Source organism: Corylus avellana, chromosome 3, assembly GCF_965113065.1.
Source record: "Corylus avellana chromosome 3, dhCorAvel1.hap1.2, whole genome shotgun sequence".
NCBI lineage: Eukaryota > Viridiplantae > Streptophyta > Magnoliopsida > Fagales > Betulaceae > Corylus > Corylus avellana.
This window is the reverse complement of record NC_142492.1, coordinates 1,254,429-1,394,611: the sequence shown is the minus strand read 5'-3', so window position 1 is coordinate 1,394,611 and position 140,183 is coordinate 1,254,429. Positions and strand designations below refer to the sequence as shown.

The following is a 140,183-nucleotide window of genomic DNA, read 5'->3' as shown; positions in this document are numbered from 1 at the left end:
TCGTTTCCTGCGATTTCTGAGCAACCAAACGGAGCGTATATCAGAGCTACGTGTCGTTGAGGTTCTCAAATTTGTAGCATTTTGCCGCGTCGTGTCAAAGTAATGGTGGAGAATTTTTTTTTTTTTGGTAGGACTTGAAGGATGTGATTTGGGTATTTCAAATTGAGCCAGAAAGCGAGAAATTCGAAAATTCCGATTACTATTTTTGTCTGTTTCAATCCCATAAACAACAAATTGGGCATTTTTTTTTTGTTCCATAAAGTTTATATATTTGGGTGCTCGAGTTGGGACCGTTTGATTCCGATGCTTGCTCATATAGTAATGTATTTGATATGAGTTGGCTCCTTTATGTTATGCTATATAGCATTTTGCTTTCTGGGATTAGATAGTAGATTGTTCTAATCGAATTTTGCTTTGTGGGAATATGGGCTTTCGCTTCCAAAGTCTGATATTTCTTTTTTTTTCTATAATGCCAGTGTTGTTTTTTCACATAATGAATCTTTTTCCCTTTTTATTTCTCCTAGTTTTTAACGGTGTTTTTTTGGGTGTACGATGCGAAAGCTTTTCCATTTGTGTGCTGTAGAATATGGAATAAATGAGTCAGCCTAGAGTAGTGAGGATTACTATTTGGTTGACGTGCCAAAATGGCGGGCAATAGCAGCAGCAAAGGCTGAGAAAATGTGGGTCAAGGTGTTGAGCAAAAATATGTGATTGCTTTGTGAATGATCGTGTGTATTTGGGGATAATTCAATGAAAGATTCGTATAGCCATTGGTTTGTTGAGCCGAGCATATAAATATAATATTTATATAGCTCTCATTATCAAACGAGTATTGTATGGATGATAAATGAATGAATTTTGAACTCATCAGTGAAAGGAAAAGTGTACGGACTTTGCTTTTGTTAACCTTTAGTGGGTTTATGTTAAATTCTCTTTTATCTTTTGTTATTTGTTTAAATTGATTTGTCATGGTATAAGTTTCTAGGATTTGGTCGCTTATATCATTGATTATATGAGCTTGAACTTCTTCTACAGGGTTCAATAAGGATTATATCTGAAAAATTTGTTTGATATTCCCTGATAGGAAACGGATATGGAATAGTCCTGTAAAACTGTTGCTGAATTTGTTGGTCAATTGATTGCACGGGTAGTGCAAAACTTGCCTGTCTTTCCCTTTTTCTGTTTCTTTTTCTAAGAGTGTGATATTGTTCTTCTTCTATCCATACTTCTATACCAGAGGCTGTTCAAAAAGGCTTCTGAAGCAGTACTTCTAAATTTTCTTTTCTTTATCTTGCAGGCAGAGCCCTCTCCAACTACAGGTTCCTTTATGAAACCTCAAGTGATGCATGGCCTTGTTGGTTCTGCTCCATATCCAGTAACTACGGTTTGCTCCAACAGCAACACCTTCAGCGAAAGAAATTCCAACTGCTTCGAATTTAAACCACATGCTACATCAAATATGGTATTGTTCAACGAGTATTAAATTGATGAAAATGTAAATGATACATCATTGGTATATAAATATGATCAGGTGGTCCCAAGGATCCAGATTTTATGTGTAAATTATAGTTTGCCTAAGTTTCTAGCATATTTTAAGCTGTCTAATGGCCCCTCAGATTAGGCAATTCAATAGAAGTCTTATCCTACTAAACCTTATAGATATTAATATTTGACAGTTGAATTCCTTATATCTCTTAGCTAGTATCTTGCTTGTTTCCTCTATCTAGTGCAAGTGTTAGATTATAACTAATGTGTGACTGTCATGTACTAATTTCTAGTTCCACTGCCGGTGCTTCAATTAATTTCATGCATATGTACTCTTCTAGTATGACCATAATGATGCAACATATGTGATAGATGAGCCTCCTTTATGACCTGAAATCTCTCTCTTGGTTTTTTTTTTTTTTTTTTGATAAGTAAATGTAATATATATCAAAAGCGCAAAGGGGCGCAACCCACTTATACGGGAGGCTGCGCCTCCTTTATGACCTGAAATCTCTCTCTTGTAACCATTGAACTCCACTGTATGGCTGCCAGTTCACCTTACTAATTTTTTGTTTATAAAAGCAAATATGCTATACTAACCGTGAGGTACTGCTTACCTAATATTATTCATTTATTTCAAGGTTCCAGCAGATCTGAACCACTGGAGAAGTGAACAATCTATGCAAGCCCAAGGTCAGCGCCAGCCTCAGGCATTTGTGTCATCACCATCGGTGAAAAATGAGGTGGCAGTTTCCTCAAATGAGTTGAGTCTTTCAGCACCGGTTAACATGGTAACTTCAGGGGCTAGTGCACCTACTGAAGTTGATTCAGATGAACTAAACAATAGAGGAACTTCTAATGCCGGGTTTCAAACTTCACAATCTGATAATAAAGGAAGTGGACTTTCTGTTGTTGCTGACAGGCCGTCTGATGATGGATATAACTGGCGAAAATATGGACAGAAACTTGTTAAAGGAAGTGAATTTCCCCGTAGCTATTACAAATGTACACATCCCAACTGTGAAGTAAAAAAGCTGTTTGAGCGCTCTCATGATGGACAGATATCTGAGATTATCTACAAGGGGTCACATGATCATCCTAAGCCCCAACCTAGCCGCCGATATGGTGCTGGTACTATTATGACCGTCCAAGAAGAACGATCTGATAAGGCTTCATCTTTAACTGGCCGAGATGGTAAGGAAGAAACTTCACAGTTATTTCTATTGAGAGCACTTTTATGGACCATCTAATGTGTTTTTTCTTTATGGTCTTATTGCAGAGAAGTCAAGCATATATGGACAGATGTCCCATACAGTAGAGCAAAATGGTACTCCTGACCTATCTCCTGTCACAGCAAATGACGATAATCTAGATGCTGCAGGTTCAATGCCAAATAGAATCCATGATGAGGTTGACGATGATGATTTATTCTCAAAGAGGAGGTATTATAGTTCAGAACATAAGCTTTAGGTTTTTGAGAAGTTGTGCTTATGTGCTAACCAATGATTTGTCGAATTATATTACGCAGGAAAATGGAGATTGGTGGGTTTGATATCACTCCAGTGGTTAAGCCTATCCGGGAACCGCGTGTTGTTGTTCAAACCCTTAGTGAGGTAGATATACTAGATGATGGGTACCGCTGGCGCAAATATGGGCAGAAAGTGGTCAGAGGCAATCCTAATCCACGGTATATTTTACAAGTTGATGATCAGGCATACAGCTATGGATTATGTCCCTTACTGATCTGACCTGTTTGTATGTCTAACTTCTATTGTTTGTTAGAATAATTTTGTGAATATTTGTAAATTTTTTGTGCTGTTGTCTCCTCAGCAGTTTAAGTGTGATCGTTAAATGTTAAAGTGACGGTTTGAACTGATAGCACTGCTTTTGCATACAATTAAAGCTGATTATTTGCTGTAGTATCTGTTGATTCACAGAATCACAATCATCATAGTCAATGGACCACTACTGATTCAATCTCATAAAGATAGATTTTTCTATTTATTCTGTTATATTTTCAAAGGAACATGTTTTGTTTGTTTTCGTTTTTGATGGCAGCATAAGTCAATGCTCCAGTCACTGTTCACTTAACCCCCACCACACACACACACACACACCACCACCAAAAAAAAAAACAGTGCTTCAGTCAGCTGGTCCATTATGTGGAGATCTTTGATGCTCTTCTTTTAAAGTCTTCCTATTTTGAGTTCTTTGTCTGGGTCTGCATTATATGAGTTTTTTGGGTGTTTGCACTTTTGAGGACCCTGTTAATGACAGTGAGCTCTTGTGGAGGACGAGGTGTTTTCTAGAACAATGTTCCTACAGCATTTGATTGCTGTGTGGTGCATAGCTAATGTGGTACCATTGGTTAGATCTGTATAGCTTACACATATTTTCCAATTAGAAGTTAACATGTTGAACAATTTCTTTTGACTGGCTAGTAGATGATATGGACAATATTATTTTAAGATGCTCAAGAATTTTATTCACTTTGGTAACTAAGCACGTGATATTTATTGCTTATTTGGGTTGGTTTCTTGATTATTATGGCTGCCACTTCTGTTTCTCCTAGAACTTATATTCTTTTAAATACGAGTTCATTCCTTTTGGTCCTGTCTTGGAAAAAATTATATATGGAAAATGGATTGATTTTACGTATTGGATTACTGAACTTAGTATTTTGGAGTGGATGTGTGCCATGCTTCTGTCTGGTGATCATGTTGCAGATTGTCTGGGCATCAACTAATGTGGTAGAGATGCTGTATTATTTAGTCACAGAAAAAGAAAAATCAAGTGGAAAAACTTTGTTCACTTTCAGTGTATATCACCTATAATTTTGTTTTTACTGGTAACTTATACACATATTCAGTGTGTCCTGAACCCATGAGGTTACCTCAATCCCATTATTTTAGGAGGAAGAAGTTTCATTTGAGTTAAACATAAATATCCATGATTAACTCTTAAATTAGACACGCTAGTTCTTCTGAGTTAATCAGTAATTGGACAGATAACAGATGTGCAAATCACAAGGATAGATCACGAGTTTCTGCCATCCAAGTTGAATTGATAGGCAGGAAGGAGCAGTGTCAGGAATTTTAGGGAAAGGACTATGAGTAGGGCTCTAACCTTCCATCCAGATGCTAGAATACTCTGTTTTCATCTGATACAATGATATCAGACTGCTTATTTACTGGAGTAAAACTTAGTCCTTAAATAACAAACCAACAATCATAATCTCTCCAGCAAGTGTAAAACCGACCAGCATAGCTGTTGAAGCCTGATTTTGCGTCAGGATTCCCCTTAAGAGTCCCTAGTCTCAACCAGGATGACATGTTATAGTATTTTCACCCAGAATCCTCCTCTGCACCTGTGAGCACTTGAACTTCTTGGAATTCCAAGTAGTAATTTCAATGTAATTAGACTTCAGCTCCATGGTCCCCAGAGGTATGAAGAAATTGGGCTAGCTGATTGAGAGGCATATAGGCTTGTAGGTAGTATTATTAAAGAGCTTCCTCGAGAACTATAAATAGTAAGAAATAGATGTAGCAGATTGTAGGTGTTTCCAGCCCCCTTTCTGTGTTCATCTACTTGTTCGTATATGGAACTTAGAATGTAATCATCCTTATTCTAACATTATATGGTTCAGTCAATACTTCAGCTCAAGCATTGTTGATTATGGTTTCTTTATGGTGGAAAAGACTGCTTATTGAATATTGCACGTTATATGTGACTATCATCTTGATTAACAGTTCCTGCTAACTCTAGAATCACAAACTCAATTTTTGCAATTAAGAATTCTAAGCACCTCTTTTCTTTTCCAGGTCATTATAATGTAAAGATTTAACTATAGGATATATTTGTCTAAGGGTGGTAGGATTATTCTTATCAAAAGCACTCTATTCAATTTACCTATGTACTTCATGTCCTCTTTCCTCTCCCTACAAGTGTTGCAAACCGTATTGAGAAGCTTCAATGTGATTTCGTATGGGGTGAGCTAGGTGAAGAATTTCAAATATCACTTGGTTAGTTGGTCCATTGTTTGTTCGTCGATCCTTGAGGGAGGGTTGGGGGTTAGGGACTTGCTAAGGTTTAATCATGCCTTCTTAAGTACGTCTCTTTGGCACTACCATGGGCTTGAAAGAGAGGCTTAGTGGAGAGTGGTTGTGGACTTTAAATATGGAAGTTCATAGGGAGGGTGGTATCTCTTGTATACTCCATGTGTATTTGGGGGAACCTTACGCTTTAATGATGTCTCACGATTACTTGAAAAAAAAAAAAAGTCTTATGTGTGCATGTGAATAATTTAATGATGTTTGTACATTGTTGTCCTGCATATAGATGGGAAGTACAATATGACTGCAACATCTACTTTCCCTTTGTGTGTTTGCTAATCTTCTGGCTCGGATCAATTTTTTTATTGCATTATCTTTTCTAGTGTAATTTTTGTGTGTCGCTTATCATGCTCGCATGTTATGCAGGAGTTACTACAAGTGTACAAATGCTGGATGCCCTGTTAGAAAACATGTGGAGAGGGCATCTCATGATCCCAAAGCAGTTATAACCACATATGAGGGAAAACACAATCATGATGTACCTACTGCAAAGACAAGCAGCCATGACACAGCAGGACCCTCAGCTGGGAGTGGACCTTCAAGGATTAGGTCAGAAGAGAGCGATACGGTTAGCCTTGATCTTGGGGTTGGGATCAGCTCAGCTGTTGAAAATAGGTCCAATGAGCATAGGCAGACGCATCATTCTGAAATTATGGGAAGCCAAACTCACAATAGCAGTTCACATTATAAGGTAGTTCAAGCAAACCCAGTTTCAACATATTTTGGTGTTCTAAATAGTGGGATGACTCAGTATGGATCTAGAGAGCATCCAAATGGATCATACCCATTTCCACAGAACATGGGAAAAATTCTAACGGGTCCATGAGATTGTTTACAATGAAAAAAGCCAACAAAAATAAGATGTGTGATTTTATTCTTATCATTTCACTTTCTTTTTCCTTCTTTTTGGCGGTTAAGGACAAAAAGGCAAGAGTCTCTAGATGAAATTAGGATTCCTTTACATTTTACTTTATATCTGAGAGCTGTTCTTGATATTGACTGGCCCCTGCAAAATGCCTTTGAAGTCCAATTACTGTTTGTATAATGTTGACTTCTTGGAGAATACTTTGTACAAATATAAAATTATGACTGCTATTATTTTCTGACAGAAAGACAGTATTGTAACTTAAGTGCTTGAATTTGTAAGAAATATAATTTCGTTTAGCCTTTTTCTGATGGACTTGTAATTGGTGATGTAGCTTTAGAGTCTATAGAGAATTGCATCTTCCATCATATGGAGAAAATGAAGTTCTTTTCAAATTTGATAGGCATGGTATTATAATATCAATTTTATCACTTCATAAATATGATATGATATTGGTAATAAATATTGAGTTGGTAAAAGTCGTAAATGTTGATGTGATCTCAACTATTTAATATAGGTGGAATTTAAGAAAATTTATAGTACATAAATTTCTTTCAAACCGGTAAGGAGGAAATATTCTTTAACTCATGTAAAATAATGTCAAGTGTCTATAAACAGTTAAAAACACATTAAATTTAGTCTAAATTAGTAAATACTTGACACTATTTTATATGGGATGGAGGATATTTCTTCCATACCGGTTTGGAAGAAATTTCTGTCCAAATTTATATGATAAAATACCCTAAGAAAAAAAATTCTATTTTAGACCGACTTTAATAATATACTAGGCTATCGATACCGTTATTTATGAGATATGTTATAGTGCAATAAAAATACTATTTTTGGCTCATAAAAGTCTTAGGTGGCATGAGATAAGCTATAGTGCAATAAAAATATCATTTTTGGCCAATAAAAGTCCTAGGTGGCAGAAGGCCATGGGCTCATCAGTGGGTAGCCGGGGTCATAGCAACTACGAATGGGGGCCTATGACCTCTTGCTATCTAGAACTTTTATGGGTAAAAAATTATCTTTTTATTGCATTATAGCATTTCTCTATAAGCAAAATCAGGCAAATATCAATTGTGCATTAATGCTTCTTTTTGTTGGGGTACAAGGACAAACAAATCATAATTCGTGAGGTCCACTGCAATGCTTATTTTATTTATTATTTATTTTTTTGTTACAATCTAGACCATTCATTTTAAATGAATGGTTGAGAAAAATTGTATTGCATCTGGTAGTGCTGCACCGGATCTCAATCCATTGGCGTTTTGGGAAGACTGACTTTGAGAATATGCTGGACTGGGATCCTCTCCGGTCCATTCGGAAACCGGTTCTCTTTAGCGTAGGGGCAGAATTATCCAAAAAATATATATTTTGGACAATTTTGCTCCTAATTTAACAAGAACCGGCTCCCCTCCGATCAATTTGGACTGGAGAGATCCACATGCGAATAATGCTAGACTAAGGTTACCGTTATAGAAGCAGAATCAGGATAATATCAATTGTGCATTAATGCTTCTGTTTGTTGGGGGACAAGGACAAACAAACCATAATTGGCGATTTGGTAAGACAGCATCCACAGCATATGTGTGGTGCATGTGAAGCAACAACTGGGTAAGCAAATCTGTACCCATTTCAAAACATTGCAGATGACAAAAACCATCCAAATTTCCAATCCAATCCAGTGAAAATAAACTCTTGAATTTATATATATATATATATATATATATATATTGATTTTTACTATCACGTCATTTTAATTGTTTGGTAATTATGTAATAATCTACTAAATAATATTACTCATCTCTCTAGAACAAACAAGAATGCAGTCCCATGAATCATATGGTTGTAAAATTCTGAGTTCTTTGATGTTTGGATTCTCTGTTTCTTTTCGTTCCCTTCAACTTGTAGCAAAATCGTTAGTACTTGTCGCTTTGTGGTGTTTTTTGGGTGGTTCACGTACTTACAATTTGGCCATTAAATGCACTGTTGGTTGAGTCCAAAAATCCTTAATTCACCCTTGTCTTCGCCTGCTTTAAGACCATGCACCCACGTAGTGGACCAAATATCCACTGGACCTAGAGCTTTCCAGATCCACCCTTGGCCTTCAAAGTTCCAAATGAAGTAAATCAATGAAAGAAAAAAACATCCCTTCTGCAGGCAGTGGTTCCTAGAAAGTGGGAGAGGAAGAAAGAGATGCATGATATGTGGGTCTTCCTGAAGAAGAACGTTCAATGTGCAAGTAAGGTGACTGATGTGGTTAGCTGGCCCGGAAGGAGCTACAGTGCTAAAAAGGGTAACCTGGATTGTGAGCTTGTTGTTCATAGCTCTGCAACTCCACTCCGGGAGATGATTTTCAGGCAGAGCTACACACGAACATTGCTTTGTGGTATGTGTTTGCTTTCCCGTTATGCTTTTTCAGGATTTTTGAATATTTCTTAATGGATGGTTTAGGGTGGAAATCTGGGAGGAAAACAGACTGAGAATGACAAAAAAAATTGGATGAAAAACCACCGCCGGCCGCCCCCCATAGCCTATTTATAGGCTTTCCTTCATGAAGAGTTGCAACCTGTGAAGGGTTGTTTCTTTTATGAAGGGATGCATCTCCTCAGCCTGATAACTTCCACCATCCATGGAGGGGGGACCACCAATGTCATGGTGTGACCACGCCTTTACACTATATCAGCTTTAAGGCTTTCAATCTTTACAGTCTGTCCCATGATAGTATAAAAAACTAGTTAAGATTACAGTGCAATATAATACTTAAGACCCAAAAAGAAAATTCTGAAGCAACTCTCAACTTCCTGCTACTAAAGGGGGATGCAGCAGGTATTCAAATTAGGAGTCCAATTTATGAATATCAGAAACCAGAGGTTCACCTAGTAATGGCACATTGTGAGAAAACATTACAGAAATAAGATAAAAAACTTGAGTAGTTGTTCACATCTGCACTATTACTCCAAAAGAATTAGTCAATTTGAAACTTTTTAGAATTCATTAATAAACCCCAATTTTACCTAGTATTTAGTCAATGTGAGACTTAGCACTCATTATACTAACAATTAAAATTGATTGCATCAACTTCGATCAATCGAAGATAAAGTTCGATTGATCTAACATTAGGATTTCAAATATCGCATCAATTTGATTGATCGTACGATCGAAACTCTTAGGTTTTTTTATGGGAACATGATGCACACTTCAATCAATCCAACCTTTTTGGAACTTGTATGAGATAGTACTAATTACTAAACATGAAAGCAAAACCTACAAATGTACAATCCAGATCCCATGTTTTGACACTGAATTTGCCAATACACAAAAACCTAACATATGTTTTTTCTTTTGCTAAATTCCTAAAGCATTATTTTGACAAAATATTGCAATTCAGTGAAGCTTGCTGTAGAAAATTTAGTTCAAATGTGGTTAAGCACGTGCATTTTAAAAACACCCTGAAAATATCATTTTTAAATCACCATTTTTAATAAAAAATACTCCCAAACGAGACACTTTTTACCATTTTGTTTAAAAGCGTACTTTTAGCCTGCGGAATCGCAGAGCAAAATGGACTCTTAGTATTGAGATCATTGGCATGCCTCTAGTGAAAAAAATTACTAGAGATTTCTTGTGCAAAAAATAAACAGTAGAGGTTGCAAGATTGGATGAGAAGTTCAGTTATTTTTTCATTGAAGGCAATCTCCACTGTTTATTTTTGCACAGGAGGAACTCCAATGATTCGTTCAACCGGAAATAGCTCACAGAAGAACAGACTATGCTAACTAAAACAACCTCCTGGAATCGATCAGCAATCAATAACATCTCAAACATGTACAAAATTCAGTAACATAATTTATTCTTCCTTGTGTTTCCCTTTGCCGCTTGCTATCTATGATTTTACAGTTTTGTTATACCTTCCCTTGCCATTTTCAAACAGGGCTCAACACTGGAGACCCATCAAGAAACATTGTTGAGATGATCTTTCAAAGAGCGTCAATGAACCCCTCAAAGCCATTAAGAAAGATCAAAACTGTCCTGAAGGTGAAGAACTCTGCAGAAAATGTTGAAACGTTTGAAAAATATAGAGAAAAGGTGAAGAAGAAAGCCTACGAGCAATACAAAAGACATCCAAGAAGCACAGTAGATGGGAACGAGCTGCTTCGATTCTATGGCACTACAATAGTCTGTTGTAGAGGAAAGTCCAATAGAGTCTCTGAACTCTGTAAAAATCCCACTTGTGGAGTCTGCAGAATAATTCAATCTAACTTTGACACATATTACACCAGAAGAAACGGGGTTCAATTGAGCACAAGCAGTGAGGACTTGATTGAGAACATGATTGTCACTACAGGGGAGGAGAAAGTAAAAAGGGCTGCCATTGTTTGCAGGACAATTGCTGGGAGCACAGTTAATATGGTGGATGGGGGATATCAAGATTTTGATTCAGTTGGGAGTTCACAGTTTTCCAACTTAGAACGCTTGGTAGTGCTAAGTCCTAATGCTGTACTTCCCTGTTTCGTTATAGTATTTGATTGATCTGGATCTTTATGTATATCTTTTCACATCAAGTAATGATAACCAAGCTCATATTTTGATCACATAAAAAGAGAGATTTATATAGCATGGAATTGAATAAAATGCCATTAATGTAACACTTTGCTGTAAAATTATTCAAGTGGCAATGCATCTGATAAACACAACTGATACCATTAGTACCCTTCAACCTTAGAACCCAGACACCTCTTATAGCATTCAATGATTGATGTTCAAAATGAAATTTAGGTTTGTAATCTGAGCTAAAGAACAAGACATGGGATAAAAACTCATTTATTGCTAGATGATACAAAAAGAAAGATGTAGTGATATTAAACTTCAAGTTATTATTTATTACTACAATAAGTTTCTACCTCGGGTTGTTACCAAAAGACCTGGAAACAGGCATCAGTCAGTGTAAGGTTTCACCTCCATGCACAGGAGGCAACCAAAACTCGGTTTAACCAGCCCAAATAGAGTGCTCCATCTCTCTCTTCAAGTGTATACTTCTCACAGTACTTCTCCAGCAGGGTCTTGATCGTAGCATTCACTAGGGAGCTTAATGGATAAGGCGTAAACCCAGCCATCATAAACCGGGATTTCCATTTTCCAAGAAGCTCATGGCGTTCCACTCTTTCAACCCCCTCACAAGCTATTATGTTAACAATATCTCGAGCCAGGCAGTGCTGCTCAACGTTGATCCGCTCTCTGTGCTCCCTTGGCAGAGTCACATCAATAGATTCAAAAATAGCCATATAATAGTCTAGTGTTTCAAGGAAACGATTGAAGAATGGAGCAGTGTTGGTATTGGATTCTTGCTCAACAAGAGTGACCACCTTCGGAGACAAGCTCTTAACCAACCTCAACAGCCTGTCACGATGATTCTGACTGCCCACGCTTTCATCCGGCACGTGGTGCAATGTGAAGGCAAAATTCACTGCAATGGCTTCGCCAGGTCGTACTCCAAGATCTTCAAGTTGAACATCAGTGCCAGAAATTTCAGCAGGGTTGAACTCGAAGGGTACCTTAAATGACTCGGCAAGCCTTGATAACCTCTTCCCAACAATATCAAGTCCCCCTCCCCGGGCATAAGCTGATGTGGAATCATCTATGCCAGTGATACGAATCCGTGGAGGCCCTCCAGGCCTTGCAGCAAGACCCTGGATTAGGGTCACCCACTGGCTGCCCTGTGCAATCTGAAAATCAATTATATGGACTTGACTTTCATCTTTCATGGCTTCAGCAATAGCCCCATTTGCAGACATATACCCAAACTTGAAGTATGGGCAGACTTCATAGAGTAAGTGCATGTATGAGAGAAGCTCAGCGCTGGCAGGCTCTTTGCATCTAAGGGCTTTATAGATAGAACTTCCTGAAGAGGCCAACCTTGCAACAAGCCCTTCCAGCATGTAAGCTCCTAAACGTTGGACTGGCTCACCAGAAACTGACACCATCTGACGTAACTCCGACATCAACCATTCAGCTGTGAACATATCATTATCTGCTATTGCTTTCGCACAAGCACAAAGCACATCTTTCAAGTCCCCTCTGGAGATCATTTCCATCAATTGTTTCCACTTCTCTGCTTCTGATGGAATTTGGTTTTTGTTAGGTCCAACAAGGTTTGTGATAGAGTATACGTCAAGAATATCTAAATCAGTTCCCAACATAGCAGTTTCTAGTTCCCTTATCTTGTGCCTCAGGTCATCAACATCATCTGTTAAGCAAGATCCACTGACCGGTGAGCTGCATGTATTGTCAGGGGATTGATGTGGGTCTATTGGGAATGACTGAGAATCTGGTTGTGAAACTGGGCTTCCGTTAGGTGAGACACTGACAGTAGATGGGGAATTGTGAACAAAGTAACCACTTGTCCCCGAGGATGACTCGAGGGTACAATACTGCTCAAAAGTCAGGGCCGAAGGGTGGGTTCCATGGCTGCTATCGTCAGAGAAAGAGTTGGGGTCAAAATTCTGGATGGGGGGCAAGCAATAGGACAATGACTCTTGCACTGGCTGGTCAGAGAACCTGTGCATCCCATGTGAAATTCTTTGTTTCTGAGATGGTTGCATTGAAAAATAGCCAATTCTTTTATTGGGTAGTTGGTGGCCCAAAGCAATTGCTGGAAACTTTTCTGCCACAAATGTTCTCAAACTTAACTGGCAGCTCTCTTTCTCTCTTCTTGAATTGCAAAGCTTGCTTACTTCAAATTATGCAGCTTTATCATCGTTTCCAAATTTCAGCATATACGAAATATCAAACAAAATTATTCTGCAGACAAGGGTAGCAACATACTTAGAGATAATATGATTGAAGGAAGAAATACTTTGTAGATCATGGTGACATGAAGTATGTAAATGCTGTAGAAATGTGATCCTATTAGCAACAAATGAAGTTATGAAGGTTCTAAACATTGACATGAATGCCTGCAGCTAGGTTAGATTGGATAAGTTTCTAGAGAGCTCAAATACTTAGCTCCAAATCACAGACCTTAAGATTGAACAACAGAATCTTCCCATAATAACGATCTTTGAGTAGATTAATTCCATAACTACCGGTATAACTGTCTTTTCACATGCAGTGACTAGCTATAACATAACCAAAAAGAAAGGACACTTTATCTTATAGACAACTTTACAACATTTTAGTTTATGCCATCTGAGTGCTAAACGGTTCCTTTCAAGATCAAGGAGATTTTCAACAGTGTACAGGGCACATGATCAAGTAATCCATTCTATTATATCCTCGGTGTGAAAATAATCAAAACCTTTACCAAAAAGAAAGTTAGCTGACAAAAGTAGGTTCAACTTTGTAAGAAAGTATCTGACAGATGATGGCAACCATCAATGATGCCAGAGCACAACCCTAGATGATGTTGCAATCCCTGCATGTATGCCACTTGTAATTCATGCAAAGGACACTTCTGTCATAAAGTGAACCTAGTTTCAAACAAAAAGGCTAATCGATATTAATTAAAAACTCTGCCTAGCTTCCCTTGTGACTCCAGAAGAAATTTATGAAAACATAAGACCTGGGGTACAGGCATCAAATAGTGCTTCCACAACAATCAAGCAATTTCTAGATCTAAATCCTAGCTTTATAGCATGTACTGCGGAAAAACACACACACACACAGAGTCTTCCAACACCATCTATAGCATCTCAAATCATATAAATCTGGTATTAGATCCACAAGGTCGTAGAAAAATCACAGAGAGGAAAATTCCAAGCATCTAAACCTTGAATAACCTCAAAATCCATCATTTAAAACATACCACGAACAAGAACACATTCAAACTGGTTAAAGTTGGGAAACATAAACAGAGAGAGAGAGAGAAAGAAGACACGCATTCATTCCACTTCTAAATCTAAAGCTATAACAAAGCTCTATCCGAAGAGAATATATATATATATATATATATATATAGAAGAAGAAGAAGAAGAAGAGCAGAGCTTCTGGATTTCAAACCAAATGGGGGTACCCTCTTTCATATGCCAAAGCAAAAAGATTCCATCTTTCACAAATTTGCATCCAACCCATTTTCACAAACAACATATTACCTCAAAAAATATAAACTTTTGAGCTGAAATTTAGCTCAAAGACACAGACAGCACCACAACTTCATCACCAAAACAAATTTATTTCATTCTAAACATACCAACACCTGCATCATCCACACATCCAAAATGACACATGAAGCATAGAAAAAACATGTCTACCTAAAAGAGAAGAAGAATTATACTAATTAAAGACCAAAAGTCAGACTGAAAATCCCAAAACAAGGAAATTAAAGAACATGTTAACTTCAACAACTACTTGATGGGTTTTTGGCATACCTTCGATGTTACGATGCTCAGGCTTCGTGTTCTTTCTTTTAGCTTCAAAGTCCAAACAAGAATCCTAGTGTGTGTAGAAAGGCCCCCTACTGCTCTACCCTAAGAAACTTTCTGCCATTTATGGTAAAGCTTGATTAAGGAATAACCTCATAATCTTCAGGATTTACATGGCTGCCATTGACATTGAGCTACAAGACATTCTTATGGCGTCATCCACCTCGTCAACTTTTTCACTTTTTCTGTCGTTGGCAAACTACAGTAATACTAATACGATCCCCATCTTGTATGATTGATCTTTTTGAATTTGGATAGGAAGAAGTATTCAAGTAAAAAGCCCCAACGTGGGACGTTGGTCCACACGGTTTTATGTCTACCGAACATTCTACGATACTTTTTTTTTTTTTTTTTTTTTTTTTATATATCCTTTAACTTTTTCCATTTCGTTACCTTTTTGTATTTCTACTCTCTTTGACTATGATCCACCATGTTTGAGACGATTTATAAATTTGATATGAATTTAATATAAAATTAACGAACTAAAATTGAATAGTATAATCCGTTTAATTAAATAAATAGAATTATGATTAATTTATGTAGTCTTAAAATTATGATTGATCATGACTCAAACTTAATACGCTGCATTTAAGAATAATAATTTTTTTGTACAACTTGCAAATCTGACACGAATCCATTAACTGGTTAGAATTGAAAAACTTGACCCGTTTAATTAAATGGGTTTGATGAGAATTAACTTATATAAATTTGTTATACTTATGCATCGACATAACCCAAATTCAATATGCAAACACGAATTGACACCCATATCTCTCTACTATCGAAAAAAAAACTATATTTACTCTCCTCTAACTATTATCTTTTTAGCAATATATTTTGTCATGTTTCAATTTCTACACTATTTTCTCGGTATGCTATTTGAGTTGTAATACCCCTTTTTAAGGATAAAATACTTTCTATAAGATAAAAAATAAAAATCAAGAAAAAGCAACAAAAAGCTGGAATTTAATTAACATTTTAATAAAAAGTATCATACAATTGAGATTAAGCAGTAAAAATCATCTTTAGATCAACAAAAACTTGAAAAAAAAAAAAATCAAAAATTAATTTTTACTGTTACATCATTTCTATTATATAAAAGTCATATAGTATCGATTACAAAATAGTATTTGTCTTTTAATAAGGAGCAGTAAAGGCAACAGTTGTAGTGCCTCAAAATATCTCAGTCCACTCCAATCCATCCAGTAATTGACAATGATACCTCGTAAATATGATTTTGTAAAGATGTGTGCAAGTAGGCTACCAAAAAACTTGTCTACATTATCATTATTGAAGCAAGACCCACCTCATCTTCATACTCCTTTTGGGAAGCTCCAATTCAAACACTTGGCACTGAAATCATCTCAACTTATTCAAGTTTGAATATATTTCAAATTTGTCCTTTCACTCAGATTAAAAGCTTATCACAAGTTATCTTTGAAGTTTAAGTTTATAAAAACAAATTAATTTTTAATATTCTTTTTTTACGTGTAAGTTCGAACTCTCGTTTAGCAAGCAAAGCTCAGCATATAAAATATTTAACTAAAATATGAATAAATCGTGTCAAAGTATGAATATGTGTAATTATTGGATTTCTCTATTAGCTTAAGTTTTTTGTTTGATGCTTTAATATATTATCGGAGCTTAATTTGTTTGTTCATGGACGCTATGTATCAAACCTATTTGTCTTTGTTTCAGTTTTGGTTGGATCATCAAATTCATTTGTCTTTGTTTTGACTTCTGTTAAGTTTGAACTTAAAGGTTTATTAGTAATACATGCATGTTTGTTTGATATGGGTGTTAAAATATAAATTAAATAATGGGAAAACTTTACTTTAAATCTCTAAATTATCACGTGATTTGACATATTCTCGAACTTTGAAATTTTTTAATTTGGACTCTTGAACTTTCAATTGCAATCAATTTCAACCTCTCCGTTGATTTTTTCCGTTAAAATTTCGAAAAAGACAAAATTACCCTTAAATTTTCTTTTTATTAAAAAAAAAGGAAAAAAAATAATTAAATAATTAAATTTTGAGTTTTTGATTTGGATGCAGTGGACTTTGTATAGTAAATTTAATGAAAAATTTGTCTAAATCAAACAGAATATAAAGTTCAAATAGACATGTTAAAAAAAAAAAAAAAAAAGTTCAAATAGACAGACCTGTTGAGCAAAAGGGACTACCATATATAAAGAAAACCAAAAGGTATCATGGTGTGTGACTTTCATGCATTCCCATGGTTGGCCTTGGGATTCCCACAAAAAGAAAGAAGAAAAAATAATCTCATTTTTCTTCTTCCTCTTCTTCTTCTTCTTTTGTCTTCATCCCACCAACTCCAAGCAAAAGTCGTCCCACAAATGGTCGTGTAGTATGTATGATAAACATACGTGTCTTTCAACTTTGCAGAAACATTTGAAGCCTTTTGCAAAAGACAATTGTCTGAGGGTGGAAAATGGGTACTTTGAACTCCTTTTGTTTCATATCTGTAGAGTGTAGACTCTTCTTTTTCATATACAAGATTGTAAATATGAGATTTTTCTCATCACCATCACGTCATGCAGTTGCAATATTTTGTATTTATTAGCATATGTATTATATATGTAGGTGTTTGGAGGAGGGGCTGACGTTTCTCTGTTCCAACAATTACAATTATACTAAAAATATTCAAAGCAAGGAGGTCGGAAAGACCAAAGAGTAACCATAATATTTAAAAGAAAATTGAATGAAAAAAAGAATTTGTAAGAGAGCATAATACCTAATCGAGGGCGGTGGATCTTTTAATATGAGATATATTCTTCTCGAAAAATGTTCTTAATTATATGCCATGTGACAGGTTTGTAGCCATATGATTACTTTCCATAATGAGGTTAATTAATAAGTGGGCCTTAACCAAATTTATTATACCAACGTGAACATATTTTTTGTATTAAGAATTGAGTTCAATCAGGATAAACATAAAATTAATTGTCCTGTTGTTGTTTTTTCTGTGTTTGTTTCTTTTCTTTTTTGCGAGGGGAAGACATTTGGTGTGGGGGTCGGTCAGGGACCTTGTCGTCGCTAGCAGCCCTCAACTACTCCTTCATATCACACACCACAAACGACTCTTATACGATACTTGTCAAGGAGATTGACATCTTAGAGAGTTTTCGAGGGAAATCATAATATAGCATATCGAGACACCACTTAATCCGAAAACTTCGAACATATGTATACTCATACAAAGTAATTGCCTGGTCGTGAAATCTGAAAGCCAAATCGGTGGCCCTCTGAGCTGATGACATTGAAGGACTGCTTCAACATTCTTAGCTAAGAGCAGGCTTCAATAAGTCAACAGGAATTTGGGAGAAGTCACTTTTAACCAAAACGAACGTGGCATTTAGCATACAATAGTCAAACCTTTCTGCAGTGTCACGACGAATAGCCGAAAAGGACATTTGACATCTTTACTGCAGACGGCTTTGCAAATCTCATTTAAAGAAATTGTTCCCTTTGGAAGTTTTTGTGGAAAACGATATTCAAAGATAATCATGTTGAAGACTTTAAAGGTATTCAATCTGCATAGATTTCTAGAAGAAAAAGGTTGCTAATACCAATGAATTTGCACAAAGTCAAGCATCCAACTAATAAATTAAAGTCACTCAGAAGCTGAATTTGAGAATGTTGATTAGGGGTAACTTGACATAAGGAGTGACATAAGTATATTCTGACCATTTACTTGGAAAGACAATGAGCAATAGTGATAGTGAAAGCTCCATAATATTACACTAATAAATGAATCCAAGGATTGGAATAAACTCTTAAGTCAATATACGAGGTGGGTTATGACAAAAAACTTAATTAAAACTTTTCACTTCTTCTATAAAAATGAATAAATTGGCATAAATTATACAGAATGAAAAATACATAATACTTGACAACAAAATAAACCTCTTTGGCCCGATGATGAGATGGAGTAGGCAAATATAAGAGGAGAAAAGTGTTAGAGATGGTAGCTCGTATTTTGTACGAGGAAGGTTAGGGGGTGCCACCAAAGGAGAGCCCTCCGCTTTACGGTAAGGCTGTATTGGAAATTTTAATGTGTCATGTTAGGGTTTTAACTAGAAACAATATATATGAGTTATAACCTTTTTTGTTTTTTAACATTGCGAAATTAGTCGCTTGCTCCTATGGACAAAAGTACGCTGTCGAATCACATAAATCCTACGTGTTTGTTTTCTCTCCCTTTTTCTCTTTACCTGTTCGCTAAATCGCATAAGAAAAGAATGAGAAAACTAGTAGTCATTCTTGCGTATATAGTGGGAAAGAAATAGAAACTCTGCTGCAGCTAGCCCATCACTTTCTTGATTGACATACCAGATAAGGTTCATCTCCTCCCATCTTAAACCAACGGCTAGCATTCCCCTAAAAAATGATGATTGCACTGGATGCAGCTGCCATGCTCATGTGATCAAATTGGACCACAAAGGCATATGCCCAGTGTTTTAGTTGAGTCTTTTCAAGTGTTTTAATTGCTGTAAGAATTGCTGTAAAAGTAAAGATTATAACAAGTTATCAATCAAGTGTTTTAGTTGGGTCTTTTCATCTATTATATTGTCATCATAGGAAAGCCCAAATCAAAGGCTCATAGCATATTAACACATCTTTTGATGCCAAATCTATTCATTTTCTTATATTCTTGGTCTACTTCTTAACACCAGACAAATAATTTTACTGTTTATGATAAAAAAAAATAAATAAATAAACAGACAATCTGCAGTTTGTGTTTATTACTGTTGAAGACAAAATTGGGATTTCTTTTGTGCAGTAAGGATTTGATCTTGGGGCAGGCAGGGTGCACTTAAACTGCTTCTTAGCATGATGGGTGTATTATAAACGGCACAATTTCATGGGAACATATGACCAAAACACAAGTATTCTAACAGTTCTTCATTGTAGTTATGCATCAATCATTTTTTTTTTTTTTTTGGTCAACTTAAACTTTTGAGATTAGTAATGATTTAACATGTTACATCTGAAACTGTATTGAGTTATACAATACAAGGAAATATACAGATTATACATCCACGCTACATCCAACAACATTGATGGAAAATCCACATCGAATAGAAACAACAAATTTATGTGGTTGATATAACATAATTGGACCCAAATTCATAGGCTTAAGTGGTCGAAGAAATAATATTATTGACAAAAAACTATAGGGAATTTAACCTGAAAAGAATCGTTTCCAGGACTGCCATGGCAGAAACCCACCTGCCAAAGAAGATGGATTTAGGAAAAAATGCTTGTTTAAACAAAGAGTAACGCTACTCTTCCACTCATTTATCACACCCATTTTACAATAATTCATACGGTGTGTTTTAAGTAAACACGTCACATCAATCAATGCGAAATGAACAAAACACACTCTACAAAGCAGCTAAAAATAGAATCATACCACATCCAGGGCATCGAAAATAGTATTTGTCTCTCAGAACAAGCCCTGACCCTCCACAAACCTCACATCTTTTCTGTGCCATCTGCCACATAGCATAAAAATCAAACCCAAAAGTAATTAAGAGAAAATAATAGCAATATATTCAAATTACATCTCAAAACAAATTTCCAAATTCTTTTTATCAACATCGTCTAGGCCTAACCATTATCTGCTTACAATTCTTTTGCTGAACTCTATCCCTGCCACCACAAAAGGTGTAACCCCAGCTGCACAAATCAATTTTTTTTTAACACAACATTTAATTAAAAAAAAAAATATATGAGTAATTATTTAATTAATATTCTAACAAAAATCGGTACCTATAACGCCGACAACTATTTGCCAAGTGACCTCGACCCCGGCCGGACTTGTTGCGGCGGAAACATCGTTAATCGCCGCAATCCTGGCCACTGATCTTCGGTTTGCATTGAAAATGGTGCATCTTTTATGAGAAATAAGATTGACAGTAGATGTTATGGATTTGGTTCTGAAGAGGGTGTTTTTTGAAGGTGGAAGTGTGAGTGGTAGTGATGAAGAAAGTGATGGGAGTAAAGCTTCCATGGCTGAAGAGCAGAGAATGCTAGCTGAGAAGCTGAACCATTGGGGGCCTCATGGCCTGGACCGTTTAAATTGGGCCACGTCGGCTTTGTTTGGTCCGGGTTCGCGCCAAGCCACATAATGACTCGTGTGGATCACAATTAACGCATTGTTTTGGTAAACAAACCAAACGTGTCTCTTGGGAAAATCATTGGTTTTTTTTTTTTATTTTATTTTTTCTTGAGCAAGGAAATAGCTCAACACAATTTAATCAATTACTAATGATCACCATTGATTTTGATATTTTGGTCAAGAGTAGTGAGTGGATTCAGCCATATGGAATAAGTTTTCTGACATTAAATGGATTCACCTATAACAACTAATACAATGTTAAAAAAACCTAAAAATTATTGAGGATGGGCAACGATTCATTGGATTCACCTGAGCACTCACATCCGACTCAATAAATATTTAGTTAAAAAATACATTTTTTTTATTTTAGTTATCCATTTTTTTAAATCACCTACGTCTGGCTCAACGTTTTAGCTAGTCACTTTCACTTTTATATTTAAAATATATATATTTTTTATCTACTTTTCCTATTCATAAAGAATAGAGAGAACAAAATTATTTTTATTATTAATATAAATAAAGATTTGTTGAGTTACAGTGCTTATCAAATTTGTTGAGTACTGTAGCAGCTCAACAAATCTTTAGTCATTTTACTGAGTCGGATGTACATTGTTAGTTAAAATAGCAAAAAATTTCTAATTTGTTAAGGCCAATTAGATGGTGGTTTGAAGGGGCAGTGAACTGCCATTAATGTTGGCTGAGAGAAACAAGCTTGGTGAACATCACACCTGGATTTGGGGAACTCTATAATCAAAAGGAGAGTACCAATTATGAAGGTCCAATGGAAAACGAGAGGGAGAGTTGATCTAATAGCCTATTTAGATCAATCCATGAAAAAAAAAAAAAAAACCCTTCTTCAACCAACGCAAACCAATAAAAATAATGCTGTAAATTATATTTTTATCATATAATTATCTCATAATACTAACGTGACGGTTTCAACCATTATTTAGATAAGTTCTTGTTAAAAAAATAAAAAATTTAAAAGTTTATTATGACTGTCCTGTGAGTATTATGAAATAAAAATATAATTTTTAATTGAGAATGACATGTAACTTTCATTCCCAAAAAAGATTTGTGCTAAACTAGAAAAGCGAGTAGTTGCTCAAAGACTAATATGATTGAGTAATGTTAAAATTATATTTTTATTTCATAATTATTTCACAATATTTATGTGAAATCCAACCAATCATTGAAAAAAAAAAATTTGATTAAAGCCTTAACAATATAAAATAGATGTAAGTTTTCAATCCTTTCTCTTTCTCAGCCAACGATAATAACAAAATAAACGTCCACTTGTCCCTGAAGAACTCATAATAATTGGATTAATCCCCATTAATGATTAATTACCAGCAAGCAGCAAGAACTAAGAAGATAAGACCAAACCTGTGAAGAAGATACTTTTCTGGTCAGGGTTTTTGGGTATATTCTTTCTCTCTCTAAAAATGGCAGTTTTGTTCTCTCTCTACCCTCTCAATACCATCCCTCACTCTTCTTCTTCTTCTTCTTCTTCTTTGGGTGTCTATGGGTCGCACTTGACCGTACAACCTCTCTCAAATTTGGCCTCACATTCCCACTCTCAGAGGTTCGTGGTGCTATCGACGCACTCCAACCATAAGATTCTCAAGCCCAACCGGAGGTCGCGGTACGGCCAGGCGCTCTCGCCCTTTGATAGCGATGACGAGGAAGCTGATGAAGAGGACGAAGAGGATGATGATGACGAGGTGGAGGATGATGGGTCTTCGCCCAATGTGAGCTACCTTGGGCCGACTAGTTTGGGAATGCTTTCATTTTTTATTTTGAAAGGCTAAAAGGAATGTGCTTTGTGCGTGGTTCTGGGTTATGAATGTGAAATTTCACTTGCTGATCAAATTATTCGAAATGGGTCTTTCAGCTTTTGTTCTTTTTCTTCTCGGAAGTCCTGAAATGTCAAGTCTGTTGAAGTACAAATTTGAATTTTTATGCTAATGGAAATGGAACCAAAGTATATATATGCTTTGTATGTTAATTTGTGGGTACTGGGACTGGTTCAACTGCTATGAAAATCGGCAATTAGAGCTAAGTTAATTAAGCCAGTTGGTTTGTATTAGACTCAACTCAGAGGAGGTTGGCATATTTTGGGGCTCATAAATGAATATGCAAAAGGTTTTGTGTATATTTATCTCTATTATGTTCTTGTTAAGATTGGTTTGCTTGAGCTTTTATAATTATCTCTATTGATGACATGACCCCCATTTTAGCTAGTGGCTGTATTCTCAATTATGGATAAGTATTGTTGTTGTATGTCATTAGAGGATAACTAGTAGATGGAGAGGCCTAATGTACACAGCCAACTGATTTGGAATTCGTTAGCGGCCTTTCTCACATCTAGCTTCAACAAAAACTGAAACCAAGACAAACGGGTCTATAAAGAGAACTGGGCCTAGGGTATGTGGAGTCAAAGAACCAACAAACTCGACTCTGATACCATGTTATAACATGTATAGGTAGAGAGGCCAACATGTACATATATTCTGAACCATGTATATGTAGTACATACATAATCAGCGTCGTTGATTAGCGAGCACTACTTGCGAGCTTGTGTATTAGTAGGTGTTAAATGCATGCAGATGCATAAGTTGGTATGACATATGCTACTCTGTTTTCTTTGTTCTAACAAGTTCCAATACCACTATGGGATGCATCTGCAGGATGACTTTGCAGAAACTTCTGAGTTTGATGTTAATGGAAAGAGATTTAAGTCCCAGAACAGACATAAAACAAGAAAAGGTGAGCAGAGACAACCAGAAAAAGGCTGGGGCATCAGATCATCCAAGTTTGGAGAAAGCCTCAAAGTTGACAAAGACCAAGTGGATGTGAAAAATGGCAAGAACATTCTAGGGACGAGTAAAATGGAGAAAGTCAGATCCTTAGATATGAATGGCAGAGGAAAGGTGAGTGTGCATTAACATGATAAGCTATCAACTTTCACTATGAACTGTAATGTGACAGGGCAGAGGAGCATTATATATTTTTTCTTTGATTGCAGCTGGTGACAAGGAAAGCCATGGAGAAAAAATATCCTCGGCTATTTGAAGAAATAGATTTGGATCTAAAGTGGCTCCCCCTTCTTGATTACTTGAGCACGTTTGGCCTTAAGGAATCACATTTTATTCAAATGTATGAGAGGCACATGCCTTCCCTTCAAATCAATGTATGTTCTGCACAAGAAAGGTTGGAATACTTGCTGAGTGTTGGGGTCAAAGAAACAGACGTGAGAAGAATACTTTTGAGGCAGCCACAGATTTTAGAGTATACGGTGGAGAACAACTTGAAATCCCATGTTGCTTTCTTGATGGGTTTGGGTATTCCAAGTTCCAGAGTGGGGCAGATAATTTCAGCTGCTCCTTCCCTGTTTTCTTATAGCGTTGAGAATTCATTGAAACCTACAGTTAGATACTTGGTTGAGGAGGTCGGCATTAAGGAAAAAGATTTAGGTAAAGTCATACAGCTTAGCCCCCAAATACTGGTTCAGCGCATCGACATATCATGGAATACTCGTTATATTTTTCTGTCAAAGGAATTGGGAGCACCAAGAGATAGTGTAGTTAAGATGGTGAGAAAACATCCTCAGCTCCTACATTACAGTATCGATGATGGATTACTGCCTAGGATCAATTTCCTGAGGGGTATTGGGATGCATAATTCTGACATCTTGAAAGTTTTAACCAGCCTTACACAGGTCAATTTGCTTCCTTGTTTGCATAATTAAATTTTGCCAAATTCTTTCATTTTTTTTCTTTTCTGATATGAATCACAAGTGTTTATGTTCTGCAAAAAGCAGTTTACACTTTCCATGTTTATCTCCACTTTATGAGTTTACTAGTCATAAATTTATACTTTTTCCTGCTATAAAGATTGATTCATATGTTGTTCAATTAAATCTGCTGTGGTTATGCAATGGATTCCATTTACATTTGTAAGCGTTGACAATGCTTGCAGGTTTTATCTTTGTCATTGGAGGAGAATCTAAAGCCTAAGTACACGTACTTGATCAATGAACTTAATAATGAGGTTCATTCCTTGACAAAATATCCTATGTACTTAAGTTTATCTTTGGATCAGAGAATTCGTCCTCGCCATAGGTTCTTGGTTTCCCTAAAAAAAGCTCCAAAGGGGCCGTTTCCTCTTAGTTCACTGGTTCCGACCGACGAGTGCTTTTGTCAGCAGTGGGCTGGAACCAGTTTAGATAAATATTTGGCGTTTCGGCAGACACTACTACTCAAGGAGTTTGCAAAGAAATATGGAAAGAAAGGATAACACGCTGCCCTCAAGCGTGTCTTAGGCTTATGATACAAGTAATTGAGGAGCTGTCTCTTAATTAAATGTTACTGAGTTTTTTGGTTGATGCTCTGCACATTTGATCTTTATAAGCCTCTAGTAAGCAAATGCTATACTGTTGGTTTCATGACATGGTATAAGTGCTGTAATCTGTGCGAATCTGGTCTAGTTGCGTACAAAGTCGACGCAACACTTTTCAGCTGATGAGGGTTATTCGCAAAGTTCTGGTGATCTAGAGGCCAAATGACATCGTGGCAAAGTCTACCTTAAGGTAAGTTGTTAATCCTTGAACACTAAAGTAAATGGAAAGAGAATTTGCTTATAGGAGAATGCAGTTTACAAGGGACAGAGTGGATATATGCTGGAGTTTGGATCTGCCATGGATAGTTCCCATGTATGAAGTTTCTCACTGTAAAAGGTTTATATTAATAGATTGCAACATTTTGCGTTTATGCCTTTTTGCCATTAAACGCTCTTCAATTTTGGAGTGGGATAATACTTTTCTTTTTCCATTAGCTGGTACACCTTTTTTCTTTCTTTCTTTTTTTCATTGAAGCAGTAATTTAATATGTTATTCTATGATGCCGAACAAGATGTGCTTTTGTTACCTGCACGGACCTCGATATGGGAGATTATTTCACGAGATATGCAAAATAGAAATTTATTTCACATTGCCTCATGTTTATGTTATACCTGCTTCCATTGCCTGGCTGCCACTGCCAGTATGTGCCCCAATATATGCTTGATTGCCATGGCTGATTTAGATTCACCATTCATTTCATCTGCTATCAGTAGAAAACTGGTTTAATGCACTATTTGTTCACAAATTAACTTTCAATAAAAAAAGCCATCGCCTATGATTTTCACACTTGGGGTCCATTTTGAGTTCACGGATCACAGGGAAGTTGAGTTAAGCAATCTCAGTCCAAAAGTAGAAATTTGTCTTCTTTGGAAGTTCTTTTTTATCTTTTGAATTTACAAAAATGGCGTATAACACATGATTGGTGTGAGGATTCTCATATTCTATTTACTTCTTGCCGGTGATGGTCGATACTCAACAGTCTATAGGTTCTCCACAGGGCAGGAGCGGTGATGTCTAAATAGTGTTCCTGAACTAAATCAATATTCATAATCCTAGTGTTAGAATATATTGAGATATTATAAGAATATATTAGCATTGATTGTAATTGATAAAATCAATCAGAATTAAATATACTGATTTGATTTTATCAATCATACCATTTTGTATTATATCCACATCTCTATCAATAGAGACCATTTGTAGTATAAAATCATCAAGCAGTAGTCATAAACCGAACCACGTAAAATCTTTTGTCTCTATTCTATTTTATTTCCGCTATTTACTTAGTTTTCTATTTGATTGTGATTTTCTTCACATAGGTATCTTGGTTTCAACTAGATTTGATTTTATTTATAAATGACAGTCTTCACAGTTCATGCAAAATCACATTCTCTCCTTATTTGTTCAGAGTGACAATTCATGTTCATATGTCAGGTTCAGGTCATGTTGATGCATAAGTATAAAACTATATACGTCATTTTAACCTAACCCATTTAATTAAACTGGTCATATCTCTCGACTCTAACCTCTGCTAATTTCGTGTTGGATTAACAAGTCGGTGTCAAAAATTACCAACCCTACTTTTCATTATCAGTTGACATGTTAAGTAACTTTGTGAACCTTTTTTGGAAGATGAGATTATAGGGCCATTTTCTTTTAATCATTTATCTTATATTGTTGGAATTGTGTCCCCTTAAGAGGAAGGAAAAGAAACAATATGGAAAATATGAGTGCAAATAAGGGTCAATGGTAGTTGAAAGCCTGTAGAATTCAGTTTCTTTTGCTCCCCCACAAAGGGGATGATAATAACAATTACTGTATTTGATCAAACATATTTGCTTTATTTGGTGTTCAGTCTTCTACTTCAGGTTGATCCAATTGGTTGGCAAGTCTCTCTCACACCTGCTCCCTCACAACTCACAAGCCATTATTTCCCGAAACTTGCGGCCATTTTTTGCAGTGTCCCCGAAAAGCAAGTCATCCAATCGGATACAGATTGGCTGGGGAGATATTACGCAAAGGGACCCATCAATGGGTGGTGGTATCCTTTCAGAAAATCATGAAAAATGCTTGGCACATCACAATTTTTACTGTATAGCCCCCACCATTACGTCTGTAACGACCAATTTTAATTGTTTAATGATTGAGGTAACAAGCACACCTGGAGGACTTACAAACTGACACAGCAACCCACGTGGCACTACCAAATCGGCTACAACCAAATTTATTTATTTAGTGATTGACATATTTTGATTTTCTAAGCCCACAAACATTCAAGTTTGTTAAGGGCACGTTTGGATGTGTTTAAAAAGCCTAAAAGTCCGTTTAACACTAAAAAAGTCTGTTTGAAAAAAAAAAAATATACATATTCAATAAAATTAAATTAAAATCGCTTCCAATGGTCCAAAAAGTCAAAAAATTGCCAAAAATTATTATTTTTTTTATTTTAAAATTATATTTTTCAAACACAATTCAAAATATGTTCCAAGTCTTAGTGCCTTCCTCAAGCTGTAATGTGTATATGTTGCTATATAATGAATATATTGTCAGGTCATTTAAATGACGGAGAACTATATATATAATTAAATACAACAAAATAAAATTTTGACCAAGAAATAAATTATCTCAGTGAAATAGAAAGAATCATATTCCCGGCAAGGATATGATTGTAGTATTGGGGACAATGGATAAAAGTCATAAAACCATACATAGAGAGATGCATAAACAAATGTAGAAAATGATCCAAAGAAGGGTTATAATGCAAAAATAAAAACCAAATCCACCTGCAGATATGAAAACCATATAAATTTGGAGATAAAAGATGGTAATTCTTTATTCTATTTAAAAAGAAAAATGATATACTAGCTAAAAACACTAGATAAACTGGTATAAGCTGCTGCTGCTAAACCTTTTGTTGAAGATATTTCATCTATTATCAGTGTCGTTGAGATTCTAAACATATTTCAAACTCTTTGAACACTGCATACATTTCAGGTTCCTTTCTTCCACTAAAGACTATAATTACATCCTCTGCTAAAGATCCAAACCTCTTGCCTTCTTTCTGTGATTAAAGATTAAGAAACTGTAGAACCTTCTTACATGTACTTCTGTGTATCATATTCTTCTTTTTACTTCAACCCAAGTAATGGGGAGGAAATTCTTCCATGGTTTCTTTGTTAGCCAATATATACTTGCAGGAAACTTTCCTTGATAGCCGAACAATCGAGAAAGGAGAAAATGGGGGAAAAGGGCTGTTATGTATCAAACCAAAGATGTTGCCTTTGAACCAGTACTATATCTCTATAATCTTCTGTTTGTTGCTGAATCTATATGACCGTTGAAATGCCGCTAGCTATTGCAGATGCAAATGGGCTCTCGGGGAGATTTAGAGCTTGATTGCTGGACAAAACAAAACAAAACAAAAAACCCCAATCAGAAAAACAAAAACATCATAACAACAACAACAACAATGCTTAGCAGTTTTATGTCCTGTAACATAAGACGTAGTGAATCAGAGCCAAGAGCCAGTAAAGCTTCAGAGGCAGGAGGTGATGCAGCAGAGATGAAGGGTGTTAAATTTTAAATTCGAAAATAGCAACACAAAGATTTAGTAGAAATGTAACATCTAAGCCCTAAATATCGGTTTTAAGATAAAAAACAACCAAAGCAGTAATCATCGATAAGGATCAGAGGAGGGAAATAAAAGTACGGTTCTGCATTATTTATACCTCTCCGGGTCAGTGCGGGAGGCATCCGTATGCCTCAGTTTACTATCATCACTAGCGGAGCCGCTGTTCAGAACATCCAACAGATAATTGAATCGTTCCGCCGATGGGAATTCGAAAGGATCTGCAGGAGCTATGATTTAAGATGAGAACAATAAACGGCGCCATAAGGGAGAAAATTTTAGCAAGAAGAACAAGCAAAAAAAATTATGAAAATCAAAATACTAGGCAGAGAAGCAACAAATGGATAAACAACGTACCATGAGAAACTTTAAACCCATCCGAGGAGTAGCCAAAATAGGGCGGACTGGCTGGAAGTTTCCGTGCTAACTGCAGCTCTGCAAGGTGCCTCCTCTCAAGTTCAAGGGCTTGTTCTTGCTCTTCCATAAGCTGCTTCCTCAGCAACCTGGAGGTCTCACATCCTCTTGCCACTTAAAAAGAATCATATGTCAGGCAGCATAAAGGCTCTATAAACAAGATTGATTTTTTACACGCGAGAGAGCAATTGAATGAAAAGAAAGGGCAAATTAACAAAGATAATATACAATAAGCATTAATGCAGTAAAAATTCCCATACATGCAAGTGCTATATCTACATACATCTAGACAGTTAACTAAAAGAAGTAGACGTTTTTATGAATGAACAAGTGAAATAAACAGATCCTACTCACTTGCATGAAGCTCAGAATCCATGTCAGCATAGTGGGGAGAATAGTACATTTGAGGCTCAATTCTGTCTGGGTATTTCCTGCTGGAAAATAAAATCCGCATGAAAGAGAGTCGCCAATAAGAGAGTCGTCTCGATATTGAAACTTTAGATGATAAAATCCTTTCTATCAATGAAAAACTAAAATAGATGATAGTTTCACCAATACATGATGTTATGAAAATAAAGCAAATTTTGAATGTACAGCCTAAACTAACTCAAATTAGGTATTGAACATTGTAAGAAATTAATAGGCTAAAAAGAATTGTCTATAAAAGCATTCCATTGAAGAATCTATGCAACAATTTAGAGCTCTGACATTTTTTTTTTTTTTTTCAGAATATGCAAATCAGTCTACTTATCATACTCCAACATCTACAGAAAGATTTTTGACAGTTAGATAAATAAATAAACAGCAAATTCACCTTTCGTTGAGCTTTGATTTCTCCCTGTAAGGTTTCACAAGAACACGAGCCCCGCAAACAAAATGTGGATTTCCTTTTGCCAAAATCACTTTCACCGTGTCTGCACTAACAAAGGTTACAAACCCAAACATTCGTTTCTGTTGGCAGGGAATCCTCACATCTTCAACCGGGCCGAAGGAGCTATAAACAAGACACAGCACAATAAGAAAACTCTTGACACTACAAAATCAATTACATACAAAGAAGCATGCAACTTTCTACTAATAAGAGTTTCAAGATATAATTACTTGAAGTAGTTGGAGACATCCTCTTCAGTGAAAGTACTTTCGGCTGGAAATGTTAAATATATCTGTCGTGAGCCACTGACAATTGGACCAGGATCACTTTTCTCATTCCGATTATCCATGTATTTTGCAGCATCTTCAGCCAAAATTACTGCATGCTGACCATGAGGCCTGTAAATCATAAAATGCACCAGTTATATACTTGTATATCAGACGATTATATATTACTAAATGGGAAACCCCATTGAAGAGGTAAAGTTGCATGTCACCTGTCAATCAGCCGAATACTATTTTTCAATCGAGCAAGAAGTTTTGTCAAACTATAACCAGCTTTGCCATGTCTCTGGCTCTCAGTGAGGTACCCTTCGGCCTGAAGAACTTTTCCAAAGTTCTCATAATATATCATAGGCAGAGAAGCAATTGAAACAGGATTCCCCCTTCTTGATTTCAAAATCTCAACGATTTCCATCTCTAGCTTGTCAAGAGACCGGGGTGAGAAAAATTGATCTTCATTAATGGCATCATCTCCATACATCTGAGAGAAGCTCTCAGGCAAGACTTGCCCATGGTAGTACCTACAGCTACTTCCATGCTTGCAAAACCCCTTGTTGAAATAGTGACAAGTCTTTCGCGGCAACTCGGGAAGAATCGAAAACCGTCTACTTGCTCTAGCACTGAAGTTGCCTATTGTTGCATCAGGGTAAAAGTACTCATTCGAAAATCCTGAAAGTCCAGAATTTCCAGCCTCTATTGGATCCTCTAGACCCAATAACTGAGTCTGGTTTTGGAGTTCCGCAATAGAATCCGAGCAAACGGATGGAATGAAATCAGAACTATGCTTGCTAGCTAGCTGAGGATCCCAATAGGGAGGTGTAACCCCAAAGGCTGTTGTTGCTGATGAAAAAGGCCTAGAAGAAACATTTGAGAAAGGATTGAAAACTGGGTTCATCAGCGGTGAGATAGGAGATGGTGCTGACTTAGTAGCCAACTGTTGTAGTTCAGCTTTGGCTTTGAAAATCACTTCATGAATCAATTGGTCCGGACCTAAAGCCAACCTAACAATTTCTTGATCCCCACGGTCTTGTAAAAGAAGATACCCTATAATCTTTGTAGCATTCTCTGGTTCTAATTTCTTGATTTTGTTGAACACAATTCTTGTATACTCCGAAAAATCCATCATTTATCTACACACTGCAAATGAACACAAAGAGTTTGAATATTGAGTTACCACTGCCCATCAAATTTAATTCACTGAAAAAAAAAAAAAATCATATTACACCTATTGTGGTATCTTAATCACCAGAAGCAGAACACCATAAATGAAAAAATACTACCAAAAGAACTGTTCATCCGGAGAGAAAAACTCCTATTATATTTGTTTTACTAGAGCATAGAAAGAGGAAAAGAGAAATAGGTCAGCAGTACAGAATCTAGGCCCTCCTGTCAAAGAAAAAGTTGCAGATCTGGTATACCATTTACAAACATGCCTATAAATAGATTCAACAAAACAGAACATCATATCCTGTCAGAAGCTTCAAGAAGACAGCCCTATTCCAACGAATCCAGAATACATGACACACTGACACGCAAAGAAAATAAATCGCTGCAAAGTCTAATGCTTTTCCCGTCATTCCTGTCTACTCCAAACTATATAAGGAAATCTATTAAAAGAAATGAAGAATGATTATTGCCATAGCCATGAGACCCAGAAATAGAAATTTCTCCCAAATCTGGAAAAAGAAAATCGAAAGAACATGTCGCCGTTAAAATCACATGTTCAAAAAAACAACTTTTCTTTCCAAACAAATCGAATACAACCCATTAAGCCATACATAAACACAAAACATCTTTTCCATGTCGAAAAGAAAAATCAAAACAGATTGAAAAGGGGAATATCAATTGAATTAAAACAAAACAAAAAAAGCACAACTTGCCGGTCAATGGAAGACACAGAATCAACACACACAACTAGGCCACCCCTGCAATAGAACCATTTCTTATGTCACAAGTGTTTGTTTAAAAATTTAAATTTTCTAAGAGTTGAAGAAGTTTTCCAAACTCAAAAAATAAAAATAAAATAAAATAACCAGTTTTTTCTCAGTCCAAGTATATCCAAAAGTAGAATAATTATCGTGAGAATAAAGTTGGAAAAGAAAACAAACAAAAAGCACATCTTGCCGGTCATTTGGCTGGAAATCCATATCCAACAACGACATACTTCAAGCAAATCTTGAGCAACACTCTGCAAGAACATAACTCTCATTCAAGCAAACCCACGAACAGAAAATGACACTGCACAAAGATTGACTAAGAAATAGGAACAAAAACTACAGATGCAACACACCCACCAAATCTATGTACTCTCATGCAGTGTGGAAAGCAGTCTTAACTCCAAATGACCAACAGGAAGGAACTTCTTCAACCACCATGTTCAAACACTCTGTCTCTCTCTCTCTCTCTCTCTACAACTCGCTCATGCCTTCATTATCCAGAAAAAAATGACATCATGGTTATCTCCAAACGCAAACTGACAGAAAAGAAATGATGCATTTAAAGAGAGCAAAGAAATTATATACTAAATAATCAGACCCTTTTTTTTTTTTTTTTTTAAAGTGAATTTACTTTTTTGTAAAAACTTACAACACAATTCCAGTGCCTCTGTAGATTAAAAGATTTGAAAAATAATAATAATAATAATAAATTAATTAATTATTTTTAAATTTACAGCTAGATATCTCAATCCCAGATAATTAAGGCTATATTTTTTGCTGAATTTTCGAAAGTGATTATAACTGCATGGACTGCGCCAATTCGTAATTACATTTATATCCTTGCTAGAAGCACAACAACCACCTTGAAGTTTAAATTTTATAAAATTAAAAAATAAATAAATAAAAGGGAATAAAATAATAATAATTCGGAAATTCCAATGTGCTAAATTTGGAACTCCGACCACACATGTCGGCAAAGTGTATCCTCTTGAGTGGCACAAACGTGGATTTTCTTTTGTCGTTCAAGGATTGGTCCCCCTATGATCTGCCCCGTTGGATGTTCCTCGAGATTGGCTCAAATCTCTTATCTCAAGGGTGCTGCATGGGGACCATATGAAGGGTACGTACATCTGAGGTGTATCCAAACTTTATCACTCTTATATCCTACTACTAATTTTTCGAGTATATGCACAGCTTTATTGCACTCGAACATGCAACTTTCTTTATATTTATTTCATACTATGTGAGAGTCTGAGAGACACTACCTTGATGATTGAGGTGCACTAGACATCATTACATGACATTGTATGTGGGTCCTGTTTTGCTCGAATCATGATTTGGGTCATATTTGTATCGACATTTATAGTTATATATTCATATTTCAACACGATACGACACAAACTTGATTTATGAACCAAAATTATATGACCTACTAAAAAATGGAGCCAGCTTTAAATTTGGGGGATCTAGGACCAAAATTTTTTTAGAGAAATACCAATTGACAAAAAATACCTTAAATTATTATTATTATTTTTTTGCCTTAAATTTTTTTTTCTTGCAATTTGGGGGGGACCAGGGCCATTGCCAATCCCCCCCCTAAATCCGTCTATGTGGCTACTTGTATTACGTTGATTCCTCCATATGGCTATTTTGCTCTAGGAAAGAAACAGTGAGTGGTTATATATTTAGGTTGGGTGTAAAGGAACAAACACCTATGACTTTATTTATAACGTTAAATGTTGTTCATAAAACCGACATTTTTTATTACACTTGAAATGGAAAATATACTGTCACACTTCTAATAAAAGATGGTCAGTGGTAGGTTCTTTGACTTGGCCTTTACTTTCTTGGTGAGAGGAGAGCAATAGTAATTACTATGAATTATGCAAACAATTAATTTATATTATTTACACAATTAAAAGAAATAGTTACATATAATTTTGGTACTTTGAAAATGGTTATGAGGGCAATTTGAGTAACTTGGGTAATAAGAATATGGAGGGTGACTAGTTCAACTGGCCGCATAGATAGGGTTTACTAGTCAATGAGGGAAAAGATCTTGTGAGTGAGAAATTAGTGGGTAAAATTAGGGAAGGAATAACACATGGGTAATTAATATTTAGTAAATTATAGTTTAGATTAAGATTACACGTGAGACTGTGAGAGTGAGAACCGGACATTCTGTTTAGATTAAGATTATTTTCCGAGTCTTTACTGTCAAGGGGTTTTGACTTTTACCACTTACCATTTTTTCCCTTTTGCTTTTCTTTCTTTTTCTTTTTCTTTTTTTCTTTTTTATTTTTATAATAAAAAAAGGATTTATTAGTTTATCATTTTCCTTTTAATTGGCTTGTTAATGTGTTTTTTTCCTGGTGTTTTTTATTTTTGAAAAAGGATTTTGATGTGATATGATATTGAAATTTGACTTTTTTTTTTCTTTTTTTTTGAGGTGTTTTGTGTTTTAGTTTGTTTTTTAATGTTGTTGTTTGATAAGAAACAACAAAACATATAAAACACAAATTTTAACAAATTGAAGTTTTTCTTTAAATTGGGTTGGGGGAATTTTTTTAAAGTATGTGATTTTCAGGTATATAATTTTAATATAATTAATAGAACATGTAATATTTCTTATATGTATTATTAAAAATGTTTGTAAGAATCACGTGCTCTACAACTAAAAATTTTTGAAACGTACAACTAAAAATTAATTTAATAGACTGAGTATAAAGAATTTCCTCTAAACCCTTATGAAAGAAATTTTTTTTTCATAAAATTTCATATCCATTTAAGTTGAATGTAATAGAGTAATGCTGGAAATTACAATTTTATCTCACAATGACGTGGTAGTCCAAACAAACCCTTGTATTAGTCATTGCTAATTTTTAAAAGTTAAAAAAAAATCCAAGGGGTAGTTGGATTCTCACGTTGAGACTACTATCTTGTTATTTTTATTTTTTATTTTTTTGACATGTCGGCGCAAAGAGAAAGGGAAAAAGGTAATTTGAGCTAGTGACTTCTATTTCATGAGATGTGACTCTTAACTGATTGAGCTACCCATTAGAAACTACATCTTTTTATCTTAAAAATAATGATAAAAATTACATTTTTATTATACAACTATATTCAAAGATTGATTGAAACGGTCACATCATCATGGTTTTGGAATAAAAATATAATTTATAAGTATCATTACTCTTATCTTAATCAAGTAGAGCACCTAAAGCCACCAAAATCAAGGGAAAAAAAAGGGTTGATTAAGGCATTATTTAAGGTAGAAGACACTTTAGATACTCACTTAATGCGCATGCACCGGAGATATCATGATTACCAATCAACTTTAGCAACGACTTATCCCAACTTTAAATATATATATATATATATATATATATATATATATATATAAAGGTGATGATTTGACTCTTTTTATCCACAAATAAGAATATATATATATATATATATATATATATATATATGTGTGTGTATTTATTTGACTCTTTTTTAAAAGCTTTCTCAAAAAACTAATTTACCAATAAAATGAGAGCTTATCTTTTTCACCATAATAAGGGACACGAATCATTTTGCACACAAGTTGGCCTTTTTTATTTTATTTTATTTTATTTTAAAGATGAGTACTATAACAAAGTACAACAAACATCACATTCACACCAACAAAACACAAAAATTATTAAAAAAAAAAAACCTTAAATCTTTACATCAATTCGCTTGAGTGAGAATCCTTATTGATGAAGCGAAATAATGCTAGTAAAGTTTGTTGTAGTGGCCCTCGCGCAAGTTGATCTTACTTGGCCTTTCTATTGTCTATTAACAAGTGATACACTATGTTAAGAAGTAAAATGACGATGGAACATCACTAAGTCTTTATAGTGTTTTTCTTTTGTTTTTAGTGCTAATTTGGTTTAATAGTTTTAAGACGCAATTAACCAATCAAAACACGATTTAACTGTTTGGTAAAATTACGATTCAACTTTTAAAATCGCACGTTTTCAAAAATACATTATCTTACCTGCTATGTGAACTCTCTGCAATTTTATTTTGCAGGCATGTGTTTAGCCTACAAAATTATGGGATCAAACGCACTCTAACTCGGATAATAAACTCGAAGAATTGTAAGAGCATATATGAAGAAGATAGGTGATGGGACCAGCTTTTGTTGTTACTCATCCAATAATGCATGATAAAGAATCAAAACAACCCTTTCATGTTTGTCATGATTCTTCAATATGCCCCCTATTACAATATCCTTGTTTGTTTTTCCTATTTGTTGATAAATAAATAATAAGTCCTTTTCATTGCTAAAATAGAATTTTTCTTCTCATCGATTTATAGGATTATTGAATCATTGATGAAGAAGTAGACATGCTTACTTACAAGTTAATAATAATCGTGATCAAATTGACAACCACTTGTTAAAATTCATTGTACATACGTCTGATTACATCACAAATACTTGATTACAAGTACATAGAGTCGGTTTTTTACTGCTGCTCATGATGTTGATGGTTGAAAAATGAAAACCCCCCACACAATTTTACCTATTTACCCATAGTTTAACACCTTTTTTTTTTTTGGCAAAATGTTAAGAACAAATTTGATGGGAGGACTTCTTTTTTTTTTTAGTTTATAATTAAATGATGATTTGTTATTTGAACGCGTGATTTTTATATGTATAATTAACCGGAAGCATGATTCTTATATGTTTTAAAAATAAATATCAATTTAATTTAATAGAACAATATCTTGAACAATTTTTTAAACCAATTAAAAGAAAACTTTATCTAATTGTTAAGAGAAATGCTAAAATGACGTGTCACAATCCCATGAGTTGATGACACATTTTTCAAAATAATAAATCTAATGAGATGGTAACACATTATTTGAGAACCAACTTTTAAGAAAAAAGTTTGGAATGTATAGCGGTTCTCAATTGTTAATGGGTCGTAGCCATGATTCCCAATTAAGAGTTAGAGCGTGTTAAACTTTTTTTTTTTTTTTTAGAAATTGTAAAATATTTGCTTTATTATGTTTATAAGATTATATAAGTTAATCATAACCCAATCTAAATTCGTGTCAAATTTTTAAATAATATTTAAAAATTATTAATTTTTAACTATTAAGTGTCAAATTCGAATAATATCAGTACAAGGGCATATGGTTATATAGTTGGATTATAATTTAATTCATTAAAATAAATAAACCAAATCTTTAATATATAATTGATTAATTTTATATTGAATGGAAAAATTGTGTCAGAAATGTGCATTAGGTATGTTATTATTTTGAACCGAAATCAATCCCTATCACTTGATATGTAGCTTGACATGACGTGGAGACGGCCACAGCAACATTGTCAACGGTAACTGTTGGTCAAAATATGGACTGTTTGGCACAAGCCAAGCCTCATGTTGTGTTAAAAAACGTTGGTTCAAGCACATGGGATCAATTAAAACTTTTGTAGTTTACTGATATCTATTTATCTTTCTAATAGGACAAATTAACTTTCGGAATTTAATTATTCAAAATGTCGAATTTCTATATAATTTAGAGTACTTCTTCTCATCACTTTTTATATATATTGAGCTTATTTTAATCTAAAAAAAAAAGGTTCCGGTATGACATAAAAGTGTTTTTCTAGAAGTAATTTGTGTTTGAATTGTTGATTAATATTTTTATTTTGAGAAAAAAAACAAAACCCATAAAACAAAAAATTAAAAAAAATGGAGCCATCGTTTTTTTTTTTTTTTTTCCCATTTCTCTCGCCCACAAATATTATAACACACACACACACATATATAATAATAATAATAATAATAAAAATGGTATACAATGATATTGTCTTGAAAGAAAGAGAGGCAACCTCAAAATTAGGTAGGAGTTTTAGAGTGTAGGGGATATTTCCTCTTACATCGACATCAACCAAAGTCCCTTTTGCTTAGCTGCCTCACATGATTCCTCCTAATCATTGTTAGCTTTCTATGCGACATATGGTGCATGTTGCAAACCAAGGCAAAAAGGGGGAAGATAGAAGATAAAGACAGAGAGGGAAGGGAAGGGAAGGGAAGGAGAGCCATGCTTTTTCCTCCAAATTAAACACCTCAATGTGTGCCTATTATTAGGGCATCCAATGCAACTCATTTGATGCCACAAAAGTCCTTCCACACTTCCTTTTGGATGTTGACCTTCAGCTTTCGTCTACTTTACTCCCAATATCTAGTATCCCCATTTAGTTAACACCCCTTTATAAAGGCGCATGCTGGCCGGCCAAGTTAATATTATGAGTGGCAATTCATGTTTGTATATTGGGTTTTGGTCGTATTGAGGTATGGGTATAAAAAATATATATAGAGTTAAACGGGTTAAATCCTTCAACTTTAATATGCTGATTTTGTATTGGGTTTGTGTCGGATTCTCGTGTGGTGGCAAAAAAAGTTAGCCCAAATGTCGCGTGTCAGATTTGAATTATATCAAGACATGAATATATATAAGACTATATAAGTTAACCATAGTCTAACCAATATAATTAAACGGGCCAGATCTTTCAACCATAATTTTCTAATTTCGTGTTGAGTTCATGTCGAACTCATAGGTCGTGCCAAAGATTCTCAGCCTGAATTAAGTACACTTAGAAAGTTTGAGAAACTTGGCTAGCTATATCATTATATATATATATATATATATATATATATATATATATATATAGCTAGCCAAGTTTCTCAAACTTTCTAAGTGTACTTCAAAGACATAATTAGGAGAATGCTTAAGTGGCATAACTTGTATTATAATTCTCATACAAACTCGTGTGACAGTTTACATAAGTACCACGTGACACTCATAAGCTATCGGTTCAGTTGAAGAAGGTTCCAGTTGAAGTTGATATGGACAATTGATTGAAGACACTCGTATTATCCTTAATAGTATCCAATCTTGGGTTGTAGGGCATGTTGGGCGAGAGGCAAATGAGGCGCGGCTCATCATCTTGCGAAGTTTGCCCTTGGCCATGATGAAGAACAAGTAGGGATAGAAGAAAATCCCATGTGTATTCAAGACATTGTATCTACGGACCGAGTTTTTTAAAGAAAGAACGACCATTTTCAAAAAAAAACAAAAAAAAAAACCTATCAGTTCAGTTTATTTATTTAATGATTAATATAATAAGTGCCATGTAAGCTATCAGACAGTCTAGTTTGGAAAAAACTTAAAATAAAAGAACTCATAATATTATGGGAAAAGGCTGGTGAATGCTTTCATGCACCAGACCTTATCCTACTTTTGAAAGTGGAAATTTTGACTTTGTGGAGTGCTGAAAATTGTGATATTTACAATGGCTTTCATCTAATTAAATAGAGAAAACAACATGAAAAAGCTCTTCCTCTTCCACCAGATAATAGTAACTGAACTACTCAATGTTCATTCACTTTGAATTTGACATGGAAATGTGAGTTAACTTCCATGGCCAACACCTGCATTAATGCCCTGCAGGCTGCAGCTTACCAACAGCTGCATTATTGCACTGCACTATACCATATTAACATGTATAGTTATTCTGGGTCTGTTTAAATAGTGTTTTACACTGTTTCTAAAATCGTGCATTTAAAAAAAAAAACATACGTTTGACCTACAAATCTACGGGCCAAATTATACCTTCTCTGTATAGGAGTAGAGAGAGAGGCAGAAAAAATCATATTTATTTATCTGTTTATGAAAAAGGTAGGGAAATTGATGAGTTAACTTCATTCATTGATGATTTGGACAGACAGTGAAAGCAAAAGCTAGGGGAACAGATAATTAACCATAAGTTTGAGGTGGTCTTTCACTCCCTGCTTGTGGTTGTGGTTGAGAGGAAGAGAGACAGACATGCAAATATATATATCCAGCATAACTCTTCCCTACTCTCACTGTTTCCAACATTTTTTTTTTTTTTTTCTCTCCATAATTCCTAGGCATCCTATAATTAACATGGTTGTGGTTTTGGTAGGTGGCAACAGGCAAGCAAACACATAGTACCTACGCCTTGTCATGTGCTACATTCATATTTCATCAACATTATTTGCCGACTGACTGTGCACTGTTTGTTAAAGTGTTTTGATATGATATAAAGTAAAAGTCGTTTTTATGTTTTTAAAAAATTTGTTGTATTTGGGATATTTGCTAAAAGAGTGGGCTAATAGGACATATCAAGTAATGCCGGATATATCCACTCGGACAATAATCGAGTTCGACTAGGCGTATCATAAGGGATTTACCTTTTTTTTTGGTTGCTTGGTGCATATTAGATCAAAAATGATTATTGAATTAGGTATAACTAATTTCTATTAAAAAATATTTTTTTATCAAATAGATTGACTCTCTGGTCAAATTTTGTGTAATTTAGTAGTAAGAAGGATTCCATTAATCTTATTTATCCAAATTGTATTTGTTAATATTTTTATTTTGAGAAGAGCAAACAAAAAAGGAAATAAAAAATTTTTATCAAACAATGTAGCTTATTAATCCCATTGAAGAATAAAGTGAAAACCTTTTTTTTTTTAAAAAAAAAAAAATTTAGTAAATAATGTGATAAACATCATGAAAATTATTATATCATTTTATAAACGTATATATGACACAAAAATTATCCCATTTATATTTTAGTGACTTACATGATAAATTTCACTTGGATCACTCTTTCAAGCCCAAAACTTGATGGGCTTTTAGTGAGTTCAGCTCTTGCGGGACCAAGCCCAAATATAGCTGCAGAACGAGGAGGGGTACTTCTCCTATGGATTGCACTTTTGAGGACCGGCTTCGGTTCAAGCTGTTTTAGCTCTGTGAATCTGCATATTTTAGCAACCAATCCAAAAGGGTACTAACAATTTTCCTTCTTCTGTACCAATTCTTTCTGTTTGTTATGATATGCATAACTTTCTGGTTCGTTTGTTTCCTCTGTATTAATTCTGACATGTGAAAAGCCTCAGTATTGTCTTCAAGTGTGTTCTTTTTGTTTGTATTAGTAGTGTTGTTGTCGTTGTTCTTCTTTTGAATCTTGAAATTGAAGGGTTTGGGTAGGATTTCTCGAATCAGGCTTGAATTTTCTGTAATGGGTCATTCAGGGACAGATAATATCCAAGAAAAATTGAACCCAGATTGGGAAAAAGCTCTCCATCAGTACGAACATGTCATATCCTCTGGGAATGAGGCTATGCGAATAAAGGGCACAATTAAGCTAGCCCATATCGCTAAACATGCCCCTGAAATTATATTAGCCTGTGCCATACCGATCCTAGCCGAACTTCTCAGCAATGGACCTTCACCTTCTAATAATTCGAGTCAGCCTATTCAAGAATCTGCTGTACATTGCTTAAAATGTATTGCTCATCGAGGTGATGGTGGGTTGGAAACAGAGATAGGGGAATCCTGTGCTATACAATCTATACTGAGGTTATTGCCAGATTCTGATAATGGTTTTCGGAGAGTTATGATAAAATGTTTGTGGATTCTTGTCAATTTTAGTAGTATGAATCGCGAGATAGTAGCTAGAAATGGTGGACTGGAAATTATCATCAATATGTTAAATTTATACAGGGATGCTACTAGGAGGTACTTGTTGAAGATTCTGAGTGCGTTGACATTGTTGAGAGAGGTTAGGAGGGTCCTTACCAGTTTAGGAGGCCTTCACTTTCTTGTTGAGGCTGCTAGATGTGGTAGCATGGTCTCTAGGGAAAGAGCTTGTCAAGCAATGGGGTTGCTTGGGGTTACAAGACGTGTGAGGCGTATGCTTGTTGAATTAGGTGTTATACCCGTGCTTGTTGAGTTGTTCCGAGATGGGGATAGCAGTACAAAACTTGTTGTGGGTAATTCTCTCGGTGTGATCTCCACTCATATTGATTACATTAGGCCTGTTGCTCAAGCTGGGGCAATACCTTTATATGCTGAACTTCTTCGGGGACCCGAACCTATTGGTAGGGATATTGCGGAGGATGTGTTTTGTATACTGGCTGTTGCAGAAGTGAATCCAGTTGAGATTGCTGAGCACTTGGTCAGGATTCTGAGAGAAGGTGATGATGAAGCAAAGGCTGCAGCTGCTGATGTTTTTTGGGATCTCTCAGGTTACAAGCACGCGGTATCTGTTGTGCGAAATTTGGGTGCAATTCCACTTCTAGTTGAGCTTTTGAGAGAGGGAAATAGTGAAGTTAAGGAAAAAATGTCTGGGGCTATTGCCCAATTGAGTTATGATGAGGCAGATTGAGTGGCACTTGCGAATGTGGGAGTAATCCCGTTTCTCATTGAATTGATGCATGATGACTCTGAGGAACTGAGGGATAATGCTGCAGAGGCTCTTATCATTTTCTCTGAAGATCCATTGCACTGTAATAGAATATCTGAAGCAATTGATATTCCTGCTTTCCAGAATATGCAGAATACGCTAAGTCAGATTTGTGCATCTGAGCACATGGTTAGATCTTTGAGATGGATTCGTGCTTCTGATGAGCACATGGATAGATCTTTGAGACGGATGAGCATTGACCAACTTACTTGGGACCCAGATCGTGTCTAATTGTTCAAATGGTATCCCCTTTAATCTCAACTCTTTTATCAATTTCGTACATAGTAGCAATGTATATGCTTTTCTTTGTCCCTTTGTTTTTCTTTCTTTCTTATCTTTTTCAAAGAGCTAGTGCCTTGTTTGCATATTGACGTTCAAACTGCTAGGGTACATATTTGCTGCCCTGTGGGTTCAAAACCTTGTTGGTGTAGGCCCGTGGGGAGCTTGATGTTTACATTGTATACGGTTTCTGAGATCAAATGTACAAGTTATAAGCACGATGAAATGAGTTATATTTTGCGCCTAGTTTTTCTTCTGGATCTATTCCATAAATCAAATGATTCTAATTGAAATCAGTTGTTTGAAATACATATTGCAGCTACTTCTGTTGAATAACTATGGGGCCTGTAGAGTGTAGACCCATAACTCTATATTTTTTGAATTGTTAATTGCATTACCAATTAATTATCTTCTATTAGTAAAAAAAAAAAAACTGAATTCAGAAGAACAAGACAGCGTGAGCAAGGGGAGTGGCACCACAGCATTTACAGATCTATGCTGACAACAACCTTAAAAGCCATGGCACATTATAACTTAGTTCAATGTGACATATCAAAAGAAATAAAGGAAAAAATAAACCAAGGTCTCTGTAAACTTTTTATTACATGGAAGCCAAAATGTTCAAATGAATTGCTTACTGTATGATTGTATTGAGCCAAAATGTTCGCATGCTGAGCTTCTTCTGAATTTCAAAAGCATTATTGTACTTCTGATTAGGAGAATCAAAGCATCTTTTTATCATCAGTTTGTCCTCTCCATTTGCTGAAAGCTAAGTAGATGATCAAGCAGAATTTCCTGAAGAAAAAAGGAGAAAAGAGAAGTACAGGGTGGGGTGTTCTTGGAGCGCCAGCTTTTTGACATATGGAGATCAAGGATTATGTTGTAGGGAAGATGAGTTATATATTTGCAATAAGATCCAGGAGTGGTAATGATTTTTGGTATTTAGTTGCTGATCTTATCTAATTTGTGATGAAGAGATTACTAGGTATGATAAACCACACTTCTATTCCACCATTATCCTGCTTGCTAATGTGGCAGTGTTAATTAGCTACGGGACTCTTGCAAAATGAGAAAGAGTCACTGAAAACTATTGGTCCCAAAAAAACCTCGTATAGAGAGTGTATCTTAGACTTTACCTTATTTTTGGAGGGAGGGACCATTTTTAATGTGAAAGAGAATTAGCCTTTGGATGCTTACCACATGGCGGGACTGAAGATGTCTTATTTTTTATGAAGTGAGAGAGAAGTATTATATGTATTACTTAGTCATGCAAATTTGAGTGTTTCAACTTCACTCTTTTTATGTGTGTAGATGCAATTTGTTGAGAAAATAAATCATATGAAACAACCTACTAGCACAAACCCACTAGATGAATAACTACACCATTGATCAGGCAACTTCAGCCCACCATGTGACAAGCTTCCAGAAGCTATATTCTCTCTCACGTTAAAAAGGGTCGCTCTCTCCAAAAAAAAAAAAAAAAAAAGTGTAGAATCGATTATTGTGTTCACCACTGATCAATTTAGTGTTGATTACTTTTATAAAAAAATTTAAAAAAAAAATAAAAAATTGGCAACTTTACTGTGGTAGGGTAATCACAACTATCCAAAATTCATGAATCGATTAGTTGAATGCTGTGAGAAAAAACAGTGTATTTACTTCTGATTTTTTTTTTTGCTTTTTTGTTTCACGAGCTATATGTGCAGGTGTTTGATTCCATTCACTTGAAAGACCGTTAAATGAAAATATGAACGAGATGCAAATGGATTGTTTTGAAGGTGGGGTTAACGCATCTCAAGAGAAATGAACAATTGGAGATACTCTTGGTTAAAACTGGATACAATCCGGAGGTAGAAGAGATGGGAGGATTGACACACCGCGGTTATTGGAGAGGCAACCCAAAGCAATAGCAAAGGAGAAGACAATTTCCTGCAACACGATGTAGTGCCTATTTTTGGCAATGTCTTGTGGGGATAGCAATTTTAACTTTTTTGCATCTTGATTCCACCGATTGATATCCATTGCACAAAAGCATTGAGTCATTGACAAATGAATGTGATTTATTTGTCCATAGAGCCTTATCAGTAAAAAAAGTTTATCACTTCTTATTTAAGAAGTGTAATTCAAGAGACTCAAAATATAATCTTTGTCCATGTCCATGAGATGAAAAAGGAAAGAGGGAAAAAAATATTTAGTCGAAACATGTTCAATTTATTTACAAAATATACAGAGAAATTCTATTGCATGACAAGATAGATACAACTTATTGAAATTTATATATAACCTATTACTAGGAAGGACAAAAATGCTATCTTTTGACAGAGAACTGAATGTTGATAGAGAACTTTTCTTCCTTCTCTTTGCCTCTCCATTTAGAACTTGGTTGGGAATCTCTTGAGTCATGATCATGGACTTAAAGCACAATCAAATAGCTTTCTGAAGATACAAACTCCATAGACCATAGCAATGTTTTTCCCCCAAACACTACACGTTTCTGCATGCTTATAACTAAGCTCTAGAATGGTTAGAAAAAATGGAAACTTCATCATTGTATCTGCAAGAATGAAGGCATTAACAATCTAAGATAGACTGCACTGCATTCAGGTCACCAGGCCGATCTGCCATGTGAAGATCTTCCCAGTGTTCAATTTATGAGAATTACTCATTTTGCGTCTGCTCCGATTATCGTGTTTGATTTCATTCACTTAACCCTCTCATCCACACAGTTTTTTCTACAAGCAGGTGATAGGCCTAGGCATTACTTTATTTTCCTTTCAAAAATTTTGGAGGTCACCCCCCCACCCACCTACTGTCTAACCCCCACAAAACCCAAATGGCCAAAACTCATAACATTGATATGACAACAATACCATGACAAAGAAAGTGACGAAATTCTTACCAAGATCTGTCAATGAAAAACAAAAAGAAAAATTACATTTTACCCCCTAAAGTTGACATCGTTTTTCAATTCGAACACTAAAGTTTTAATTTTTGCAATCCACCCCCCAAAGTTTCAAATTTTTGCAATTTGACCAATTGTATCAAAAACTTCCCATATTGACCCTAATTTTTATTTTTTAAAATTTTATTAAAAAAAATTTAAAAAAATTCGGGGTGGCCGTGGCCACCCCTTTGGCCCTCTGGGCATTTTTGCACTCCCAAATTTGTTTTTTTTTTCTTCATAAAAATAAAAAATAAAAATAAAAATTATGGGCAATATGATAATTTTTGGATAATATTGGTTGAATTAAAAAAAATTGAAACTTTATGGAGGTGAATTGCAAAAATTAAAACTTTAGTGTTCAAATTGAAAAACGCTGTCAACTTTGGGAGTGTAAACTGTAATTTTCCCAAAACAAAATATACCCAAAAATTCTTACCCCTTTTCGAAATCAAACAAAAAACCACCAACAAGAAAACCCATCAAGATTTTAGCCCCAACAAAACCTATACCCATTCAGCCTACCTCAAATGGTGGCCGGCGCTACTGCTTCGTGGTGGCCAACAGTTTGGGAATTGGGAGAGAGAGAGAGAAACTGATTCGGGTCGGCGCTGCTTCTGCTTTGTGGTGGCCGGCGCTCCTGCTTCGTGGTGGCCGACGGCGTAGCCACTGGATGGTATGACAGGCGGTGGCGGATGGTGGTGGCGGCCGGATGTGGGTGGGAGGGAGTAGGAGAAATTGAGAGAGGGAGAGAGAGAGGGGTGGGAGATTTGGGATTTTCATTGTTGTTCATTGTTTTTTTTTGTTTTAAAATAGTCAGGATGGTTAACCAGGTTTGGTTAACCAGGCCTACTTTTTTTTCATTTGAAAATGCCGACAGGGGAGAGAGTAGAGATATAATTTTTTTATTTTTTTTTATTTTAAAATACTTGCCACGTGGACATTTATGGCTAAAACATGGACTTAATATTGCAACCAAGCATTTCCCTAAAATAATATGCAAAAATTGGTGGCTTTGTGTCAATGCGTTGAACCCATGAAAAGTGGGTAAATATGCTGAAAAGTCTATAAATATGCTGAGCTTCTTATTCTTCATAGGATTCTTATAGAATTAATACATTTGCACCTTCTTCAAAACCCCAGCTTCTTCTGTCAAGCATTTTTCAAGAATATGAAGGCAAGCCATCTAGTCTTGGAAACAGTACTGTTTCTTTTTCTTTATGGCCAGGGGCGGAATCTGCAGGGGGCGTCATGTTCGTCCCTCCTCCTCCCTTATTCATGCTTTGGCCCCGATGAGAAATCCTGATTCCATCCCGCTTTACGGTTTATTGTGATGCATGCATATTAATGTTAAAGAAAGCTAGCTAGCACACAGCCTCTTCATAATTCACCCAACAAAAATAACTTGCAAAACTCCTTCAATTAGATTCAAACTAAATGTCGATTACACGTTTTAACTTGAATTTCTATTAACAAATCAAAGATTTACAAAACTCCATTTATATGATCTGATTTACGTTTTGCAGCAAAAGATAGTCATTAAGGTGCAAGTGGTCTGTGACAGATGCCGGACCAAAGCCTTGAAGATAGCTGCTGCAGCAGATGGTACATATTCCTATAATCTTAGCTACGTTTTCGTCTTTCACCTATTTCAATTAAATATTTTACTTGTTAGGCTTCACGTTTGAGCCGACATGTAGGGGCCGAGAAAGTGTACGTAAAAGTATTATTAAATGATTAAATTTATCCCTCCCTTATGGTGATAATGAGTTTATCTCCCAAGTTGCTTATATTTTCTCTTGGCTTATAGGGGTTGTGTCAGTGGCTTTAGAAGGGCCAGACAGAGATCAAGTGGTGGTGATTGGAAATGAAGTTGATGTACCTTGCTTGACCAGTTCTCTGAGGAAGAAGGTCGGCCATGCCAGCATAGTAAGCGTGGAGGAAGTCAAACCAAAACCTAAACCTGAGGAGAAGAAAGAAGAAGACAAGAAAGATGAAAAAAAATGTCCATGTCCACCACCTATGTGTAAATGTCCACCACCAATGTGTACATGTACATGTCCACCACCAATGTGTACATGTCCACCATCAATGTGTACATGGCCTCCACCACCTATGTGTACATGTCCACCACCAATGTGTACATGTCCACCACCAATGTGTACATGGCCACAACCTCGTAACCAACCTCAGCTCGTGTTTTATGATCGTGATCCCTCCAACCCAACTTGCACCATCATGTGACCGAATAAATCTAGTTCTCTTATTTCTTTTTAACTAAGAGAAACTTTACTTACCCTCCCTGAAGTGTAAGCAGTTTTGTAATCATAACCTCGAAATTAAAAAATTAATTAGCAATGTCGAAGGCCTTGGACCCACCCATGGGCATGCCTTGGGTCACCATAATTTTCACTTTTTTTAGGGGCCGGGGGATTTTAACAAAAAAAAATTGTGAAATTAGAAGGGGCTGAGCACATGAGATACCGACATTGCCAATTTTTAAAATTCGAGGGTGTGATTGTATATTCGCTTATATTTCGAAAGGTGTAAGTAGAGTTTTTCCTTTTAAATATCTTTCTCTGTAACTTATTTGTTTAGCTTTCATCTGACATTCTGAGATGTATATCTTTTTTAAACTTGTTGTGTATGATAGTTTATGTTACCTAGTAATTAAATTTGCAGCTTTCAGAATTTATTTTCTTGTAAGATATTAAAATACTCTTCAATAAAAACATCAATGATTTGTACCATATTAAGTCACATCTATTGCTTAATTAATTGTTGTTTTGTAGAGATCAATGCCAAAGAATTATAATCAACTCTAACTTTTGAATTTGGATTTGCTCAAGTGTTGGTCCAGCTAAACTAAGTTGCTAAGGATGGATCTCTGGCTCTGATATTATATTAAATCATTGTTTGTTCTAAAAGCCTAAACTTATAAAAATATATAATTTTAATCATTTAATTAATACTTTAACAATTTAGAAGCGATATTACGAGACTAATTAAATTTTCAGTCAAAAGTTCTCTCTCCCTTACAATTTTGTACAGCCTTTGGAATAGGACTGCTTGCGAACCTTGACAAAGAATTAATGCACTTTGGAGGTCATCTCGCATGACCGTTGAGTTAAGTCGTTGGCAAAGAGAGAAAAGTTAAAGTACAACCAATACTCTACGTACGGATCTCACATCATCATAAGTTGGCATGGATGAGTGCCTTTTGGTTTTTCCCTATTATTCAATATTCTAACAACCAACAAAAACTCCTATTATTTAATGTTTTGCGAGTATTTTGTTTGTTTGTTAAAGAGAATGTTTTAACAAACTAAGCGTAGCTAATGATAGATACATGTTCTTTTTCTTTTTCATTTTTTCGTTAATTAATTAGAGAGTGATAATTGAGGTAGTGCTTCCTATCATGATCGTCCCCATTGCTAAGATAGTGCCTCGATCTGGATTTTTTATGGTACGTAGGGCCTCCGATGTGAGTAATATTCTATCTTCTTTTTCATCTTTTCCTCAAGTGTGTGAGAAATTAAATAGTAGTGGACCACAGACAAGTACTGTATATGCAAAATATTCTCCGGCCGGCTCCTTCATTGCTTCCATGAAAATGAAATATGAACCAATTGACAAGCATGTTTCGTCTCACCGTGAAAGCCACACCACAACAAGTCAACAACATTGAAAGAATTACAAGCCCTGCCATGCCCATGGCTGTTGCTATATATTGCTTTCGATCATCTTCTTTGGCCCGCGATAAAAGACGACTTGGATCAGACGAGAGATCTTATCGGGTGTACGTTGAATGAAGCTTTTAGAGTAAGGCAAAGGTAAAGCATGCATATATGGTCCTGCACATTTGGACAAAGTCGTTTACTTCAAAAGTACGCAGCCATATATTTTGTTTTTGTTCAGTGATTTCAAGGAAATTCACACGTGGTTGGCTTGTAATTCAGTGGTGGAACCACGTTACCCCTTGCGGGTGCCGACACCCCAAAGGATTTTAAAATTTTATTTTATTATTTTATTTTTTTTTAACCCACGGCACCCTCAAAATAAAAAAAAAAATCTTTTTACAATTTTACCTACCCATTACCCAAGACAACCCTTCTCCCGCACCCCCATTTAGCCCACGGCAACCCTTCTCAGTTCTCCCGCACCCCCATTTAACCCACGGCAACCCTTCTCCAGCACCAAAAAAAAAATAAAAATCTCTAAGACGCTCTCTCTCAAACTCTCTCTAGTCTCTTCGTTCTCTGTTCTTTCTATCACAGATTCACAGGTAACTCCTCATCTCCTCCTCCCTGGCTTCTCAGTCGCTTTTGTAGTTTTATGTTACAGTTTTAGATTTTTGTTCTAGTTTCTTTCTTTTACCTAGTTTTAATTTTGGATTTTTTGATTTATTTTATCAGTTTCTTGAGGTTGTATGGTGGAGAACTCAGAACTGGAGAACAGGAAAAGGCGTTGATGCAGTTGCCAAATTAGGTCTTGATATGATCTCTCTGATTATTAATTGAATTCCCACATATTTATCTTTTATGACTATTTGTAATTTTTTTGTTGTTTTCGTTTAATTATCTTCTGTTTGGTTGCCTAGAAAATTGAATAAAGTTAGTAAGCCTATATGTATCAATGTATGTATAATGTATTAATGTATCTATGGATTCTAGTTATGAAAGAAGTTTTTAATCAATGATTCTCCTACTGCTAGGGAAGATATTATCAAATGGGGATAAAAGAATGAAAAGGTAGAACCGTAGAAAGATGGAAGTTGTTTTATGCAAAATATACTGGGATGCGATGGTCAAAACCCATAGGAACTAACTACTAAGCGAGATTTGACTATTTAGTCTAATCGTGATAGGCTTTGTGTTATATTGCCAGAGTTGATTTTTCTGTATTTGAATTTTTTAGATTATAGCAAGAAAAGGAAAGAAACAATACTCATGGAAGGTTTTTGGAGAAATTCTTGGGATTTTGGAGGAGCTTAAGGTAAATTGTAAATGTTGTTTTGTTTCACCAAATTTTGATGCTTTGGTTGAAACCATGACTTAATTTATATTTTGCTCCCTTTACAGGAAGAGGGTTTGAGAGAAAAGTTCAAATACTTTGGTGTTTTCTACAATTCAGTTAATTTGGCCCTTTTGGGTCCGGCGGGTTCTTAGGAAATCGAAATCAAAGACACTCTCTATCTTCTCAGGTGAGTCACAACCCTAGTAATTTCCTAAACCCTAAACTTTTGTGCTACAGTTTTTATTCATCCTCTGTTTAATTTGTGGGTTTTAAACTTTAATGTTTATTTTGTTGCTTATATTCATATAAACTTTGATTAAACATTAATTTAATTTCACTATTAATTTGAATGATTGAATAAACTTTAATATCCGTATGATTGCTTAATTTGTTGTTTAATATTTATAAACTTTGATTATCTCTTACAGGGTCGTGATTTAACTTGAAAATTTTAAGTTCATGAATCATGTCAACATTTAAAACTACCGATTCATTCTTCAAAAGGAAAGAAGCCGACATTTCGAAAAGTAATACACTGTTGGAATCTAATGCCGAAACTTCAAATCCCAATGAGCGTCATCTTAAATCTCTAAGGGTTGAAGATGAAGAACATCCTTTTGAATCTCCAATTGCGGAAACACAAGAGATTTATTTTAAATCATCCACACTCAATGTTAATGAAGTTGATGTTTCTTCTATTTCTATAAAGCGAGATCCAGGATTACGTCCTCCGATGTGGGACTATCCAGTCAATCGACGTGATGAAATAAGACGGGCTTATTTGAAAGATGGTCCAAATCGATTTATTCTTACAAATTATCCACTTTCTAGGCCAGAAAATCACCCTCGTCGCTTTCAAGCCTCTTGGTTCACACAATTTCCTTGGCTTGAGTATTCTCATTCTAAGGATGCTGTATATTGTCTACCATGTTATCTTTTTACTATGAAAAGAGATGGACGTCCTGGATGGGATGTATTTACTATCAAGGGATTTAGAAATTGGAGAAAAGTTTATGAGGGAAAAAATTGTGCCTTTTTGACTCATATTGGGGAGGATCCTTGTTCACCTCATAATAATGCTATGAAATCTTATGAGGATTTACAAAATTAATCACGGCATATCGATAAAGTATTAAATGCACAAAGTACCGAACAAAGTCAAAATAATCGACTATGTGTGAAAACTTCTATTGATGTTGTTTGGTGGCTTGCATTTCAAGGATGTCCTTATAGAGGTCATGATGAGACTCTTGATTCAAAAAATCGAGGTAATTTTCTTGAGATGATTAAGATTTTGGCATCATATAATGTTAAAGTTGCAACTTGTATTAGGGTGAAAGTTCAAGTCTAGAAATAAGAATCTTAGCTCACTCATTTCCCAATGAGATCGGATTGATTTGAGAGAGTGTCTGCGATTCCCATCATCTCAGCTCTTTCACTATAATCACGTCTAGTTATAAGTGGTTTTGTAATCATAACCTCGAAATTCAAAAATTAATTTGCAATGTCGAAGGCCTTGGACTCACCCATGAGCATGCCTTGAGTCACCATACTTTTCACTTTTTTTAGGGGCCGGGGGATTTTAACAAAAAAAAAAAATTGTGAAATTAGAAGGGGCCGAACACATGAGATACCGACATTGCAAATTTTTAAAATTCGAGTGTGTAATTGTATATTCGCTTATATTTCGAGAGTGCAAGTGGAGTTTTTCCTTTTAAATATCTTTCTTTGTAACTTATTTGTTTAGCTTTCATCTAGCATTCTGAGATGTATATCTTTTTTAAACTTGTTGCGTATGATAGTTTATGTTACCTAGTAATTAAATTTGTAGCTTTCAGAATTTATTTTCTTGTAAGATATATATTAAAATACTCTTCAATGAAGACATCAATGATTAGTACCACATTAAGTCACATCTATTGCTTAATTAATTGTTGTTTTGTAGAGATCAATGCCAAAGAATTATAATCAACTCTATCTTTCGAATTTGGATTTGCTCAAGTGTTGGGATGGATCTCTGGTTCTGATATTATATTAAATCACTGCTTGTTTTAAAAGCCTAAGCTTATAGGAATATATAAATTTAATTATTTAATCAATATTTTAACAATAAAAAAATAGTATTACGAGACTAATAAAATTTCGAGTCAGAAGTTCTCTCTCCCTTACAATTTTGTACAGCCTTTGGAATAGGACTGTATGCGAACCTTGACAAAGAATTAATGCACTTTGGAGGTCATCTCGCATGACCGTTGAGCTAAGTCGTTGGCAAAGAGAGAAAAGTTAAAGTACAACCAATACTCTACGTACGGATCTCACATCATCCTAAGTTGGCATGGATGAGTACCTTTTGGTTTTTCCCTATTATTCAATATTCTAACAACCAACAAAAACTCCTATTATTTGATGTTTTGCGAGTATTTTGTTTGTTTGTTAAAGAGAATGTTTTAACAAACTAAGCGTAGCTAATGATAGATACATGTTCTTTTTCTTTTTCATTTTTTCGTTAATTAATTAGAGAGTGATAATTGAGGTACCTAGTGATTCCTATCATGATCGTCCCCATTGCTAAGATAGTGCCTCGATCTGAAATTTTTATGGTACATAGGGCCTCCGGTGTGAGTAATATTCTATCTTCTTTTTCATCTTTTCCTCTGGTGTGTGAGAAATTAAATAGTAGTGGACCACACACAAGTACTGTATATCCAAAATATTCTCCGGCTTCTTCATTGGTTCCATGAAAATGAAATATGAACCAATTGACAAGCATGTTTCGTCTCACCATGAAAGCCACACCACAACAAGTCAACAACATTGAAAGAATTACATGCCCTGCCATGCCCATGGCTGTTGCTATATATTGCTTTCGATCTTCTTCTTTGGCCCGCGATAAAAGACGACTTGGATCAGACGAGAGATCTTATCGGGTGTACGTTGAATGAGGCTTTTAGAGCAAGGCACATTTGGACAAAGCCTTCTTACTTCAAAAGTACGCAGCCATATATTTTGTTTTTGTTAAGTGACTTTAAGGAAATTCACACGTGGTTGGCTTGTATTAGGGTGAAAGTTTGACTCTAAAAATAAGAACCTTAGCTCACTCATTTCCCGCTAAGATCGGATTGACTTGAGAAAGCGTCTAGGATCAGTGGCGGACACACGCAGGGGCGCCCACCTCTGCAAAAATCCTGAAAAAAAAAAGTTTACACCACAAATTTTTGAGGTTTGTTAAGCCCTCTTCCAGCCCCTACTATTTTTCTTTCTTCTTATTCTTCTTCATTTGCTCATAGAAAATAAAAAGAAAAGAAATATATAGCAGGTCATGAATGAGAATTCTGATTATGATTTTCTTTTCGTCTCCTGCTTCTTCTTTTGGTTAGCTTTTCTCTTTTTCAATTAATTATTCTCAGACTTGCATTTGATTCACTCTCTCAATTAGGCCTGAGTATCGGTCAAAACGGTCCGATTTTGGCTCTTATCGGTTATTAACCGATAATTTTCGGTTAAATGGTTTATTAACCGATACCGAACCAATAAGAATTTTAACCGAAATTATCGGTTATAACGGTATACGGTTAAACGGTTCGTTAAACCGGTAAACCGATTTAATCGTGGGCTTTATATTGATTTATTTTGTTGGGCCAAAAGTGAGTTTTTTTTTTACTTTTGAGAGCCCAACTACTTTTTGTTGAGCTAAAATAACTTATTAAAAACGAGTTGTTTTAGGGCCCAAATATTTTTTGTTGGGACCCAAATATTTGTTTTTTGGGTTAAAAATTGAATCTTTTTTATATTGATCTACCACAATTTTTTTTATATTATAAAATACATTTTTCCAAAGCAAATCAACTAATTAACATAATGAATGCTAATTAGACTAACAAAACTAGTTAATAAAAAATGCTTTCACGAAAGGCAAAGAAATTTCATCCAATGCCATCACTAAAAAAAAAATCAAACCTACCTAAACCCAAATTAATATAAGATTACATAGGTATATATATAATCCCAAAACTATGTCGTTTTGGCATTCCTACTTAATGGTTTATATCGGTTAAACGGTTAACCGATATGAAATTTCTAACCGAACCAAACCGAACCGATTAGCATACCGGTATTACAAAATTTAACCAATAAGGATATCGGTTCGGTCGAAACCGGTACACGGCCGGTAATCGGTAACCGGTTAATCTACCCACCCTTACTCTCAATACCTTTTCTGGACATGAATTTGAAGAAGAAAGGTGAAAGGCTTTTGTTTAAATGTGAGAAATGGAAAATAAGGAGAAGATGCAAATAACACATGGGTAATTAATATTTAGTAAATTATAGTTTAGATTAAGATTACACATGAGGGTGAGAACTGGACATTCTGTTTAGATTAAGATTATTTTCTGAGTCTTTACTGTCAAAAGGGGTTTTGACTTTACCACTAACCATTTTTCCCCTTTTGCTTTTCTTTTTTTTATTTTTTTTTTTATTGTTAAAATAAAATAAAACCAACAAGGATTTATTAGTTTATCATTTTCCTTTTAATTGGTTTGTTAAACGTGTTTTTTTTTTCCTCTGTTTTTTTATTTTTGAAAAAAGTATTTTGATGTGATATGATAGTGAAATTTGACTCTTTTTTTTTAGGTGTTTCGTGTTTTAGTTTTTTTTTTAATGTCGTTGTTTGATAAGAAACAACAAAACATGGAAAACACAAATTTTAACAAATTGAGGTTTTTCTTTAAATTGGGTTGAGGAATTTCTTAAAGTATGTGATTTTCATGTTTATAATTTTAATATAATTAATACAACATGTAATATTACTTATATGTATTATTAAAAATGTTTGTGAGAATCATATGCTCTACAACTAAAAGATAATTTAATAGATTGAGTATATAGAATTTCCTCTGAACTCTCTTGAAAGAAAACTTTAGCCATAAAATTTCATATCCATTTAGGTTAAGTGTAATGGAATAATGCTGAAAAAATTACAATTTTATCTCACGTACAATGATGTGATAGTCCAAACAAACCCTTGTATTAGTCATTGTTCTTTCTTCTTATTCTTCTTCATTTTCTTCTATCCAAAATCTCCCAAGTAATGCTATAAATCAAACTTTTATTCCACCACTATCTCACCCTGCTGATGTGAGAGTGCTAATCAACCTTTGAATATATATATATATATATATATATATATATATATATAGTATATTTATCATACTACTATTTCACGTCATCAAGGTGAAATAGTAGTATGATAAAAGTACAATTTCTAGTATTGCTCTTTGAAGTTACTTCTATTAGTTCTATAGGTGAGAGTTATAATCAAAATAATTACTTTTTTTTTTTTTTTTTTTATAATTTTTTTTATTGCCTTGTATTGCCTTGTATTGTCATAATTGTTAATTCTACTATGTTTTCTTGTATAAAGAAAAGAGTGTCTAGCATGTGCATAATATTCCTTCCCCTCGTCTTCAAGGGCAAAATCCGAGAATTTCTTCTTTTTATCTCAACATGATGAGATGGTTTGGCAGACTTGTTCTTGCTAGAGAGTTACATACTACATGGTTTTCTCAATGGTGAGCTTCTTTTTGTAGGTAATTAATTTCCTCACCCACAGAATTTACTATTAGAAGTCAAAATCACAAAAGGTTCCTAGTCATTAAAAGCAAGCTCTGAAAAGTTTAAGATAAAAAAAATTCAAGTGGCTTAAGAGGGGGTTAAAAGTCAAGACAGGCTTTTCAGCTTGCACAACTCCTCTCCACTCGATCTGACCACCACTCCATAAGCCAGAGGACATAAATTTTATTTTCCTTTTTATCTTTCTTTTTTCCTTTCATTTTCACCTGCCAATTACAAGAAAATTACTTGGTGTACTACAACCTCTTACAAATTTATGTAGCAGTTTACATGAGTGCCACCTAATGTTATATAGGCTAAATAATTAGGGAGACGCTTACATGCGGTAGTTTGGAAGTAATTGGAACTACCGCAGATTTATGTAGCAGTTTACATGAGTGCCACCTAATGTCATATAGGCTAAATAATAAGGGAGAGGCTTACATGCGGTAGTTCCAAATGGACGGCTGAGATCGTCCAACCGCAATAAAAAATTAATTTTTTGAAAAGAAATAATATAATATTCATTAATTATTAAAAAAATCAAATATTAAAAAATTAAAACTATTAAAAAAAAAAAAGGAAAAAAAAAAAAAAACTGAAATGGGTGGCTCTAGGCTCCAGCCACCCCCATGGCCGGTCTGGGGGTGAACGAACCACCCCCATGGCCAAGTGGGTGGTCCGGCCACCCCCGAAAGGGAAAAAAAAAAAAGGGTTTTGGCAATGGCCAAACCACTCCTAAAGGCTTGGGGTGGTTTCGGCCACCCCGTACCGCCATAAGGGCGGAAGATAATTACCATTCAAATCCTAGTATTTTTCTCTTACAAGTTGGAATCTTAGTACTTGAAAAATCCTAAAGCCCAGCTCATCAGCCATCACCTCCACTAAATAACATGCATGTGAGAATTAAAAAATAAAAAAATAAAAAAAAACATGCATGTGAGGCTATAGAGTTAATAAACATTTTCGACTATACAAAAGTAGTGTTACTTAGTAAATAATATTTGCCTTATTACTTTAATTAATTGACTTCATGTCAAATCATAAATAAAAATAATTAGGATAAAATAATAAGCAAAAATTCGTGGCTTTGTGTTATCGGGCACAATATGTTGAACCCATGAAAAGTGCGTCGCCAGCTTAGACCTCAAACCCCATAAAATTGAGGGTTGGCGTGCTAAAACTTTGTCCCAGGTTGGTCGCATTGTGTTCATTAAATCGGTTGCTTCTACTATTCCCTCTTATGCCATGAGTTCTTTTCTGCTGCCAATTTCTTTCTGCTCTTCTTTGGACTGAATTTTCAAAAAAATTTAGTGGAGTTTCCCTAAGGATAAATCCAAAAATCTCTCTCTGAAATGCTGATTGTCTCTGGGTCAAACAACTTCAGAATAAATACATCAAATATGGGAATTTCCTTTCATCTCCAAATCCCTCTTCAGAATCCTGGCTTTGGGAAGGTATTCAGAAAATTAAACATTTTATCTCAGCTGGGGCCTGCCTAAAGATTTCTCGGACATCATCCTCTCCTATATGGTCCTCAAACTGGGTTCCTTCTATTCCCTCTTTCAAGCCTATGCCAAAATTTCCTTCCAATCGAAACTTCGCTTCTGTCCAAATAAGGGATTTAATCGATCCCATTCTTACTCGTTGGAAGGCTCCATCCATTCATGCTTTGTTTGATTCTATATCAACTCAAGAGATTCTCAAAATTTGCATCTCTACAGATCTTGAGCCTTCTTATATATGGACCCCCTCTACATCTGGGCGCTTCTCTACTTCCTTGGCCTATCAATTTATTATTGACACAACCTCCAATGTCTCTTCATCTTATGTCTCTTCTCAGTTATGGAAGTCTCTATGGAAATTAAATCTCAATGATAGGCTCAGATTATTTTTGTGAAAAATTGCCTGGAATATTCTTCCGACAAAGGAGCGTTTAGGTCAATTGTTTCCTTCTATTACTGATCCCTCTTGCCCTCTCTGCAAAGCGGCGGATGATTCCATGAAACACTTGTTCTTTGACTGTATATTCGCTCGTGTAGTGTGGCGTCAGTCCTTCTGGCCGTTGGATTCAACAACATTTAATTTCTATTCTTTGTTGGAATGGATTCAATTAATTATTTCTCCGAGCAGTTCTCTTGGCATCCCTCTGGTGGATCACCATAAATTCCAAATTTTCGCCTCTGTGGCATGTGATATCCTATGGTTTTACAGAAACAAAGCTTTTCATGATGGAGCCTCTTTTGATGCTCGTAGTGTGTTTGAGCATATTAATAAAATCTCTCTCGTGCATTTCCAAAATTGGAATTCTTTATTACTAGTCCCGGTGGAAAAATGGATTCTCCCCCTCTCAACTGGATTAAGATTAATTTTGATACTGCCATTCGGGACTCTTTCTCAGCTTAGGCAACTGTTTGCCGCAATTCTGAAGGCAAGATTATTCATATGCTTTCCAAGATTAGTCCTTCATGTTCTCCTAATGTGGGGGAAGCTCTGGCAGCCTAGCTAGCTATTTCTCTTGCGACTACTTTTCTTCTTGATCGATTTATTCTTGAAGGCGACTCTGAAGTTGTGGTTCAATCTCTCCAACATCCAAATTCCGCTTTTGATTGGGGGGTCTCTCCAATTATTTTCGATTTCTTAGATACTATTCCTCTTGCTTCCTTTTGGGAAGTTAGGAAAATTAATAAAAGTGCAAACTTCTATGCCTACCCAGTGGCACGTTAGGCCGCAGCTAGGTCTCACTCTGGCAACATTCCCTTTTCCTTTACCCCTTTCCTTTCTTCTCCTCTAGCTAGTGGGAAGGATCCTTCCCTCTCTATTTGTTTCTTGTAGTTTGTTGTTTTGTTGTTTGGTTTCTTGCAATGCAATAATTATCAAAAAAAAAAAAAAAAAAAAAGGCCAGTTTCAGTATTATATAGGCAGGTTAGAGTTACTGAAAAGTCTATAAATATGCAGAGATTCTTATAGAATTATAGCATTTGCACCTTCTTGAAAACCCCTGCTTCTTCTGTCAAGCATTTTTCAGGAATATGAAGGTAAGCCATCTAGTCCAAACATGCTGTTTCTTGCATTGGAAACAGTAATGTTTCTTTTTCTTTACGGCAGGGGCGGAATTAGGGGCGTCATGGCCGTCCCTCCTCTTCCTCCCTCATTCATGCATTGGCCCCGACGAGAAATCTTGATTCCGTCCCGGTTTATGGTTTATTGTGATGCATGTAAAAGAAAGCTAGCTAGCACATGGCCTCTTCATAATTCACCCAACAAAAAGAACTTGCAAAACCCCTTCAATTAGCTTCAAGCTAAATGTCGACTACACTTTTTAACTTGAAATTCTATTAACAAATCAAAGATTTACAAAACTCTACAGCAATTATTTACAAAACCCCATTTATATGATCTGATTTACGTTTTGCAGCAAAAGATAGTCATTAAGGTGCAAATGGTCTGTGACAAATGCCGGACCAAAGCCTTGAAGATAGCTGCTGCAGCTGATGGTATGTACACCTCTTATTTCCATTCAATATTTTACTTGTTAGGCCTCACGTTTGAGCCGACACGTGAAGGCCGAGAGAACGTACGTAAAAGTATTTATTAAATGATTAAATGTATCCCCCATTATATGAAATTTATCTCCCAAATTGCTTATATTTTCTCTTGGCTTATATATAGGGGTTGCATCAGTGGCATTAGAAGGGCCAGAGAGAGATCAAGTAGTGGTGATTGGAAATGAAGTTGATGTATGTTGCTTGATAAGTTCTCTGAGGAAGAAGGTCGGCTATGCGAGCATAGTAAGCGTGGAGGAAGTCAAACCTCCACCTCCACCTCCACCTCCACCACCACCACCACCACCACCACCACCACCCCCATGTCCACCTACATGTCCACCACCTTGTTACCAACCTCAGCTCGTGTTTTATGATTGTGATCCCTATAACTCAAATTGCACCATCATGTGACCGCGGGACGGAATAAATCTTATTCTCTTTTTTCTTTTTAATTAGGAGAAACTTTACCATTCCTTGAAGTGTAAGCGATTTTGTAATCATAACCTCGAAATTCAAAAATTAATTTGCAATGTCGAAGGGCGCCTTGGACTCACCCATGAGCATGCCTTAATTGGGTCACCATAATTTTCACTTTTTTTAGGGGCTGCGGTATTTTTTTTTTAAATTGTGAAATTAGAAGGGGCCGAACACATGAGATACCGACATTGCAAATTCTTTAAATTTGAGGGTGTGATTGTATATTTGCTTATATTTCGAGGTGTAAATGGAGTTTTTCTTTTTAAATATCTTTCTTTGTAACTTATTTGTTTAGCTTTCATCTGGCATTCTGAGATGTATATCTTTTTTAAACTTGTTGCGTATGATAGTTTATGTTACCTAGTAATTAAATTTGCAGCTTTCAGAATTTATTTTCTTGTAAGATGTTAAAATACTCTTCAATAAAAACATCAATGATTAGTACCATATTAAGTCACATCTATTGCATAATTAATTGTTGTTTTGTAGAGATCAATGCCGAAGAATTATAATCAACTCTATCTTTCAAATTTGGATTTGCTCAAGTGTTAGTCTAGCTAAACTAAGTTACTGAATATGGATTTATGGCTCTAATATTATATTAAATCACTGCTTGTTCTAAAAACCTAAGCTTATGGCTAGAAATATATAAATTTAATTATTTAATCAATACTTTAACAATCTAAAAATGATATTACGAGACTAATTAAATTTTTTGTCAGAAGTTCTCTCTCCCTTACAATTTTGTACAGCCTTTGGAATAGGACTGCATGCGAACCTTGACAAAGAATTAATGCACTTTGGAGGTCATCTCACAAGACCGTTGAGTTAAGTCGTTGGCAAATAGAGAAAAGTTAAAGTACAACCAATACTCTACGTACGGATCTCACATCATCATAAGTTGGCATGGATGAGTACCTTTTGGTTTTTCCCTATTATTCAATATTCTAACAACCGACAAAAACTCCTATTATTTAATGTTTTGCGAGTATTTTGTTTGTTTGTTAAAGAGAATGTTTTAACAAACTAAGCGTAGCTAATGGTAGATATATGTTCTTTTTCTTTTTCATTTTTTCGTCAATTAATTAGAGAGTGATAATTGAGGTACGTAGTGCTTCCTATCATGATCGTCCCCATTGCTAAGATAGTGCCTCGATCTGGATTTTTAATGGTACGTAAGGCCTCCGGCGCCGGTAATATTCTATCTTCTTTTTCATCATTTCCTCAGGTGTGTGAGAAATTAAGTAGTAGTGGACCACACACAAGTACTGTTTATCCAAAATATTCTCCGGCTTCTTCATTGCTTCCATGAAAATGAAATATGAACCAATTGACAAGCATGTTTCGTCTCATGACCATGAAAGCCACACCACAACAAGTCAACAACAATGAAAGAATTACATGCCCTGCCATGCCCATGGCTGTTGCTATATATTGCTTTCGATCTTCTTCTTTGGCCCGCGATAAAAGACGACTTGGATCAGACGAGAGATCTTATCGGGTGTACGTTGAATGAGGCTTTTAGAGTAAGGCAAAGGTAAAGCATCCATGTATGGTCATGCACATTTGGACAAAGTCGTCTTACTTCAGAAGTACGCTGCCATATATTTTGTTTTTGTTCAATGATTTCAAAGAAATTTACATGTGGTTGGCTTGTATTAGGGTGAAAGTTCGACTCTAAAAATAAAAACCTTAGCTCACTCATTTCCTGCCGAGACCGGATTGACTTGAGAGAGCGTTTGCGATCAATGGTGGATACATGCAGGGGCGCCTGCCCTGCAAAAATCCTGAAAAAAAAAAGTTTACACCCCAAATTTTTGAGGTTTTTTAAGCCCTCTTCCTCTTTCAGCCCCTACTATTTTTCTTTCTTCTTATTCTTCTACTTTGTTTGCTTAGAGAAAATAAAAAGAAAAGAAATATATAGCAAATCTTGAATGAGAATTCTGATTCTTATTTTCTTTTCTTCTCTTGCTTCTTCTTTTGGTTGGCTTCTCTCTTCTTCAATTGATTATTTTTAGACTTGGATTTGATTTACTCTCTCAAGACCTTTTATGGACATGAATTTGAAGAAGAAAGGTGAAAGGCTTTTGTAAATGTGAGAAATGAAAAATAAGGAGAAGATGCTGATAGCTAGGCATGGGTCTGAAGGATGCTAGCTGGCGCGTCAGTCCCAAAGCCATAAGTCCATACCCACTAAATTTCACTCTCTCGAAGTCTCTCATCTCTCCAAGACCCACTTTCCTTTTTTTTTTCTTTTCTTTTGTTTTTGTTTTTTTGTTTTTTTTGTTTTTTTTTTTTCAACCCACATAGGTAGCATTTCAACCACTTAAACTAATCTTCTTTTCTTATTAGTATGTTTTTGCTCTAGAAAAGATATTAGATGCTAGTGTGAAAGACAATATCTTTAAAAAAATTGCATATTATTGATAGATAATTAAATATTAGAAGTAATTAATTGAAATAATATTGTGTTTTAAATAAATATTTATATATGTTGGTTTTTGGGTAAATCAGAGTAATGCTGTAAGTAAGATTCATGTCGTTCTCTTATTTTCAAAAGTACATAGATTTTTTTTTTTTTTGTTGACATGAGAAGTATATAGATTTTAAAATCACTATTCAATTTGGAATGAATCACTATTAATTTTTGATATAATACATCACATTTGGAGATAAAATAGAGGTATAGTCTTGCTATAGTGTTACTTGATCAAATAAACAATATTAAAATATAACATTATATTATATTAATTAATTATTAATCACACTTTCTACACCTACAAAAAAAAAATATCCTATCTTCGCCACTGTCTGTGATTTCCATCATCTCAGCTCTTTCACTATGATCAGGTCTAGTTAGAATTGATAGAAACAATTTGTCTCACTGCATTATGACTTTTTGATTAGGAAAAAAAGAAGCTTTACGTACTGTACCAACAATTAACATTAATCATCGAGCTTCCTTGAATTTGTTTCCAGATGCATGACGTAAATGATGACAATTGTAAAAATCACTCTCTTTGAATCGAAGCTTTTTCAATAGTTTATATTTAATTTCAAGTTTCTCATGTAAAAGGGAAAGAAAATGAAATTAAATATGAATCATTGAAAACAGAACCTAATTAGCCAATCAAATCCTTGGTATTTTAGTATTTGAATTATCATTTCATATTGTGCATGGGGTACTTGGATTGTTATCAGGTTGATGTAAAGGGTTTTGAGAGCTCAGCAATCCGTCCGTTGTGTATATCTTTTTCTTAGGCAGATTTATTCAAAACTTTCACTTTAAGTTGACATTAACCTTTTTTCTCAATCTTTTTCGTTGCTCCTATCAATGAATGGAGGTGTCCATCTTTCTAATTGACTACACATGCGGGTTCGTTAAAATTTGATTTAGATTGATATGAAATGTCATTAAATAGATTCCTCTTACTTTTCTTTTGGAGATAAAGGGGCCTAATTATATATGTCAAAGCATGGGACCTTAAACATTATTATCATCATATATATATATTAAGTATATTATTATTATTGGTGTATCCTCTTGAGTGGCTATTTTGCTCTAAGAAAGAAACAGTGAGCAGTTATATATTTAGGTTGGGTGTAAAGGAACGAACACCAATGACTTTATCTATATTGTTAAATATGTTCATAAAACCGTAATTTTTTTATTTCACTTGAAATGGAAAATATACTGTCACCCTTCTAATAAAAGATGGTCAGTGGTGGGTTCTTTGACTTGGCCTTTACTTTCTTGGTGAGAGGAGAGCAGTAGTAATTACTGTGGATTATGCATACAATTAATTTATATTATTTACACAATTAAAAGAAATAGTTACATATAATTTTTGGTACTTTGAAAATGGTTATGAGAGCAGTTTGAGTAACTTGGGTAAAATGAACATGGAGGGTGACTAGTTCAACTGGCCGGATAGATAGGATTTACTGGTCAATGAAGGAAAAGATCTTGTGAGAGAGAAATTGGTTGAGTAAAATTAGGGCAGAAATAACACATGGGTAATTAATATTTAGTAAATTATAGTTTAGATTAAGATTACACGTGAGGGTGAGAACTGAACATTCTGTTTAGATTAAGATTATTTTCTGATCGTTCCCAAGGGGTAGCTCAATTGGTTGTGGACCATGCTTAATGAAGCGGAGGTCACTAGTTCGAATCCCCCTCCCCCTTCCCTTGTGTGGACATGTCAAAAAAAAAAAAAAAAAGATTATTTTCTGATCGGTCTTTACTATCAAGGGGTTTTGACTTTACCACTTACCATTTTTCCCCTTTTGCTTTTCATTTTTTTTTTTTTTTGTTAAAATAAAATAAAACCAACAAGGATTTATTAGTTTATCATTTTCCTTTTAATTGGTTTGTTACTGTGTTTTTTTTTTCCTGTGCTTTTTATTTTTGAAAAAAGTATTTTGATGTGATATGATATTGAAATTTGACCTTTTTTTTTTTTTAAAGGTGTTTTGTGTTTTAGTTTGTTTTTTAATGTTGTTGTTTGATAAGAAACAACAAAACATAGAAAACACAAATTTTAACAAATTGAGGTTTTTCTTTAAATTGGGTTGAGGAATTTTCTTAAAGTACGTGATTTTCATGTTTATAATTTTAATATAATTAATAGAACGTGTAATATTACTTATATGTATTATTAAAAATGTTTGTGAGAATCATGTGCTCTACAACTAAAAGATAATTTAATAGATAGAGTATATATAATTTCCTCTAAACTCTCTTGAAATAAAACTTTTTCCATAAAATTTCATATCCATTTAGGTTAACTGTAATGGAATAATGCTGGAAATTATAATTTTATCCCACAATGATGTGGTGGTCCAAACAAACCCTTGTATTAGTCATTGTTAATTTTTTTAAAAAAAAATTAAAAAAAAAAAAAAATTCAAGGGTTAGTTGGATATGAGAAAGTTGTGAGATAAAAATGTGGTATAAACTATATAACATTTGCATTGTGTAATACTATAAATTACATTTTTATCCAAAAACTACCTCACAACCGATGTAATTTTATTTTATTTTATTTTTTTTTAAATAATGATCGATCAAAGAGTTAGTTGAGACTACTATATCTTATTAGGGGTTTGAGGTTGCATCCTTTTATTTTTATTTATTTTTTATTTTTATTCTTTTACATGGTTGTACAAGGGAAGAGAAATGAAAGATAGTGATTTGAACTAATGACTTTTGTTTGATGAGATGTGACTCTGACTAGATTGAGTTAGTCATTGAGGACTACATCATTTTATCTTAAAACTAATGATAAAAATTAAATTTTTATCACACAACTATATTCTAAGATTGATTGAAATGGTCAGATCATCATGGTTTTGGAATAAAAATATAATTTACAAGTATCATTACTCTTATCTTAATCAAGTAGAGCAGCTAAAGCCACCAAAATCAAGTAAAAAAAAGGGGTTTATTAAGGCATTATTTAAGCGAGAAGACACTTTCGATACTCACTTAATGCGCATGCACCGGAGATATGATCATGATTACCAATCAACTTTAGCAACGACTTATCCCGACTTTTAATACATATACAAAGGTGATGATTTGACTCTTTTTATCCACAAATATATATATATATATATATATATATATATAGCTCTTTTTTACAAGCTTTCTCAAAAAAATAATTTACCAATAAAATGAGAGCATATCTTTTTCACCATAATAAGGGACACGAATCATTTTCCACACAAGTTGGCCTTTTATTTTATTTTTTATTTTTTATTTTTTTTTTAAGAGGAGTACTATAACAAAGTACAACAAACATCACATTCACACCAACAAAAAAATTATTAAAAAAAAAAAACTTAAATCTTTACATCAATTTGCTTGAGTGAGAATCCTTATTGATGGACAAGCTCGAGCCACAATAATGCTAGTAAATTTAGTTGTAGCGGCCCTCACGCAAGTTGATCTTACTTGGCTTTTCTATCGTCTATTAACAAGTGATACACTGCATTGAGAAGTAAAATGATGACGGAACACCACTCCGTCTTTATATTGTTTTTCTTTTGTTTTTAGTGCTCATTTGGTTTAATAGTTTTAAAACAGAGTTAACAGAAACACGATTTTTAACTGTTTGGTAAAATTACGATTCAACTTTTAAAATAATACGTTTTTAAAAATGTATTATCTTACCTGCTATGCAAACTCTCTACAATTTTATTTTGCGAGCATATGTTTAGCCTGCAAAATTAAGGGAAATTACGGGACCAAACGCACTCTTACTCGGATAATAAACTTGAAGAATTGTAAAAGCATATATATAGGTGATGGGACCTGCTTTTGTTGTTACTCATCCAGTAATGCATGATAAAGAATCAAAACAACCCTTTCATGTTTGTCATGATTCTTCAATATGCCCCTATTACAATATCCTTGTTTGTTTTTCCTATTTGTTAATAAATAAATAATAAGTCCTTTTAATTTCATTGCTAAAATAGAATTCTTCTTCTCATCAATTTATAGGATTATTTATTTTTATTTTTTGGTAAGAATTTTGTAGGATTACTGAATCATTGATGAAGAAGTAGACATGTTTATTTACATGTTAATAATAATAATCGTGATCAAATTGACAACCACTTGTTAAAATTCAATGTACGTACGTCTGATTACATCACAAATACTTGATTACAAGTACATAGAGTCGGTTTTTGACTGCTCATGATGTTGATGGTTGACAAATGGAAACCCCCCTCCCAAACAATTTTACCTATTTAGATGTCTCAAAATCCTTAGTTTAACACCTTTTTTTTTTGAATTTTTTTTTGAATTTAGTTTATTAATTTGATGACTTGTTATTTGAACGCGTGATTTTTATTTGTATAATTAACCGGAAGCATGATTCTCATATATTTTAAAAATAAATGTCAATTTAATAGAATAGTATCTTGAACATTTTTTCAAACAAATTAAAAGTAAACTTTATCTAATTGTGAAAGAGAAATGCTAAATATTTCAAATTTTTGTTTTAAAAGTTGGTTCTCAAATGACGTATCACAGTCCCATGAGTTGGTGGCATATTTTCTAAAATAATAAATCTCATGAGATGATGACACATTATTTGAGAACCAACTTTTAAGAAAAAAAAAAAAAAATTAGAATGTATAAGACTTCTCAATTGTTAATGGGCTGTAGCCATGGTTCCCAATTAAGAGTTAGAGCATGTTAAACTTTTTTTTTATTTTTTTGGAAATTGTAAAATATTTGCTCTATTACATACATAAGACTATATATATTAATCATAGCCCGATCTACATTTGTGTCGAATTTGTAGATAATATTAAAAATTATCAATTTTAAAATATTGTGTGTCAAATTCGAATAATATCAGTACATGAGCATAATGTTATATAGTTGGATTATAATTTAATTCATTAAAATAAAATAAAATAAACCAAATCTTTGATTTTATTTTATATTGGAGGAAAAATTGTGTCAGAAATTGGCATTAGGTATGTTATTATTTGGGATAACTTCAGAAAACCCCCCTGAAGTTCCAGCCGATTTGAAAAGACCCCCCTGAATTTCCAAAACTCTTATTTAAGCCCTCTGAACTTCCATTTTCTCTCACTTTGGACCCCTTTAACATTAAACTACGTCGTTTTGAATGTTTTATACCCATTTTACCCTTCCCCAAAACTACGTCGTTTTGTGTCCTAAAATTACCCAGCCTAAAACGACGTCGTTTTAGGCATTAATTTTTATTTTTTTTTTTAAAAAAAAATTTTAAAATTTAAAAAAAAAAAAAATTAAAAAAAAAAAAAAAAAAAAAAAAAACTGGGGTGGCTTCAACCACCCCCTTGGCCAAAATGGGGTGGCCGAACCACCCCATTTTTGGCCAAGGGGGTGGCAGAGCCACCCCCTGTACGGTCGGACCACCCCCTTGGCCATGGGGGTGGTCCGGCCACCCCCAAAAGGGTTAAAAAAAAAAAAAAAAAAAAAAAAAAAAAAAAAAAAAAAAAAAAAACGGGGGGGCGGGGGGGGTGCATATGGGGTGGCCGGACCACCCCCAAGGGGCTGGGGGTGGTTTCGGCCACCCCATACGGCCGGTATGGGGTGGCCGAAACCACCCCAGCCCCTTGGGGGTGGTCCGGCCACCCCCAAAAACACCCCATCCCTTTTTTTTTTTTTTTTTTTTTGGGGCCAAGGGGGTGGCCGGACCACCCCCTTGGCCATGGGGGTGGCTCGACCACCCCCAGATCGGCCAGGGGGTGGCTGTAGCCACCCCCGTTTTTTTTTTTTATTTTTTATTTTTTTTTATTATATATATATTTTACTTTTTTTAATTAAAAAAAAAAAATTATGCTTAAAACGACGTCGTTTTGGGCTGGATATGTGTTGTGATTTTAGGACACAAAACGACATAGTTTTGAGGAAGGGTAAAATGGGTATAAAACATCCAAAACGACGTAGTTTAATGTTAAAGGGGTCCAAAGTGAGAGAAAACCAAAGTTCAGGGGGTCTAAGTGAGAGCTTTGGAAATTCAGGGGGGTCTTTTCAAATCGGCTGGAACTTCATGGGGGTTTTCTGAAATTATCCCTTATTATTTTCAACCAAAATCACTGGAGATGTAGCTTGACATGATGTAGAACGGCCACCATTGTCAACGGTAACTGTTGGTCAAAATATGGATTGTTTGGCACGGCATGTTGTTATTAAAATAACAGCATATAAGTTATAGTTTAATCAATGGTCAAGATTGAATTTTAAAGTTGATTTAATTTTAGAAGTTTTTAATAAGAGAGAAAACAAAGAAAAATTTTAAGAAATTCAATCTTGATTCTTGATTAAACTACAACATACATACTATTATTAAAATAACAGCATGTAAACCGAATCCGTTTGCGACAACACAAGCCTCATGTTATGTTAAATCACGTTAGCTATGTTTGGCAAGGGACCGGGCCGGCACTGTAGCTGGAACGGCACTGTTCCAGCTACAGTGTCATATGACACGTGGCAGCAAAAATTAATTTTTTATCTTAAATTTTTTTTTTTAAAGCAAAATATTAAAATAAAAAATAAAAAAAATGAGGGGAAATATGGGGTGGTTCCAGCCACCCCTTGGCCCAAAATGGGGTGGCCGGACCACCCCATTTTTGGCTCCAGCCACCCCCAGGCCAATCTGGGGGTGGTTCGACCACCCCCATGGCCAAGGGGGTGGTCCGGCCACCACCTTGGCCAAAAAAAAAAAAAAAGGATCGATGCATTTGGGGGTGGTCGGACCACCCCCATGGGGTTGGGGGTGGTTTCGGCCACCCCATACGGCCGATATGGGGTGGCCGAAACTACCCCAGCCCATTGGGGGTGGTCCGGCCACCCCCAAATGCACCCGTTCCCCTTTTTTTTTTTTTTTTTTTTTTTTGGCCAAGGGGGTGGCCAGACCACCCCCTTGGCCATGAGGGTGGTCGAACCACCCCCAGATCGGCCTGGGGGTGGCTCCAGCCACCCCATATTTCCCCTCATTTTTTTTTGTTTTTTATAAATATTTTGCTTTAAAAAAAAAATTAAGATAAAAAATTAATTTCTGCTGCCACGTGTCATATGGCACTGTAGCTGGAACAGTGCCGTTCCAGCTATAGTGCCGGCCCGGTCCCTTGCCAAACATAGCTGTTAGTTCAACCACATGGGATCAATTAAAACTTTTGTACTTTACTGATATTTATCTTTCTAATAGGACAAATTAACTTTCGGAATTTAATTATTCAAAATATTGTGGAATTTCAATATAATTTAGATTTCTTCCCACTATATATATATATATATATATATATTGAGCTTATTCTAATTTAAAAAAATATATTTTGATATGACATAAAAGAAAATGTAATTTATGTTTGAATTGTTGATTAATATTTTTATTTTGAGAAAAAAAAAGTCATAAAACAAAAAATTTAATAAATGGAACCATTATTTTTTTCCCATTTAACACACACATAATAATAATAATAATAATAATAATAATATACAATGATATTGTCTTGAAAGAAAGAGAGGCAACCTCAAAATTAGGTAGGACTTTTAGAGTGTAGGGGATATTTCCTCGTATATCGACATCAACCAAAGTCCCTTTTGCTTAGCTGCCTCACATGATTCCTCCTAATCATTGTTAGCTTTCTAGGCGACATATGTTCCATGTTGCAATCCAAGGCAAAAGGTGGAAGATAGAAGATAAAGACAGAGAGGGAAGGGAGGGAGAGCCATGCTTTTTCCTCCAAATTAAACACCTCAATGTGTGCCTATTATTAGGGCATCCAATGCAACTCATTTGATGCCACAAAAGTCCTTCCACACTTCCTTTTGGATGTTGACCTCAGCTTTTGTCTACTTTACTCCCAATATCTAGTATCCCCATTTAGTTAACACCCCTTTATAAAGGTGCATGTCGGCCGGGTTAAAATTACGAGTAGCAATTCATGTTTGTATGTTGGGTTTTGGTCATATTGAGTTGTGAGTAAAAATATAAATATATATAGTTAAACGGGTCAAACCCCTCAACTTTAACATGCTGATTTTGTATTGGGTTTGTGTCGGATTCTCGTGTGATGGCAAAAAAATTTAGCCCAAATGTTGCGTGTCGGATTTGAATTATATCAAGGCGTGAATATGTATAAGACTATATAAGTTAATTATAGTCTAACCAATTTAATTAAACGGGTCAGGTCCTTCAACCATAATTTTTTTAATTTCGTGTTGAGTTCATGTCGAATTCATGGATCGTGCCAAAGATTCTCAGCCTGAATTAATATATATATAATGATATAGCTAGCCAAATTTCTCAAACTTTCTAAGTGTACTTCAAAGACATAAGGAGAATGCTTAAGTGGTATAACTTGTATTATAATTCTCATACAAACTTGTGTGACAGTTTACATGAGTACCATGTGACACTAATAAGCTATCGGTTCAATTGAAGAAGGTTCCAGCTAGAGTCGATATGGACAATTGATTGAAGACACTCGTATTATCCTTAATAGTATCCAATCTTGGGTTGTAGGGCATGTTGGGCGGGAGGCAAATGAGGCGCGGCTCATCGTCTTGCGAAGTTTGCCCTTGGCCATGATGAAGAACAAGTATGGATAGAAGAAAATTCCATGTGTATTTAAGACATTGTACTTGCTGAGCAAGAGTCTATGGACTGAGTTTTTTAATGAAAGAATGACCATTTAAAAAAATAATAATAATAAATAAAGCTATCAGTTCAGTTTAATTATTTAATGATTAATATAGTAAGTGCCACGTAAGCAATCAGACAGTTTAGAAAAAACTTAAAAATAAAAGAACTCATAATATTCTGGGAAAAGGTGGTGAATGCTTTTATTCACCAGACCTTATCCTACTTTTGAAAGTGGAAATTTTGACTTTGTGGAGTGCTGAAAATTGTGATATTTACAATGGCTTTCATCTAATTAAATAGAGAAAACAACATGAAAAAGCTCTTCCACCAGATAATAGTAACTGTACTACTCAATGTTCATTCACTTTGAATTTGACATGGAAATGTGAGTTAACTTCCATGGCCAACACCTGCATTAATGCCCTGCAGGTTGCAGCTTACCAACAGCTGCATTATTGCACTGCACTATACCATATTAACATGTATAGTTGTTCTGGGTCTGTTTAAATAGTGTTTTACACTGTTTCTAAAATCGTGCATTTTTAAAAGAACAACATACATTTGACCTACAAAACTACGGCCAAAATTATACCTTCTCTGTATAGGAGTAGAGAGAGAGGCAGAAAAAATCATATTTATTTATCTGTTTATGAAAAAGGTAGGGAAATTGATGAGTTAACTTCATTCATTGATGATTTGGACAGGCAGTGAAAACAAAAGGAGAACAGATAATTAACCATAAGTTTGAGGTGGTCTGTCACTCCCTGCTTGTGGTTGAGAGGAAGAGAGACAAACATGCAAATATATATATCCAGCATAACTCTTCCCTACTCCCACTATTTCCAACAATTTTTTATTTTTTATTATTATTATTATTATTATTTTTTTCTCTCTGCCATAATTCCTAGGCATCCTAGGTGGCAACAGGCAAGCAAGCACATAGTACCTACACCATGTCATGTGCTACATTCATATCTCATCAACATATTTGCTGACCGAGTGTACACTATTTGTTAAAGTGTTTTGATATGATATAAACATCAAAGTCGTTTTTATGTTTTTTAAAAATGGGTTGTGTTTGGGATATTTGCTAAAAAAGTGGGCTAATAGGACATATCATGTAATGCCCGATATATTCACTCGGTCAATAATCGAGTTCGATTAGGCGTATCATAAGGGATTTACCTTTTTTTGTTGCTTGGTGGATATTAGATCAAAAATGATTATTGAATTAGGTATAACTAATTTCTGTTAACAATTATTTTTTATCAAATAGATTGACTCTCTGGTCAAATTTTGTGTAATTAGTAGTAAGAAGGATTCCATTAATCTTATTTATCCAAATTGTATTTGTTAAAATGACTCAAAAATTATCCCATTTATATTTTAGTGACTTACATGATAAATTTCACGTGGATCCCTATTTCAAGCCCAACACTTAATGCGCTTTTAGTGAGTTCAGCTTTTGCAGACCAAGCCCAACTATAGCTGCAGAACGAGGAGGGGTACTTCTCCCATGGATTGCACTTTGAGGACTGGATTCAGTTCAAGCTGTTTTAGCTCTGTGAATCTGCATATTTTAGCAACCAATCCAAAAGGGTATTCACAATTTTCCTTCTTATGTACCAATTGTTTCTGTTTGTTATGATAAGCTGTTAATTCTGACATGTGAAAAAGCTTCTTGGTATTGTCTTCAAGTGTGTTCTTTTTGTTTGTATTAGTAGTGTTGTTGTCGTTGTTCTTCTTTTGAATCTTGAAATTGAAGGGTTTGGGTAGGATTTCTCGAATCAGGCTTGAATTTTCTGTAATGGGTCATTCAGGGACAGATAATATCCAAGAAAATTTGAACCCAGATTGGGAAAAAGCGATCTATCAGTACGAACATGTCATATCCTCTGGGAATGAGGCGATGCGAATAAAGGGCACAATTAAGCTAGCCCATCTCGCTGAACATGCCCCTGAAAATATATTAGCCTGTGCCATACCGATCCTAGCCGAACTTCTTAGCAATGGACCTTCTAATAATTCGAGTCAGCCAATTCAAGAAGCTGCTGTATATTGCTTAAAATGTATTGCTCGTCGAGGTGATGGTGGGTTGGAAACAGAGATAGGGGAATCCGGTGCCATACAATCTATACTGAGGTTATTGCCAGATTCTGATAATGGTTTTCGGAGAGTTATGATAAAATGTTTGTGGATTCTTGTCAATTTTAGTAGTATGAATCGCGAGATAGTAGCTAGAAATGGTGGACTGGAAATTATCATCAATATGTTAAATTTATACAGGGATGCTACTAGGGGGTACTTGTTGGAGATTCTGAGTGCATTGACATTGTTGAGAGAGGTTAGGAGGGTCCTTACCAGTTTAGGAGGCCTTCACTTTCTTGTTGAGGCTGCTAGATGTGGTAGCATGGTCTCTAGGGAAAGAGCTTGTCAAGCAATGGGGTTGCTTGGGGTTACAAGACGTGTGAGGCGTATGCTTGTTGAATTAGGTGTTATACCGGTGCTTGTTGAGTTGTTCAGAGATGGGGATAGCAGTACAAAACTTGTTGTGGGTAATTCTCTCGGTGTGATCTCCACTCATATTGATTACATTAGGCCTGTTGCTCAAGCGGGGGCAATACCTTTATATGCTGAACTTCTTCGGGGACCCGAACCTATTGGTAGGGATATTGCCGAGGATGTGTTTTGTATACTGGCTGTTGCAGAAGTGAATGCAGTTGAGATTGCTGAGCACTTGGTCGGGATTCTGAGAGAAGGTGATGATGAAGCAAAGGCTGCAGCTGCTGATGTTTTTTGGGATCTCTCAGGTTACAAGCACACGGTATCTGTTGTGCGAAATTCGGGTGCAATTCCACTTCTAGTTGAGCTTTTGAGAGAGGGAAATAGTGAAGTTAAGGAAAAAGTGTCTGGGGCTATTGCCCAATTGAGTTATGATGAGGCGGATCGAGTGGCACTTGCGAATGCGGGAGTAATCCCGTTTCTCATTGAATTGATGCATGATGACTCTGAGGAAATGAGGGATAATGCTGCAGAGGCTCTTATCAATTTCTCTGAAGATCCATTGCACTGTAATAGAATATCTGAAGCAATTGATATTCCTGCTTTCCAAAATATGCAGAATACGCTAAGTCGGATTCGTGCATCTGAGCACATGGTTAGATCTTTGAGACGGATTCGTGCTTCTGATGAGCGCATGGTTAGATCTTTGAGACGGATGAGCATTGACCAGCTTACTTGGGACCCAGATCGTGTCTAATTGTTCAAATGGTATCCCCTTTAATCTCAACTCTTTTATCAATTTCGTACATAGTAGCAATGTATATGCTTTTCTTTGTCCCTTTGTTTTTCTTTCTTTCTTATCTTTTTCAAAGAGCTAGTGCCTTGTTTGCATATTGACGTTCAAACTGCTAGGGTATATATTTGCTGCCTTGTGGGTTCAAAACCTTGTTGGTGTAGGGACGTGGGGAGCTTGATGTTTACATTGTATACGGTTTCTGAGATCAAATGTACAAGTTATAAGCATGATGTAATGAGTTATATTTTGCGCCTAGTTTTTCTTCTGGATCTATTCCATAAATCAAATGATTATAATTGAAATCATTTGTTTGAAATACATATTGCAGCTACTTCTGTTGAATAACTATGGGGCCTGTAGAGTGTAGACCCATAACTCTATATTTTTTGAATTGTTAATTGCATTACCAATTAATTATCTTCTATTAGTGAAAAAACAAACAAACAAACAAACAAACTGAATTCAGAAGAACAAGACAGCGTGAGCAAGGGGAGTGGCACCACAGCATTTACAGATCTAAGCTGACAACAACCTTAAAAGCCATGGGAAATTATAACTTAGTTCAATGTGACCTATCAAAAGAAATAAAGGAAAAAATAAACCAAGGTCTCTGTAAACTTTTTATTACATGGAAGCCAAAATGTTCAAATGAATTGCTTACTGTATGATTGTATTGAGCCAAAATGTTCGCATGCTGAGCTTCTTCTGAATTTCAAAAGCATTATTGTACTTCTGATTAGGAGAATCAAAGCATCTTTTTATCATCAGTTTGTCCTCTCCATTTGCTGAAAGCTAAGTAGATGATCAAGCAGAATTTCCAGAAGAAAAAAGGAGAAAAGAGAAGTACAGGGTGGGGTGTGCTTGGAGCGCCAGCTTTTTGACATATGAAGATCAAGGATTATGTTGTAGGGAAGATGAGTTATATATTTGCAATAACATCCAGGAGTGGTAATGGTTTTTGGTATTTAGTTGCTGATCTTATCTAATTTGTGATGAAGAGATTACTAGGTATGATAAACCACACTTCTATTACACCACTATCCTGCTTGCTGATGTGGCAGTGTTAATTAGACGGGACTCTTGCGAAATGAGAAAGAGTCACCGAAAACCATTGGTCTCAAGAAAACCTCGTATAAAGAGTGTATCTCAAAGTTTACCTTATTTTTGGAGGGAGCGACCATTTTTAATGTGAAAGAGAATTAGCCTTTGGATGCTTACCACATGGCGGACTGAAGATGTTTGATCAATAGTGCAGTTATTTTTTATGTAGTGAGAGAGAAGTATTATATGTATTACTAAGTCATGCAAATTTGAGTGTTTCAACTTCATGCTTTTTATGTGTGTAAATGCAATTTGTTGAGAAAATAAATCATCTGAAACAACCTACGAGCACAAACCCACTAGATGAATAACTACACCATTGATCAGACAACTTCAGCCCACCATGTGACAAGCTTCCAAAAGCTATATTCTCTCTCACGTTGAAAAGGGTCACTCTCTCCCAAAAAAAAAAAATGTAGAATTGATTATAGCGTTCACCATTGATCAATTTAGTGTTGATTACTTTTATTAAAAAATTAAAAAAAAAATGGCGACTTTACTGTGGTAGGGTAATCACAACTATCCAAAATTCATGAGAAGGAAATTCATATTATTGTAGTTTTTTTTTAGTTTAATTTATTGTAGATTACTTTATGAAACATTCCAGGAAAGTGAAATAAGAAGCTACAACTACAAGGTTATAACTTTCTTTTTAAAAAAAAATTATGTGACCATTAGGTTATCTTATTTTGCTAGATGTGGCTATCTTAATTAGATAAGTTACATTCCCAAAGGGTAACTCAATCGGCTAGAGACCACGTCTTTTGAAGCGGAGATCACTAGTTCAAATCCCCTCCCTTCTTGTGTGGACATATCAAAAAAAAAAAAAAAATATATATATATATATATATATATATATATATATATATATATATATATAAGCCACAACTCACATACATCTTTAAATAAATACTCACAAGTTGTTTGGGAAGTAAATACAAGGCACTAAATTAATAATAGACCAAAAATTGGGTGTTAATGTTATGAAAGATGACCAAATAATTGATTTGTCCAAATAGATATGTCCGGTCAAGTGGGCGGGTTGTCCAAGATCTATTCTGGCAGGTGAGCTTGTAAAGACTCTCTTACATTTATTGCCCGAATTGCTAGCAATTTGAATATCAAAATTACCAAGAATCTCTATCCGAATTCTCCCGAGTAATGCTATAAATCATACTTTTATTCCGCCACTATCTTACCTTGCCGATGTGGGAGTGCTAATCAACCTTTGATTTTTTATTTTTTCTTTAACAAGGGCTAATTGACATGTCACGTCACGTCATCAAAGTGGAATAGTAGTATAATAAAAATACAATTTCTAGCATTGCTCCTCGAAGTTACTTGTATAGGTGAGGGTTATAATCAAAATAAATACTTTTTATTATTTTATTTTTTTTATTGCCTTTTATTGTCATAATTGTTAATTCTACCATGTTATCTTGTATAAAGAAAAGAGTGTCTAGCATGTGCATAATATTCCTTCTCCTCGTCCTCAAGGTCATAATCCGAGAATTTCTTCAATTTGATCTCAAGATGATGAGATGGTTTGGCAGACTTGTTCTTGCTAGAGAGTTACATACTATGGTTTTCCCAATGGTGAGCTTCTTTTTGTAGGTAATTAATTTCCTCACCCACAAAATTTACTATTTGCAGTCGAAATCACAAAAGGTTCCTAGTCATTAAAAGCAAGCTCAGAAAAGTTTAAGATAAAAAATTAAAGTGTCTTAAGCGGGGGTTAAAAGCCAAGACAGGTTTCTCAGCTTGCACAACTACTCTCCACTCGATCTGACCACCACTCCTCACCTTCATCCATTCTCCGCCGGGAGTGAGCCCCACGTGCCATCCAGAGAAAGTAGATTTGGATTTTTCCAACTCACATCTAATTTCCTTCGTCCTTAGCCTCCTCAGCCGTGTTGCACCATCATCCTCCTTGGCCTTCACACTATCCTCCCCTGTCTGCTGTGTCTCAATGGGCATCCCATGCGTCACCACGTGGCCCTCATGAGCCTCCATAAGCCTGAGGACATAAATTTTCCTTTTTATCTTTCTTTTTTACTTTCATTTTCACCGATCAATTACACGAAAAATACTTCGGGTACTACAACCCCTTACAAATTTATGTAGCAGTTAACATGAGTGCTACCTAATGTCACATAGGCTAAATAATTAAGCAACAAAATTTGACAGATAAATTTAATTTTTTAGTAACCTACACGATAAATATTATAATAAAAATTACAGAGGCTCTTCTGAAGGGGAAATATTGAGATTAATTAAAAGTTAGAAGATAATTAGGAATCTTCTCTCTCTTACCTTCAAATCCTAGTATTTTTCTCTTACAAGTTGGAATCGTAGTACTTGAAAAATCCTACAGCCCAGCTCATCAGCCATCACCTCAACTAAATTAGTCAAAACATGCATGTGATGAGGCCATGGAGTTAGTAATTAAAAATTTTCGACTGTACAAAGTAGTGTTATTTAATAAATAATACTTGACTTATTACTTTAATTAATTGACTTCATGTCAAATCATAAATAAAAATAATTAGGATAAAATAATAAGAAAAAATTGGTGGCTTTGTGTTATAGGGCACAATACGTTGAACCCATGAAAAGGGGATCGCCAGCTTAGTCTTCAAACCCCATAATCAAAGGCCAGTTTGAGTAATATATAGGCAGGTTAGAGTTGCAGAAAAGTCTATAAATATGCTGAGCTTCTTATTCTTCACTGGATTCTTATAGAATTATAACATTTGCACCTTCTTGAAAACCCCAGCTTCTTCTGTCAAGCATTTTTCAAGAATATGAAGGTAAGCCATCTAGTCTTGGAAACAGTACTGTTTCTTTTTCTTTACGGCCGGGGGCGGAATCAAGGGGCAGGGCGTCATGGCCGTCCCTCCTCCTCCTCCCTTATTCATGCTTTGGCCTCGATGAAAAATCTTGATTCCATCCCGGTTTACGGTTTATTGTGATGCATGCATATTAATGTTAAAGAAAGCTAGCTAGCACACACCCTCTTCATAATTCACCCAACAAAAAGAACTTGCAAAACTCCTTCAATTAGCTTCAAACTAAATGTCGATTACACTTTTTAACTTGAATTTCTATTAACAAATCAAAGATTTACAAAACTCCATTTATATGATCTGATTTACGTTTTGCAGCAAAAGATAGTCATTAAGGTGCAAGTGGTCTGTGACAAATGCCGGACCAAAGCCTTGAAGATAGCTGCTGCAGCAGATGGTACATATTCCTATAATCTTAACTCCGTTTTTGTCTTTCACCTCTTATTTCAATTAAATATTTTACTTGTTAGGCCTCACGTTTGAGCCGACACATGAGGGCCGAGAGAGTGTACGTAAAAATATTGATTAAATGATTAAATTTATCCCTTCCTTCTAGTAATCAGGAGTTTATCTTCCAAATTGCTTATATTTTCTCTTGGCTTATATATAGGCGTTGCGTCAGTGGCACTAGAAGGGCCAGAGAGAGATCAAGTGGTGGTGATTGGAAATGAAGTTGATGTATCTTGCTTGACCAATTCTCTGAGGAAGAAGGTCGGCCATGCGAGCATAGTAAGCGTGGAGGAAGTCAAACCAAAACCTAAACCTGAGGAGAAGAAAAAAGAAGACGATGGCAAGAAGAAGGACGGAGACAAAGACAAGAAAGATGAAAACAAATGTCCATGTCCACCACCTATGTGTACATGTCCACCACCTTGTTACCAACCTCAGCTCGTGTTTTATGATCGTGATCCCTACAACCCAACTTGCACCATCATGTGACCGCAGGATGGAGTAAATCTGATTCTCTTTTTTCTTTTTAATTAGGAGAAACTTTACTTATATTCCCTGAAGTGTAAGCGATTTTATAATTATAACCTCGAAATTCAAAAATTATTTTGCAATGTCAAACACCTTAGACTCACCCACGGTCTAGATTGATCCACCCACGAGCATGCCTTGGGTCACCATAATTTTCACTTTTTTTAGGGGCCAGGGGATTTTAACAAAAAAAATTGTGAAATTAGATGGGGCTGAACACATGAGATACCGGCATTACAAATTTTTAAAATTCGAGGGTGTGATTGTATATTCGCTTATATTTCAAGAGGTGTAAGTGGAGTTTTTCCTTTTAAATATCTTTCTCTGTAACTTATTTGTTTAGCTTTCATCTGGCATTATGAGATGTATATCTTTTTTAAACATGTTACGTATAATAGTTTATGTTACCTAGTAATTAAATTTGCAGCTTTCAGAATTTATTTTCTTGTATGATATTAAAATATTCTTCAATAAAAACATCAATGATTAGGGCCATATTAAGTCACATCTATTGCTTAATTAAGTGTTGTTTTGTTGAGATCAATGCCAAAGAATTATAATCAACTTTATCTTTCGAATTTGGATTTGCTCAAGTGTTGGTCTAGCTAAACTAAGTTGTTGGGGATGGATTTTTGGCTATGATATTATATTAAATCACTGTTTGTTCTAAAAGCTTAAACTTATATGAATATGTAAATTTAATCATTTAATAAATACTTTAACAATCTGGAAGTGATATTACAAGACTAATTAAATTTTGAGTCAGAAGTTCTCTCTCCCTTACAATTCGATTACATTCTCCCAAAAATTTGAATCTCTAAAGTTGAAATCAAACCCAGACAATTTGGAGCTAGAGATTGCTAAATCATTAGTACTTAATCATGAAGCTTCAGTTTGAGCTCCAACATATAGAATATTTAAGAGAAATGCTAGCTATATACTATAATTCTATCTACTATTCATCCAACATGGCTGACATGGCACTCTCAACGAACCCTTAGATTAGTTATTGTTAAATAAAAAAAATCCAATGGTCAATTTGAAGTGCCACGTTAATATTGTTGACTTTTACAAATCTTAGTAATAGTTGACTTAAGACATTACAAAGGTACGTTTGGACCCCTAAAAAGTGGATCTAATTAATTAGCCCTTTAATCCCATATCTAAAGGCTAGTTTGGATTGCTAACAGCGGTTTATATTCCCTACCCACCAATTTGCACTAGCATGTGATGGGATGTACTTCACTAGCCATAGTTGGATAAATCTAATTTTTTTTTTTTTTTTTTTTGTCATTCTTTTGTGGCTTCTGGAATTCCTTGACTTGTATGATATTAAAAAATTATAAAATAAAAATATGGGAAAAAAATGAAAAATTAGTTTGGGTGGTTTCATCAATTTGTAATTAACTCATTGAGGTATAAAAATTGGTTGGAAACTCTTTATGAAAAAACACAACAAGGTCCATGAACCTAACTTTTGTCCAAGGAAACCTTCAGAATGTCATGTTCGAACTACCGGCCCACAAGGCCATGGAGATGGTTCAGCTAGAAGGTTGTATAATATTTAATTGAAATGTAAGGTGAATGATGGAGACATGATAAAGGTGAATGAAAGAGATAAGGTTTGAACTCTGGCCCTTTGCTTTGAAAATTGATACCATGTTAAATAACTATTTATTTCAAAAGCTTAAGCTCATAGAAACAAATGAATTTAATCATTTAATTTATATGATCACACCCCATTTAGTTAAAGAGGATACCCACAACCACCCCCCGGCAAACCACTCTAAGCAATCTACTATAAGGGTTGGCTAAACTACCATATATTTTGAAGGCGATTCAACCATCTTCATTTAGTCAAAAAAAAGCGATTTGACCACCTCCATTTAGTAAAAAAAAAGTGATTCGACCACCTCAGACAGACGAGAAGGATAAATCTTTGACCATATTGCCTAACACAGTTTTGTTACTCAGTAAATTTGGAGGGGTCTAGTATTCATCGACTTTTGCATGATATTTAAAAATTAGTAAATAACAAGCATTAATGTTAGTAACATGATTGACATGAATATACCGTGTGGATTACTTTTATGTTTTCTGGGGATGCTTAAATCTTCAAAGAATCAGAATCAATTCTCCATATTCGAATCTAGGGTTTATATAAATGTTGGTCTACCTAATTCATTGGCCTTTTTATGTAAAACAAGTGTCAATTCACACTTGTAAAGAATTGAAGAATCAATTTGGTAAAAGCCAGCTGGTGGCTTCTGAGAAAAACCATAAATCAATTGAAAGCATCATGCAAAGATTCAAATCCCTAGTGCAGCTATGGCCCCAAAAAATGAATAAAAAACATCCATAGTTTACTTGTTTTTTAGACTTCAAAGTTCATGAATTGATCACATGCAGTTTGTTTCAACCATGCATTCACACTTGCTAGCCGAATGTTATTTTGGCAGCTGGAATCTAAATTTAGATGAAAATGTACTTAAACTGTCTCTTTAATAAATGATTTAGGTTCTCTTTCTTTCGACATAAACACTTTATTGTGCTCGAAAAAACTTAACCAACCCTAAAATATTACAATTGTAGATATCTAAAAGAAAAATGGGTAATTATCTTTTTTCCCTATCAATTACAACGCATTATCACTTTGCCCTCATGAACTAACAACTCTACTACTCGACCGTATCAAATTACCATTTTGTGCCCAAAACCCCCATTCCGTCAGTCAAAGGCGTTAACTCAGACGGTCAACCCGTCACGTGCACCCCCCACATGCCATCTTGAAATTTTCTATTCCACATTTTTCTCCCATCAACTACAACGCATTGTCATTTCAAGATAACATATGGGGCGCACGTGATGGGTTGACCATCTGAGTTAACGCCTTTAACAGAATGAAGGTTTTGGGCTCAAAATGATAGTTTGATAGGGTTATCGAGTTGATTCTAGTGAGATTTTCTTTCCATGTACGTTGCGGTTGTACTCCCGTCCCATGCAAACGAACAATTCTATAAACTTCAAAGGTGTCTCGGTCGCACCCTCATTCAGACTAAAGTTGCAGCTAAACTCCTCAACAATTCGTCTGCACTCTAGACAGGAATGCAGACAGGTTGTTTGGTCCTTCAACCAAAACAGTTCGGTTGCACTCTCGTTCGGACGGAAGTTGCAAGCCTTTATGCTTAGTTGCACTACTACATCACTTTTTAAATTTTTATCTTTAGATTTAGCAGCAATAATTCCTTGAAATTAGTTCCTCATGACCTCGAATTTTTAAATAAATTAGATTTTTGGTGCTGGACGTGTTGCTCAGCAACTGCTTCGGGATTATCCGAGGAATGTTTGGTCGTTTGGCCCCATTGAAATTATTATTATTATGAGCTCCTTTACCAACACTTGTTTGCTAGAGCTACCATGACAAGCCTACATATACAGAGGGTTTTATAGGTAGCTTCACCAAAGCTGCCTTTCATGGTTCCAAATGGAGGAACCGCCACACAAGTATCAATTTTCTATAGCCCTCTTGCTTTCATGCCATTTCCATCCAACTACTCAAAGACAGACAGAAAATTTAAGAGAGAGAGAGAGAGAGAGAGAGAGAGAAGGGGGGGGGGGGGGGGAGGTTGGGGTAGGCTAGGCTGTGCCACTTCAAAGTGGGGAGACAATGGGAGAGGTATTGAGGATTGTCCCATTTGGTGGATACTCTTTCTCTCCTTTCCATAAAAAGGGCTCAATCAAAAAGAAATCAATCCCCGAGAAAATTATTCCCTCTTCTAAGTGCTAACTAGGGCTCTTGTCCTGTCTGCTCTACTAAAGCTCCTTTCCACTTCTCTTTGGACTTTCCTTCCCACCCTTTTCTGCCTTAGAACTCCTTTTGCCTCCTCACATATAACTTCACCTTTCTAGGACTTTGCACCTCTCTGCGACGAATTTTCATCATTCAGAATCTATTTTAGGCTAACATACCAATGTCCTGACTCTTATATATAGGAAGGACTAAAAGACATCCAAGCCCACCTCAGAAGGCACCATATTAGTCTCATAAGCACATTTCACTTCTCCAATGGGCAGGCAAAGCTGTGATGCCCCTTGCTTGCAATCCTCCATTGCTCTGCTGCAAGAGAGGTTTAGACTACTGCAGAGAGCAAAGGAGATGAGAGAGGCTAGGGAACTCTTAAGGCTGTTATCTGAACCGGAGCGGGTCAAGCCAGCCGTGCATTATGATCCAAGCAGGTTGTTTTTCCACTCTGAATTGATCCATTCATCTAGTAAGCATACTGCTCTCCAGGTCAAGGAGACTCCATTTTTGGCTAACTTAAGTTCCACAGAATCAGTCATGGACAGAACAAGTAATTTTGATGATTCAGATGTTGACACTTCTCTTCATCTGTGAAAATTTTACAATGTTAGCTCATTGCTGATTCTCATTTTTGTTAATTTGTTCTCAATCTTTTACTTCTTCCATGGGGCTGTTAAGAATGGGAAATACAAACAGCAATGTAACAAGCGTTACTTTGACTATTATGATTCATCTTCATGTTGAATAGAGTCATCATCATCCTCCGGTCCCCTTGGGAATGCATCGTCATCATATTCTGTACCATCAGCGTCCTCATCACCGCCCACTTTCCTCTTCATGATTTTGGGAAACAAACGAGTCACTTCTTTGGTCCCCATCATTGTCTCATCATTGTTTATCCGTTCAAATCGAACAGCACTGACCTTTCTGGCATTTCCAGCAAGTACCTGCACCAAATACAAATTGACATAAGCATTACTCTGTTAAAGGCATCTATTCAAGATAAGCCCATTTTCACTTTTTACATTCTGCTCCATTGCTGAGAGATTGCAAAAGAAAGACGCAAAAACTTGGAGTCTTATAAAAGGTATTGCTTGGAGAGGCTGTTCTAATATTCCAACTTCTCTGTCTCTTGCAGTTGCAAAGAGAAACCAAAAAATTTACGTATCCACCTGTAAAACTTGGCTAAATTTGGTAAGAGATATCCTCTTCATCTAAGACCCTACTTTTTTTTTGATAAGTAAACATTTGATAGTACACGGATCTAAGACCCTCTTATAAATGGTTGGGTGGAAAATACAAAGATGATGATGCTTCAAGAGATACATGAAGCCCATCTGTTACTAATTTTATTAACCAAGAAAATGAAGTTAGTAATCATCATATGTTATGTGATGTCAATCTTAAGATTGCATTCCCTGGATTCCATTTACTATTGACTCAAAAGGCTTGCCAAACAATTCCAATCTTGTACTTAACCTCTCCTTAATTCTCATTAACAACCCCAGATCATCTGAAAAAAAAAATCCTTTCTCCTCTTTTTTTTTTTTTTTTTTTTTTTTAAAAAAAGCACTCAACATGACAGAAGCTTATTTTACTACTGTGACCTGACCATCAGAATGGCTTTGGTTTGAGATTTGCCAAATCCTGATTCTGCCCAGCCTGAGGCATGAATTGAAGTTAGACAAGGCCACTCACTACTGACTACAGAGACTCAAACAAGGGAATATTGGACTGACGATGCAAAAAGAAAATTCTATGGCACGGGTCTCTGTCATTCAACTATACAAACTCTGGTAGTTTAGAAAGTAGATTTTCATTGTGCATAATCTTGAAAATGTTGATTCTAATGATTTCTCCAAAGAACTGCAAGCGCAAAAGAACCCAAACCATACCTCAAGTTTAAATATTTGACACTTTTCTTTTTGATCCTGGTGGTCAGATTTAGACTCGTCATTTTCTTCTCGATTTTCCCTTTCAAGGACCACTTTGATGCTCTCGCCTGTTCGAGGAATATAACCAAATGCTGCACATACAAAACCTGACACCGTCTCATATTGATAACCCTGTACCACCACAGGAGAAAAATGAGTTCAATAGAAATTTGACAGTGTAATGGAAAATACATGAATACTACAAGATGAACGTGTTTAACCTATGCATTATAATCTAGATCTGAGTAAGGAACCCAAATAAGAAAGGAAGAAAACACGGTTTATAAAGTATATGGTAACGTTGTCCATTATAACAGTGAATGCATGATTTTCCATCACATACATGAGCAATTGAAACACTGTTTCAGCTCAGATCATAAGTCATAATCAGAAATATCAGGCAAGTTCAAGTATGGCGGTGGCTTAAAGCTGCCTATGCCTATGATCCATTTGCATTGGCATGATGGATGTTATAGAGAAGCCTACACTCCAAAACGAGGCAAAACCGTGACATGCTAAACCCGTAAGAGAACCAGCGATCACTATTATCAGGCTGCATAAGATCAAAAAAGGTCACAGATTACTACATCATGTGCAGAGTCTATTTCCAGTTATGATGAAGTATTAGCAGGATTTGGTACAATTTTGAGAACGATCTATCCTTAAATTGTTCATCACCATGGGTACAACCATTCGCAATATGTTACATGTACTGGTCAAACAGACAGACATTTACAAAGAAATGGCTGGATTAGGTCGATACCTTCAGCCATCAGTAATTGAACTAGAGAGACCAGACAAGAAATGGTACAAGCACTGATACTTTAGTATACAAATCAGTAAAAAATATATAGCACTTCAAAAAGAATGGGGTATAGCTAACACTTTACTCATCAGAATAAATAATTAAATCAATAGATATATAACATACCTCTGGCATCTTGATATTTAGATCTTCAGAGAGCTGATCAATAGAAGTGTTTGCATCCACATCAAATACTCCCTCTGCTCGCATTACTATGTAGCCAGTCTTTTTCTGAATCTCCTCCTATTATATTGCAAACAAAATAAGAACGAGATTTTGAAAATAAAAATCAGCATGTCAACGACAGTATAAATTGTTATGTCAGCAACCAGCGCACACCTAAAAGCCATAATTACATCCTACCATGAAGTTCTCCCAAGATACAAAACTCCATAATAATAGCAAAACCGTTTACAAGCAGATGTCTGAATTTTTAGCAGCTTGTGCACCCACACCAAAATTTAAGGTCATAAAACTACTTTAACGTTTGCAATATGTTTGATAAGTATCATTTTACAACTGGGGAATGCTTGAACCCAGTATTGAAACTTGATGCAACAATGCCCAGAGCAGAAAAAATCCACCAATTATTCCTCATGACAAATCAAACATAGACTGCTAAACTATCAATTCTCAAGAGAACATTTTATTGAAACTTGACGCAACAATGCCCAGAGCAGAAAAAATCCACCAATTATTCCTCATGACAAATCAAACATAGACAGCTAAGCTATCAATTCTCAAGAATACATAAATGTTCATAATATCCACAGAAATAAATTTAGGTGCCTCTTGATTCTTCAACTAAAGTCAATTGATACAACAACGCCGAGCAGGAAAAGGCCACCTATTATTTCAAGATGTATCAAACATGGAATGCTAAGCTATCAATTCTCAAGAGTTGTGTGCTTCTTGAATCGTCAACTAGAGTCAATTGGCAAAGACATCCAAGAGAGCCAGGTGACAATTAATTCTGGAATTTTATATTATACTAAATACCAAAATTTTCAACTCTTCAATCGCAGTCTTGCATTTAGATTTTTGTCCAAAGCCTTGCAATCACAATAATCATGAGAGAATACAGCAGACACTCACTGAGAAAAACAAAATCTAGCAATCTTCCGAGTTGAATTAAAAACTGCACAGACAATCAATAGTGGGCTTCTCTTTTCTTCTAGCTGGAGAAAAAAAATCCAGTGAGCTTTACCTTTGAATCATTTTCGTCGAAAATTTCACCAACAATCTCCTCAACCACATCTTCCAGGGTTACAATCTGTTTGCAACATGAACAGAAATTAATCTACATTAAGGTTGCAGGCACATTGTGTTGCTTCATTTGTTGCAAAATTGATCATGCAGACTTTAAACAGAAAGGAACTTAAAACAAACCAAGAGTTAAGTCAAACTTTATGATCAAATATCAATTACTTAGGGGTAAAAGCTCATTTATCTTTTATTGCATCTTGGAAAAAAATTTCTTTTCCCCCTTTTATTTGTCAAGTAAAGACTTTTTCAAAATCATCAAAAGGTGGAGCAAACAAGTAGGCGGGAAACATACAAGAGAAGTACCAAAGAGAAAATTTGAAATCTAGATGGTGACAAAATCCAGAAAGCAATGTCTACATGACAATAGCAAATTTTAGAGTTTCATGTCAGGAACTTCATATTGGTTCAGATACTAGCATCTCTGTCTCTACTAGCTACTCATTTGCCTTTTAGTTTTTTTTTTTTTTTTTTTTTTTGTTAAGTAATAATCAAGTTTTATTAAACTCATTTGCCATTTAGTTCCATGGATTAGTGTCAAACAGCAAGATTCGGTACCAATTTTTTGGATTCAGAGATGAAGGTGTGTACATACTCCCACAGTTCCACCATATTCGTTAAGAACAACAGCCATGTGAACCTTCCTGATGCGAAACTCCCTAAGAAGATTCCAGACTGACATTGAATCTGCAGAACCAATAATATGACGATTCATTTGACATTTTATAACTAGGACACACACACAAACATATATATATATATTAAAAAAAAAAAAAAGTTGAGTCTGCTAAAAGTAGGTGGTGCACACTGATAATAACTAGTAACTAAATTCAATTTAAAAAAAAAAATAGTAGACAGATGCCTGCAGTTCAAGCCATAAGCAGGGTCAAGAAACTTGCAATGTAACTTCCGTAAAATCTAGGAGCATTCTATTCTCTTCTTTTGCTCTGCTATGCATGAAGAGACATTATTATGCATATTAGTCCAACCACAAATTGACATAAAAATTAAAGATTACCAGGCACAAAGTATGCGGGTTTGTGAGCCATATCGCCAACAGTAGTACTTTCTAGCAGCTCACCCTTCAAAATCAAACAGATAATAATTCTGCACACTATGAGATTGTGGCACACAATCAATGAAGAAGCAATTGAAACTCAAAGCGAGAGAAACAGTAGAAACTGGCCAACCTTCTGAACATAATCCAGCAGATCCATTGCATATGCAATACCCACTATATTATCAACACGCTGCTCAAAAACAGGAACCCTAAGAACAGAATTTTTTTTTTAGCATGGTAGCATATTGCAGATTAAGAAAAAAGAAGGATCACAGTACAATCACAAAAGGTGTCAATGTACCTTGAATATTGATGAGTCACCCACAAGTTATGAAAATCTACAAGTGTTGCACCGGTATCAATTGCAACCACATCTACAAGGGGTGTCATCACCTCTCTAACATGGGTATCTTTAATCTCCAATACATTTTCAATCATATCCTAAAAAAGAATTTAGAATAAGAACACAAGCCAAGAAAAAAAAAAAAAAAACTACAAAAATTGAAAATGATTACTGGAACATAGTAAAGTAGTGTAATAGTTAACAGAAGGCAACTTAATTTTTTTTTTTTTTTTTTTTTTTTCTCTTTCTTTGATGGGCAGAAGGCACATCAGTATGTGATTGCAGAAAGCCAAAAAATGTGGCATAGCATGTGTACTTCAAGCACAATACTTTTCTAAATGAGACTCGTGTATGGACATGAAATAGGGTAATGTGCTACATGGTCAACTTCAGTTCATGGAAAATTCCCCTATTCAAATTCATCTTAAATATGTAAGCCTGCCTCTGACTCTTTTAGGATGCCAAAAGATAGATCTTATTACGGGGATAACATGGTCATGTGGGTGTAACATTGCCCGCGCCTCTCCCAGTAGTTTGGGCAATGGCAACCACCCAAATTCGGTTTCTAAACACCTTCAAGTAGATTCCATCTATCTACACAAATTATGATGGAAGAATAAATTACTTGATGATAGATGCATTACATTGATCAATTTTCTTCACTCTTATCATTCAGAAACTGCAATGCATAGTCATTGTATCAAACAAAAGAATATTAAAAGCAACAAATACACTCAACATAATCTTACTCTATTACCTGTTCTTCCTCCTCTATTGCCCCACTCAATTCTGCCCCTCGCAACATCAGTTTCAACTCCTCTTCAGTTACATATGGCTCGCTAATACAATAAAATTTGACATAGATCAAGTGACGACAAAAACTTTGTCAGAGAACATTCAATAAGAAACCCATTAATAACAATTTCAATAAAAAATTGATTCACAACAAATGTGCAATTTCCTTTAAATTGAACATCCATTGATATGCTACCTTCCCATACTGAAATTTGGTTTTGGGGGAGCAGAATAACAATGGAGTTACCCAAGTGATAAACTTTTTTAATAAACAAGCTACATGAACTGAGGTTCTTCCTGTTGCTAACCATACATGGTCGGAATATAGCAGTAAGGATTATTTTACTTGTTTACACTGACACTACCTGGAAAAATAAAATAAAAAAATAGAGCTGTAAAATGTTTTCCTGTTGCACCATTGACCTTCTTAAAACATAGTCCTTTTGTGCCATTTTATACCTAAACAACCACTATTTAAGATGAAAAATAAACATGCTTTCAACCTACCCTAGAACCTCATTATCCAAATTCTGATCTTGTATGAATTGTGATGCGAATTATCACAGGCATGTATGAATTCTACAGAAAACTAGCGACCATCAAAATAAAAAGTTATCATTGTCAAATCACACCAGCAAAACACCAAATGAATATTTTTTCTTATCTGATATATATGATGTTCTTTTATTTTTTTGTAAACTTGGTTTATCTCATGGAAATGAAAAGCCAAAACATATATTTCTACATATAAAGCATCACCACTAAACTAGAAAACCTAATAAACTTTTTGAAAAGATGCATGGGGTAAAAGTACAATATCACAGGGAAGTTGTTGAGAGATCAAGACGAGGTTAATAAAGCACACCTTCTTCCTTTTAAACCAAGGATTTTTAGCATCCCCATAGATAAATATGTAACAACTCTTCCCACTGGGTATAATACCAAGGAAAGCCATGCCACTGGTCTGACCTAGAAGCATTGCAAATAAAACCTTGTCACATAAACCAGAAGTTGGTGGCATCCGCTAAGCACAAATAAGTGAACAGCTAAAACAAATAATGAACATATTTAATTATACATTTAAATGTGAATTTGGTTATTTTGAAAAAATTAAACTCCCAAACTTACCACAAACCTAGCAACCTCGGTGGCATTGTGAACAGCAATACTTTTTGGAGTGATCTCTGTGAGAAGCAAAATGGCTACCTAGTATCATTAAGAAGGGGAAAAAAAGATATTCAGTATCCAGTCTATGAGGAAGGTATACTGAAGCAAAATATATATTTCCCTGCCTCTATGTATGCTTTGACCTGCTAACATATTGTTCGGATTAGGAAAACATAAACCAAGTTAGCATTTTTAACATCCCATTTTTGTACCTAAACAATATTCAACATGTAAAAAAGCAACCTCCTGAATTAAGCTTGAAAAGACCAACCTTCTTGCTTCATATGATACCAAAATAAAAGTTCCCAATTTTTTTTCTATAGCAGACCCCAAAATCTTAATAAGCATCTTTATAAATAGAGTACAAAGTTCAATGCAAAGACTTGAGCCATCTGTTAATGTCAGGTAATAATGTGTAAACAGAGTCACAGTTGAACACAAGAAAAGGCTAAGAATGGATAAAGGGGAAAAATTGAAAAAGGGTAGAAGACAAAATTTTAAGAAAAACAATTTTTATCATCTATTAAATAAATATAAGGAACTATCAACTAAAAATTTAGCTCCTGCCTTTTACCATTGCTAAGTTAGCAAGTCTATAGAATTGCAGGTACTAATATAATCAGAGAAAAAAAAAGAAAACAATTGTCAACAACCTGATGGGTTTGGATTTGTATGATATTGTATCATACAGTCTTACACACTCATTCTATGTTATGAGTTTAAGTCTTCTTTTTTATAAGTAAACACAACTTATTAAAAAATGCAAAAGGCGCCACCTAAGTGTTAGAAGTTTTGGTCTTCAAGCCATTTACTCTAATCAAACCCCTAACCTTCATAATAAACTTATATTTATCATACAAGGATAACAGAACATACTGTCATTACTCCAGTCGCTGCACTCACACCAGCTTCACCAAATATTGCTGTTGCAGCTTCAGTGACTAAGGCAGTTGCTCCAATATTGACGACACTGAGTACAAAAATAAGACCCAGAATGGTAAAGAATTGTTCAAATTCAAGCTAAGAAAATCAAATTTTAATGCTGAGAATCACAAAAAGGTCAATACGTTGTGCCAATAAGTATGGTAGTTAGGAACCGCGTGACATCACTACGAAGCTTTCTGAAGACACCATTTTCAGGCTCCTTTTCAGCCAATTCACGCACCTGAAACAGACTGATATCAGATGACCGATTACACTTCAAGATCATAATAGCCTAGATTATTTACTGGAAAAGAGCAAATCCAATATATATACACATATAAGAACCCAGAATTAATTTTCATCCCAACATATCTGTCACGTGGTTAAATAAACTTTAACTGGGTATCACATTCTAAAAGATTAGGTAGCTTGGAATCAAGGAATTCGTGTTTCAAACACAGAAAAGAAGGCAAACTATTAACTAGGCTAAGTCTCATGTGCAAAATTGAGTTTCTTACTAAATGAAATAAGTAGCTTTTAAGCAATGAAGTAGAAGGGCCACAATGCAGAATAAATCTTAGAGTCGATATGCACATGTAACCATAGCAACCAACATAATACAAAATAAAATGAATACTACAGTTTTTGCCTTACTTAATGAGACAACATTCCAACTACAAATACTATGCTCGTTAACTTCATAAAGAGGGCAATCTGAAACTTGCATCAACTCAATATGTTACTTATTTACTAATATTAATTCTAAATCTAGGGGGAAATGCCTTGATTGATTGTGACAATAGTCGTTATTAGAAGTCAGAACACATAAAATTACTCAGTACCAGGCAATAAAGTACGTACCTTCCAAGGCCAGAGCGTGGTAATTGAAGTCTCCGCCATGGAGAAAAACGCTGAAAGTCCCAAAAGCGCTGCCAAAATCAGACCCTGCTCCTTGAAAACCTGAAGAACCTGTAACGTCTTTGGCCATGCATTCCTCAACGACAACATGCTCCGCCCAATTACCCCATAACCAGCATTCACCAGACCTTCCATCGCAAAGACTCTCTTACACCCAAACACCAAAACCCCACAAACAATTGCCGCCAAAATAATCCCACGCTTCACCGACTCTCTAACAAAGTCTAAATTCACACCGTAAACCGCATTTTCATCGCTCAAACTCTCAGTATCTTCGCCTACAAATTTCAAACCAGCTCTACCTGCAAAAGACGAGTCGTTTACTCGACATCTAGCACGGAAATAGCTCCTAAAACCACGAGGACCTATGCAAGTTAACACTAACTGAGACGGGTAGCCATTACTTTTCTCCAAAATCTTCATCGGCATTCTCATTTGCCGATTGGAAGGCACCAAATACAATGATTTTGTGCCAGAAACTAACCTGTGTGCATTGAAAAACGACGATTCAAGTGCCATATCCATAAATTACACCCCCAAAAATCAAAATTTGAATACGACTCAAAACCCAAAATTCAACACCAAAACGCTAATGCGTACCTAGGATAAAATTAAATTATAATATTTCTAGACCTCAATCCGACCCAAAATCGAAATTCAATGCCAAAAAAGTTATGGGTATCTTAGGATAATAAAATTAACTAAGAATACTGCTGGTACTTTATAGCTGACAACTATAAAGTAATAACACAAAAGCACAAAAAAAGCGAAATTTTTATGCTTTATGTACAAGGACTGTGATTCTCCTTTCTTATTCTTTGGGTTGAGTTCGAATTTGTGGTTTGGTGGGTAAAAGGTAGGGAAGCTAGGGTTTTAGTCGGAAATTTGAAAGGGTGAGATAGAGGAGAGATGGGAGTGGAAGGGTCATGGTTGAAGAGAAATCCTAGAGAGGGCGATGTGGTGAGGTTGGGATTTGTTCAGCAAAATGTTGGTTGTTGGAGAGCTTTGGGTTTTTTTTTTCTTTTTTTCTTTTTATTTTTTGGCAGGAAAGAAAGGAAGGCTTTTGTTGGCTTGAAAAATGAAGCAGAGTTTTGGAAAAAATTTGGCTCTTCTGCAAGTCGGGGGAGAAGCAAATTTGACTGACATTGTAATTGTATGAATCATCTGGCCCTCAGCCCAACACCAAAAAAAAAAAAAAAAAACAAAGACAAAAATCCAATGACCCCAGCTAGCCCAGGTAAATGTTTTCTGTTTTTGAGACTTTTATATTGGAGTTTTTATGGTGTTTACTGTTTAGGTCCCTGCAATTTTCAAGGAATTGAGTCCACATTTTCAAAGATTCAGATCTTTCATTCAAAATAAACGGTTTGAATTTAGCCATGCAAGTAATAGAATAATAAGAAAAACAAAAGTAATATAGCAAAAGAAATTAATGGATGGTCAAAGCACCCCTTAAGATGGTTTGTCATTCCCCTCACTTTTAAGGTGGCGGTCAACCACCCAAGAGTGTGGTTAGGGGTGGACCGACAACCTCTAAGAAGATGAGAGACTATCACCCCAAGGTGAGGGGGTAGTTGGCCACTTGAGCTTGAGCACACTACCCTCGAGTGATTTGAAATTAGTCGCACCATCTTCAAAGGCTCAAGGCTAAGCCCTATGAGTTTGGGGGAGTGGTTGGCCACCTGAGCACACTACCCTCGGGTGATTTGAAGTTATTACACAATCCTCAAGGGTTCAAGGCTAACCCTCGAGAATTTGGAGGGTGGTGCAACTACCTGATGACTTATGGGTGGTTTTGACTACCCTTGATGGCTTAGGGGTGGTATGAGTGACATGACTACCCTTGATGATTTTGTTGTGGTACAATCACATCTATGGGTTTGGGGGCTTGCCAATTATCCCTTCACCTAAGGGGTTGGTTGGTCACCCCATAGAAGTTAGAGTGGTTCAACTACAATTTCACCTTTTGAGATTGGCTGACTACCCTTTAAAGGGTGCTAGGGTGGTCAGGCCATCACAACCATACCCATGGAGTGACCCATTATCCCCTCAAAGAGTAAGAGGTGGTTAGAATATGACTGACAGTCTTTGACATGATTTGCAAATTTGATTCAAATCTAATGGTCTAACTCATTTAAATGAAGAGGTTGTGTTATAATTGACCTATATAATCTTATACATATGCCTTAACATTACTCGACAATAGTTAGGATTGACAATTTTTTATACGATTTGCAAGCCCAACACAAACTAGTGAGTTCGGGTTGAGCCTTGAGGGGTCTAACCCGTTTTCGGACCACGCCAACCACACCATCAAAGGGTAAAACAATAGTAGACCACTCCTTTAAGGGTATGATTCTTAGAATTGTAAGGGACCTCAATCCCTCTTTGATCCTCTAGGATGATGTATTATTATGGGTTTGATTTATGTGAACTTTATTTCTCAAAATAAATAAAAAAAAGAAAGTGCCCTATGATTAACATGTTTTGACCCAGCGGTAATTTGAAATTTATTTTTCATTTTCTTCGTTTAACTTTATATTTAAGATACACTCATCTTTCTCTCTTTTCTTTTTCTTTTTCGCCAGTTTCCTTTTGTCTTTGTAAATTTTCTACTAGTGCTTGATAAATTCTCCAGTTCATCACATGCCTTGCATCGAGTAATCATATGCATTATTGTTTTCATTTTAGGTCACTAGATGTACAATAAGAACATGTGAGTGCACTTAGAAGTGCTAACAATGCCATCAATATTATTTCTGTCCATCCTCAACAAAGTATATCAAATCATATTCAACTCTTTTCTGACATCAAAACATCACCTTTATACTAACACCAGACAGAATAGGCATTGAGTAGAATCAACTTTTCAATTGCCCAACTGTTACATATAACCTACCACTCGACGGCATACTATTAAACATGAGACATTTATGCACACTGAGTGTTAAATCACCAGTTTTCCCATAAGCTTAAACTTATAGGAAGAAGTAAATTTAATCAACACTTTAACACTCCTTCTCGCGTGTGGACTCAAATTCCTTTTTAATATGTGAGACCCAACAAGTAAAATATTTGATTTAAATGGAGGTAAATTAACGGAGTCAAAATTCGATCTCAGGACCTTTGACTTTGATACCATGTTAAACTACCAGTTATCCCAAAAACTTAAACTTATAAGAAGAGGTAAATTTAATCAACACTTTAACACTAAGAGAAAATTGTGAAGAGGAATAAGAAGCCATTAATCAAGTTCAGATCACAAACAGGCTTCATTTCAAGCATAAAAGTTACTCTTATCAATAGCTATTATTAATCTAAACATAACAAGGGTACACCACCTGTAGGTAGAATATGCCTAAAACACAGAGCAGCCACAAACTAGATACCAAAATCCCAATAATTATGTTTCAGCATAGTTCAACACAAGATCATAAAGCCACTGAATTTTCGTCATTGTCATCTGCTTCAGTTTTCAACACTGAAATTTGACCTCACAGTATACTCTGCCACAAGTAGAGCAAAAGATGATGACTTGTTTTCAAGCAATCTTGTTGGAGAATCAAATTCCTCGATAAGCCCTGCACCAAGAAGTGAAAGAAATCTGCTAAACTAAAGGATTATAATGAAATAATGCTAACCATGAAAATACCACCGGAGCAGGAACTACAGGATTAAGATGAAACCAGAAGATAATACTAACCATTTTTTTTTTCTAAGCAAGTACAAGGGGAAAGGGGAATGGGACATACTAACCATCATTTAGAAGGACAACCATATCACTATCAAGAACGGAAGTTATCCGATGTGCAATGGTGATGACTGTACAGTTGGAAAAATGTTGCCTCAGAGTTTGCTGAATCAGATTATCCGTAGCCGTATCAACGGATGCAGTAGCTTCATCAAGCACCAATACCTTACTTTTCTTGAGTAGCACACGGCCAAGGCAGACCAGCTGCCTCTGACCCACACTCCAATTCTCTCCATTCTCGCTAACTGCAGCACCCATATAAATATAAGCACTAAATTTCCACAAGATTTTGAGATATTCTACTTAACGTCTACACTAGAGAAGCTGAAAAGACAAACCTGCAGAATCAAGTTTTCCTTCTTTCTTCCTAACTTCATCTCCAAGTTGACACTTATCCAGAGCCTAATCAATTAGAGGAGAAAAATTAAATAAAATAAGCAGGTGCCACCAGTTGACTACAAATCCTATAACCAGTTCATGTTTAATTTATGAGGAAAATATAGCAAAGAGAAAATTCTTTCAACCACCATAGAAAAAAAAACCAACCCACCTCCCAAACTTGTTCATCTGTATACTCTTCAAGTGGATCCAGGTTGCTTCGTATAGTCCCCTCAAACATGGTTGGATCCTGAGGGATAATACTTAGTCTAGACCGCAAATCATGCAGTCCAATCAAGGAGATGTTAATGCCATCTATCATTATTTGACCAGCAGCAGGTTCAACAATTCGGAAAAGTGCTTGTATAAGAGTTGATTTACCACTGCCTGTTCTCCCTACAATTCCAGTTTTCATTCCTCCAGGGAAAGTGCATGTGAGACCTCGCAATACAAGTGGCATTTGTGGGGAATAACGAACCTACATTGAACCCATTATCATTAATTACTATACATTGCATAAAAATTAGTCATCAACAACCCCATATAGAACATTGTGCCTTTTTGGCAGTAGTTAAAAATAAGAACTGAAAGTACCTGCAGATCACGAATATCAACTTCTCCATGCGATGGCCAGGAATAATCTGGCTGATTTTCTTCAATCACAAGAGGTGGCTCACTCGGGATAGAAGTGTATTGAAACATTCTCTCTACTGATATAATTTTGTTCTCCATATCACAAATATTCCATACTACAAACATTTGTATCATGTTTAGATTAAGTCCATATGTCACAGATAAGCCAGCAATCCCTTCAGAGAAAAAGGAAATCAGAAAACAAAGGAAATTAGAAAGATATAAATCATGTTCATTTAACAATTTAAATCAAGCAAGAAAAATTGTTAACATGATACTGGATGGGAAATGAGAAATGCTACATTTACCAAATTTTCACCTCAAAAGTTGGTTCTCAAGTGATGTGTCACCATCCCATGAGATGGTGACATGTTTCCCAAAATAATAGGTTTCATGGGATTGTGACATATCACATGGGTACCAACTTCTGGAGAAAAAATTTGGTAAGTATAACATTTTTCATGGGAAATATTTACCTGGATCAATGACTCCCACTGGAAGAGAGATCACGAAAAGTAAGGAGACGACAAATGTGATTGAAGATAACAAATCCATGCGAAAGCATAACCATTCCATTGCACCAGCAATGTGGAACTTTGGCCGACAATATGCATCTATCAGTTTCATATTTGTGCCACTAAATCTTGACCCTTCATCAAAGCTACGGATAGTTGTTGCGCCAGAAATTGTTTCAGCAAAATGTTGTATCACTGGAGCTTTGCACACTCCAACTAGTCTTGATAGTTCTCGTGCTGAAGGTATGTAATATTGCTGCAGAATTATAAATTAGTGAGAACACCTCCCTCCACGTGAGAAAATGATAATAGAAGACTGTAATAATCTGAGTTAGGTTTGATGGATGATTATCATTAGCAGCTCTTTACATAGTTCTAACCCAGAGATTTCTGAGGCAAAAAGGCCACGGCAAAAAAAACTATATTGTTTAGCAACTTGGTGGGATTTTTATATTAATAAGGTGCCAAAACACTGCATACAGGTTTGACATTTTATCTATGAGAGCTTGTAGCATGTGGACATCATAAAATGTAAAAGAATGTAGTAAAATGAGCATATGGTTAACCACAAAGGGTTGGCCTAGTGGTTGAGGCTTGTGGTCTTAGGGAGTATCACCCCATAGATCCCAAGTTCGAGCCACACCCCCTAGTGTAAAAGCCAGCAATTTACCCTAATCCGTGTAAGAAAACTTCCGAGGGTGCGCTGTACGGGTCCGAGGTTTACTCTACAGGGATGGGTCTGAAAGACTCTGCCTTGTCGAGGTTTCCCGTCATAAAAAAAAAATAAAAATGAACATATGGTGATATCATTTATGTCATTTGAGATGTCTTCTGATTAAGCCATGTTTCAGCATAATGTCACCAGATTATGCCATGTTCCAGCATAATACGTAAGACAACATTCTGAAGAAGTCAGCTGATATACCTGATACCAGATACAGGTTCCAATTACTGGGATAAAAATGACGAAAATCTGCCACGCAACCTGAGACATCACTGCAATAATTCCAAGGAGCTGGATCATCGAGAAGGCAACAGACCCAACTCGACTTGGAATGTTCAAATCCACAGCACTTTGGTCCGTAGAAGCCTTCAAGGAAACATACAGCTAATTTAGCAAAAAAATTTGTACCCATTACATTTATCAGAAAGAACGTGTTTTTCTGTGTGTGCATGCGCAAGAGAGAGGAATTGCTTAATCCAAAGAAGAGAGTAATACAAATATTGCAAACTATACCATTCTTCAAAACCCAATAAAGGATCATCATACACATTTTTCCACTTACTCTATTTAGGATTCGTCCAGTTGGAGTGGAATCAAAAAATGACATGGGAGCTCGGAAAATGCAAAAGTGCATTTTATTGAACAGTAGTGTGGCTGTCCTGTACCCAGCTGTTGCAAGAAGTGAGGACCTCACAAGGACGCAAAAAGAACTACCTATGGCCAAAGCGATATACACATTTATCAGCATAGAGCTACCAACTGCAGGTTTCATGTCCGGCGAGACAGGACTTGCCCAGGCCATCCAATAATTGCTTCCAATCTGAAGGAGCTGAAAGAGAACCTGTGCCAGCAATATAAATGGCACAAGAGCTCCTCCGTATGCCATTGTGATAAATTTCCAGTAGACTGAAAAACCAACTTTTCCTTTCTCTCTCTCTTCTTCTTGGATAATCTGTCCTTTTGACCCCACTGTGTCATCTACTTTACCATCTTGAACATCTTTATTTTCTTGTTTTTGCACAACCCCATTCGCACTGGCCATACTCCCATCTTCCAAGCTCATACTTGTACTTTCAGAAGCTGACCCTGCTTCTGCTGAATCAAGAGCCGACAAAGCCTTCTTATGCGCTCCCACAAGTTCCATAAAATCAGTTCCTGAATTAAGGATATCACCATACTTTCCAGCTTGAGTAATTTTTCCATCTTTCATGACCTAGCAATAATTATAGGTTCAGTTCATAGATACAAAAGAGGGGAACAATCTCCATAAGTTGAATTCACAAAAAAAAAAAAAAAAAAAAGGCTGGAAAGAAAGTAAATACAACTGGCTTACCAAGATAAGATCAGCAGCAGGTAAGAACTCTACTTGATGAGTAACATAAACCACTGTTTTTGAGCTCAAAAGGCCCAGCAAACATTCCTGCCATATAAAAGTAAATATAGTTCAAAACCAGCTACGCAAACAACCACAAAATACAAAATAGAACAAAGTGCAATTGAATTGCAAGGATTTTCAAGTACCTCAACTTAACTCATCTTTGAATATGTTCATCAACAACTTTACGTATGTTAGAAGAGTTATTAGGGTTTGTGAGTCATTAGGGTTTAAGGGTATTTTGGTCATAGTGATATTTCTCTAACCCGATATAATAAGATGTGTAGTAGGCTATGTAACAAGTAGAGACTAACATGCCTCCACCTTTTGTGTCTAAACCGTTCATGCAAACTACAAATTACAAACTACAACAAGGTACATAATATACTAGAAACAAAAAAGGAAAAGAAAAGAAAAAATATTCTATACTTATATAATGGCATTAGAATAAGGAAATAAATTACCTTAAAGAGGTGGGATCCTGTATGAGCATCCACAGCGCTAAACGGATCATCAAATAGATAGATATCAGCATCTTGATATAGAGCACGTGCTATTTGGATTCTTTGCTTCTGCCCACCACTCAAATTGATTCCTCTCTCACCTATGACTGTCTGATCCCCAAATGAGAGAATTTCCAGGTCCTTCTTCAAGGAACATGCTTCAAGGATGCTCTCATACTTTTCTCTATCCATCTCCCTACCAAACAATATGTTCTCTTCTATCTTGCCACTTTGTATCCATGGTGACTGTGCAACATAGGCCTTAGTCCCACACAACTTAATGGTCCCAGATATCTTGGGCACTTCTCCCAGTATACAGGAAAGCAAACTTGACTTTCCTGAACCAACAGTCCCACAAACAGCCACCCTGAAGCCATTTTGCACTTTGAGATTTATATCTTTCAATGTTGGATTAGGGCAAGATAATTCCCAAGAAAAAATCCCATCGATAATCTCAATTGCTGTATCAGAACTACCTCTTGGAAGCTTCTCTACAACATCAGATTGCAAGTCATCATGACGAAGGAACGATGCAATTCGATCAAGAGACACTTTAGTTTGAACTATCATTGAGATTGTCTCTGGAAGTTTATAGATGGGCTGCTGAAGAATCTTAAATGTTGCAAGTGCAGATAAGATCTTCCCTGATTCAAGTGGGATCCCCATTAGCATACAGGCACCAAAAGTGACCACAGACACAAACATGGGAGCACCCCAAAAGACAAATGACGTCATTGCAGAAGTGTAAACATACTTTTTCAACCACCCTTCTTCGGTCTTCCTAAGCTCGTTAATCTTAGATAGAAACCTCATCTCCCATCCTTGAAGCTTGAGAATCCTCATGTTCCTTAAAATCTCAGTTGTTGCCTTCATTCTTCTGTCTTTTGACTCCATTATCTTGCCCTGAAACTTCTTTTGTAATTTTCCCAAAGGAACATTTGCCAACATAACAATTATAGTTGCAATAAGAGTTGCAATCGAAGCATGCCCAAGATTTTTATACAAAATTAACAATGCAATAGCAACTTGCACAAGCACCATCCAGGGATCATGAATATACCAAGAAAAGTCACCTATCCTCGCAGCATCAACACTCATGAAATTGATGATCTCTCCACTACTGTGGCCCTGCTTTGACTGGCATGAAAGGGTTAGACCTTTATTGTAGATCATTGCGATCAATACCGATTGGACCTTAATTCCGGCCTGTTGCATCCTAAAGAACCAGTGCCTCTGCGAGAGGCATTCCACAAGTTTTGCAGCAAAAAACACTGAAACCAGAATATAGCCCTCATTCTTGAACTCCCGCCGGCCATTGAGGTATTGAACCAAAGTGTCAATAAGATATGGTCCAACATAGGAAGCCAATGAATAAATCATCACCATAATTGCCGTCAAGAGAATCTCTTTCCACGCCGAGCAGATTAATGCCTTCACCAGCTTCAGTGTGGTCATTCTGTTAATTGTACCACACTCTGCCTCAAGTTTATTTCTAAAGGTTGGAAAGCCCCCAACTACACTATCATGGGGGTCAAGTTGAGGAACATCCTCAAGGTCTAATGTCTTCTTATTGCCAACAGCAATTAGAGGACCCATCCAGGAGAAAGTAAGAATGCTAAAAAATCCAGCATTTGAATAAGGGGTTACAGTTTCATCCCCCTTTGACTTAATTGACTCTGCTTCATTACTTGCAGTTGAATCACCATTCAAAAGAGGTTCTTCGAGAAGGGTATCTTCAGTACCCTCATTCTTACCGAAAAACCCCACATAAGAGAAGAACAAACCAGTGACAACAGAGACGATATCCGAAACAAAATACTGAGTGGATACATTAACATGTTTTCTATAGAGAACAATGTCTATAACAAGACAATAAGAAGAAATGAAGAGGTAGAAACCCCACCAAACTCTCAATAAAAACGGGTACTTTGGTTCACCCGAATTAAACAGTTGGGTACGGAAAGAAACACAAAGTGCACCCCAAGCGAGTGTTCTAAGCGCCAAATCCAAAAGGGTCACTAGCCCTTCATCAGACCAACCATTTCTATACCAATAAAAGTAATTCAGTAAACATAAGACAAGACTAAACAGAGAAACAGATAAACAACAAAACAGAGTACTCTGTTTATGGTACAAACCCCTGGTGTTTTTGAACCTTCCCTTTGGACCTTCACCACGGCCCACCTTGAATTTCTTGCACACGCATGAGATAAACAAGACAAATAACAAAACCAGGTGAAATGAACCACAAACCCCACGTAGAAAAACGGGTTTGAGTAGAAAATCAGTACCTGTGGCTGAGTACATGGGTGAGGAGTAGTAGCGAGAAAACAATATTGACATACCGTGCTTTAAGGATGCAAGATTCTCCAAGAAACAGAGAAACAGAGAAACAGAGAAGCTGATTTTGCTAGAGAATTAGCACTCGGGAGATTTTCGTAGCAGTCCAAATGCGAAAGCATTTAAGTTGCTGAAGAATATATCCAATGATCAGAGAAAAGTTAAAATCCAAGTAGGAGGCTGCACCATTAATAGCGGAAATAACCAAGAGAGCAGAGTGTGAGAATCTTGGGAGGATGCATAGATACGTTTGGCAACCTTTGTTTATTACATGGGAAGTACTCTTCACTACCGCCCGACAATGTTCCACAAACTTGACAATGCCCCTAAATTATTAAAATATTATTAATGTTCTCCTAATGGCTAAACTACCTTAGTAAACTTTTTTATTTTAAAAGTTAATAAGGAAAATTATATATAAACTTCTTAGGTCAACGCGTTTTTTTTTAAAAACTCTCTGCCTATTTTTTTTTGGAAATTTAATTCCTGGGTAACTCGAAACTCCCTACCGTCAATTTTTATTAAATGTCGTTAGTCTACTCAAAACTCTATGTTTTATCTAATTAAAATATTAATTTAATTTTAAAAAATTAAATCTTAAAAAAAAATTGAATGGTGGCCAAGGGTGGCGGTGCCACCCCTGGCCACCCCCCAACCCCTATGGGGTGCGGCTTGCGACCAACCCCAGGTGGTTTGGGGTGGCCCGGAGGCCAACCCAAGCCACCCCATGGGTGGAAAGGAGTGGCCGCGAGCCACCCCAAACCTCCCCCATGGGTGGAGGGGTGGCCTGCGGGCCACCCCTAGGGTGGCCTGCGGCCATACCATTGGGGGTTTGGGGACCCATGGGGTGGTCACGAGCCACCCCAGGGGTGGTTTGGGGTGGCCCCAAACCACCTGGGGGTGGCCGCAAGCCACCCTAGGGGTGGGCAAACCACCCCTGGGGTGGCCAGGGGTGGCGCTTCAATTTTTTTTTTTTAAAGATTTAATTTTTTAAAATTAAATTAATACAGAATTAATATTTTAATCAGATAAAATGAGGAGTTTTGAGTGGACTAACGGCAGTTAACAAAAATTGACGGTAATGAGTTTTCTAGTAGTTTCGAGTTACTCATGAACTAAATTTCCGAAAAAAAATACCCATGGAGTTTTTAAAAAAACTGCGTTGACCTAAGGAGTTTATATATAATTTTCCAAATAATAAAACTTCTAAAAAACACCTAAAACTGAAAGAAAAAAAAAAAAAAAAAAAAGTTCATTTTTATAAGAAAAAAATTAAAAAAAAAAATCGATTTTTTTATAAAAATTGAACATTTTCGTTTTTATTTTTATTTTATAATTTTTTAAACAAAAATTTCAGTTTAAAAAAAAATAAAAAATTTTCGTTTAAAAAAATAAAAATTTTCGTTTTTTTAAAAAAGTTTAAAAAAATATTTTTTTTTAAAAAAAAATAAAAATTTCTGTTTAAAAAAATAAAAAATAATTTTTTTAATTTAAATTTTCGATTTAAAAAATTAATTTTTTAAGTTTTTTTTTTTTTTTTTTTTCGAATTTATAAGGATATTTTTATCTTATTGAGAAATATGTATGAACATTTTTATCTTTTTGCTAACTTTGAGGAGACATTGACAATATTTTAATAGTTTGGCGGGCATTGTCACAATTGAAAATTTGGAAAAGATATTGTCAATTGAGTGGTAGTTTAAGGGGTACGCAGACTTTACCTTTTATTATAAGAGCATCTTCTAGTTAAAATTCTCATATTAGCTATATTTAGTAAATATGACTTCTTTTTTAACTTCTAGCAGATTATGTTCAAAAAAGACTAAAAAAGAAAATATTTTAATAATTACAGTAGCAAAATAGTGATTAATCACAAGTTCAATGGTGATTTTAAGAGGCACATCATTTTTGAAATAATACAAAAAAAGATACTAGAGTAATTTCTAGCATTACTAGTAAAAAAAAAAATAAAAAAAATACTTGACGGATTGTTCATTTATAGGAGAAGATGAGGAATATTTAAAATTTGAATATTCACTTAATTAAGATTGTGAAATGTTAAATAGAAATTGAGGAACAGCAAATATATTTAATATACATCAATGGCTTTGTCTGAATGTAAGTCCATAATGATCATTGGAGTATGTTAAAATTATCGCTAGTTTCAAAAGCTTAAAGCAAAGTTTGACACACATGATATTAAATGAATTGATACTGTTACGATTTTAATTGTTTAATATGGTTTAAATATAATCTTAATTATGTGTATATAAGTTTTTAAAATCTCTTTCCTTACAAGTCGAGGTAAGTTCTAATATTGTTCATAGAGTGGAGAGCAGCGAACGTTGGCAGTAAGACGTAGTAGTGGTATGTTACGATCTTAAATGTTCTATATGGCTGAAGTATAATCTTAACCATGTGTATATAAATTCTTGGACACCATCTCCAACAAGTTAGTTTTTAAGGGTGAATATTGTAACTTACTTTAAACCTTTTTTGAGTTTATGATTTGCTCATTTCTCTAAGGGGTCACATTTCAATCAACTTTAGTTTGTCTGCCAGTGTTTGACTAAATGTGTGTCCTTGATTCAACTTGAAGCTCTTTGAGAGCAACCTGAAAATGATAGAGTTAATAATACATCTTCATTTCTTTGCACGTGTTGGACTAAGCTTGTGAATGTGGTAGCTTTATTCATTGATGATTGTATTGGGTTCAATGCTTTTAGCCATTTTTCTCCAACCTTGTCATTTTTGTTCGGTGGATGTGGAAAGTAGAAAATCAATTGAAAAACCTAACCCATGGCATGGTTGTGGGTCAGTTAGTTTTTTTACTGAATTATTAAAGAAATGATAAATGCACAATTTTTTTGCACAATTTTTGCCCAATTTATTTCTTATTTTTTATTATTATTTTTAAAATATAAAATATAAACAAATTCTGAAGCAATAACATCCTATGTGGTTCTTTTTTAATTTGCTATTTTTATTTTAAAAAAATGTATTTTTCTTCATAAAAATGGTCATTTTTTTTTAAAAAAAAAAATTGTAATTATTATGAAGAAAAATACCTCTGTTTTTTTTTTTTTTTTTTTAAAGATACCAAATGAAAAAAGGACCATATAGGAGGTTATTGCTTCAAAAAAAAAAAAAATTTTAATTTTTTTTTTTTTTAAAAAAAGACCATATAAGAGAAAAGTTTGGTCAAAGTTGTGCCTTTATCATGCCTCAAATTATTATTAGTCCACATACACTCTTAAACTACCACCTAATTAACAATGTATTCCTTAAACTTTCAATTATGACAATGTCTCCTAAAGCTAGCAAAAATATAAAAAATGCCACACAAAAATATTCCTATAAATTCGAAAAAAATAAAAAATAAAAAAATAATTTTTTTAAAAACGAAAATTTCATTTAAAGAAAAATAATTTTTTTTAAAAAAATGATTTTTTAAACGAAAATTTTAATTTTTTTGAAAAGGAATTTTTTTTATATATATATTTTTTAAAAGGAAACTTTTATATAAATAAAATAAAAAAAAAAACGAAAAATTTTCAATTTGTATAAAAAAAATCGAAATTTTTAAATTTTTTTCATCTAAAAAGGGTTTTTTTTTTTTTTCTTTCAATTTTATGTTTTTTCTAGAAGTTTAGTATTTTTTGTTTTTATTTATTAAGGGTAGTTATTGGGGGACATTGATAATGTTTTGGTAGTTTAGGCTAGACATTGTTACAAGTGAAAGTTTGGGGAGTCATTGTTAATTAGGTGGTAGTCTGAGGGGAGGGTACACGGGCTTTTCCCTTATTATTATTTTTTCCTTTTAGGGGTATTTTTGTCTTTTGGAGGGTCAAGGAAGACTTTGCATTCTCAATGGTAGATTGGTAGGCACATTGACCAAATTGAAAGATTGAAAGGGAGATTGCAAATTAAATGGTAAATTAAGGAGAAATGATAGAGTTAATAATACTTCTTCATTTCTCTGCATGTGTTTGACTAAGTTTGTGAATGTGGTAGCTTTATTCATTGATGATTGTCTAGGTTTCAATGCTTTTACCCGTTTGTCTCTAACCTTATCATTTTGTTCCATGGATGTGGAAAGTGGAAAATCAATTGAAAAAACAAATAAGAAAAAAAATGAGATTATACTTAACATCCTCAATCTACCACTTCATTTATAATGTCCTTTAAATCTTTTAATTTGGTAAGGGGTTGCCCTGCCCCCTTTCTGCCCCAAAAAATACAAAAATACTCGTAAAAGTTTCAAAAAGACAAAAATACCCTTGAAATCCATAAAAGGCAAAAAAGAAAAAAGTAAAAAGAAAAAACCTAACCCATGGCGTGGTTGTGGGTCAGTTAGTGTTTTTTAATGAATTATTATTATTTTTTTCCTTTCACGGGTATTTTCGTCTTTTGAATGGTTAACGAGGACATTGCAACCTCAATGGAAGATTAGTAGGCACATTGACCAAATTGAAAGATTGAGAGGGAAATTGCGAATTAAGCGGTAAATTAAGGGGAATAAATAAATAAATAGAAGTAATGGAAATGTGGAACTAACTTTTTTGACAATTGCATCTTTCTTTTAGACAATAGAGTCTAGGGTTTAAACAATTTGAGTATGCTAGTTTGACTAAAGAGGAGGATCTTTTTTATAGTCTCTGGAAAATTGGTAAAATAATCCATCAAATACTTCATAATTATATTTTGACATTAGAGATTCCAAAGATTTTTCATAAGTTGTGAAAATCAAAAGTAGATTGCCTTTATAATTAGTGTCGGCAATTGGTTTTGGACTCTAATGTTTCATTCGTTCAAAATGTAGGCGGTGATAGTCTTCTTAAAATAGCCATAATTGAGGATCCAAATCTCCATATGAGTCTTCCTAAGGATCTTGAAATAATTGAGGATTTGGAGATATTACTGAAATAATTGCATTGGTGTCTTCTTCTTCTTCTTCTTCCTCCTCTGATAATTGAGACATTGGTTTGGCTATTTGTCTTCTATATGCAAGTTTGTGAAAACTCCTTTAAGCATTGGAAAAATTACCTTTAACAATGCTAAAAATATTTATCACAATTGAAAAAGAGTATATATTATCATTATATATCCAATTTAATGCTAAAACATTTGCAAAAAAAATTGAAAATACTATTCATATTTGAATAATGCATCCAACAGTTGTTTTAACCACAACCCTTTCAATTTCTCAACTGTTACATATAACCTACCATTCCACAGCATACTGGTGAAGAGGCATAAGAAGCCATTAATCAAGTCCAGATCTGAGATCACATATAGGCTTCATTTCAAGCATAAAAGTTACAACTTATTTATCAAAACACAACAAGGGCACATCATCTGTTGGTAGAATATGCCTAGAACACACAGCAACAACTAACTAGAAACCAAAACCCTAGAAGTTATGTTTCACAAAAGGTTCAAACAAGATCGAAAAGCCACTGATTTTCGTCATTGTCGACAAACGTGGGACAATTGAATGGGGCCTAATTAAGGTCATCTGCTTAAGCTTTCAGCACTGGACCCCACAGTATATTCTGCCACAAGTTGAGCAAAAGATGATGACTTGTTTTCTAGCAATCTTGTTGGAGAATCACATTCCTCTATAAGCCCTGCAAGAAGAATTGAAAGAAATCTGGTAAACTAAAGGATTATGATGAAATCATTCTAAGCTGGAAAATACTGTCGGAGCAGAAACTACAGGATTAAGATGAAATCAGATGGTCATACTAACCATTATTTAGAAGTAGAACCATATCACTATCAAGAACCGAAGTTATCCGATGTGCAATGGCGATGACTGTACAGTTGGAAAAATGTTGCCTCAGTGTTTGCTGAATCAGATTATCCGTAGCCGTATCAACGGATGCAGTAGCTTCATCAAGCACCAATACCTTACTTTTTTTGAGTAGCACACGGCCAAGGCAGACCAGCTGCCTCTGACCCACACTCCAATTCTCTCCATTCTCACTAACTGCAGCACCCATATAAATATAAGCACTAAATTTCCACAAGATTTTGAGATATTCTACTTAACCCTCTACACTAGAGAAGCTGAAAAGACAAACCTGCAGAATCAAGTTTTCCTTCTTTCTTCCTAACTTCATCTACAAGCTGACACTTATCCAGAGCCTAATCAAATAGAGGAGAAAAATTAAAAAAATAACTAAATAAAATAAAATAAGCAGGTGCCACCAATTAAATCCTATAACCAGTGCATGTTTATTTTATGAGGAAAATAAAGCAAAGAGAAAATCCTTCCAATAACCATAGAAAGAAACCAACCCACCTCCCAAATTTGTTCATCTGTATACTCTTCAAGTGGATCCAGGTTGCTTCGTACAGTCCCTTCAAACATGGTTGGATCTTGAGGAATAATGCTTAGTCTAGAGCGCAAATCATGCAGTCCAATCAAGGAGATGTTAATGCCATCTATCATTATTTGACCAGCAGTAGGTTCAACAATTCTGAAAAGTGCTTGTATAAGAGTTGATTTACCACTGCCTGTTCTCCCTACAATGCCAGTTTTCATTCCTCCAGGAAAAGTGCATGTGAGACCTCGCAATACAAGTGGCATCTGTGGGGCATAACGAACCTGCATTGAATCCATTATCATTAATTACTATACATTGCATAAAAGTCAGTCATCAACAACCCCATATAGAACATTGCGTCTTTTTGGCAGTAGTTAAAAACTAAGAACTGAAAGTACCTGCAGATCACGAATATCAACTTCTCCATGCGATGGCCAGGAATAATCTGGCTGATTTTCTTCAATCACAAGAGGTGGCTCACTCGGGATACAAGTGTATTGAAATATTCTCTCTACTGATATAATTTTGTTCTCCAATTCGCAAATATTCCATATTACCCACATTTGTAACGTGTTTAGATTAAGTCCATACGTCACAGCTAAGCCCGCAATGCCTTCAGAGAGAAAGGAAACCAGAAAGAAAAAAAAAGGCATTCAGAAAGATATAAATCATGCTCCGTTTAACAATTTAAAGCAAGAGCAAGAAAAATTGATGGTATGACACTAGATGGGATATATTTACCTGGATCAATGACACCTTTTGGAAGAGAGATCAAGAAAAGTAAGGAGAAGGCAAATGTGATTGAAGATAATATATCCAAGCGGAAGCATAACCATTCCATTGCACCAGCAATATGGAACTTTGGCCGACAATACGCATCTGTCAGTTTCATATTTGTGCCGCTGAATCTCGACTCTTCATCAAAGCTCCGGATAGTTGTTGAGCCTGAAATTGTTTCAGCAAAATGTTGTATCACTGGAGCATTGCACACTCCAACTAGTCTTGCTAGTTCTCGTGCTGAAGGTATGTAATATTGCTGCAGAATTACAAATTTGTGAGAACACCTCCCTCCACATGAGAAAATGATAATAATAGACTCTAATAATGGGAGCCAGGTTTGATGGATGCTTATCATTAGCAGCTCTTTAAATAGTTCTAACACAGAAATTTCTGAAGCAAAAAAAGCACTGCAAAATACACTACATCATCCAGCAACTTGGCAAAAATCTATCTTAAGAAAACACCTTGATGACAAGTCTTTATTTATTCAGCAATTTGGTGGGATTTTTATATTGATAAGGTGGCAAAACTCTGCATACTGATTTGACATTTTATCTATGAGAGTTTGTAGCTTGTAGACATCAGAAAATGTAAAAAAAAAAAAAATGTAGTATACTGAACATATGATGATATCAATTATGTCATTTGAGAAGTTATCTAATTAAGCAATGTTTCAGCATAATATGTAAGACAACATTCTGAAGAAGTCAGATGATATACCTGATACCAGATACAGGTTCCAATTACTGGAATAAAAACGATGAAAACCTGCCATGCCACCTGAGACATCACCGCAATAATTCCAAGAAGCTGGATCATCGAGAAAGCAACTGCCCCAACTTGAGATGCAATGTTCAAATCCACTCTACTTTGGTCCATAGAAGCCTGCAAGGAAACACACAGCTAATTTAGCAAAAGCTTTTGTACCCATTATGTTCATCTGAAAGGATGTGTTTGTGTGTGCGCATGTGCATGAGTGTGTGTGTGAGAGAGAGGAATTGCTTATCTAAAGAAGAGAGTTACACAAAAATTGCAAACTACGCCCTTCTTAAGAACCTAAAAAAGGAGCATTATACACATTTTTCCACTTACCCTATTTAGGATTCGTCCACTTGGAGTGGAATCAAAAAATGACATGGGAGCTCGAAAAATGCAAAAGTGCATTTTATTGAAGAGTAGAGTGGCTGTCCTGTACCCAGCTGTTACAAGAAGCGTCGATCTCACAAGGATACAAAAAGAACTCCCAATGGCCAATGTGACATAGACAATTATCAGCATAGAGCTACCAACTGCAGGTTTCGTGTCCTGCGAGACAGGACTTGCCCAGGCCATCCAATAATTGCTTCCAATCTGAAGGAGCTGGAAGAGAACCTGTGCCAGCAATATAAATGGCACAAGAGCTCCTCCGTATGCCATAGTGATATATTTCCAGTAGACTGAAAAACTAACTTTTCCTTTCTCTCTCTCTTCTTCTTGGATAATCTGTCCTTTTGACCCCATTATGTCATCTGCTTTACCATCTTGAAAATCTTTATTTTCTTGTTTTTTCACAACCCCATTAGCGCTGGCCATACTCCCATCTTCCATGCTCATACTTGTACTTTCAGAACCTGACCCTGCTTCTGCAGAATCAAGAGCTGACAAAGCCTTCTTATGCGCTCCCACAAGTTCCATAAAATCAGTTCCTGCATTAAGGATGTCACTGTACTTTCCAGCTTGAGTAATCCTTCCATCTTTCATGACCTAACCACAATTATAGGTTCAGTTCACAAATACAAAAGAGGGAACAATCTCCACAAGTTGAATCACAAAAAAAAAAAAAAAAAAAAGGCCGGAAAGAAAGTAAATACAAATGGCTTACCAAGATAAGATCAGCAGCAGGTAAGAACTCTACTTGATGAGTAACATAAACCACTGTTTTTGAGCTCAAAAGGCCCAGCAAACATTGCTGCCATATAGAAGTAAATACAGTTCAAAACCCGCTACACAACAACCACAGAAATCAATACAGAACGAAGTGCAATGGAATTGCAAAGATTTTAAAGTCCCTCAACTTAACCCTTCTTTGAATATGTTCAAGAACAACCTTATGTACAGAATATATTAGAAAAAATAAAAGAAAAGAAAAGAAAACTCATGCCATGCTCATATAATGGCATTAGAATAGGGAAATAAATTACCTTAAAGAGGTGCGATCCTGTATGAGCATCCACAGCGCTAAAAGGATCATCTAATAGATAAATATCAGCATCTTGATACAGAGCACGTGCAATTTGGATTCTTTGCTTCTGCCCACCACTCAAATTGATTCCTCTCTCACCTATGACTGTCTGATCCCCAAATGAGAGAATTTCCAGGTCCTTCTTCAACGAACATGCTTCAAGAATGCTGTCATACTTTTCTCTATCCATCTCCTTACCAAACAATATGTTTTCTTCTATCTTGCCACTTTGTATCCATGGTGACTGTGCAACATAGGCCTTTGTCCCGCACAACTTAATGGTCCCAGAGATCTTGGGCACTTCTCCCAGTATACAGGAAAGCAAACTTGACTTTCCTGAGCCAACAGTCCCACAAACAGCCATCCTCATGCCATTTTGCAATTTGAAATTTATATCTTTCAATGTTGGATTAGGGGAAGATAATTCCCAAGAGAAATTTCCCTCAATAATTTCTATTGCTGTATCAGAACTACCTCTTGGAAGCTTCTCTATAACATCAGATTGCAAATCATCAAGATGAAGGAATGATGCAATCCGATCAAGAGACACTCTAGTTTGAGCTATCATTGAGATTGTGTCGGGAAGATTATAGATGGGCTCCTGAAGAATCCTAAACGTTGCAAGTGCAGATAAAATCTTCCCCGATTCAAGTGGGATCCCCATTAGTATACAGGCACCAAAAGTGACCACAGATACAAATGTGGGAGCACCCCAGAAGACAAATGAGGACATTGCAAAAGTGTAAACAAACTTCTTCAACCATCCTTCCTCCGTCTTCCTAAGCTCCTTAATCTTAGATAGAAACTTAATCTCCCATCCTTGAAGCTTGAGAATCCTCATGTTCCTTAAAATCTCAGATGTTGCCTTCATCCTTCTGTCTTTTGACTCCATTATCTTGTCTTGAAACTTCTCTTGTAATTTTCCCAAAGGAACATTTGCCAACATAACAATTATAGTTGCAATAAGAGTTGCGATCGAAGCAAGCCCAAGATTTTTATACAAAATTAACAATGCAATAACAACTTGCACAAGGACCATCCAGGGCTCATGCATATACCAACCAAATTCACCAATTCTCTCAGCATCAACACTCATGAAATTAATGATCTCCCCAATACTGTGGCCCTGCTTTGACTGGCATGAAAGGGTTAGACCTTTATTGTAGATCATTGCGATCAATACTGATCGAACCTTAATTCCGGCCTGTTGCACCCTAAAGAACCAGTGCCTCTGCGAGAGGCATTCCACAAGTTTTGCAGCGAAAAACACTGAAGCCAGAATATAGCCCTCATTCTTGAACTCCTGCTGCCCGTTGAGGTATTGAACAAAAGTGTCAATAAGATATGGTCCAACATATGAAGCCAATGCATAAATAACCACGAGAAGGGCTGTCAAAAGAATCTCTTTCCATACCGAGGAGATTAATGCCTTCACCAGCTTCAGTGTGGTCATTCTGTTAAATGTACCACACTCAACAGCAAGCTTATTTCTAAAGGTTGGAAAGCTCCTTACCACACTATCACCGGGGTCCAGTTGAGGAACATCCTCAAGGTCTAATGTCTTCTTATTGCCAACAGCAATTAGAGGACCCATCCAGGAGAAAGTAAGAATGCTAAAAAATCCAGCATTTGAATAAGGGGTTACAGTTTCACCCCCGTTTGACTTAATTGACTCTGCTTCATTGCTTGCAGTTGAATCACCATTCAAAAGAGGTTCTTCGAGAAGGGTATCTTCAGTGCCCTCATTCTTACCGAAAAACCCCACATAAGAGAAGAACAAACCAGTGACAACAGAGACGATATCCGAAACAAAATACTGAGTGTATACATTAACATGTTTTCTATAGAGAACAATGTTTATAACAAGACAGTAAGAAGACATGAAGAGGTAGAAACCCCACCAAACTCTCAATAAAAACGGGTACTTTGGTTCACCCGAATTAAACAGTTGGGTACGGAAGTAGAGACAAAGTGCACCCCAAGCGAGTGTCCTAAGCGCTAAATCCAAAAGAGTCACTAGCCCTTCATCAGACCAACCATTTCTATACCAATAAAAGTAATTCAATAAACATAAGACAAGACTAAACAGAGAAACACATAAACAACAAAACAGAGTACTCTGTTTATGGTACAAACCCCTGGTGTTTTCAAACCTTCCCTTTGGACCTTCACCACGACCCACATTGAATTTCTTGCACACCCATGAGATAAACAAGACAAATAACAAAACCAGGTGTAATGAACCAGAAACCCCACGCAGGAAAACGGGTTTGAGGAGAAAATCAGTACCTTTGGCTGAGTGCATGGGAGAGGAGTAGTAGCGAGAAAACAAGACTGACATACCGTGCTTTGAGGATGCAAGAATGTTACAGTACTGATATGGATTCAATACTGTAATGGAGAGTATGCAAGACTTGGGTGGCGGATTTTACATTGAACAGAAAGAATTATATAAGCGACATAATTTGTGGGCATATGGGCTATAGTCAAAAATGAGCGCATGCGAGATGAGAGAGTCAAAAGTGGCTTTGCTTGGGCGTAGGGTAACGTGGTGACCAAGACTCCGAGCTTGGAGATGCAGCAGTGGATGGACGCAAAGCGACAACACAAAAGTCTTTTTTAGCATCTTTCAAATTGTCGTGCACATGATTAAATTTATGAGATTGTACGCGTGGCGGTTGTCAATATCTCACGCTTTTGTCTGTGGCTCCTCTCATGTACCATTCTTGCCACTCTCTAGCAAATGGAAGCAGACAAAGAAGGCTTTAAAAAGTTGGGAATCATAACCACTAGGGGAAAATTCAAGTTAATTGGGTTCTGGGTTTCCCAAGTTGGAAGAACTGGCTCAGTGAGTTTTGACATGGAAGAGCTTGCACTGAGAATGGCTCATCGATGTTGCCATGTTCACAGACGACCACAGCTTTTCCACATAATTGTTTAAACCCCGACATTCGACAGCATACTGTTAAAACATGAGACATTCATGCAAACGAAGAGAAAATTGTGATACCACTTTTCAAGTCCAGATTACATATATATGCCAAAAAGTTGCTATTATCAATATCTATTATTTATCAAAACGTATGCCTAAAACACAGAGCAAACACTAACTGGGTACCAAAATCCCAATAATTATGTTTCAGCATTGTTCAAACAAGATCATAAAAAGCCACTGAATTTTCGTCATTGTCATCTGCTTCAGTTTTCAACACTGGAATTTGACCTCACAGTATACTCTGCCACAAGTTGAGCAAAAGATGAGGACTTGTTTTCTAGCAATCTGATTGGAGAATCAAATTCCTCGATAAGCCCTGCAACAAGAAATGAAAGAAATCTGGTAAACTAAAGGATTATGATGAAATCATTCTAAGCAAGAAAATACTTGTCTGAGCAAAAACTGTCGGATTAAGATGAAATCAGATTGTCATACTAACCATTATTTAGAAGTAGAACCATATCACTATCAAGAACCGAAGTTATCCGATGTGCAATGGTGATGACCGTACAGTTGGAAAAATGTTGCCTCAGAGTTTGCTGAATCAGATTATCCGTAGCCGTATCAACGGATGCAGTAGCTTCATCAAGCACCAATACCTTACTTTTCTTGAGTAGCACACGGCCAAGGCAGACCAGCTGCCTCTGACCCACACTCCAATTCTCTCCATTCTCACTAACTGCAGCACCCATACAAATATAAGCAATAAATTTCTACAAGATTTTTAGATATTCTACATAACCTCTACACTAGAGAAGTTCAAAAGACAAACCTGTAGAATCAAGTTTTCCTTCTTTCTTTCTAACTTCATCTCCAAGTTGACACTTATCCAGAGCCTAATCAATTAGAGGGGGAAAAGTAAGACAATAAAAAAATAAATAAAATAAGTAGGTGCCACCATTTGACTACAAATCCTAAAACCAGTCCTTGTTTGATTTATGAGGAAATTCTAGCAAAGAAAAAACACCGACCCACCTCCCAAATTTGTTCATCTGTATACTCTTCAAGTGGATCCAGGTTGCTTCGTACAGTTCCCTCAAACATGGTTGGATCCTGAGGGATAATACTTAGTCTAGACCGCAAATCATGCAGTCCAATCAAGGAGATGTTAATGCCATCTATCATTATTTGACCAGCAGCAGGTTCAACAATTCGGAAAAGTGCTTGTATAAGAGTTGATTTACCACTGCCGGTTCTCCCTACAATGCCAGTTTTCATTCCTCCAGGGAAAGTGCATGTGAGACCTCGCAATACAAGTGGCATATGTGGGGCATAGCGAACCTACATTGCATAAAAATCAGTCATCAACAACCCCATATAGAACATTGCACATTTTTGGCAGTAGTTAACAACTAAGAACTGAAAGTACCTGCAGATCACAAATATCAACTTGTCCATGTGATGGCCAAGAAGAATGGGGCTGATTATCTTCTATCACCAGAGGTGGCTCACTTGAGATACAAGTGTATTGAAATATTCTCTCTACTGATATAATTTTGTTCTCCAATTGGCAAATATTCCAAATAACCCAAGTTTGTATCATGTTTAGATTAAGACCATACGTCACAGCTAAGCCCGCAATCCCTTCAGAGAAAAAGGAAATCAGAAAACAAAGGAAATTAGAAAGATATAAATCATGTTCATTAAACAATTTAAATCAAGTAAGAAAAATTGTTTGCATGACACTAGATGAGAAATGAGAAATGCCACATTTACCAAATTTCTCTTCAAAAGTTGGTTCTCAAGTGACGCGTCACCATCCCATGAGATGGTGATACATTTTTTAAAATAATAGATTTCATGGAATTGTGACACATCACTTGTGAACCAACTTCTGTAGAGAAAATTTGGTAAGTATAGCATCTTTCATGGGAAATATTTACCTGGATCAATGACTCCCTTTGGAAGAGAGATCACGAAAAGTAACGAGACGGCAAATGTGATTGAAGATAACATATCCAAGCGAAAGCATAACCATTCCATTGCACCAGCAATGTGGAACTTTGGCCGACAATACGCATCTGTCAGTTTCATATTTGTGCCACTAAATCTTGACCCTTCATCAAAGCTCCGGATAGTTGTTGCGCCTGAAATTGTTTCAGCAAAATGTTGTATCACTGGAGCTTTGCACACCCCAACTAGTCTTGCTAGTTCTCGTGCTGAAGGTATGTAATATTGCTGCAGAATTACAAATTAATGAGAACACCTTCCTCCACGTGAGAAAATGATAATAGAAGACTGTAATAATCAGAGTTAGGTTTGATGGATGCTTATCATTAGCAGCTCTTTACATAGTTCTAACCCAGAGATTTCTGAGGCAAAAAGGCAATGGCAAAATAAACTATATCATTTAGCAACTTGGTGGGATTTTTATATTAATAAGGCAGCAAAACTCTGCAAACAGGTTTGACATTTTATCTATGAGAGCTTGTAGCATGTGGACATCATAAAACGTAAAAGAATGAAGTAAACTGAACATATCGTGATATCATTTATGTCATTTGAGATGTCTTCTGATTAAGCCATGTTTCAGCATAATATGAAAGACAACATTCTGAAGAAGTCAGCTGATATACCTGATACCAGATACAGGTTCCAATTACTGGGATAAAAATGATGAAAACCTGCCATGCAACCTGAGACATCACTGCAATAATTCCAAGGAGCTGAATCATCGAGGAGGCAACTGCCCCAACTTGACTTGGAATGTTCAAATCCACAGCACTTTGGTCCGTAGAAGCCTGAAAGGAAACATACAGCTAGTTTAGCAACAAATTTTGTACCCATCACATTTATTAGAAAGGAAGTGTTTTTGCGTGTGTGCATGCGCATGAGTGTGAGTGTGTGAGAGAGAGGAATTGCTTAATCTAACGAAGCGAGTAATACAAAAATTGCAAACTAAACCATTCTTCAAAACCCAATAAAGGATCATCATACACATTTTTCCACTTACTCTATTTAGGATTCGTCCAGTTGGAGTGGAATCAAAAAATGACATGGGAGCTCGGAAAATGCAAAAGTGCATTTTATTGAAGAGTAGTGTGGCTGTCCTGTACCCAGCTGTTGCAAGAAGTGAGGACCTCACAAGGATGCAAAAAGAACTGCCTATGGCCAAAGCGACATACACAATTATCAGCAAAGAGCTACCAACTGCAGGTTTCACGTCCAGCGAGACAGGACTTGCCCAGGCCATCCAATAATTGCTTCCAATCTGAAGGAGCTGAAAGAGAACCTGTGCCAGCAATATAAATGGCACAAGAGCTCCTCCGTATGCCATCGTGATATATTTCCAGTAGACTGAAAAACTAACTTTTCCTTTCTCTCTCTCTTCTTCTTGGATAATCTGTCCTTTTGACTCCACTATGTCATCTACTTTACCATCTTGAACATCTTTATTTTCTTGTTTTTGCACAACCCCATTCGCACTGGCCATACTCCCATCTTCCATGCTCATACTTGTACTTTTAGAAGCTGACCCTGCTTCTGCAGAATCAAGAGCTGACAAAGCCTTTTTATGCGCTCCCACAAGTTCCATAAAATCAGTTCCTGAATTAAGGATATCACTATACTTTCCAGCTTGAGTAATCCTTCCATCTTTCATGACCTAACAAAAATTATAGGTTCAGTTCATAGATGCAAAAGAGGGGAACAATCTCCATAAGTTGAATTCACCAAAAAAGAAAAAAAAAAGGCTGGAAAGAATGTAAATACAAATGGCTTACCAAGATAAGATCAGCAGCAGGTAAGAACTCTACTTGATGAGTAACATAAACCACTGTTTTTGCTCTCAAAAGGCCCAGCAAACATTCCTGCCATATAGAAGTAAATATATTTCAAAACCAGCTACGCAGCAACCACAGAAAAGAAAATAGAACAAACTGCAATGGAATTGCAAGGATTTTCAAGTACCTCAACTTAACTCATCGTTGAATATGTTCATCAACAACTTTAGGTATGTTACAAGAGTTACTAGGGGTTGTGAGTCATTATGGTTGGGGGTATTTTAGTCATAGTGATTTTTCTAACCCGATGTAATAAGATGTGTGGTAGGCTACATAACAAGTACAGACTAACGTGCCTCCACCTTTTGTGTCTAAACCGTTCATGCAAACTACAAACTACAACAAGGTACATAATATACTTGAGACAAAAAAGGAAAAGAAAAAGAAAAATATTCTATACTTATATAATGTTACTAGAATAGGGAAATAAATTACCTTAAAGAGGTGGGATCCTGTATGAGCATCCACAGCGCTAAAAGGATCATCAAATAGATAAATATCAGCATCTTGATATAGAGCACGTGCTATTTGGATTCTTTGCTTCTGCCCACCACTCAAATTGATTCCTCTCTCACCTATGACTGTCTGATCCCCAAATGAGAGAATTTCAAGGTCCTTCTTCAAGGAACATGCTTCAAGGATGCTCTCATACTTTTCTCGATCCATCTCCTTACCAAACAATATGTTCTCTTCTATCTTGCCACTTTGTATCCATGGTGACTGTGCAACATAGGCCTTAGTCCCACACAATTTAATGGTCCCAGATATCTTGGGCACTTCTCCCAGTAAACAGGAAAGCAAACTTGACTTTCCTGAACCAACAGTCCCACAAACAGCCACCCTCAAGCCATTTTGCACTTTGAGATTTATATCTTTCAATGTTGGATTAGGGGAAGATAATTCCCAAGAAAAATTCCCATCAATAATCTCTATTGCTGTATCAGAACTACCTCTTGGAAGCTTCTCTACAACATCAGATTGCAAGTCATCATGACGAAGGAACGATGCAATTCGATCAAGAGACACCTTAGTTTGAACTATCATTGAGATTGTGTCTGGAAGAGTATAGATGGGCTCCTGAAGAATCCTAAATGTTGCAAGTGCAGATAAGATCTTCCCTGATTCAAGTGGGATCCCCATTACCATACAGGCACCAAAAGTGACCACAGACACAAACGTGGGAGCACCCCAAAAGACAAATGATGTCATTGCAGAAGTGTAAACATACTTTTTCAACCACCCTTCTTCGGTCTTCCTAAGCTCGTTAATCTTAGATAGAAACTTCATCTCCCAACCTTGAAGCTTGAGAATTCTCATGTTCCTTAAAATCTCAGATGTTGCCTTCATTCTTCTGTCTTTTGACTCCATTATCTTGTCCTGAAACTTCTCTTGTAATTTTCCCAAAGGAACATTTGCCAACATAACAATTATAGTTGCAATAAGAGTTGCAATCGAAGCAAGCCCAAGATTTTTATACAAAATTAACAATGCAATAGCAACTTGCACAAGGACCATCCAGGGATCATGAATATACCAAGCAAAGTCACCTATCCTCTCAGCATCAACACTCATGAAATTGATGATCTCCCCACTACTTTGGCCCTGCTTTGACTGGCATGAAAGGGTTAGACCTTTATTGTAGATCATTGCGATCAATACTGATCGGACCTTAATTCCGGCCTGTTGCACCCTAAAGAACCAGTGCCTCTGCGCGAGGCATTCCACAAGTTTTGCAGCAAAAAACACTGAAACCAGAATATAGCCCTCATTCTTAAACTCCCGCCGGCCATTGAGGTACTGAACAAAAGTGTCAATAAGATATGGTCCAACATAGGAAGCCAATGCGTAAATAACCACGAGAAGGGCTGTCAAAAGAATCTCTTTCCATACCGAAGAGATTAATGCCTTCACCAGCTTGAGCGTGGTCATTCTGTTTATTGTACCACACTCAACCTCAAGCTTATCTCTAAAGGTTGGAAAGCTCCCAACCACGCTATCACGGGGGTCAAGTTGAGGAACATCCCCAAGGTCTATTGTCTTCTTATTGCCAGCAGCAATTAGAGGACCCATCCAGGAGAAAGTAAGAATGCTAAAAAATCCAGCATTTGAATATGGGGTTACAGTTTCACCCCCGTTTGACTTATTTGACTCTGCTTCATTACTTGCAGTTGAATCACCATTCAAAAGAGGTTCTTCAAGAAGGGTATCTTCAGTACCCTCATTCTTACCGAAAAACCCCACATAACAGAAGAACAAGCCAGTGACAACAGAGACGATATCCGAAACAAAATACTGAGTGGATACATTAACATGTTTTCTATAGAGAACAATGTCTATAACAAGACAATAAGAAGAAATGAAGAGGTAGAAACCCCACCAAACTCTCAGTAAAAACGGGTACTTTGGTTCACCCGAATTAAACAGTTGGGTACGGAAAGAAACACAAAGTGCACCCCAAGCGAGTGTTCTAAGCGCCAAATCCAAAAGGATCACTAGCCCTTCATCAGACCAACCATTTCTATACCAATAAAAGTAATTCAATAAACATAAGACAAGACTAAACACAGAAACACCAAAACAACAAATTAGAGCCTGCCTATAGTACAAACCCCTGGTGTTTTTAAACCTTCCCTTTGGACCTTCACCGCCGCCCACCTTGAATTGCTTGCACACCCATGAGAGAAACAAGACAAATAACAAAACCAGGTGAAATGAACAAGAAACCCCACGTAGGAAAACGGGTTTGAGGAGAAAATCAATACCTTTGGCTGAGTACATGGGGGAGGAGTAGTAGCGAGGAAACAATATTGACATACTATGCTTTAAGGATGCAAGAAACTCCATTTTTCCTGGAGTTTTTGTTTAGATGGGTGTGCAAGACTGGGGTGTTGGGATTATTCGCTTATCCTTTATATACGCCAAGAGTCGGTGGGCATAGTCCAAAATGAGAGCATGCGAGTTGCGAGATGAGGGAGTCAAATGTGGCTTTGCTTGGGCGTCGGATAACGTGGTGACCAAGACTCCCAGCTCGGAGATGCATCCAATGAATGGACCGCAAATCGTCAACACAAAAGGTAGTATCTTTCCAAGAAAGGTGTGCACTTGTAGACAGAGAAACTGACGATTAAACTTTGTGTTTTGCTAAAAATCCTTTTTGGGAGTCTTAGCAAATTAAGATAGACTTCAATGGAAACCGGGGAAAGGGGACAAACAAGAAAAATATACGGGATGATGTTTATCACTCTTGATACGAACAATAAATTAACAAATAATAAGTAACAAAAATGCCACCAAAAATTTTAATGGCAGCAGATCAAGATACAAGTTGATTTTTTACAGTATTAGCACTGCGAGAAATCTTCGTATTAGTTCAAATGCAAAGGCATTTAAGTTGCTAAGGAATACATCCAACGATCCGAGAAAAGTTCAAATCCAAGTAGGATGCTGCACTATTAATAGCTGAAATAACCAAGAGGGTGTCGAAATCTAGGGAGCACGAGAGACGTTTGGCAACCTTTGTTCATTATTAGAGCATCTAGTTAAATTCTCATATGAGCTATATTTAGTTAATATGACTATTCTTTTTACTTCTTAAAAGACAAATAATAATAATAATAATAATAATCACTGTAGCAAAAATTCAGTTTTTTAAATATTTTCTCCTTCCTCTCTCTCACTGTCATTTTTAAATCTAAAAAATCATTTCAATCTATTATCAGAATGTGAGCCTATCATGAACATTGGAGTATGTTAAAATTATCGATAGTTTAAAAGCTTAAAGCGAAGTTCAACAATATGCATGATATTAAATGAATTGAGACTGTTACAATTTTAAGTGTTTTATATGGTTTATGTATAATTTTAATTATGTGTATATAAGTTTTTGAAATTTCTTTTCTTACAAGTCAGAGTGAGTTTTATTTGAAGTTTGTGTCATTTGGTATGAAAGCCATCACCAAGTCAAGCATGTGATCGAATGAGCTGCGACTTTATGGTCAAGTTATGTAATGTATTTTTCCCAAGAAGCAGATAAACAGAGAAGCTGATTTTCTAGAGAATTAGCTATGTGGGAGATTTTTGTAGCAGTTTAAATGCAAAAGCATTTAACTTGCTGAAGAATACATCCAATGATCAGAGAAAAGTTCAAATCCAAGTAGGAGGCTGCACTATTTAATAGCAGAAATAATCAGGAGACCCGAAATAACCAAGAGGATGTGGGAATCTAGGGAGCATGCATAGATACATTTGGCAAGCTTTGTTTATTATAAGAGCATCTTCTAGTTAAAATTCTCATATTAGCTATATTTAGTTAATATGACTAATTTGTTTTAGGGTGGATTAAAATGTGTGGATGAAGCCATCAAAAGAAAAAGAACTACCATCAAGTCAATGTCAATAATGTGTATACTACTTTAGTTTGTCTGCCGTGTTTGACTAAATGTCTATCCTTGATTCAACTTGAAGCTCCTTGAGAGCAACCTGAAAATGATAGAGTTAATAATACATCTTCATTTCTTTGCACATGTTTGACTAAGTTTGTAATGTGGTAGCTTTATTCATTGATGATCGTCTTGGTTTCAAGTGGCATCTGTGGGGCATAACGAACCTACATGGAATCCATTATCAAGTAGTTATTATATAGGTGTTACATGGCAGTTCTCAATGTTCTTGGCACTCGGTAGCAAATGGAAGTAGACAAAGAAGGCTTTAAAAAGCAGACAAATTGTGATACCACTTTTCAAGTCCAGATCACATATGCCAAAAAGTTGCTCTTATCAATATCTATTATTTATCAAAACGTATGCCTAAAACACAGAGCAACCACTGACTGGATACCAAAATCCCAATAATTATGTATCAGCATTGTTCAAACAAGATCATAAAAAGCCACTGAATTTTCGTCATTGTCATGTGCTTCAGTTTTCAACACTGGAATTTGACCTCACAGTGACTCTGACACAAGTTGAGCAAAAGATGAGGACTTGTTTACTAGCAATCTGATTGGAGAATCAAATTCCTCGATAAGCCCTGCAACAAGAAATGAAAGAAAAGGATTATGAAGAAATCATTCTAAACATGAAAATACTTGTCGGAGCAAAAACTGTCGGATTAAGATGAAATCAGATATTTGTCATACTAACCATTATTTAGAAGTAGAACCATATCACTATCAAGAACCGAAGTTATCCGATGTGCAATGGTGATGACCGTACAGTTGGAAAAATGTTGCCTCAGAGTTTGCTGAATCAGATTATCCGTAGCCGTATCAACGGATGCAGTAGCTTCATCAAGCACCAATACCTTACTTTTCTTGAGTAGCACACGGCCAAGGCAGACCAGCTGCCTCTGACCCACACTCCAATTCTCTCCATTCTCACTAACTGCAGCACCCAAACAAATAAAAGCAATAAATTTCTACAAGATTTTTAGATATTCTACATAACCTCTACACTAGAGAAGTTCAAAAGACAAACCTGTAGAATCAAGTTTTCCTTCTTTCTTTCTAACTTCATCTCCAAGTCGACACTTATCCAGAGCCTACTCAATTAGAGGAGAAAAACCAAAACAATAACTAAATAAAATAAAATAAGCAGGTGCCACCAATTGACTACAAATCCTATAACCAGTTCATGTTTGATTTCTGAGGAAAACATAGCAAAAAGAAACCAACCCACCTCCCAAATTTGTTCATCTGTATACTCTTCAAGTGGGTCCAGGTTGCTTCGTACAGTCCCCTCAAACATGGTTGGATCTTGAGGGATAATACTTGGTCGAGACCGCAACTCATGCAGTCCAATCAAGGAGATGTTAATGCCATCTATCATTATTTGACCAGCAGCAGGTTCAACAATTCGAAAAAGTGCTTGTATAAGAGTTGATTTACCACTGCCTGTTCTCCCAACAATCCCCGCTTTCATTCCTCCAAGGAAAGTGCAGGTGAGACCATGTAATACAAGTGGCATTTGTGGAGCATAGCGAACCTACATTGCATAAAAATCAGTCATCAACAACCCCATATAGAACATTGCGCATTTTTGGCAGTAGTTAACAACTAAGAACTGAAAGTACCTGCAGATCACGAATATCAACTTGTCCATGTGAGGGCCAAGAATAATCTGGCTGGATTTCTTCTAACACAAGAGGTGGCTCACTCGGGATATGACTGTATTGAAATATTCTCTCTACTGATATAATGTTGTTCTCCAAATGGCAAAGATTCCATATTACCCAAGTTTGTAACATGTTTAGATTAAGTCCATATGTCACAGCTAAGCCCACAATGGCTTTAGAGAAAAAGAAAACCAGAAAAAAAAAAAGAAAAAAAGAAAAAAAAAAAAGGCAATTAGTAAGATATAAATCATGTTCCTTTAACAATTTAATTTAAGAGCAAGAAAAATTGCTAGTATGAAACTAGATGGGACATATTAACTTGGATCAATGACTCCCTTCGGAAGAGAGATCACAAAAAGTAAGGATACGGCAAATGTGATTGAAGATAACATATCCAAGCGGAAGCACAACCATCCAATTGCACCAGCAATATGGAACTTTGGCCGACAATACGCATCTGTTAGTTTCATATTTGTGCAACAAAATCTAGACTCTTCATCAAGGCTTCGGATAGTTGTTGAGCCTGAAATTGTTTCAGCAAAATGTTGTATCATTGGAGCTTTGCAAACTCCAACTAGTCTTGCTAGTTCTCGTGCTGAAGGCATGTAATATTGCTGCCGAATTATAAATTTGTGAGAACACCTTCCTCCACATGAGAAAATGATAATAATAGATTGTAGTGATGGAAGCTAGCTTTGATGGATGCTTATACGCTACATCATCTAGCAACTTAGCAAAAATCTATCTTAAGAAAACACATTGTTAAACAAGTATTTATAAATCCGGAAGTTTGGTGGGATTTTTATATTAGTAAGGCAGCAAAACTCTGCATACAGGTTTGACGTTTTATCTATGAGACATTGTAGCATGTGGACATCATAAAATGTAAAAGAATGTAGTATGAGGAAAAAATGGTGAAATCATTTATGCCATTTGAGATGTCATCTAATTAAGTCATGTTTCAGCATAATATGTAAGACGACATTCTGAAGAAGTCAGATGATATACCTGATACCAGATACAGGTCCCAATTACTGGGATAAAAATGATGAAAACCTGCCATGCAGCCAGAGACATTACTGAAATAATTCCAAGGAGCTGGATCATCGTGAAGGCAACTTTCCCAACTTGAAATGGAATGTTCAAATCCACTGCAGTTTGGTCTGTAGAAGCCTGTGAAGGAAACATACAGCTAATTTAGTAAACATTTGATGTATGTGTAGAAGCCTGCAAGAAAATCCAATGCAGTTTATCAGAAAGGATGTGTAGGTGGGTGTGTGAGTATGTGCGTGTAAGAGAGAAAGAGAGAGGAACTGCTTAATCTAAAGAAGGGATCTATAAAAAAAAAAAAAAAATTGCAAACTAGGCCTTTCTAAAGAACCCAATAAAGGAGCCTCATACAAAATTTTCCACTTACTCTATTTAGGATTCGTCCACTTGGAGTGGAATCAAAAAATGACATGGGAGCACGGAAAATGTAAAAGTGCATTTTATTGAAGAGTAGAGTGCCTGTCCTGTAACTAGCTGTTGCAAGAAGCGTCGCCCTCACAAGGATGAAAAAAGAACTACCAATGGCCAAACCGACATAGACAATTATCAGCATAGAGCTACCAACTGCAGGTTTCATGTCCTTCGAGACAGGACTTCCCCAGGCCATCCAATAATTGCTTCCAATCTGAAGGAGCTGAAAGAGAACCTGTACCAGCAACATAAAGGGCACAAGAGCTCCTCCATACGCCATGGTGATATATTTCCAGTAGACTGAAAAACTAACTTTTCCTTTCTCTCTCTCTTCTTCTTGGATAATTTGTACTTTTGACCCAACTATGTCATCTGCTTTACCATTTTGGAAATCTTTTTTTTCCTGCTTTTGAACAATCCCATTAGTACTTTCAAAAACTAACCATGCTTCTGCAGAATCAAGAGTTGACAAAGCTTTCTTATGCGCCCCCACAAGTTCCATAAAATCAGTTCCTGCATTGAGGATATCACTGTACTTCACAGCTTGAGTAATCCTTCCACAGTTCATGACCTAACAACAATTATAGGTTCAGTTCACAGAAAGAAAAGAGGAGAACAATCCCCATAAAAAAAAATAATAATAATAAAATAAAATAAAATAAAAGGAAGGAAAGAAAGTACATACAAATGGCTCACCAAGATAAGATCAGCAGCAGGTAAGAACTCCACTTGATGAGTAACATAAATCACTGTTTTGGGGCTCAAAAGGCCCAGCAAACATTCCTGCCATGTAGAATTCAATATAGTTCAAAAGCAGTTACGCAACAACCACAGAAAACAAAACAGAACAAAGTGCAATGGTATTGCAAGGATTTTCAAGTACCTCAACTTAACCCATCTTTGGATATGTTCATCAACAACTTTAAGTGCATAGTATACTAGAAAAAGAAAAAGAAAAATCATTCTATACTTATATAATAGCATTAGAATAGGGGAATAAATTGCCTTAAAGAGGTGGGATCCTGTATGAGCGTCCACAACGCTAAAAGGATCATCAAAAAGATAGATATCCGCATCTTGATACAGAGCACGTGCTATTTGGATTCTTTGCTTCTGCCCGCCGCTCAAATTGATTCCTCTCTCACCTATGACTGTTTTGATCCCCAAATGAGATAATTTCCATGTCCTTCTTCAAGGAACATGCTTCAAGGACACTCTCATACTTTTCTCTATCCATCTCCTTACCAAACAATATGTTCTCTTCTATCTTGCCACTTTGTATCCATGGTGACTGTGCAACATAGGCCTTAGTCCCACACAACTTAATGGTGCCAGATATCTTGGGCACTTCTCCCAGTATACAGGAAAGTAAACTTGACTTTCCTGAGCCAACAGTCCCACAAACAGCAACCCTCATGCCATGTTGCACTTTGAAATTTATATCTTTTAATGTTGGATTAGGGGAAGATAATTCCCAAGAGAAATTCCCATCAGTAATCTCTATTGTTGTATCAGAACTACCTCTTGGATGCTTCTCTATAACATCAGACTGCAAGTCGTCAAGACAAAGGAACCCTGCAATTCGATCTAGAGACACTTTAGTTTGAGCTATCATTGAGATTGTGTTGGGAAAATTAAAGATGGGCTCCTGAAGAATCCTTAACGTTGCAAGAGAAGATAAAATCTTCCCTGATTCAAGTGGGATCCCCATTAGTATACAGGCACCAAACGTGACCACAGAAATGAATGTGGGAGCACCCCAGAAGACAAATGAAGCCATTGCAGAAGTGTAAACTAACTTTTTCAACCATCCTCCCTCGATCTTCCTAAGCTCGTTAATTTTAGACAGAAACTTCATCTCCCATCCTTGAAGCTTGAGAATCCTCATGTTCCTCAAAATCTCAGATGTTGCCTTCATCCTTCTGTCTTTAGACTCCATTAACTTTTCCTGAAACTTCTCATATAATTTCACCAAAGGAACATTTGCCACCAAAACGATTATAGTTGCAATAAGAGTCACAATCGAAGCAAGCCCAAGATTTTTATACAAAATTAACATTGCAATAGCAATTTGTACAAGGAGCATCCAGGTATCATGCATATACACACCAAAGTCACCTACCCTCTCAGCGTCAACACTCATGAAATTGATGATTTCCCCACTAGTGCAGCCCTGCTTTGACTGGCATGAAAGGGTCAGACTTTTATTGTAGATCATTGTGATCAATACTGATCGGACCTTAATTCCAGCCTGTTGCACCCCAAAGAACCAGTGCTTCTGCGAGAGGCATTCCACAACCTTTGCAGCAAAAAACACAGAGACCAGAATATAGCCCTCATTCTTGAACTCCCGCCGCCCGTTGGGGTATTGAACAAAAGTGTCAATAAGATATGGTCCAACATAGGAAGCGAATGAATAAATAATCACCAGAATGGCCGTCAAGAGAATCTCTTTCCATGCCAAGGAGATTAATGCCTTCACCAGCTTCAGTGTGGTCGTTCTGTTAATTGTACCACACTCTGCCTCAAGCTTATTTCCAAAGGTTGGAAAGCCCCCAACTACACTATCACCAGGTTCGAGTTGAGGAACATCTTCAAAGTCTAATGTCTTCTTATTGCCAACAGCAATTAGAGGACCCATCCAGGAGAAAGTAAGAATGCTAAACTTTCCAGCATTTGAATAAGGGGTTACAGTTTCACCCCCTTACACTTATTTGAGACTGCTTCATTGCTTTCACTAGAATCACCATTCAAAAGAGGTTCTTCGAGAAGGGTATCTTCAGTACCCTCATTCTTCCCCAAAAACCCCACATAACAGAAGAACAAACCAGTGACAACGGAGACGACATCGGAAACAAAATACTGAACGGATACATTAACATGCTTTCTATAAACAACAATGTCTATAACAAGGCAGCAACAAGAAATGGAGAGGTAGAAACCCCACCAAACTCTCAATAAAAGCGGGTACTTTGGTTCACCGGAATTAAACAAATGGGTACGGAAGAATACACAAAGCGCCCCCCAAGCGAGTGTTCTAAGGGCCAAGTCCAAAAGGGTCACTAGCCCTTCATCAGACCAACCATTTCTATACCAATAAAAGTAATTCAGTAAACATAAGACAAGACTAAACAGAGAAACAGATAAACAACAAAACAGAGTACTCTGTTTATGGTACAAACCCCTGGTGTTTTCAAACCTTCCCTTTGGACCTTCACCACGACCCACCTTGAATTTCTTGCACACCCATGAGATAAACAAGACAAATAACAAAACCAGGTGTAATGAAGCAGAAACCCCACGTAGGAAAACGGGTTTGAGTAGAAAATCAGTACCTGAGTACACGGGTGAGGAGGAGTAGTAGCGAGAAAACAAGATTGACATACCGTGCTTTGAGGATGCAAGAAGTTCCATTTCTTGTGTAGCTTTTGTGGTGTGGGGGTGGGTGATGGATTCTACGTTGGACACAAAGATTTTCACGTTTATATAAGCGAAGGAGTTAGTGGGCATAGGCCATAGAGGCTATTGTCCAGAATGAGACAGAGCTAGGGCGTAGGATAACGTGGCGTCGACGTCTCCGAGGCGTGAACTTAGAACTACGTAGACAGAGAAACTAGTCTGCATGTGTTTTGCTGAAATTTTGAAATCTTTCTTGGAGGCTAGAGCATGCATATACATAGATGTTTGAGAAATGAGAACCCTGCTGATTATTAGATAAAAAAATTTATGAGATTCTACAAGACAGAAATGAAGGCTAGATCTTTCATGGGTGCTTAGGAAATGGCAGAAATGAAGGGAAAAAAACTGTGTCAAAAAGAAAAAGTTCAATGTGAGAAACACTATATATATATATATATATGTTTGTTACTTGTAATGAAGTATATATTATCATTATATATCCAATTTAATGCTAAAATTTTGGAAAAATACCATTCACATTTGAATAATACATCCAACATTTGCATACTCCTACTTAGGTGTGTCAACCCGGTTGCTTATACTCGAGTATAAACCGGTAACTAAGTATTCACCGGTAACCGGGAAACCCATTTTAAAACCGGTTTGAAAAAATCGGTAGCCGGGAACCCCAGTCCGATTACCGGTTTTGAAATTTTTATATACCTGGTTATATATTATTAATTAACAATAATCAATATATATATATAGTTTTGAAATTTTTATATACCTGGTTATATATTATTAATTAACAATAATCAATATATATTATTTTCCATCTTTGTTGCTCATCCTCTTCACTCAAACAAAAACAAGCATTCTCCAATAAGTTGGCTTAATGCATTCTTTTACATAAGAGTAAAGTTGAGGGTTAGTGATTTCTTAGCGATGTGGGACAAACTTGGGAAATTTGTTTAAAAAATGCCAAAATTTTAAAAAGGGTTAAATACTAAATTAGTCCCTGGGGTTTCACAACTTTATTTTTTCCCTCCTAGGGTTTCATTTTTATCACAGGAGGTCCCTGTGGTTTTGATAAGTGACCAAATTAGTCCATCCGTTAGTTGACCGTTAGTTGACTGTACGGACTGACACGTGGACCAATCAGACGTCGACACGTGGCACATATATTAATTTTTTTTAATTAAAAAAAAAAAAAAAAAAAAAGGGACAAAACAGGGGGTGGCTCGGCCACCCCCTTGGCAATTTGGGGGTGGCTCGGCCACCCCCTTTGGCCATGGGGGTGGCCTGGCCACCCCCTTGGGCTCCAAGGGGGTGGCCGAAACCACCCCCGGTACCCACTGGGGGTGGCTCGGCCACCCCCATGGAGCCTTGGGGGTGGCCGAAACCACCCTTAAAATTTAAAATTTTACTCCTAAAATTTATGGGTTTTTGTAAAATGTCCCCCCAAAAACTAAATTTTGTACATTTTGTCCCCTCACTCATAATTGTCTAGTTCTGCCCCTGCCCGGGCTGTGCCCGTTAACCGGAACTAGCAAGTTATTGCATAATCGGGTAATCGGTTGTCCAAAATTAATAATCGGGTATCCCAATTCTGGTTGCCGATTTTGGCCAATAACCGATAATCGAGACTAGGTTGACACCCTTACTCCTAGTGTACTCTCATCACATGCATGCATTGAACATTCAATTCACAAAGTTGGTAGCTTTATTTAATTTTATTTAATTTAATTTTTTTTTATTCAGTGGGTAAGTATAGGCAAAGAGGGAAAAGGTGAATGGGGTTTGACACATCACTCACTGAAAATAATACTTAAGAGACATTAATAGAAAAGGTTGCTGTGTGTATATTGATAAGTTAATTAAGGATTCAATGAATCTTTCAAATAATTCAACAAAGAAAATGAAAGATATTGTCTAAGAAGAGAATGACATCTTAAAGTTGAGGGTTTTTTTATTAATAAATGAACTTTAGAACATTGACGCTTGAAACTAGAGAAAGAACATTAGGTATAATTTATGTCTTTGAGGAACATCACAACAACTCGGATTGGTAACCATTGAGGACTGAGAAAGATTATTTTCCTTTTCTAAATATACTGAAATAAGTTTTGAAATATTCCGACAATAATGTGATGGTGACACATTATTTGTAAACCAACTTTTGAATTTTTTTTTTGAAAAGTGTAACACTTTTCAAATGTTTGGTTTTTATATCTCTGATCTTCTAAGACTGAATTTGAAAATTCCAAGATTCGCTTCAGTAGAAACAACCGCAGCAATATTTAGACTCTAGACATTTGGCCTAGGGCACGCCACCCCTGGTTTTTTCCTTTTTTTTAATAAAGTTTTTAGATTTTTATTTTATTAAGAGTATTTTCACCATTGGAGGGAGACGTTAATAATTTTTAGTAGTTTGGAAGAAAAAAGAGAGGACATTGTCTCAATTGAAAGTTTGGTAGGAAGACATTACCAATTGAAAACTAGTTTAAGTAGAGTATGTGGATTAGTTTCCAAAAATTAATCAATATGGAAACAATATATTCTTACAATATAACAAATAGTATCTGTTGTTTGAGTCATCCATCTAGAGACATATTTTGGCAGAAATCATTTGCTGGAATCTGAACTCTGCCACAAGTCGTTTTCAATATCTATTCTTACCCTTTAATGTACAAAGTGTACACCATTGTTGCTAGGATATGCCTAAAACACACAGAAACCACTAAGGAGGTTACCCAAATCCCACTAATATGGTTCAGCAAAGCCACTGAATTCTTGTCATTGTCAAGAACTGAGATTTATAGACTGGAATTCGACCTCACAGTGTACTCTGCTACAAGTTGAGCAAAAGATGAAGACTTGTTTTCCAGCAATCTTCTTGGAGAATCATATTCCTCAATAAGCCCTGGTCCAAAAGTTAAGAGAAATCTCATAAGCCACAGGATTGTAATGAAATCATTCAAACTATAGAGAACTATTGGAGCAGAAGGTATAGGAATAGGAGTAAGATGAAATAAGATGGTCATACTGACCATTATTTAGTAGCAGAACCATGTCACTATCAAGAACTGAAGTTATTCGATGTGCAATGGTGATGACTGTACAGTTAGAAAATTGTTTTCTGAGGGTTTGCTGAATCAGATTATCTGTAGCTGTATCAACGGATGCAGTAGCTTCATCAAGCACCAATATCTTACTTTTCTTGAGTAGCACACGGCCAAGGCAGACCAGCTGCCTCTGGCCTACACTCCAATTCTCTCCATTCTCACTAACTGCAGTGACATAATATAACTATAAGCAATAAATTTCCACAATATGGTTTTGAAATTTTCTACATAACTTGTATGCTACAGAATCAGAGAAGACAAACCTGTGGAATCTAGTTTTCCTTCTTTCTTTCTAACTTCATCTCCAAGTTGACACTTATCCAGAGCCTAAACAATTAGAGGTAACAAATAAAACCCAACAGATAAAAAAACAAACAATCTGAAAATTCTTCAACTACAACGAAAGAAACTAACCCACCTCCCAAATTTGTTCGTCTGTAAACTCTTCAAGTGGATCCAGGTTGGTTCGAATAGTCCCTTCAAACATGGTTGGATCCTGAGGGATAATGCTTAGTCTTGATCTCAAATCATGCAATCCAATCAAGGAGATATTAATGCCATCTATAATTATCTGTCCAGCCGCAGGCTCAACAATGCGGAAAAGTGCTTGTACTAGAGTTGTTTTACCACTGGCTGTTCTCCCTACAATGCCAGTTTTCCTTCCTCCAGGAAAAGTGCACGTTAGACCTCGCAATATAAGTGGCATGTGTGGTGCATACCTCACCTACATTAAGCACATTATCATTAGTTAATATACATTGCATAAAATTCATAACATGTCATTACTAAGAAGAACTGAAAGTACCTGCAGATCACGAATATCAAGTTCTCCATGTGATGGCCAAGAACAATCTGGCTGGTTTTCTTCTATCAAGAGAGGAGACTCGCTCGGAATACCAGTGTATTGAAGTATTCTCTCCACTGATATCATTTTGTTCTCCATTTGGGAAAGATTCATTATTACCCAGGCTTGTAACACGTTTAAATTAAGTCCATATATCACACCTAAGCCCGCAATGCCTATATGTAAAAAAAGAAACGAAAAGACAAGTGAAATGTATACATGTTCGTTTACTAATTTAAATCAAGAGCAAGAAAAATGGTTAGTTAGACACTTGATGGGAATTACTTACCTGGATCAATGACCCCCTCTGGAACAGAGATCAAGAAAACCAAGGAGAAAAGGAATGTGATAGAAGATAGCATATCCAAGCGAAAACTCAACCATTGCATTGCACCGGAAGTATGAAACCTTGGCCGAGAATATGCATCAATGAGTTTCATATTTGTGTCACTAAATCTTGATTCTTCATCAAAACTCCTGATGGTTGTTGAGCCTGAAATTGTCTCAGCAAAATGTTGTATCACTGGAGCTTTGCACACTCCAACTAATCTTGTTAGCTCTCGGGCAGAAGGAATATAATATTGCTGCATGATTATAAGTTTTGTGAGAACACTGTCCATTTGGTAGTAGTTTGAAGGGGGTATGTTGACTTTTTCCTAATTTTTTTGATCAATTTAAACTTTTGGAAGAAAAACTAATTTATCACATATGGATTTGACATCTAGTCTAGGAGAGTTCTTAGCATGTCGAACGTATGAAACGGAAAGAATGCAATATAATGAACAACATATGGTGATGTCCTTCAGTTTGTCTGAAATGTCATAAGTCATCAGGGTAATATATAAGACAATATTCTAAGCAAGTGAGATGGAATACCTGATACCAGATACAGGTTCCAATCACTGGGATAAAAATTATGAGAACCTTCCATGCAACTTGAGACATTAGTGCAATAATTCCAAGGAGATGGATCATGGACAAGGCAAATGAGTCAAGTTGGTATGGAATGCTCCAGTCCACTGCACTTTGGTCAGAGGAAGCCTGCAAGGAAACATACAGCTTAATCTAAAGAAGAGAATTGTATAAAAATGAAAACTACAAGGAGCACCATAAAATCCTACACATTTTTCCACTTACTCTATTTACGATTCGGCCACTTGGAGTGGAATCAAAAAATGACATGGGAGCTCGGAAAATGCATAAGTGCATTTTATTGAAGAATAGAGTGGCTGTCTTGTACCCAGTAGTTACAAGAAGCATGGTTTTCACAAGGACACAAAAAGAACCTCCAATGGCCAAAGCTACGTAGACAATTATCAAGGTAGGGCTACCAACCACAGGTTTCACATTTTGTGAGACAGGGGCTTCCCAGGCCATCCAGTAGTTGCTTCCAATTTCGAGGAGTTGAATGAGAATATGTGCCACCAATATAAAGGGCACAACAGCTCCTCCGTATGCCATGGTGATATATTTCCAATACACCCAAAACCCAACTTTACCTTTCTCTCTCTCTTCTTCTTGGATAATCTGTCCTTTTGACCCAACTATGCCATCTGCTTTACAATCCTGAACATCTTTATTTTCTTGTTTTTGCACAACCCCATTAGCATTGGCCATTTTCCCATCTTCCTTGCTCATACTTTTACTTTCAGAAGCTGACCCTGCCGCTGCAGAATCAAAAGCCAATAAAGCTTTCTCCTGCGCTCCCACAAGTTCCATAATATCTGTTCCTGAATTAAGAATATCATAGTACTTTCCAGCTTGAGTAATCCTTCCATCTTTCATTACCTGACAATAATTCACAAGTTGAGTTCACCAACATCAAAGAGTTGGGGAAGAATCCATCTATAAGTTGAGTTCATAAAGAAAAAAGCTGGAAAGAAGCTAAATTTGAATGGCTTACCAAGATAAGGTCAGCAGCAGGTAAGAACTCTACTTGATGAGTAACATAAATCACTGTCTTTGAACTCAAAAGACCCAGCATACATTCCTGCCATATAGGAGAAGATATATACTTCAAAACACATTATCCAATAACCACAGAGAGAGAGAGAGAGAGAGTGAAACTGAACAAAATGTGTTGAATATGTCCTTAATTTTCAGTACAACTGACTTTAACAATTGTTGCCCACATTAAAAGTGAAGAAATCAAGAGGTGTATAGTTTCTATATATAAGTGTGGTAATTCCACATTGGAGACAATAGAGTGACAAATTGTAATTCAAGCCCTACATACATATATATTACTACTATGTATTTAGTATACCTCAACATTACATGCAGAAATTAGAAAACACTTAGCCTACGCTGAACATATAATTAAGGGCATTAGAATTCATATAGGAAATAAATTACCTTAAAAAGGTGGGATCCTGTATGAGCATCAACAGCACTAAAAGGGTCATCAAACAAATAAATATCAGCATCTTGGTATAGAGCACGCGCAATTTGGATTCTCTGCTTCTGCCCACCACTCAAATTGATTCCCCTCTCACCAATGATTGTCTGATCCCCAAACGAGAGAATTTCCAGGTCCTTCTTCAAGGAACAAGCTTCAAGGACCCTGTTATACCTTTCTCTTTCCATCTCCTTGCCAAACAATATGTTCTCTTCTATCTTGCCACTTTGTATCCATGGGGACTGAGGAACATAGGCCTTTGTCCCACACAGCTTAATGGTCCCAGATATCTTGGGTACTTCTCCAAGGATACAGGAGAGCAAACTGGACTTGCCTGAGCCAACAGTCCCACAAACAGCAACCCTCATGCCATGTTGCACTTTAAAATTTATTTCTTTTAATGTTGGATTAAGGGAAGACAAATCCCAAGAGAAATTCCCTTCAATGATCTCTATTGCTGCATCATAACTACCCCTGGAAACCTTCTCTATAACATCAGATTGCAGGTCATCAAGACAAAGGAACGATGCAATTCGATTGAGGGATACTTTTGTTTGAACTATCATGGAGATTGTGTAAGGAAGATTAAACATGGCCCCATGAAGAATTTCGAAGGTTGCAAGTGCAGATAAGATCTTCCCTGACTCAAGTGGGATCTTCATCACCATACAGGCACCAAAAGTAGCCACAGACACAAATGTGGAGGCACTGCAGAAGACAAATGTGGTCAAAGCCGAAGTATAGACAAACTTTTTCAACCATTCTGTCTCTGTCTCTCTGAGACCCATAATTTTAGATAGAAACTTCATCTCCCATCCTTGAAGCTTAAGAATTCTCATGTTCCTTAAAATCTCAGACGTTGCCTTCATCCTTCTGTCTTTTGACTCCATCACCTTGTCCTGAAACTTCTCTTCTAACTTTGCCAAGGGAATATTTGCCAAAATAAAAAGTATAGTCGCAATAAAAGCCACGATTGAAGCAAGTCCAAGATTTTTATACAAAATTAACAGGGCAATAGGAACTTCCACAAGCACCATCCATGTACTGCTCACATACCAACTGAAGGCACCTACCCTATCTGCATCAATAGCCATGAAATTGATCATCTCCCCACTGGTGTGGCACTGCTTCGACTGCCATGAAAGGGTCAAACTTTTATTATAGATGATGGTGACCAACACTGATCGGATTCTTATTCCAATCTGTTGCAGCCTGAAGTGTAATTGCCTCTGCGAGAGGCACTGCACAAGTTTTGCAGCAAAAAACACTGAAACCAGAACATAGCCCTCATTCTTGAACTTCCGACGCCCGTTGAGGTATTGAACAAAAGTGTCAATAAGAAATGGTCCGACATAGGAAGCCAATGCGGATATAATCTCAAGAAGGCTTGTCAAAAGAATCTCTTTCCATACCAAGGAGATTAATGCCTTCACCAGCGTCAGTGTGTTCATTCTGTTAATTGTACCGCACTCTGCCTCAAGCTTCTTTCGAAAAGTTGGAAAGACCCCAACTACACTATCACCGGGAACAAGTTGAGGAACATCCTCAAGTTCTAATGTCTTCTTCTTGCCAGTAGCAATCAGAGGACCCATCCAAGAGAAAGTGAGAATGCTGAAGATTCCAGCATTCGAATAAGGGGTTAGAGTTTCACCCCCCTTACACTTATTTGACTCTGCTTCATTACTTGCACTAGAATCACCATTCAAAAGAGGTTCTTCCAGAAGGGAATCTTCAGCACCCTCATTCTTACCCAAAAACCCCATATAACAGAAGAACAAACCCGAGACAACGGAGACAACATCGGAAACAAAGTACTCAACGGATGCATTAACATGCTTTCTATAAACAACAATGTCTACAACAAGGCAGTAACAAGAAATGGAGAGGTAGAAACCCCACCAAACTCTCAATAAAAACGGGTACTTTGGTTCGCCCGAATTAAACAATTGGGTGCGGAAGTAAACACAAAGAGAACCCCAAGCGAGTGTTCTTAGTGCTAAATCCAAAAGGGTCACTAATCCTTCATCAGACCAACTGTTTCTATACCAATAAAAGTAATTCAACAAACATAAGACAAGACTAAACAGAGAAACACATAAACAACAAAGCAGAGTACTCTGTTTATGATACAAAGACGTGGTGTTTTTAATCCTTTCATTGGGACCTTCACTATGACCCACCTTGCATTTCTTGAACACGCATGAGATAAACAAGACAAACAACAAAACCAGGTGTAATGAAACAGAAAACCCGCGTAGGAAAACGGGTTTGAGGAGAAACTCGGCACCTGAGTACATGAGTGGGGAGTGGTAGCTCGAGAGCAAGATGGACATAGCGTGCTTTGAGCATTCAAGAACTTCTGAAAGGTAATGTAAGTGAACGAGTTACTAACTTACTGGAGTCTGGACGTATAGGATTGTTGTCCAATATCAGAGAGAGAGAGTCAAAGGTTGCGCTTTCGGAGGGTGTAGGAGAACGTAGTGAGCAAGTCTCCGATGTCATTAACTGCAACAAATTAAAAGTTCATGTCTTTCTGGGGAAGGCGTGCACTTGTACAGAGAGAAACAGAGACTTGGACTTTGTGGGTTGACTACTCTGCGTGCGTATGGGTTTGGTATAAACTTGTACTTGTGGTTTTGATACTACCTCAAAGTTCAAAAAAAAAATTGAAAAATTTGATTAAGGGTATAAATCTTTCGATTTCTTTTCATTACCCTATTTTGTTATAATTTTCGTTAAATTTTGTTAAAATTTCTAAAATACTTTTGTTTTTTTTTAATAAAAAAAATTTGCAAAGAATTTTTTTTTTATAAAAAATAAAATAAACGCATAAATCTTTACAATTTTTTATTTTATTTTTTCTAATAAAAATATAGGGGTGTTTGGGAATTTTGACAAAATTTAACAAAAAAATATAACGGAAAAGAATAATTGAAAGAAATTGAAACTTCAATACCCTTAATTGAGAGTTTTTGAACTTCGATAGAGTACTTTCAAAATACATGAAAGTTTAAAGGGATTTTGTGAAGTTTCCTTCTTCTTTTTTTTCCTCTAAGAAACGGGAAAAATGTTACAAAGGGAGTCTTTCAGAAGAAATAATGGAACCAATTAAAAATGCTTCCATACATGAGGTTGGATGTGCCTTATTTAGCTCCGAAAATTTGCACCCTTAAAAACTATACTAGTTTTCCAACTATAAAAAGAGTGCTAGTTAAAATTGATCTAAAAAATAATGGAAGGAAAGTTCAAATCCCCCTTTTTTTTGTGTTTTTTCATTTTATCCTATTTTTGCTCAAGTGTGTATTTTTTTTTTTTTTTTCTATGCAAACGGGATAAATGTAGCAAAGAGAGGTCTTTCATAAG

The 140,183-nt window shown here is 35.9% G+C and overlaps 15 protein-coding genes and 2 pseudogenes across 27 annotated transcripts in view; 8 read left to right on the top strand and 9 right to left on the bottom strand.

Moving 5' to 3' along the window:
- The window catches only part of WRKY20 (WRKY family transcription factor family protein), a 7,350-nt gene extending 582 nt beyond the window's left edge, over nt 1-6,768 (top strand). The window contains exons 2-6 of one of the 2 annotated variants that reach the window (XM_059586620.2): nt 1,298-1,462; nt 2,127-2,679; nt 2,765-2,927; nt 3,014-3,172; nt 5,964-6,768. In XM_059586620.2, coding sequence (XP_059442603.1) covers nt 1,298-1,462; nt 2,127-2,679; nt 2,765-2,927; nt 3,014-3,172; nt 5,964-6,423 — 1,500 coding nt within the window. In that variant the 3' untranslated portion in view covers nt 6,424-6,768. Of the gene's footprint in view, nt 1-1,297; nt 1,463-2,126; nt 2,680-2,764; nt 2,928-3,013; nt 3,173-5,963 lie in introns of those variants that run through there. The other variant, XM_088514247.1, reaches the window with a different exon arrangement.
- Nucleotides 6,769-8,547: 1,779 nt separating this feature from the next.
- On the top strand, nt 8,548-11,181 carry LOC132173626 (uncharacterized). Its single transcript, XM_059585164.2, has 2 exons — nt 8,548-8,854; nt 10,400-11,181. The coding sequence occupies exons 1-2, from the start codon at nt 8,662-8,664 to the stop codon at nt 10,996-10,998; spliced, it is 792 nt and encodes a 263-aa protein (XP_059441147.1). The 5' UTR covers nt 8,548-8,661; the 3' UTR covers nt 10,999-11,181.
- A 92-nt stretch (nt 11,182-11,273) lies between these two features.
- LOC132173625 (scarecrow-like protein 21) lies at nt 11,274-15,083 on the bottom strand. Its single transcript, XM_059585163.2, has 2 exons — nt 14,832-15,083; nt 11,274-13,266 (listed from the first exon to the last, which is right to left on the bottom strand). Exon 2 carries the CDS (start codon nt 13,065-13,067, stop codon nt 11,421-11,423), a length of 1,647 nt encoding a protein of 548 aa, XP_059441146.1. The 5' UTR covers nt 13,068-13,266; nt 14,832-15,083; the 3' UTR covers nt 11,274-11,420.
- A 4,180-nt stretch (nt 15,084-19,263) lies between these two features.
- On the bottom strand, nt 19,264-20,960 carry LOC132176262 (uncharacterized). 2 transcript variants are annotated; one of them, XM_059588418.2, is made up of 5 exons: nt 20,684-20,960; nt 20,541-20,590; nt 20,325-20,406; nt 20,099-20,140; nt 19,264-19,410 (listed from the first exon to the last, which is right to left on the bottom strand). In XM_059588418.2, exons 1-5 carry the CDS (start codon nt 20,922-20,924, stop codon nt 19,289-19,291), a joined length of 537 nt encoding a protein of 178 aa, XP_059444401.1. In that variant the 5' UTR covers nt 20,925-20,960; the 3' UTR covers nt 19,264-19,288. The 2 variants fall into 2 exon arrangements, with proteins under 2 accessions (XP_059444401.1, XP_088371067.1); XM_088514941.1 differs by lacking the exon at nt 19,264-19,410 and having other exon boundaries at nt 19,872-20,140.
- Nucleotides 20,961-22,398: 1,438 nt separating this feature from the next.
- Nucleotides 22,399-26,021, top strand: LOC132176565 (Mitochondrial transcription termination factor family protein). Its single transcript, XM_059588812.2, has 4 exons — nt 22,399-22,783; nt 23,723-23,965; nt 24,061-24,753; nt 25,014-26,021. The coding sequence occupies exons 1-4, from the start codon at nt 22,478-22,480 to the stop codon at nt 25,329-25,331; spliced, it is 1,560 nt and encodes a 519-aa protein (XP_059444795.2). The 5' UTR covers nt 22,399-22,477; the 3' UTR covers nt 25,332-26,021.
- A 2,302-nt stretch (nt 26,022-28,323) lies between these two features.
- LOC132174753 (zinc finger CCCH domain-containing protein 18) lies at nt 28,324-33,107 on the bottom strand. Of its 6 annotated transcripts, XM_059586415.2 has the most exons (9): nt 32,923-33,107; nt 32,753-32,816; nt 30,844-31,765; nt 30,578-30,745; nt 30,291-30,470; nt 29,831-29,910; nt 29,420-29,590; nt 29,163-29,292; nt 28,324-28,833 (listed from the first exon to the last, which is right to left on the bottom strand). In XM_059586415.2, the coding sequence occupies exons 3-9, from the start codon at nt 31,752-31,754 to the stop codon at nt 28,761-28,763; spliced, it is 1,713 nt and encodes a 570-aa protein (XP_059442398.1). In that variant the 5' UTR covers nt 31,755-31,765; nt 32,753-32,816; nt 32,923-33,107; the 3' UTR covers nt 28,324-28,760. The 6 variants fall into 6 exon arrangements, with proteins under 6 accessions (XP_059442398.1, XP_059442397.1, XP_059442401.1 ...); XM_059586414.2 differs by lacking the exon at nt 32,753-32,816; XM_059586418.2 differs by lacking the exon at nt 32,753-32,816 and having other exon boundaries at nt 29,163-29,283.
- An 8,226-nt stretch (nt 33,108-41,333) lies between these two features.
- On the top strand, nt 41,334-45,207 carry LOC132176519 (uncharacterized; annotated as a pseudogene). Its single transcript, XR_015911646.1, has 2 exons — nt 41,334-43,128; nt 43,883-45,207. The product of XR_015911646.1 is annotated as an uncharacterized LOC132176519 (transcript).
- Nucleotides 45,208-46,927: 1,720 nt separating this feature from the next.
- Nucleotides 46,928-48,350, top strand: LOC148586666 (heavy metal-associated isoprenylated plant protein 47-like). The gene is made up of 4 exons (XM_088514115.1): nt 46,928-46,939; nt 47,633-47,711; nt 47,917-48,153; nt 48,289-48,350. The coding sequence occupies exons 1-4, from the start codon at nt 46,928-46,930 to the stop codon at nt 48,348-48,350; spliced, it is 390 nt and encodes a 129-aa protein (XP_088370241.1).
- Nucleotides 48,351-60,141: 11,791 nt separating this feature from the next.
- LOC148586665 (heavy metal-associated isoprenylated plant protein 47-like) lies at nt 60,142-60,691 on the top strand. Its single transcript, XM_088514243.1, has 2 exons — nt 60,142-60,229; nt 60,405-60,691. Exons 1-2 carry the CDS (start codon nt 60,175-60,177, stop codon nt 60,689-60,691), a joined length of 342 nt encoding a protein of 113 aa, XP_088370369.1. The 5' UTR covers nt 60,142-60,174.
- A 12,695-nt stretch (nt 60,692-73,386) lies between these two features.
- On the top strand, nt 73,387-76,598 carry LOC132176655 (uncharacterized). Of its 5 annotated transcripts, XM_088514242.1 has the most exons (3): nt 73,387-73,518; nt 73,740-75,189; nt 75,958-76,596. In XM_088514242.1, the coding sequence occupies exon 2, from the start codon at nt 73,829-73,831 to the stop codon at nt 75,176-75,178; it is 1,350 nt and encodes a 449-aa protein (XP_088370368.1). In that variant the 5' UTR covers nt 73,387-73,518; nt 73,740-73,828; the 3' UTR covers nt 75,179-75,189; nt 75,958-76,596. The 5 variants fall into 5 exon arrangements, with proteins under 5 accessions (XP_088370368.1, XP_059444908.2, XP_059444906.2 ...); XM_059588925.2 differs by having other exon boundaries at nt 73,387-75,189; nt 76,030-76,598; XM_059588923.2 differs by having other exon boundaries at nt 73,387-75,189; nt 75,986-76,598.
- A 2,384-nt stretch (nt 76,599-78,982) lies between these two features.
- On the top strand, nt 78,983-80,537 carry LOC132176377 (heavy metal-associated isoprenylated plant protein 47-like). Its single transcript, XM_059588568.2, has 3 exons — nt 78,983-79,128; nt 79,483-79,561; nt 79,775-80,537. Exons 1-3 carry the CDS (start codon nt 79,123-79,125, stop codon nt 80,101-80,103), a joined length of 414 nt encoding a protein of 137 aa, XP_059444551.1. The 5' UTR covers nt 78,983-79,122; the 3' UTR covers nt 80,104-80,537.
- Nucleotides 80,538-84,465: 3,928 nt separating this feature from the next.
- On the bottom strand, nt 84,466-94,282 carry LOC132176576 (DUF21 domain-containing protein At1g55930, chloroplastic). The gene is made up of 14 exons (XM_059588825.2): nt 93,097-94,282; nt 92,379-92,476; nt 92,188-92,281; nt 91,273-91,350; nt 91,010-91,113; nt 90,107-90,188; nt 89,308-89,447; nt 89,137-89,215; nt 88,965-89,028; nt 88,542-88,633; nt 87,891-87,956; nt 86,810-86,926; nt 85,840-86,010; nt 84,466-84,891 (listed from the first exon to the last, which is right to left on the bottom strand). Exons 1-14 carry the CDS (start codon nt 93,676-93,678, stop codon nt 84,667-84,669), a joined length of 1,992 nt encoding a protein of 663 aa, XP_059444808.1. The 5' UTR covers nt 93,679-94,282; the 3' UTR covers nt 84,466-84,666.
- A 2,099-nt stretch (nt 94,283-96,381) lies between these two features.
- On the bottom strand, nt 96,382-103,629 carry LOC132176581 (ABC transporter C family member 3-like). The gene is made up of 10 exons (XM_088514283.1): nt 100,994-103,629; nt 100,488-100,574; nt 99,717-100,367; nt 99,356-99,520; nt 98,392-98,686; nt 97,877-98,091; nt 97,455-97,760; nt 97,243-97,306; nt 96,910-97,149; nt 96,382-96,734 (listed from the first exon to the last, which is right to left on the bottom strand). Exons 1-10 carry the CDS (start codon nt 103,373-103,375, stop codon nt 96,622-96,624), a joined length of 4,518 nt encoding a protein of 1,505 aa, XP_088370409.1. The 5' UTR covers nt 103,376-103,629; the 3' UTR covers nt 96,382-96,621.
- Nucleotides 103,630-108,555: 4,926 nt separating this feature from the next.
- Nucleotides 108,556-115,064, bottom strand: LOC132176579 (ABC transporter C family member 3). The gene is made up of 10 exons (XM_059588827.2): nt 112,665-115,064; nt 112,346-112,432; nt 111,577-112,227; nt 111,205-111,369; nt 110,446-110,740; nt 110,103-110,317; nt 109,680-109,985; nt 109,459-109,522; nt 109,125-109,364; nt 108,556-109,002 (listed from the first exon to the last, which is right to left on the bottom strand). Exons 1-10 carry the CDS (start codon nt 115,044-115,046, stop codon nt 108,887-108,889), a joined length of 4,521 nt encoding a protein of 1,506 aa, XP_059444810.2. The 5' UTR covers nt 115,047-115,064; the 3' UTR covers nt 108,556-108,886.
- Nucleotides 115,065-115,706: 642 nt separating this feature from the next.
- On the bottom strand, nt 115,707-122,626 carry LOC132176577 (ABC transporter C family member 3). Its single transcript, XM_059588826.2, has 10 exons — nt 119,918-122,626; nt 119,423-119,509; nt 118,654-119,304; nt 118,277-118,441; nt 117,584-117,878; nt 117,070-117,284; nt 116,676-116,981; nt 116,473-116,536; nt 116,140-116,379; nt 115,707-116,016 (listed from the first exon to the last, which is right to left on the bottom strand). The coding sequence occupies exons 1-10, from the start codon at nt 122,324-122,326 to the stop codon at nt 115,904-115,906; spliced, it is 4,545 nt and encodes a 1,514-aa protein (XP_059444809.2). The 5' UTR covers nt 122,327-122,626; the 3' UTR covers nt 115,707-115,903.
- A 1,614-nt stretch (nt 122,627-124,240) lies between these two features.
- On the bottom strand, nt 124,241-130,477 carry LOC132175742 (ABC transporter C family member 3-like; annotated as a pseudogene).
- A 2,497-nt stretch (nt 130,478-132,974) lies between these two features.
- Nucleotides 132,975-139,153, bottom strand: LOC132175320 (ABC transporter C family member 3). The gene is made up of 10 exons (XM_059587213.2): nt 136,778-139,153; nt 136,326-136,412; nt 135,560-136,210; nt 135,299-135,463; nt 134,712-135,006; nt 134,384-134,598; nt 133,997-134,302; nt 133,842-133,905; nt 133,504-133,743; nt 132,975-133,376 (listed from the first exon to the last, which is right to left on the bottom strand). Exons 1-10 carry the CDS (start codon nt 139,151-139,153, stop codon nt 133,270-133,272), a joined length of 4,506 nt encoding a protein of 1,501 aa, XP_059443196.2. The 3' UTR covers nt 132,975-133,269.
- Nucleotides 139,154-140,183: the final 1,030 nt, after the last annotated feature.

What these genes read in the sequence shown, in the direction of transcription:
- LOC132173626 (XM_059585164.2), top strand. Translation starts at nt 8,662, where the DNA reads ATGCATGATATGTGGGTCTTCCTGAAGAAGAACGTTCAATGTGCAAGT. An exon ending in CACACGAACATTGCTTTGTG is followed by an intron (nt 8,855 to 10,399) that starts GTATGTGTTTGC and finishes ATTTTCAAACAG; the next exon opens with GGCTCAACACTGGAGACCCA.
- LOC132173625 (XM_059585163.2), bottom strand. Translation starts at nt 13,067, where the DNA reads ATGCAACCATCTCAGAAACAAAGAATTTCACATGGGATGCACAGGTTC.
- LOC132176262 (XM_059588418.2), bottom strand. Translation starts at nt 20,924, where the DNA reads ATGGAAGCTTTACTCCCATCACTTTCTTCATCACTACCACTCACACTT. An exon ending in AATAGTTGTCGGCGTTATAG is followed by an intron (nt 20,591 to 20,683) that starts GTACCGATTTTT and finishes TGATTTGTGCAG; the next exon opens with CTGGGGTTACACCTTTTGTG. An exon ending in TAGAGTTCAGCAAAAGAATT is followed by an intron (nt 20,407 to 20,540) that starts GTAAGCAGATAA and finishes GCTATGTGGCAG; the next exon opens with ATGGCACAGAAAAGATGTGA.
- LOC132176565 (XM_059588812.2), top strand. Translation starts at nt 22,478, where the DNA reads ATGGCAGTTTTGTTCTCTCTCTACCCTCTCAATACCATCCCTCACTCT. An exon ending in ATGATGGGTCTTCGCCCAAT is followed by an intron (nt 22,784 to 23,722) that starts GTGAGCTACCTT and finishes ATGCATCTGCAG; the next exon opens with GATGACTTTGCAGAAACTTC. An exon ending in ATATGAATGGCAGAGGAAAG is followed by an intron (nt 23,966 to 24,060) that starts GTGAGTGTGCAT and finishes CTTTGATTGCAG; the next exon opens with CTGGTGACAAGGAAAGCCAT.
- LOC132174753 (XM_059586415.2), bottom strand. Translation starts at nt 31,754, where the DNA reads ATGATGGATTTTTCGGAGTATACAAGAATTGTGTTCAACAAAATCAAG. An exon ending in GGATTCTGAGCTTCATGCAA is followed by an intron (nt 29,591 to 29,830) that starts GTGAGTAGGATC and finishes ATTCTTTTTAAG; the next exon opens with TGGCAAGAGGATGTGAGACC. An exon ending in TGGGTTTAAAGTTTCTCATG is followed by an intron (nt 29,293 to 29,419) that starts GTACGTTGTTTA and finishes CTTAAATCATAG; the next exon opens with CTCCTGCAGATCCTTTCGAA.
- LOC148586666 (XM_088514115.1), top strand. An exon ending in GATAGCTGCTGCAGCAGATG is followed by an intron (nt 47,712 to 47,916) that starts GTACATATTCCT and finishes CTTGGCTTATAG; the next exon opens with GGGTTGTGTCAGTGGCTTTA. An exon ending in TAAATGTCCACCACCAATGT is followed by an intron (nt 48,154 to 48,288) that starts GTACATGTACAT and finishes CACAACCTCGTA; the next exon opens with ACCAACCTCAGCTCGTGTTT.
- LOC148586665 (XM_088514243.1), top strand. Translation starts at nt 60,175, where the DNA reads ATGGTCTGTGACAAATGCCGGACCAAAGCCTTGAAGATAGCTGCTGCA. An exon ending in GATAGCTGCTGCAGCTGATG is followed by an intron (nt 60,230 to 60,404) that starts GTATGTACACCT and finishes GCTTATATATAG; the next exon opens with GGGTTGCATCAGTGGCATTA.
- LOC132176655 (XM_059588925.2), top strand. Translation starts at nt 73,727, where the DNA reads ATGGGTCATTCAGGGACAGATAATATCCAAGAAAATTTGAACCCAGAT.
- LOC132176377 (XM_059588568.2), top strand. An exon ending in GATAGCTGCTGCAGCAGATG is followed by an intron (nt 79,562 to 79,774) that starts GTACATATTCCT and finishes GCTTATATATAG; the next exon opens with GCGTTGCGTCAGTGGCACTA.
- LOC132176576 (XM_059588825.2), bottom strand. Translation starts at nt 93,678, where the DNA reads ATGGATATGGCACTTGAATCGTCGTTTTTCAATGCACACAGGTTAGTT. An exon ending in CTTGGTTTAAAAGGAAGAAG is followed by an intron (nt 90,189 to 91,009) that starts GTGTGCTTTATT and finishes TTATTGTATTAG; the next exon opens with CGAGCCATATGTAACTGAAG. An exon ending in GTCAAATATTTAAACTTGAG is followed by an intron (nt 84,892 to 85,839) that starts GTATGGTTTGGG and finishes TATTTGGTGCAG; the next exon opens with GTACTTGCTGGAAATGCCAG.
- LOC132176581 (XM_088514283.1), bottom strand. Translation starts at nt 103,375, where the DNA reads ATGTCAATATTGTTTTCTCGCTACTACTCCTCACCCATGTACTCAGCC. An exon ending in CAGGATCCCACCTCTTTAAG is followed by an intron (nt 100,575 to 100,993) that starts GTAATTTATTTC and finishes TTTATATGGCAG; the next exon opens with GAATGTTTGCTGGGCCTTTT. An exon ending in CTGGACGAATCCTAAATAGA is followed by an intron (nt 99,521 to 99,716) that starts GTAAGTGGAAAA and finishes GTTTCCTTGAAG; the next exon opens with GCTTCTACGGACCAAAGTGC.
- LOC132176579 (XM_059588827.2), bottom strand. Translation starts at nt 115,046, where the DNA reads ATGTCAGTCTTGTTTTCTCGCTACTACTCCTCTCCCATGCACTCAGCC. An exon ending in TTGATATTCGTGATCTGCAG is followed by an intron (nt 109,986 to 110,102) that starts GTACTTTCAGTT and finishes GATTCAATGCAG; the next exon opens with GTTCGTTATGCCCCACAGAT. An exon ending in CAGATGAACAAATTTGGGAG is followed by an intron (nt 109,523 to 109,679) that starts GTGGGTTGGTTT and finishes CTATTTGATTAG; the next exon opens with GCTCTGGATAAGTGTCAGCT.
- LOC132176577 (XM_059588826.2), bottom strand. Translation starts at nt 122,326, where the DNA reads ATGGAGTTTCTTGCATCCTTAAAGCATAGTATGTCAATATTGTTTCCT. An exon ending in AAAGGGAGTCATTGATCCAG is followed by an intron (nt 117,285 to 117,583) that starts GTAAATATTTCC and finishes TTTTCTCTGAAG; the next exon opens with GGATTGCGGGCTTAGCTGTG. An exon ending in AGGAAAACTTGATTCTACAG is followed by an intron (nt 116,380 to 116,472) that starts GTTTGTCTTTTG and finishes TGGGTGCTGCAG; the next exon opens with TTAGTGAGAATGGAGAGAAT.
- LOC132175320 (XM_059587213.2), bottom strand. Translation starts at nt 139,153, where the DNA reads ATGTCCATCTTGCTCTCGAGCTACCACTCCCCACTCATGTACTCAGGT. An exon ending in CAGGATCCCACCTTTTTAAG is followed by an intron (nt 136,413 to 136,777) that starts GTAATTTATTTC and finishes CCTATATGGCAG; the next exon opens with GAATGTATGCTGGGTCTTTT. An exon ending in AGGAAAACTAGATTCCACAG is followed by an intron (nt 133,744 to 133,841) that starts GTTTGTCTTCTC and finishes ATGTCACTGCAG; the next exon opens with TTAGTGAGAATGGAGAGAAT.